Source organism: Oncorhynchus mykiss, chromosome 6 (assembly GCF_013265735.2).
Source record: "Oncorhynchus mykiss isolate Arlee chromosome 6, USDA_OmykA_1.1, whole genome shotgun sequence".
Taxonomy (NCBI): Eukaryota; Metazoa; Chordata; class Actinopteri; order Salmoniformes; family Salmonidae; genus Oncorhynchus; species Oncorhynchus mykiss.
Window position 1 is genome coordinate 66,130,806 of NC_048570.1, and position 121,896 is coordinate 66,252,701.

General features: G+C 43.5%; 2 protein-coding genes across 8 annotated transcripts; both read right to left on the bottom strand.

Moving 5' to 3' along the window:
• Positions 1–48,820: 48,820 nt before the first annotated feature.
• LOC110526375 (ras association domain-containing protein 10-like) lies at positions 48,821–50,997 on the bottom strand. The gene has a single exon (XM_021607294.2). It carries the CDS (start codon positions 50,706–50,708, stop codon positions 49,314–49,316), a length of 1,395 nt encoding a protein of 464 aa, XP_021462969.2. The 5' UTR covers positions 50,709–50,997; the 3' UTR covers positions 48,821–49,313.
• A 2,424-nt stretch (positions 50,998–53,421) lies between these two features.
• Positions 53,422–121,243, bottom strand: LOC110526376 (transcriptional enhancer factor TEF-1). 7 transcript variants are annotated; one of them, XM_021607295.2, is made up of 16 exons: positions 121,054–121,243; positions 120,759–120,788; positions 120,507–120,633; positions 100,585–100,837; positions 68,064–68,128; positions 66,261–66,323; positions 66,107–66,169; positions 63,746–63,757; positions 62,509–62,643; positions 62,182–62,228; positions 61,822–61,880; positions 61,549–61,673; positions 60,066–60,239; positions 58,724–58,864; positions 57,230–57,382; positions 56,186–56,592 (listed from the first exon to the last, which is right to left on the bottom strand). In XM_021607295.2, exons 4-16 carry the CDS (start codon positions 100,784–100,786, stop codon positions 56,479–56,481), a joined length of 1,353 nt encoding a protein of 450 aa, XP_021462970.1. In that variant the 5' UTR covers positions 100,787–100,837; positions 120,507–120,633; positions 120,759–120,788; positions 121,054–121,243; the 3' UTR covers positions 56,186–56,478. The 7 variants fall into 7 exon arrangements, with proteins under 7 accessions (XP_021462971.1, XP_021462970.1, XP_021462972.1 ...); XM_021607296.2 differs by lacking the exon at positions 120,759–120,788 and having other exon boundaries at positions 53,422–56,592; XM_021607297.2 differs by lacking the exons at positions 63,746–63,757; positions 120,759–120,788.
• Between the last annotated feature and the right edge of the window lie 653 nt (positions 121,244–121,896).

Consider the following 121,896-nt stretch of genomic DNA (forward strand, 5'->3'; position numbering starts at 1 on the left):
TCAATATTTCTTCAGACAGAATGATGAGAGCAAGCAACATTATATAGTTATTTGATTATGAGCTACTCCACCCATCTGCTCTTTTCTGAGTGAAAGTGTCATATTACCCATCAGGGTAACAGTGAACTAAGTGGCTTATATTCAGTTATATATATTTTGTAACACACCAATCATACCCACCAGAAGCAATATTTAGAATTGCTTGATGCAACTTGTTGCAGTCCATTGTATTGCCATAGATACACAAGGCCTGCCCATTGCATTGAAAGGCAGGTTTACAAAACAAGCCAGTCAGTGAACACAAAAAAGGGATTGTTAGCTGCAGGTACTGCCATTGGGGACCACAGGAGAAAATGAGATCCAGTGCACTTCTCCCATCTTGAGTTTCTTTTCTCTCCATTCTTACTTAGGCTCATCTCTTGTAAGAGTGCCCTGAAAGAAATGGCACATCTGAATGGCTTCATGTAGATAATGCTCTCATTCTTCCACCAAAAGTCCTATTAGCCAAGACCATCTTAAGACGTTAAGTTTGTCATTAGTAACTCACTCCTACCTTACCATATAGTTTGTACACTATAGAAAGTATTCTAGGTAATGAGGCTTAGAGCAGTACCTCACAATGCATAACCAAATACAAGGCTGGTGGACAGAAGTGTTCTCATGAAGTGGTCTCCGGTCCACATTTTTGTCTTTGGTGACCATGCCTTAGGTAGTTGACAAAGTCAAGCAATGCGTTCAGCGGGCGCTATCTTTTCTTTATGTGGCTCTTTTCTCCCTGAGAAATGTTGAAGCCTTTTTTACATGACCTCTAGGGAGGCAGGCACAAAGCTGTCTCTGTGTGCACATTTGTTTAGTAACACCCAGCAGCACAATGGCAAATCTTTGCCTCAATAGAGAACTAGATGAAAAATTGTTCTCTCAATAAGGTTTTCTACAGAGCCAACAATTATGTTGTGCATTCATGAGAAATGACATATGTTGTATGTGGAAATGTTAACTCTGATATAGTATTTTGGTGTTTTTTTATCCTTGTGTTTGATGTTTTCCCCAGTCATAGCTTTGCAGTACAGAAGACCTGTCTGGACAGGTAGGTTTGAATACAATGAGGCCCTCAACCCTTTTAGACCCCACTAATGTCCATCCTTCCTAAGCCTCCTGCAGTACTGAGACCTTGCCTCCTCTCGCCCCCTAACCCTGTAAATTGGGACACATTTTGTTGGGAGGGTTTTAGACAAGTTGTCAATAGAGATGGTCCCCGGGAGCTTTCAGGTGACTGCTCAGGTTACTCTGAGTCTGCACATCAGCTGCTGAGGGGACGTAGAGGGACACAATACTGCTTTTCTTCTCTCCTCATGTAGCTTGACTGTAGTTTGTATACTACCAGTTATTCTCCTTATAGATCTAAAGGACATTCAAGCTACTATGACAAATCCACAGCTGGATAAATGTCTCTGCATGATCACAAAACACACATTTCAGACATGTAAGATGTATTTCTAATCGGAGCCCAGTTTCCAGCAGGGCAAAGCTGTGTATGACTTCCATCTCCTTCCATAGAGGCATCAAAGGACATCAAATATCTTTATAGAAAGGTAAGGCCAGTCATTTTTGTATAAGACAGTGTTACAATAGGCCTAAAGAATTGTCTAGGCTAATTGTAACCTAACCATAGTAGCTTAGCTCACATAAAAATAATTGAACACAGTTCTGATTATATATGATCCCTTTAATGGTCTTTTATATTCTCTAGCTTTGGCAAACATACTGTAGCATCCCGGAGAAAACTATTCTATGCAGGAGTTGTCATGTATCATCCCGCCCAGACAACACATTATCTCAATGAATCCCCCTCATTCCATTTATTAAAAAGCCTGCGCTGAATTCCCCCTGATATCATTGTGTCTTAATCTTTAGCAGGGACAGCAGTTCACACACTGTCTAGACAAAAAAGAAAAGTCCCAGAGGCTTCTCTTGGATTCCAAGGGCATGTTGGGATTGTGAAGCTGAAAGAGTTGTGGTGCTAGAAGAATCCTGTTCGAACAGAGCTAGAGAAATGCCAGCTCTGGTACCTGGGCCCAAATTGTGCCCGATGAGTAAGCTTTGCTATTGTCTAGCATTGTCTGGCTTTGGGAGAACTCATTGTGATAAATCAGAAAGAATAAATTGTGTGGTAGACAATCTGATAACAAGTCAGTCAGTCAGACTCAGTCATAACACAAACATCTCCTTAATTAAAGTGCATTTGCAGACACATGCCATGCGATTTGCTTTGCCTTTGATTTCTTCCGCATCATATGGATTGGAACAATTTGATTTCTTCCATCTCGCATAAAACAATTCTGACGCAAATAGATTTTTTCCCCCAGAGGATTATCAATTTGTGTTTTTCCTTACATGATTGCAAACAAGAATTTCATCCAATTTGGCTACGCATCTTGGCTTCGGAAGATTTAGTAGACTTGATCATCATATGTTTGACAATCGGTATGTTATAACCAGAAGGAACAATGAGGAGGAGTATGGTGATGAAGTTTTCAGCAGTTGCTTATGAGGCAAGAGATGTAGAGTCGTTGATCTCAGTGTCCTGAGAGAGATGTCACATAACCCAGCTGCCAGAGAGACAGGACAGGACAGCCTAGGTCCCTTTCCTTCTCTGCTAATGGGAATTCCTGATGAGATCACTCAGCAGACCCTCTCCAACAAGCCAGCTTTTATCAGGCTGATTACAGCCAGGCCTCACCTGCTGTGCAACAGGTCCATAGTCTCTTTTGATGTCGGCTCACCTTGAGCCTGCATCCCTGAGCTCACTTGCTCTCTGGAAGAGGAGTGTTGACTCCAGCTAGAGATGTTGTCTTTGACAAGGTAATGAAAATTGAACCCAGATTGTATATTTTACTGTGATCTAAGGATTTAAATAACAATCATCTTAAGTCAGCCCCATTATTTGCATATTTTTATTTTCCTTTTTAACACAGCTACACACAGACACACATGGTACACTCGTAACCAGTCCTTGCCACTGTTTATAACACATGTCCATTCTCTTCAGCATATGGGTGCTTGAACTATTGCTTCAGGTCAGAACAAGGGCTTAAAATCCGCATTCCGCAAACGGCAATCTGTGCGTATTTGTTTCGCAACACTGATATGATAGAGTATTAGCAACGACCCTGCAAAGGCTATTGTTTTTGTTGGGGTTTAAGTAAAGAATTTAAGTGAATGTTATTGCTCCCAAATGAGAATGATGGAGATGTGCTGATCCCTTGAACATAATCAGATGTTTAAAACACTGAGAGAATGCACTCTACTGATATAATACTACTGTTTAAAATGGTCTTTCTCCCGTAGCAGTGCAGGGCTAGGGTGTTCACTCTTCAAAATGTATCTGCTGGGTCATTACTTCAGATGAGTATTTTATAGTTTCGTTCTCACACCAGTGTTTGTGAATTTGGTATAATTAATTCAGTGATAATGGGTCAGAGACATTGATATACAGATATTGTGAAAATATCCCAGCTATGTGGTGCTGTTCGACCTCATACCAAAGATGGTTTAGTGTGAAGATATGTAGAATCTGATTCTCCTATACAAACCCCTGATCACAATAGTAGCGATAGGTTCATGCGTAGAAACACGTCATCAGGTCTAACGGTTGTTTTTCGCCGAACTGGGCATGTGCAGGCCGTTAAATCAAAGGTGCTCCTTCAATATAAAGGAGTTTTGACGAAAATGAAAACGTGTCAGTTTGTCACTTTCACGAGGTTGGAGTAATAACATGTTCAGCTATTTTGCTCCAATCTAGGTTGTGCCTTCATTGACTTCTCAAACCCCATTCTGGCCTGCTGAGTCTGCTTCCCAAGCGTTCTTGGAAGTATCACGATTTTGGTCCTCTTAGATTAGAAACTCTTTGCTACTGCTTATACCATGCAAACCCCATTATATTTTTGTTTATTCCCCCATGGTGTTAATAATTCTTCTCCGTGGGGTGGCCTGTTGTCTACCAGTCCCACCATATAAATGCAGGTATTAAAATGCTCTATAAAGACTGGGCGAGGCCTGAAATACAGAAAGTGACATTTGAAAAGCCAAGGCTCACTTAGGCATACCCTGGATATTTCTCCAGCCTCAATAGTAATGCTGATTTAAGTGGGTGGTGACCTTCTTCTCAGTAAGTGCAGGCTTTTCCTTTTTTTCAAATGTAGGCCTTCTTCGGACACACATTGAGTAACCATTTTATTTAATCTCTTCTATAAGTTCTCACAGATGTCCAGACAACAGGTTGCCAGGACAACTCGATTGACCTTTTTACCTCGAAGGAGGCCTCGGCTTTTAATGGCAACAGGGAGCTATGCACTCAAGCACATTGATCTGACAAAAGGTCCCAGTTCCCACTCTATACTTGCATTGTTAGTAGAAATGCTACATATGTGAGTCAAAGTTTCAAAGTATTTCTCAGCTATAGTATACTGGAGCCCGATCATAAATGTAGTACACTGTTTTTACAGAGGTGTATTTCATCAAGTATATTGGTGTCTGTGAGACAGATAAGTCAGACTTTTGAGAAGTACTGAGATAAATCAGATGAGTATTGAGCATTTTGTTGAACAGTAGAGCAGGATGGGGCAGAGCTGTTGCTGAAGTATCCTCTCGTTTCATGATTAATTCCCATCATCAGAGAAACCAGCTCCGGATACCCCTTACCTTGGGCTTGCCTTCCACTGATAAACATGCACTCAAGAATGGAGATAAAATAATGTGTGGTACCAAGACCGTGATAATTAAATTGAAACTCCCAGGTCTTCTTGATGGCTCTTATAAATGGAGAGAGAGAAGGAGAAAGAGAAGGAGAGTGAGAGGGAGCACAGATTAGATCAATATCAATGGATCAGGTTTAATAAAGGTACAAATGTAGGATCTTAATTTGATCACCCTGTTGCAGGATAACTTAAAACTTGTAGTGTATTTGATGGTTAAAAAACCTTCTGAAGTTTGTAATTTCCACTGTGAAATTTGATTTTACCTTACAAAAAATGTATCAACCTCTCCAAACTGGCTGAAATTAAGACTCAAACAAGGCAGCGCAACAGGCACGAGAGGCAGCCCCCAAATGTTTTTGGGGGGGCACACGGGGAGATTGGCGGAGTCAGGCGATAGACCTGAGCCAACTCCCCGTGCTTACTGGAAGAAGTGGTCTGGTCAGGCACCGTGTTATGCGGTCAAGCGCACGGTGTCGCCAGTACGCGCTCATAGCCCGGTGCGCTATAGGCCAGCCCGCCGCAAGTGCCATGTGAGAGTGGGCATCCAGCCAGGGCGTGTTGTGCCAGCTCAGCGTGTTTGGTCTCCGGTACGCCGTTTCAGCCCAGGGTATCCTGCGCCGGCGCTGTGTGCTGTGTCTCCGGGGCGCTGGGAAGGTGCAGTTCGCCCTATGCCTGCGCTCCACCCGTGCCGGGCGAATGTGGGCATTGAGCCTAAGGGAGAGGTGCAAGTGGTATGCACCAGATCTCCAGTGCTCCCCCACAGCCCAGTTCAACCTGTGCCTGCACTCTGGAGGGTCCGGGCTAAAGTGGTCATCCAGCCTGGAGGAGTGGTGCCAAGGCTGCACTCCAGTGCTCCCCCACAGCCCGGTCCATCCGGTGCCTCCTCCACGCACCAGGCCTCCTGTAGGTCTCCCCAGCCTGGTTGGTCCTGTGGCAGCCCCACGCACCAGGCTGTCTCTCCGTCTCCTCCCTCCAGGTTCTCCCGCCTGTCCGGAGCTGCCAGAGCTGCCCTTCTGTCCGGAGCTGCCAGAGCCGCCTTCCTGTCCGGAGCTGCTAGAGCCGCCCGTCAGTCAGGAGCTCCTGGAGCCGCCCATCGGTCAGGAGCTGCCGGAGCCGCCTGTCAGTCAGGAGCTGCCGGAGCTGCCCATCGGCCAGGAGCTGCCGGAGTCGCCCGTCGGTCAGGAGCTGCCGGAGCCGCCCGTTGTTCAGGAGCTGCCGGAGGCGCCCTTCTGTCCGGAGCTGCCAGAGCCGCCTTCCTGTCTGGAGCTGCCAGAGCCGCCCGTCGGTCAGGAGCTGCCGGAGCCGCCCGTCGGTCAAGAGCTCCCGGAGTCGCCCGTCAGTCAGGAGCTGCCGGAGCGGCCCGTCACTCCAGCGCTGCCGGAGCCATCCTTAACTCCGGTTAAGCCGGAGTCTCCCGTATATTTGGGTCCGACTGCAAGGGTCCCCAGTCCGAGGTCGGCGGCGAGGGTCGGCCAAGACTAAGGTGGAGTGGGGTCCAGGTCCCGCGCCAGAGCCGTCACCGCGGACAGATGCCAGCCCTGACTCTCCACTATGAGTTTAGGTTTTGTGGCCGGAGTCTGCACCTTTGGGGGGGGGGGGGGGGGGGGGGGGGGTACTATCACGTCCTGACCTTAGTTCCTTTTTATGTCTCTATTTTAGTTAGGTCAGGGCGTGAGTTGGGGTGGGCATTCTATGTTTTGTGTTCTATGTTTTCTATTTCTATGTGTTTGGCCTGGTATGGTTCCTAATCAGAGGCAGCTGGCAATCGTTGTCTCTGATTGAGAACCATACTTAGGCAGCCTATTTTCCCACTATGGGTTGTGGGTAGTTATTTTCTGTTTAGTGTTTTTGTTGCACCTTACAGAACTGTTCGTTTGTCGGTTTGTTGTTTTTGTTCAGTATTCATCTTTATTAAAATGATTATGAATACGTACCACGCTGCACTTTGGTCCTCTTCTCCTTCTCCAGACGACAATCGTTACACATGTGTTCTATGAACGTCTGTTGACTTCATCCTGGTAGGTCAGTGTGTTTGTGAGCGTGTCATAGTGTGTGTATATGCATGTGTCTGTGTTGCTTCACAGTCCCCGCTGTTCCATAAGGTGTTTTTTTATCAGTTTTTTTTTCAATCTAATTTTACTGCTTGCGTCAGTTACTTGTGTGTGGAATAGAGTTCCATGTAGTCTTGTCTCTATGTAGTACTGTGTGCCTCCCATAGTCTGTTCTGGACATGGGGACTGTGAAGAGACCTCTTGTGGCATGTCTTGTGGGGTATGCATGGGTGTCTGAGCTGTGTGCCAGTAGTTTAGACAGACAGCACGGTTCATTCAGCATGTCAATACCTCTCATAAATAAAAGTAGTGATGAAGTCAATCTCTCCTCCACTTTCAGCCAGGAGAGATTGACATGCATATTATTAATATTAGCTCTCTGTGTACATCCAAGGGCCAGCCGTGCTGCCCTGTTCTGAGCCAATTGCAATTTTCGTAAGTTATTTTTTGTGGCACCTGACTACACGACTGAACAGTAGTCAAGGTGCGACAAAACTGGGGCCTGTAGGACCTGCCTTGTTGATTGTGTTGCTATTTTTTATTTTATTTTTTTACATAACTTTTATTTAACTAGGCAAGTCAGTTAAGAACAAATTCTTGTTTACAATGACAGCCTAGGAACAGTGGGTTAACTGCCTTGTTAAGAAGGCAGAGCATCGCTTTATTATAGACAGACTTCTCCCCATTTTAGCTGCTACTGCATCACTATGTTTTGACCATGACAGTTTACAAACTAGTGTTACTCCAAGCAGTTAGGCATCTCAATTTGTTTAAATTTCCACATTATTTATTACAAGATTTAGTTGAGGTTTAGGGTTTAGTGAGTGTTTTGTTCCAAATACAATGCTTTAAGTTTTAGAAATATTTAGGGCTAACTTATTCCTTGCCACCCACTCTGAAACTAACTGCAGCTCTTTGTTGAGAGTTGCAGTCATTTCAGTCGCTGTAGTAGCGGACGTGTATAGTGTTGAGTCATCCGCATACATAGAAACCCTGGCTTTACTCAAAGTCAGTGGCATGTCATTAGTAAAAATTGAAATAAGAGTTTCAAAGAGAACTGGAGATATGCCCTCAAGGGCACTCAGGGACTCTTCAAGGAGGGCCTTGTGTTTATCTGTCAGAAGGCTTCTCTGAACTGGATGAGTTCAGGACCCTAATTAGTGTTCACCTATGGAGTGCACATCACTAAATTTGAACAAAACAATGCAATATCATAACGTCGGAGAGTATTTTGCATTACATGTATTTGTTTAGGAGACACCCTTATCTAGACTGAGTTTTTTTTGGGAACATAAAGGGAGTATTGTTGAATAGTGTCCTGCATACAGTTTTCTTATGGGGCTAGTGGTCCAGCAGCCATATGTATGTGAAGGATATGGATGTGGGCTGCACTACCCACTCTTTGAGGGGAGTGTGGATGGAGGTAGTACAAACCTCTTGAAATCTGAAGTCACTTTGAAGTGAATATGCAGGCTTTGAAATCTTATCCACAACAGGGTTTTGTTTTTTCTTTAGTCAAGCCCACATGTGTACTTTAGATCTTTAACCATATCATTTTCACTTTCCTGCACTATTGAGACCAAAGAAATTAGGGTAGAGGATGTGTTTTGCAAGATCAGTTCCAATAATGCAAATGTGCTGTAGATAGTAGGACAACTTTTGATAGTCTTCAAGGAGACTGATAAATTATATCAGATCATCATTGGCCTTCTCCATGCAATGCATCTATACCAGTGTAGGCTGCTGAGGGGAGGATGGCTCATAATAATGGCTGGAATGGAGTATAATGGCTGGAATGGAGTATAATGGCTGGAATGAATTGAATGGAATGGAACACATTAATGTATTTGATACCACTCCATTTACTCTATTCCAGCCATTATTATGAGCCGTCCTCCTCTCCAGCAGCCTACACTGGTATAGATGAATTGCCAATGATGATCCGGTATGACGAATTTATCAGTGTCCTTGAAGACTAACTTAAGTCCATAGTTTGATGTGAAGAAAGGTGGGGCTGCAGTATCAAGCTGACAAAATGAAACCCATCCCAACCTGGGACACTGAGTGCTTCTATGCACGTATCTGCACGCCTAAACAAACACTCCTCTGCCCTGGGCTGAGGACATTTCTGTGTGACCAGGATAAAGGCTGAGCAAGTGATAGATTGGTCTGACGTCAGAAGAACCAACAAGTCATTCCGTCCGTATGAGTGATGAACATGGATGCGGAGATGTCTCTGTTGAATGAGTTCTGTGATTTATTCCTATACCTGTGCTTTGTTTGGTTGCTGTTTCTACTGCAACACTAGAAAATAACCCCTAATACAACTGTTGTGCTGGAATGGGTGAGACTCTAGCTGCAGTTTGCTGTATTTGCACTGTGGGTGGAACCTGATGTCAGGTGATAGATTCCTTTTTATATACTGTTGGTAGGGACCTCAATGTATGTACAGTACAGCAGTCAGCTGAGATATACAAAGTTCCCTGTTTCTAAGGATTAATGCATCACAAAATGTCACGATTTCTCCAGTCATTGAGCTTGACATTAAAGGGAAATATTAAACAACTATATTTTGGTATTTGTTTCATTAGTCTATTGTTGACATAGTGTTTTGCTTGTCAGCACTCAAGTTTTCAAGATATGTAACGCCCCAGCATCAAATGATTCAAAATGCATCATATGGGACGATTTCTGTATTTTGAACGTTTTTGAAAACTTATCTTGAAAACTTGAGTGCTGACAAGCTAAACATTTTGGGACTACATCAACAATGGACTAATTAAACAAATACCAAAACATTATTTTTGGGAAGACTTTTCCTTGTGACATACAGTATACCAGATAGGTGTAGTGAAATGTGTTGTTTTACAGGGTCAGCCATAGTAGTACAGCACACCTGGAGCAAATAAGTGTTAAATGCCATTCTCAAGGTAACATCAACCAACATCAACCAATGTTAGGCTATGTTAGCCAATGCTAGGTTACTCGTCACCTGAACAACCTACATTTTTCTCAACATAGAGACCTACATCAGATTGAGCCAGAGGTGGATTGTGTTAAACACATCAAAGAGCAGGTGTGAAATTACAGTCATATAGAGAAGTGCCAAAGAGCCTTACTTCGACCTCTCTCTCTCTTCTCTCTCTCCCTATTTATTTATTTCTATCACTCTTTCTCTCTGTCCCTCTCTCCACCTCAATCTTTTAAATTGCTTCTGTCTGCCTCTCTCCCCCTCTCACTCCCTCTTCCTCTGAAAATACAGGGTTTAGGCCGAAGCACCAGGCATTAATCCAGCTTTGTCGATGTGCCAAGTCTCCTCCGTCCCACCCCCCAGCCCAGATCCCAGATGACATTTAGGATGGTGAAAATTACCCATAGCATACACAGAGCAGATCACAGTGTTCCCACACACAGATAGAACAGCCTCAGCGCTCCTCATATCCAGCCACTACGGATTAGGACAGACAGAGCCCCACACATTAAGGTTAAATTATTCCAGAAGCCCAGAGCTTTCGCTTTTTAGCCCACTACTGTGCAGTGTTGTGGCTATGGCTGCTGCTGTCTGTCTCCCAGAGCCATGCATTGTGGAGAGGCTGCTGGGGGTGGAAGATACCCTGGTTGGGGATCAGGGGTCATTCATCAGTGTCAGCCAGAGCCATCTCATCTCTGGAATATGTATAATCAATCCAGTGCCATCCCTGCCTTCTTCAGAGGATGAATAATGAATGGAGTGATGGCTTTTTGTCTTCACTGGCCTACTATAATCATCCTTAGGATTGCATGACAAAGTTAATGTATGTTTTTCTATTGCTTTCATTAGAATGATAAGTATGTTGTCAGAGTTTCCAGAACTGGTTGGAATGTTCTGTATGCAAACATAGGGGGGCCAGCATTAGAATTAGTTGAAGTTGAAACTTTTTCTCCGTCTCAAAATGCGCATCAGCCAGTTAATTAAAATCGTTGACGTAGTTGCATGTGATCAAACGCTATGTTAGCTGTTCCCATCAGATAACCTGGCAGATTTAGCCCTATGCTAACCTACACAGCCGTGATTATATCTGGTTCAAATTCCGTACCAGCCAATTAAAATTGTCTACGTAGTTGGACGTGATCCATACCTGTTCATGAAAGTGTCCTTGTCCAACCGCAGGTTCTGAAAAGTAAAGCAACTAGATCACGTGTGTTTGACTGACTGGTCAAAAAGTCAAATAACTCTCTGTGGAGAGTGCCTTGCTCCATGTAATTGTCACAGATTGTGGCAAGGGTTTGAATCTCACATGACCCCCCCCCCCCCCCCCCCCCCCTCCCCTTTGAAATGTAGAATTACATTTATTGCATTAGTGTGTTGAGAAGAGGAGTGTAGCCAAAACCTTGTAATTTACATAAGATTACAAATTGTTGGAGTCCCTTTTACAGACTGACACACAGGCTACTAGATAAATCATTTTTGCTACAATAGGCTATATTACATAGAAGTGTCACCAGGAACGTTTCAAATATTCCTCTGGTGGCCAAGTTGTCCTATTTTAAGAAATGCCATTGGTTGGTGGATATGAAGTTTAAGATCTTTGATAGGTTGACATGAAATGTGTTAGTTTAGGGCTATGTGGCAGGTAACCTAGCTGTTAGGAGCATTGGGCCAGTAACCAAAAGGTTTCTGGTTTGAATCCCTGAGCTGACTTGGTGAAAAATCTGTCTGTGCCCTTGAGTAAGGCATGTAACCCTAATTGCTCCTGTAAGTCACTCTGGATAAGAGCATCTGCTAAATTACAAAAATTATGTTTTTTTGATTGGCCAGTTATCTTATGGGGGAAAAGCTAGTGTTGGAGAAGCTACTCTGAAATCATAGTTTACCAAACTACCAATTACTTCACACTGGAAGGAGTTAGGCTACACTAAAACTACCCTTAATAAAAAATATAGTTTACTTAACCAAAGCTACTTTGAAAAAATAGTTCACAACATCCAAGCTACTTCATGAAAAATTATCATATTTAAATCTGAAATGTCATAGACTACAAATTGCAAGAACAGATCACTCTGGAGTCAGATATGAACATAATTTGTACTTTAGCCTATTACAACCCCCTAGAGTCGATGTCTGCATCCCGCTGATATCGAATTAGCATAATACAACAAATCTGTGTGTTTAAGCTACAGATATCTGTCTTATTTTTGCATGGGCTGCGTCTCAATCCACCGCATCCGCCAATGGCAGTCTTCCGCACCTGCGGTGGAAGGTAGCCGAGCTACAGCGGTGGTTGTCAGACCCTGAGATATCCCGAAAATCGTTTTTCTCTGGAAAACGTCTGTAGCGTCCGAACGGTCTGGCCTACACACTAATATGACCCCTACACACTAATATGACCCTGCTATGGAAAGGTAAGACTCTCACGAAGACGTACATGTCAGTACATGCTTTGCTGTAGGACGCCCACAAATCTCACAAGAAAAATCTAAAGGCTAAACGATCCTTGCTATGACCATCTTAAAACAATTCAATATGTTAGCTTAGACTGTTAAGGATTAAACCCCAAAAATATGTTTCAAGTGAGAATTAGGAAGGTTTGATTAATACCGAAAAATTATGGATATTCTTGCCTACTTCACCCATATTTAATTTAATTTTAGCAAAAAAAGTAGTGTGTAGCTTCAGTAGTTAGCTACATTGCTGCTACATGGCAATTAATTACTGAAAACACTACCAAGATTTGAATTTAGTTCATCTACCACCAAGCTACTGCAAATTACAATTATTTTACTAATTGAACTGAACTACAATTACTAATTGAACTTCATGTAGTTCACTACTCACCAACACTGTCATTTGATCATGTGCAACTACATCGATTGTTTTAATTGGATGATGTGCATTTTGAGACAGAGAAAACGTTTCAACTTAAACTTATTCTAATGCTCACAAGTATGGCCCAATGTGTTTTAATGGCCTTTTCATTGGTTGTTATGTCTCGACAGGATGTCAGTTAATCATACCATTCTTTAATATATGGGTGAAGTATTACTGTGATGCATTTATAAATCTTTTTTGATCAAACAGTCCCCCTGCATGTCAACATAACAGTCCACAATGTATTATACTGTACTTAGAGGGCTATTGACGTTGGCAAACATCTCAGCAAGGATGCTAGGTCAGTTGTGTTAAAGAAGATCATAGGCAAGGAAAGAGACATCTGAGTGTTCCCTTTCCATGAAAATATATCATAGTTAAGCCACAAACCAAATATTGAATTTACAGAGGTTTAATCTGTCATACACGTCTTAAGTCTTCATAAATCTGTTGCCTTTACATAATTAGTTATACCAGCAAAGCTCAATGGTGTAATTTACTATTAAGATTTACACATACAGATGTAGGATCATCATTTGATCACCCTGCAGCATGAAAACTTTTAACTTGTAGTGTATTTGAGGTTTACATTTGTTCAATTTGAGGTTTAAAAAGACTTCTGAAGTTTGTAATTTCCACTTAAAAATATCAGACTTGATTTCACAAAAAATGTATGAATCCCTACAAAAATATCCATTATTATGATCCACATAATAATTCACATTTCCTGTTGCAGCAGGATTATGTTCCTGCTGTAGCAAACTGGCTCAAAATAAGATTGTACAGCTGTACATTTTACCACATAAGACAAATTTGACATTAAGCTTAAAATGGAAAAATATCTCATGCCAAACAGACACTAAGCTATTGTCTATGAACAATAAATTAACAAATAGCCTCCTGAACAGCCAGTTACTGCCATTGACATCTGTGTATACACGTTTGCTATCTATAAAACAGCCCAACACAGCCCCTATTCTAACCCATTTTAAGTAGATGGTAAAGGGAAGATAGATATGAGATATCATTGTGTATTCCTATTCGGAGGTGTCATACCTGTGCTTTCTAAAGATATCTTTGTCTTGTCAGATGTGTTTGCTTATGACTGGGTGGGGTAGTCACCCTCTTTGTGACTGGGATAGCTTGAGATAATTTATGCTTCTTGTGTAAATGAGATCATAGCATACCAAAACTAGCCAAAGATTGGACCCCAATATTTCTCACAGATTTTGGCTTCATTCAGGTTAATATCTTAAAGGTCAAATGCAGCTGTTTTCTTTTTATCTCCCTATCAAATCCTTTCTGGGTAACAATTAAGAACCTTCCTGTGACTTTTTTTCAAATAAAATGGTCAAAAAGAAACAAATAGCTTCTTAGCAAAGAGCCATTTCTCAAGCAAGAATGTTGCTAGGACTGTCTGGAAGTGGTCTGAGTGGGGAGGGGAAGACTGAACACTATCTGTTATGGGCAAAGAGTTTGGAACTCTCTTTCTAACTGGTCTATTAAACAGGCAGACATTTCAGGCGGCCTTTTCAAACAGCTCTTACACTAAAAGGTCATTATCATAATTTTCACAATTTCACTGTATTATTCAAGTTTCAAGTTTTAATGTCACATGCAGTGTACAGGGAAATGCCTTCGTAGCTAATTCAAAACCCAACAATGCAGTGATCAATAACAAGGTAATACTAGAAAAAAAACAATGTAGAACAAAACCCCACAATAAATAAGAATAAGAACAAAATAAAGTAAGTAAGCATACTATATACAGGGTCAGTTCCAGTACCATATTTACAATGTGCAGGGATACTAGAGTGATGGGGGTAAATATGTATAGGGGTAAGGTGACGAGGCAAAGGGATATAAGATAAACAGAGTAGCATCAGCTTGTATGTGAGTGTGTCCCTCAGTCAGTATAAATGTACATGCATATTATGTGTGTGTGAGCAAATGATGGAGCGAGTGTTTGTGTGTGCGTTGGAGTGACAGTGTGTGTGAGTGCGTAGGTCCCTGTGTGTGTGTGCATATTCCAGCCTCATAGTGTGGAAATATGTATAAAACACAAGAAAATCACGATTTTAACTGCACTGGGCCTTTAAGGTAGTTCACAAGTGTAAATGTATTGTTTCATTATTCACTTCAGAATAGAGTGTAATCCTACACGAACAACACCAGTATGGGTCTGGAAGATGTGGACACTCTCTAGGTTAGAACTTCATCAATGTCTTTTTTTATCCTCCCTCGCAAAGTCAACAGACGGCAGAGGAGGATGATTAGGCCCTGGTTTATGGTTCTGTGTTCAGGCAGCCCACAGTCACATTTAGATTAAGAGCTACTGAATCCTCCCACAGGTGCCTTTTGACCCAGTTCGTTGACCCGTTATGACCGTTGACATGATTTACCAACCTTTTGTTATGTATCAGCACATTTCATAACAAGAGTGTTAAAAATCTACATGGCTAACGTCAGGAATTTACAGATTGAACAAGTTGAGTGAACACACCATTCATTTAGCTAAACTGACAATAGGCATAGATTAGGCACCTGTGGGAACTGTGGTTGACATCCTGGCTCCAGCCAAGCTTTCTTCTCCAGTTCCATCTTTTCCAGAAGGGCTGCAAGGATGTGTCTGGGGTGTTATCCACAGTCGCCGAATCGTGTGTCAATGTAGACTAGATGGATGAATTGGTTGCCATAGTGAAGGCATATCTGGGGCATTTACCCAGCAGGACCTTCCTCTCTCACAGACGGAGCAGATTCCCTCATTGAACCATCCATCAAAACAGTACAACCAGACTCTTACACATTCACAAAGAGTTGTCTTTTCAAATCTGTTATGTAAAGCTGTGAGCAACTGGGCTCATGTGCTTATATGGATGTCCAAACCTCAGTTTAACCAAGTCAAATGAGCTTTTGTCATGGGAGAATGTATTTTGATACAGCAACATGGACTGCTTGGTGCAGTCCAATGGTTTCTCTGTTTCTCGAGCCCGCAGGAAACAAGTTCTAGATGTCCCTCTTTCAGAGTATGCCCATCAGATATCCAACAGTTTCCTATCAGTCACTTTCTATTTGAAGCATGTCCAATTCCACATACTTGTGTTCTATCTCAGAGCGGGACTTTTCATGGACAGTTGATGTGTGATCAAAACATAATTGTAAGGTAAACTATCTGAAATAGTTTGGTGAAAATATGAGACACTCGTATGTTTGTAAGAAAACGTGAGTATCTGGGAATGTGTGTGTGCTTGAATGCACCAACATGGTTCCTGTTACGGAGAACAAAGCCCTTATTTGTTCCCAACAGCCTCGTTCAGACGAAACTTCAGACTGTTATGAGAGCTACTGAAGGATTGGGGGCTTGGGTTAGCTACATGTGACTCTCTAGCTAGCAGCCTACCTTTGTCTCAGCCTATTGGAAACTATGCTGTGTATTTACTGTAGGAGAGTCGCACCAGAAGTCTTAGGATGCCTGAGAATCTAACACCTACCTATTAAACTTGACTATATTCTGTGGTCAGTCTCAATGTTTGGGAAGATGGGGCCATGCCAGATATTTTGGTGGTCTGAGCATGACATGCATGTCATATCCTCTCTATGACGCCAACAGCACTGTCTGCCCCACATCCAAACCCAGGAACAGCTGGGTCTTAGATCCACCAGGCAGGCATTGTGAAAGACTCCAACAATACAGCCATAGAGAGAGAGACTGAGAGCAAGAGATGGAGACGGTGTGTGTGGGGCTCAGCGTGTCCCCCTGCCACTGAGAGGCCCTGGGCTCCTGGCTCTCCTGGCTTCCTTAACAAGCGACACACACTTCAGCTCAGATGTTTTCTCATGGCTGCTAAAGAGCTTTCAGCCTACTCTCAAATAGAGCCCTTTAGGAGGGAGCAGCGGGGTCCGATTTGTCGTCTGTAAATACTATTTGGTATGCCATTGTCAACAGGGGCCTGTCCATCTGTGGGAGGCAGAAGGTCTTGATTTATCCCCTTTGTTACTCAGTTGCAGATGCATTGTATTATTTTTAAGCGTGGGAACACCTCTATGGGGAGAACCTCTTCAGGAAAGGGCTCATTTTAATGGCTTAAGAGACCAGTCAGAATAAACAGTCAAATTGAGGTCCAACGTGGAGGAAAATGAACAGAAGTGCCATTTCACTGCACCAAGAAGAGAGTTGAAGTAAAGGCAACTTCTCCAAGGAGCAGCCATGATGACAGCTCAATATGAATTTTGGAATTCAGAATTCCATTCTGAACACCAACATCATTCCATTGTGTCATTCCATAAAACAGAAAATAACATCTTCTGAAGGCTTCTGCAATAAAATGCCTCAATACTTTGAAGTAGAAAATAAAAATGTCAGGCTGTCACGTTATCAGTTATAACGGTGTTATAACACCATGTGTGTTATATTGTGACATATGTAAACTGGTTTTACATGTGTGGGATGACTTTTACAGACTCTGACCCTGGGTTTCCACATGCAGTTAGTTTGTTTAGCAGGAGGACCTTTGTGCAGTGCGTGTAGCTCCCCATGCTCTGTGACATGACAAATACGTCAAGGCTCATCTGAGAGGAAGTTTTGTGTTAATCTGTGTCTTGAACTGCAATAGCATGTGTTTTGACTGTTTAAAGAGAGGGCAAGTCCTATAAACCCCCACCCATGAAGAGCAAAATGAGGTCCAGAAACACACACAAACAACATGTTCTGGGACTAAGGACCTCAGATCCCCAGACAAAGTAAAGGCAGTGTAACTGTTTTCTATAATGAGTATTTCACATTGTTATGCAATGTCATGTAATAATCAAGTGTGATTTTAGAGCAGCTGTTATTTGTTGGTGGTATGTGGTATGGCCCAGGGTTAGAGGTCAGAGCTGTCTCCAAAGGTTAAGCATGTCACTGTGGTGGTACATAGAGTTGTTTACTGGTCTTCATTTGTGTTAACCAGACTGTTATATTGACTAAACTTTTTAGACCTACTGTAGGCCTATATCTGGAGCCTGCAGTGCCTTCAGAAAGTATTCACACCCCTTGACTTTTTCCACATTTTGTTGTGTCACAGCCTGCATTTAAAATGGATGAAATTGAGATGTTGTGTCATTGGCCAACACACAATACCCCTTAATGGCTGTCTAGCAATGATCAGCAACCAACTGGACAGAGCTTTAAGAATTAAAATATATATATAATATTGTACAATCCGGGTGTGCAAAGCTCTTAGAGACCCAGAAAGACTCATAGCTGTAAATGCTGCCAAAGGTGATTCTAACATGTATTGACTCAGGGATGTGAGTACTTATGTCAATGAAATACTTCTGTATTTCCTTTTCAATAAATTTGCCAACATTTCTAAATAAAAAAATACAGTGGATGGGTGAGAGAAATAAATCTATGTAATCCATTTCAAATTCAAGCTGTAACTCAAGAACATGTGGAATAAGTCAAAGGGTATGAATACTTTCTGAAGGCACTGTATATCTGGTGTTGATGTTGCTCTTCATTTTGAAGTGGAAGAGCGATTGCATTGGTGATTGCAATACACTTCTGTCCAACATGTGTTTTCAGTTAATGCTTGTACAGCCATTTGTCCTTAACACTCTTCGCAAAACATGTTGAAATTCTGTGGTATTTACTTTCTACTTAGCAGGTTGGTGTGATCATCTGCCACAGCCACTGTAAAATGGCCTCTAGGCATCTTCCAGAGTTGTTCCAGAGTTTGAGTTTAAGCTATAGGTAGACTCAGTGATATTACGTAGATGCAGAAAGTAAACAGCATTGTGGGTTAATTTCCACAACAACTAAGAGCGCTTAAGCACGAGCATCAACCTCTCCACTGTTTCGGTGCCCTGGCTACCACGCTGTAAAAAAGCGTGAACCGAACCCATGCACATGAGCACATACCTTGTGTAACTGTCTGGGAGCTAAGTCTTGCATCTCACTCATCTCAATATCTGTGGTGCTGCGCGTGGCAACGTCCTTTACTGAGTCTACCTTTAATGACATCATAACCACGTGTGTATAATCCATATGTTATTCCTTTGAGAAATACTGAGAAATATTTAATAGACAGGTACAGCACAAGGACCGAACTATATACATTCTAAATAAGTATACACACTTTCATACATTTATGTCTTCATGATCATGTTATTCATAGACGCTACTGAATACAAGTGCACCACACACAAAAGGAAAATGGAAATGCAGTAACAAGGAGGTGCGTTGCACTTAGAAACCTTGTTTCGCTAAATTCCCCTGACGTGAATAAAGCTGCCTTGTTTCCATAGCTATCGTAGTTAGCGCCCGTAATGGGGATATTGGGGTAAAGTATAGACTTTTTACAGTTACCACCTGTAATGGGTTTCCTGGGGTAAAATGCAAAATTCATGAACATGAAATAACCAGGCCTGGAATCTTAAGCCTGAGATATTGTGCTAGGCTTTGGACCTGCTCATAATATTAACAATGTCCCTGTGAATCAGATGGAATTGTTTTGCTCCTACTCATATAAAATGAACCAGAATCAGATTGGAGTTTCACCTAAGGTCATTGGCTTTCGCTGAGGCTTTCAGCTCAGCTACCGTGATCAGAGTTAACAGATGTGAACGCAGCAACCTTGAATCATGTGAAGTTTCTACTTAATGGTTTTCACCTCAGCATCTTGTCTTACATTTCCACCCTCATTCCCCGACACCACATTCACACCCAGCAACATCCTCCAGTCACACACATACACACATATCAGTACACACTTAGGTATCAACTCAAGGACAGAACGACATACATTTCAAATAAGAATACCCACTTTATACACTTAAAGATGCACTATGCAGAAATGCTCCGCCATTTCCGGGTTGAAAAATGTGAATTATTCAACTAGTTTCAGTTTGTGACAAAACAAGCAAGTATAGTGTAGAGAACCAATGTACCAGTTACACCGCTGTGAAATATATTTTTCATAGCCAAAAATATAGTTTTTTCAGCTGTTTAAAGCTGGCGTACAAAACCGAAAGTAAAAGCGAAACTTAAGAAGGTGAAGCAGAGAAATAACTAACATAGAACAGATCTACCACTTCTTAGACTTGCAATCAATGAGAATGACATATCTGTGACTCACATTTCTATGTGAATTTAGTCGGGTTGTCCAAAAAGTTACATATTGTAGCTTTAAATCTAACATTCCATACATCAATAATACTTTGCTCTACTGAGGCAGGCCCTGATATGATAATGTCACTGCACCATGTTCTTTAAACAATCTGAGAGATTATCATAACACTAGTTAGTCAGTGAGCTGAGATCTCATATCATACAGAGCATGACTGAAGTCCTTACCCTACTGAGGCTTTGCTTACATGTTTTCTTTCTTATTACTGTGCGTTGCCTTGAATTTGTTTTGGCTATAGGGACTGTGAAGAGACTTCTGATTGCATGTCTTGTGGAGCTGTCTTTCAGAGCTGTATGTTAGTTGATTGAATTAACAGTTTGGAGTTTTTAACACAATAATATTTCTTACAAAACGAAAGTGATGCAGACAATCTCTCCCCAACTTTGAGCCAAGAAAGATCAACATGCATTTTGTTGACATTAGCTCTATGTGAACAATGCAGGGCAAGACGTGCTGTTCTGTTTTGGGCCCTCTGTAGCTTTATTATGTCTTTCCCTATTACCAGGCAGTCGTCAAGATAGGATCAAACTAGAGTCTGTAGGACTTGTTTGATTGAGTGTGGTTTTAAGAATGCTGAGCATTTCTTTATCACAGACAGGCCTATTCCCATCTCTACAACGATTGAATCAATATGCTTTGACCATGACAGTTTACAATCTAAGGTAGCACCAAGTAATTGAGTCTCCTCAACTCACTTAATAACTACATTTTCCATTATCAGATCCAGCTGAGGTCTAGCCCTTAGGGAATGATTTGTTCCAAATACTATGCTCTTAGTCTACTGACTAATCTAGGACTAATCTAGTCTCAGGACTAATTTATTACTGACCACCCATTCTGAAACTAACTGCAACTCTCTGTTTAGAGTTGCAGTGATTTCACTAGATGTGGCCGCTGACGTGTATAGGGTTGAATCATCAGCATACATAGACACACAGGCTGTGTTTAAGTCTAGTGGTAGATCATTAGTAAAAATAGAAAAACAGTAACGGGTCAAGACAGCTTCCTTGCGGAATACCACACTCAGCATGTTTTACTTTAGAGACGCTTCCATAAAAATCAAAAACTCTGTGTTTTGTTAGATAGCTTTCGATCCATGATATGGCAGAGAGTGTAAAGCCATAATACATACATTTCTACTGACAAATTATGGTCATTAATATCAAAGGCTGCACTGAAGACTAACATTACAGCTCCCACAATCTTCTTATTATCAATTTGTTTCAGCCAGTCATCAGTCATTTGTGTCAGGGCAGTACATGTTGAGTGGCTTTCTCGATAGGCATGCTGAAAGTCTGTTGTTAATTTGTTTAAAGAGAAATAACATTGTATCTGCTGGTCCAACAGTTTGCCAAGAGCCGGCAGTAGACTGATTGGTCGGCTGTTAGAACCAGTAAAGCGGAATTACTTCAGCTTCCCTCCAGGTTTGAGGACGAAAAAACATGATCCAGGTATGAGGTGGGTATGAGCTGGTGGTGTTAAGGAGGTGAGAACATGCCAGAGTAAATCACATTACAATGTTTGCTACAGGTTTTATGCCATGTCTCTGTTGTTTATGTGAACAACATGCTGTGGGTTCTGCTTGGAGAGATGCTTCACCACTATCACACATCTCATATCTGTCAGGGCTGATGCATGTGTCTGTCTGCTATGTTCACCACGCACTGTTGGCAGGAAGGACATGCAACTAGCTACCATCATAGCTGGGGTAACTTATTATTGTGTCTCCTCTGTTTCCCCACGTACCAACAGACATGGTTGTTTGGGCCAGATAAGATCCTGAAAGAATATCCACAGACCAGGGCAGAGCTTCAGTTAAGCCACCAATAACAGGACCATGAGAGAGGCCATGTAGCTGCTTAGGAAAGGGTCATGAAGGGGTCACTGAAGACCAGTAGCCAGTGGTGGTGTTACTGCTGCACTGTGTACTGGCTGTCATTACTGAAGTGTGCATTTAGCCATATAGCCGTTACTGTAAATGTTTTTATGTTCTGCTATTCCTTTATTGTTCTGCGATGCTTTAGCATATTCCTCCAGTAATGACAGGTGTTCTCTGGTTGGCCGTAGCCATCCTTCAACTCTAAGGACTTCAGCCGTGTATGTCTCTTAACACCCAGGATTATGACTATTGTTCACTGCTTTACAACTTAGGTGTGAATTGTAGAACAACTGTTTCTGTATCTATATTCACTTGTTTACATTTGTTTCTTGATGCATGCACAATACCCAGCTAGTCCTGCCTCATACTGAAACTAAAAATGATCGATCAATCCACTGGTGTCAGGAGATAATATATCCAAAATGCATAGCTAATATTTTCAAGCAGCTGAAGGGATATGATTTTCTCCTATAATGAGAGGGTATATTCATGCTAATGACTGATATTTCCCAAGATATCTGGTGAGGTCTGCACCTGGTTAGAAAAGGTACAGGAGAGTGTGTGTCGCTCCAGGGGTTTGACTTGGGCCTGTGACCTCTCTATAATAACACTAATCACCTACACACGCAAGGATTTGTTCAACTATTCATGGCTTAGTTCTCTCACCTGATTAGAGAAACAGGTGTAATAGTGTTGCAAAGGGAGTGTATATTACTGGAAACGTTCAAAGTTTACCAGTAAACTACCAGAATTTTGGTAGCTTCAATGTTTTTGGGTAATTCTATAAAAATGCACGTATTGGCCTTTTTGGGCACTTCAGACTATCACAGGTGGCCTTATCACATGTACAATATATACAGTAATAAAACAAGATGATTTTAAAACACAACATTGAATGGCAAAGCTGCAAAACATTATCCTAAATATAAAGCATCAAGTTAGTGAATACCATTGGTGTTTAATGTTAGGCTTTCAGCATAAGATATCCTTCATTTATTTATTTGGACTATTTATTTATTTTACTATGCCCATATGTCTTTGTTGTAAATGTTTTGTCATTAATTCGGGTATTTTCTCTTGAACCATATGGTCTGTCCACTAGATACTCATGGACAAATATAAAAAATGTATACTATATAAATTACCAAAGTTACCATAGATTACTGAAGATTCTGGTAACTTTGGTAAATTACCGGTAACTTTGCAACCCTAGTCTGTAAGTAGGACACTTAAGTAGTGTCTTAACAAATGCTTTTCCACCCAAGTGCAGTTAGGATTTCTTTGCTTGATTATGCTTTCCCCCCCATCTGTGGAAACTTGCCTCAAGCAAATCCAAGTAACCTTCAGAAATTTGTAAATCTGTTTAAAAAAATGTTATTATTTCACTTATTTGAAACAGGGACAATGTACAACAAAACATAAGTCTCAGAAGTGAGAAGTGATGTGTTAGCTAACATCTATTGGACACTGTGCATACAAAGTTTTTTATGTTGTTGAAACTCTCAACCTATCCATTGTAAGCCTGTCCCTTGCTCTTTGGTCTTTCTAAAATACACCTTTGGGGGATGTGTGTTGTCCCAGCATCTGCAGCCAAAATACAAAAGCAACAAGAACATTTTCACTGGAAACCATCAAAGGTAAATACATTTTTATTGCCGCATTAGTGTTTAACTTTTACATCATAAAAAAGGTACTACATCCACCATTTTGGGATCCTATTTCAACCCTGCCTGCACATTGTCAATGTCCCTGAACGCTAAAAGAATGTGCTCCACAAAAATCTTTGCAACATGATACAATGTCATTGTGAGTGAAACCAAACGTTCCCCCATCAAGTGATAAACATGGGGGCCACAGCAATTGTTCAGGTGCAAGATCTTGTGAGTTTTGCCCCCGGACAAAATCCATACACTTTTATTATGGAGAGGAAGATCATTCTGTGAGGTTGAGAAACACCCAGAAATATTCATGTGTTTTTCTGTAACTTATACCAAGTGCACCCGTGGAATCCTCTGTTATGCATGATAACTGTACACCTGTATGTTATTGGAGGAGATAATTCAACCAAATGTTCAGCTGTAAAATGGCTACAATCAACCTTTCTTCACCCATGGGTGTGGTTACCAGTCTGTTACACATGTATCTTCCTCCTATGGGCTGTCAGTGTATGTAGTCTTTAATCAGACAACAGTCTATCAAAGGGAATCCATGTTGCAGCTGAACGCTGAACTCGTTAGTCTCTAAAGAAGCTTCTGCAGCAGAATTCCTTTTCCATAGAGGCGGGGATAGCGTTTTGTTCTTTTCTTGAGTATTTGATCCTGCTAGCAGAGAATGGTCATAGCAGATGAGCCCTTTAGCCTTGTTGCACACATCAAAGAAGCTAGCTAGTGTCAATGGGTGAGCTGGAGCAAAAGCCTACAAGCTGCCTCAGGCGTGCATACAAAAACATACTGGCTGTGTTTCAGTATTTAAATCTGATCTGTAACTCTGACCCGTAGTATTCTCAACATTCAAAGCTTGGGCAGTCTGACAACCCCAGTGAATAGGGTAACACAATAATGATGAAACATGAATAGGGCCTGGAGTATTTCCTTGTTAGGTCACAAGGTATGGAAAGACTTGTGGCGTTAAAAATGATCAAATACTTGTCAACTGAGATCAGTACTACCCTTCCTTCTGCATGATTGAACATATGCATGCAGGTGTATTTTTTCTTTTGGCACAGGCAGTAACACTCTCTCACCATAGCAGACACACGTCTGTGAGCACAGACAAAACATCCAGAGTTGGCCGCTTCCGAAACAAGGCACATACCTGACATTCCCGCTCGTTCCCATGCCAGAGTCGATGAGTGGCGGAAATGTCCTAAATGAGGAGCGGGTCGCTAGGGGTCATGTTGAGGATTATTTCAATTGGGGGAAACAAAGATTTAGCTCCTCTGGCTCATGGCAGTAAAGCCTTATTTGTTTTTCAGCACAGTGGCAGTCACACAAACGACTAATAATCTTAAGGGTCTTAACCGCTTCAGAGCATGCTGCCCACTGCCATGGAGGTCTGGCGACCACACAGTGACTTAGTAGGGTCTAGTGTACTAATCACAGATTACATTAACAGGAGAATGGAGAGTGACCACAGAGAGAGTTTGTGGAGAAAACATTATTTCCTTAACATGCCTTCAATGATGCTCATTTGAAAGAGGTCCTCTGTGTTTAGTAAACTCTGGGTTGCTCACAAGCTTGGAGGCTGGTTTATAGTGAGCTCTAAAATACCCCCATAAACTCTCCTCTCCATTTCATTCAGTAGCCTGACCTCTGGGTCTGCACCCACTGCCCTGACCAGAGCTGCCCAGTGAACGAGGCCGCAGCCTGGGGCATGACCTCCAGCGTTGCAGGTGCTGCTCCTCCCTTCCGCCTGGGAGCCCTACATTGTAAGTCAGTGCTCCAATACTAAATACGGCGCCACAATGAGACCCCTGAGGCAGCAAGGGGAGGGTGTCAGTCAAGACAATGGTGAGAATGAGTCATGGCCGTGAAACCAAGCGGTGTCTGTGTTTTGGTTGGCCCTCACCTTGTTGTGGCCTGTGTTTTAGCTGTCATCTGTCAGCAGCATGTGCAGTTGATTCATTAAATCAAGCATTGAGTGAGAGACTTTGGGGTGGTAATCGGGAGCGTTCAAACTTGTAAGTGCAGGTTACATCAGGTGAGCACCACTTGGCACACGGATGACGCTAGTTTCCCTGCAGCAGGGCAGTCAAGTGGATCTGCTGCAGCTGACATTCAGTCATTGTAAATGGGGAGTGTTGCATTCTAAATAGGAGCTGTGCTAACTGCTCCAGGTAAGAGACTGTGTTAAGCTGATTAATATGTAACAGCACATTAGAGATGTGAAAGTCTTAGTCATCCTAACACGTGGCTTTAAATCTCCAACTGTCCTCTCATGGCTGGCATCACACACTGCAAAAAAGTTTCACAGCATCTCTCCCCTCTCGGATGACAATAAATAGCCTTTGTTGATGAGTTTGTTTAGATGTCAATTGTTTACTGTAGACCAGAGAATGAATGACTGGTGGAACCAGCGTGGTTGTGATGCTGTCAGTCAAAGCAGTAGGGTTTTCGTCCCTCCAGTTTTGTAGACATGAATCACACTGATGAAACATCTTTAATTGCTTATCGGTTCAAAGTGATATGAGTCATTTAAAAAAAGTTACAATCACTACCGTAACATTGAAATCTGGGTCTGTACAACAGCATTACTGGGCCCTCATGTCCTGAGAGCTTCTGCAGAACGTTTAATCAAGGTATAGAACAGTACAGAACAGTTCGACAGTGTGTGAGGTCAATACTGCATTGTCCATACACCCTGTACCTATAAAACCCAGTGAGACGTGGGCCAGTGGGCCTGGCTGTGTCGGTGGCAGGCCTGGGACACGTCTGCTCCTAACGGATGTGACAACCCCGGAGTGAGTGGGAGGGGCCGTATAGCACCACACTGCGCTAGAGGTCAGAGGTCACATCACAGGCCTGCTGGATTAACACACCTGTCGCTGGAATAACTAGTCTTAATGAGCATAGTACCACTGGTCCCAGTCTGATACCGGTGGGCTCCTGAGTGCCTCAGTCCAGAGTGCTTGGGCTGAGTGGCGTTTGGTGAAACCTTAATGGAAAGCTTGGCTCTCAAGTCCCTTCCTTCATTAGTGACTCCACCACAGGGCTCTTTCTGCAGGGGAACAAAGGGACCTAGCAACACAAAATGACACATTCCAGGGGTTAAGGAGCGTTGAAAGATTGTGCCGTTAAAAGAGACACAATATCTCCTGACGTGAGAGGCAATTTCTTTCATAGGTTGTTCAATTTACCTCAGTTTAAGGGGCCACATCGTTTTTTCTCCAATCTACTGTAATTTCAAGATATACACTATATATACAAAAGTACGTGGACACCCCTTCAAATGAGTGGATTCGGCTATATCAGCCACACCCGTTGCTGACAGGTGTATAACATCGAGCACACAGCCATGCAATCTCCATAGACAAGCATTGGCAGTAGATTGGCCTTACTGATGAGCTGAGTGACTTTCAACGTGGCACCGTCATAGGATGCCACCTTTCCAAGTCAGTTCGTCAGATTTCTGCGCTGCTAGAGATGCCTCGGTCAACTGTAAGTGCTGTTATTGTGAAGTGACATCAACCCCATCGAACACATTTGGGATGAATTGGAATGCCAACAGCGAGCCAGGCCTAATCGCCCAACATCAGTGCTTGACCTCACTAATGCTCTTGTGTCTAAATGGAAGCAAGTCCCCAACACAATGTTCCAACATCTAGTGGAAAGTCTTCCCAGAAGAGTGTTATGACAAAAAGAGGGGACCAACTCCATATTAATGGCCATGATTTTGCAATGAGATTTTTCAACAAGCAGGTGTCCACATACTTTTGGTCATGTCGTGTATACGCAGCAGGAGAAAGCCATCTCTAGCCTATATGAGAGAGTTGTTATAGCCCTGTGGTTTATTTTCTACCTCTGAATGGGCCTCAACACGGGAATAGTCTTTAAAGTGTAGTTAAAATAGCTATGCAGGAATAGGACAATATGTAGGGGACCTGGGTCTCAGAAGGCCTGTATCTGCATCGCTGTCCTGTGTCTGGGTCAGGAAAGCTGCGGGAGTTTGGTGTGGTTCGAACCAACCCTGGAAAATGACATCAATCCCTCTTCCCATGCACTGATTTCCTTTTAAGTTACACCTCCATTAGATACTAAATGGACTTGGATTCTCAATTTAGAACCAAAGGTGACCTCATCCTACAAGCACCATGACTGGCACAATGATTACCATAGATACTGGCCTTTTAAAAGCATTATTTTATGAAGTTTTCTCTCTGGCTGTCATCCCAATGAGACAGAGTGGTGCGTAATAAGTTCATATCTCTCTTTTAAAGAGCTGATAAACTGACATGATGAAGTCAGAGGGGTCCTGGCCCTCAGAGCTTGCTGCCATTATACACCCCCATTTCCTACTGTTACCCCCAATGACCCTGGAGCAAATAGAGGCTCAGGGCTGACCTCTGCCTCTCAGACCAGATCCCAGAACAAAGCCCTGTCCTGTACAATTGTGTGCGCCTCCCATTTGTCCATGTGTGTGGAAACTCGCGTGAGTGTGTGCATGCGTGTTCGTACGTGAGTGCAAAAGTCTGAGCTTATGCCTGTGTGTGGGTAGAGTTAGAGTATAATGCCGGCAGACGAAGGGAGGTGGAGAGGGTTATCAGAGAGCCCACTGGGGGAAACACTGTTGAATATGATTCAGTTGGAGGCTGCTGGGAACCCCAACCTCATTAAAAAGCAGCCCAGTATAGAGGAATGTCTGAGAGAAGAGGACCAGGACCCTCAAGATTCCTCCACTGCCTCTCAGGTGGCTGTAGTGGTCTTCAGCCCCTGCCAGATGGGACCACCCTCTCCAGTAGCGTGGGAAACAAACACCAGAAGAGTCACACCTGTAAAACAAAAGGAAAAGAATACGCTCATTTTTCGCATTGGTAAAATAATGCATCTTAATCTGACATGACACATAGAAAATTTCCTTGCAAGTCCTGTGGCAAAATTATGTTCCTATGTGTAACAATGCATGCAATGGAAACAGAGCCACCTGAGAGAGTTCAGTACAGTGAAAAGCATTTGGATATGTTTTTAAGAAGCAGGAAGACCATTCACATGCCATGTGATACAGCACTTCCTCTTGTCTGATAATGATGGTGCTCCAGGTTCTCCACCATTACCATGCATTTTAGATGGCTCAGGTTTCTCTGAGGAGGCAGAGAAAGGAAATGAGAAGCCTTGGTTATGTAACGCAATAACTCACAGGGCTGAGGAGTTCTCTTCAAGATAAAAACCTGGGAACATGCACTTACTTTGTTCTCTTTATAAGTGCTAGGGAGAACAATCAAGCTGCAACCACTGCAGTATATATACAGTAAACACAAAACATATGTGGACACCTGCTCGTCGAACATCTCACTCCAAAATCATGGGCATTAATGTGGAGTTGGTCCACCCTCTGCTTCTATAATAGACTCCACTTTCAGGGAAGGCTTCCCACTAGATGTTGGAACATTGCTATGGGGACTTGCTTCCATTCAGCCACAAGAGCATTAGTGAGGTTGGGCACTGATGTTGGGCGATTAGGTCTGGCTCGCAGTCGGCATTCCAATTAATCCCAAAGGTGTTCGATGGGGTTGAGGTCCGGGCTCTGTGCAGGCCAGTCAAGTTCTTCCACACAAATCTCGACAAACTATTTCTGTACGGACCTCACTTTGTGCACAGGGGCATTGTTGTGCTGAAACAGGAAAGGGCCTTCCCCAAACTGTTCCCACAACGTTGGAAGCACAGAATCATCTAGAATGTCATTGTAAGCTGTAGCGTTAAGATTTCCCTTCACTGGAACTAAGGGGCCTAGCCCGAACCATGAAAAACAGCCCCAGACCACTATTCGGTCCCTTCTGTGAGCTTGTATGGCCTAGCACTTTGTGGCTGAGCCATTATTGCTCCTAGACTTTCCACTTCACAATAACAGCATTTACAGTTAGCCGGGGCAGGTCTAGCAGGGCAGAAATTTGACAAACTGACCTGTTGGAAATGTGGCATCCTATGACAGTGCCACATTGAAAGTCACTGAGCTCATCAGTAAGGAAATAGCTGAATCCACAAATGCGTGTCCACATACTTTTGTTTATATAGTGTGTATATATACAGTTCCAGTCAAAAGTTAGGACACACCTACTCATTTAAGGGTTTTTCTATATTCTACGTTGTAGAATAATAGTGAAGACATCAAAACTATGAAATAAGACATATGGAATCATGTAGTAGCCCCCCCCAAAAATTAAGTAGCCATATTTTGCCTTGATGACAGCTTTGCATACTCTTGGCATCCTCTCAACCAGCTTCACCTGGAATGCTTTACCAAAGGTCTTGAAGGAGTTTACACATATGCTGAGCACTTGTTGGCTGCTTTTCCTTCACTCTGCGGTCCAACTCATCCAAAAGCATCCCAATTGGGTTGAGGTCGGGTGATTGTGGACACAAGGTCATCTGATGCAGCACTCCATCTCTCTCATTGGTCAAATAGCCCTTACACAGCCTGGAGGTGTGTTGGGTCATTGTCCTGTTGAAAAACAAATTATAGTCCCACTAAGCGCAAACCAGATGGGATGACGCATTGCTGCAGAATGCCATGTTGGTAAAGTGTGCCTTGAATAAAAAAAAAAATCACTGACATCCACCAGCAAAGCACACCCACACCATCACACCTCCTCCTCTATGCTTCATGGTGAGAACCACACATGCGGAGATCATCCGTTCACCTACTCTGCGTCTCACAAAGACAAGGCGGATGGAACCAAAAATCTCAAATTTGGACTCATCAGACCAAAGGACAGATTTCCATCGGTCTAATGTCCATTACTCGTGTTTCTTGGTCCAAGCAAGTCTCTTCGTATTATTGGTGTCCTTTAGTAGTGATTTCTTTGCAGCAATTTGACCATGAAGGCCTGATTCACACAGTGTCCTTTGAACAGTTGATGTTGATATGTGTCTGTTACTTGAACTCTGTGAAGCATTTATTTTGGCTGCAGTCTGAGGTGCAGTTAACTCTAATGAACTCTGGGTCTTCCTTTACTGTGGGGTCCTCATAAAAGCCAGTTTCATCATAGTGCTTGATGGTGTTTGCGACTGCACTTGAAGAAACTTTCAAAGTTCTTGAAATGTTCAGCATTGCCTGAACTTCATGACTTAAAGTAATGATGGACTGTTGTTTCTCTTTGCTTATTTGATCTTGCCATAATATGGACTTCTTCTGTATACCACTCCTACCTTGTCACAACACAAATGATTGGCTCAAACGCATTAAGAAGGAAAGAAATTCCACAAATTAACTTTTAACAAGGCACACCTGTTATTTGAAATGTATTCCAGGTGGCTACCTCATGAAGCTGGTTGAGAGAATACCAAGAGTGTGCAAAGCTGACATCAAGGCAAAGGGTGGCTACTTCAAAGAATCTCACATATAAAATATATTTTGATTTGTTTAACACTTTTTTTGGTTACTACATGATTCCATATGTGTTATTTCATAGTTTTGATGTTTTCACTATTATTCTACAATGTAGAAAATAGTACAAATAAATAAAAACCCTTGAATGAGTAGGTGCGTCCAAACTTTTGAATGCTACTGTATGTATGTACAGTGCCTTGCGAAAGTATTCGGCCCCCTTGAACTTTGCGACTTTTTGCCACATTTCAGGCTTCAAACATAAAGATATAAAACTGTATTTTTTTGTGAAGAATCAACAACAAGTGGGACACAATCATGAAGTGGAACAACATTTATTGGATATTTTTTTAACAAATCAAAAACTGAAAAATTGGGCATGCAAAATTATTCAGCCCCCTTAAGTTAATACTTTGTAGCGCCACCTTTTGCTGCGATTACAGCTGTAAGTCGCTTGGGGTATGTCTCTATCAGTTTTGCACATTGTTCCTGTTCCCAAGAAAGCTAAGGTAACTGAGCTAAACGACTACCGCCCCGTAGCACTCACTTCCGTCATCATGAAGTGCTTTGAGAGACTAGTCAAGGACCATATCACCTCCACCCTACCTGACACCCTAGACCCACTCCAATTTGCTTACCGCCCAAATAGGTCCACAGACGATGCAATCTCAACCACACTGCACTCTGCCCTAACCCATCTGGACAAGAGGAATACCTATGTGAGAATGCTGTTCATCGACTACAGCTCGGCATTCAACACCATAGTACCCTCCAAGCTCTTCATCAAGCTCGAGACCCTGGGTCTCGACCCCGCCCTGTGCAACTGGGTACTGGACTTCCTGACGGGCCGCCCCCAGGTGGTGAGGGTAGGCAACAACATCTCCTCCCCGCTGATCCTCAACACTGGGGCCCCACAAGGGTGCGTTCTGAGCCCTCTCCTGTACTCCCTGTTCACCCACGACTGCGTGGCCACGCACGCCTCCAACTCAATCATCAAGTTTGCGGACGACACAACAGTGGTAGGCTTGATTACCAACAACGACAAGACGGCCTACAGGGAGGAGGTGAGGGCCCTCGGAGTGTGGTGTCAGGAAAATAACCTCACACTCAACGTCAACAAAACTAAGGAGATGATTGTGGACTTCAGGAAACAGCAGAGGGAACACCCCCCTATCCACATCGATGGAACAGTAGTGGAGAGGGTAGCAAGTTTTAAGTTCCTCGGCATACACATCACAGACAAACTGAATTGGTCCACTCACACAGACAGCATTGTGAAGAAGGCGCAGCAGCGCCTCTTCAACCTCAGGAGGCTGAAGAAATTCGTCTTGTCACCAAAAGCACTCACAAACTTCTACAGATGCACAATCGAGAGCATCCTGGCGGGCTGTATCACCGCCTGGTACGGCAACTGCTCCGCCCTCAACCGTAAGGCTCTCCAGAGGGTAGTGAGGTCTGCACAACGCATCACCGGGGGCAAACTACCTGCCCTCCAGGACACCTACACCAACCGATGTCACAGGAAGGCCATAAAGATCATCAAGGACATCAACCACCCGAGCCACTGCCTGTTCACCCCGCTATCATCCAGAATGCGAGGTCAGTACAGGTGCATCAAAGCTGGGACCGAGAGACTGAAAAACAGCTTCTATCTCAAGGCCATCAGACTGTTAAACAGCCACCACTAACATTGAGTGGCTGCTGCCAACACACTGATACTGACTCAACTCCAGCCACTTTAATAATGGGAATTGATGGGAAATTATGTAAATATATCACTAGCCACTTTAAACAATGCTACCTTATATAATGTTACTTACCCTACATTATTCATCTCATATGCATACGTATATACTGTACTCTATATCATCGACTGTATCCTCATGTAATACATATATCACTAGCCACTTTAACTATGCCACTTTGTTTACATACTCATCTCATATGTATATACTGTACTCGATACCATCTACTGTATCTTGCCTATGCTGCTCTGTACCATCACTCATTCATATATCCTTATGTACATATTCTTTATCCCCTCACACTGTGTACAAGACAGTAGTTTTGGAATTGTTAGTTAGATTACTTGTTGGTTATTACTGCATTGTCGGAACTAGAAGCACAAGCATTTCGCTACACTCGCATTAACATCTGCTAACCATGTGTATGTGACAAATACAATTTGATTTGATTTCATTTGAGAGACTGAACATTTTTCCCATTCCTCCTTGCAAAACAGCTCGAGCTCAGTGAGGTTGGATGGAGAGCATTTGTGAACAGCAGTTTTCAGTTCTTTCCACAGATTCTCGATTGGATTCAGGTCTGGACTTTGACTTGGCCATTCTAACACCTGGATATGTTTATTTTTGAACCATTCCATTGTAGATTTTGCTTTATGTTTTGGATCATTGTCTTGTTGGAAGACAAATCTCCGTCCCAGTCTCAGGTCTTTTGCAGACTCCATCAGGTTTTCTTCCAGAATGGTCCTGTATTTGGCTCCATCCATCTTCCCATAAATTTTAACCATCTTCCCTGTCCCTGCTGAAGAAAAGCAGGCCCAAACCATGATGCTGCCACCACCATGTTTGACAGTGTTCAGGGTGATGAGCTGTGTTGCTTTTACGCCAAACATAACGTCTTGCATTGTTGCCAAAAAGTTCAATTTTGGTTTCATCTGACCAGAGCACCTTCTTCCACATGTTTGGTGTGTCTCCCAGGTGGCTTGTGGCAAACTTTAAACGACACTTTTTATGGATATCTTTAAGAAATGGCTTTCTTCTTGCCACTCTTCCATAAAGGCCAGATTTGTGCAATATACGACTGATTGTTGTCCTATGGACAGAGTCTCCCACCTCAGCTGTAGATCTCTGCAGTTCATCCAGAGTGATCATGGGCCTCTTGGCTGCATCTCTGATCAGTCTTCTCCTTGTATGAGCTGAAAGTTTAGAGGGACGGCCAGGTCTTGGTAGATTTGCAGTGGTCTGATACTCCTTCCATTTCAATATTATCGCTTGCACAGTGCTCCTTGGGATGTTTAAAGCTTGGGAAATCTTTTTGTATCCAAATCCGGCTTTAAACTTCTTCACAACAGTATCTCGGACCTGCCTGGTGTGTTCCTTGTTCTTCATGATGCTCTCTGCGCTTTTAACGGACCTCTGAGACTATCACGGTGCAGGTGCATTTATACGGAGACTTGATTACACACAGGTGTATTGTATTTATCATCATTAGCCATTTAGGTCAACATTGGATCATTCAGAGATCCTCACTGAACTTCTGGAGAGAGTTTGCTGCACTGAAAGTAAAGGGGCTGAATAATTTTGCACGCCCAATTTTTCAGTTTTTGATTTGTTAAAAAAGTTTGAAATATCCAATAAATGTCGTTCCACTTCATGATTGTGTCCCACTTGTTGTTGATTCTTCACAAAAAAATACAGTTTTATATCTTTATGTTTGAAGCCTGAAATGTGGCAAAAGGTCGCAAAGTTCAAGGGGGCTGAATACTTTCGCAAGGCACTGTATATATATATATATATATATATATATATATATATATTGTGCATGTTTTAGACCTCTAAAAGCCACAAGGCTGTTTCCCCACATTCCCTCTTCAGGCCAGGGTAACACTCACAGGGTTGGGCAATATATTGTGAATACTGACTTCACTGTCAGTTTTGGCCTAGATTGGTTGAGAATAAAACCATCAGAATGGAGAAAGCCTATTAATTAATTTGTTGCCATTCTAGGGTCACGCACTGCTCATAAAACATACTTGTAACTTGTGTTATTTAGAAGCATAAAATAATGTTGTCGTATCTTTACTATCATTAACTGAAGACTTATAGTTTTTATCAAAGGTTCTCTGTAATTAGCATTTCGTGATTAACTAATCAGGCAAATGTAATTAACTAGGAAGTCGGGGCACCAAGGAAAATATTCAGATTACAAAGTTATAATTTTCCTAATACAACTTTTCAGATATATTTTAATATCTGATCAATTAGTCTTCTTAAATAATGAATTTTTTATTTTACCTCACATTAGTCTCATTCCAAACGTCGTAAATTCTTGATCTGCAAGAACCCAGTCTTTACTATAAGTCATCCATATATCAATTGTCTTAAAATCATTTATTTATTAACTAACTAAACAATCACAGAAGTGCACACAGAAGCAAACAAAGTAAATATGGTTACAAGAAATGATAGGGGAATGTGCCCTAGTGGGCTAAACCGGCATTGCGGCTTGTTAAACAGAAGAGAAGTGGGTGTCGACAGAAGACACTAAAGTTGATAATTATAACAATTGAAATGTTAATCCTTTGCACATGAACGCTCACTTATTAGGGAATAATTGCAATCAATATATATATTTATGCTCAGTGTGTCGTCGGGATCTCTGTTGAAAAGTTTGTTTCTGTTGGAGAGTCTGTCCTCCCTCTCGCTCTCTCTGTCGTGGTTAGATTGAGTAGTTCAGAGTGACATTCATTCATGTTGTTGTAGAATGGATGTTTCGGCAGTTGTCGGTCTTCGCGTTCAATTATACCGAATTCTTAGCTGCAGACTAGTAATTAGCATCAAAGATTTGTTCTTATTCTGTCTGTATCAATATTCTAAGAGTTTAACCATGTGTGGAGGCAAACTGGTCTGGTGTCAAACCTTGGCCCCCTCGTGGTGAGGTAAGCTGGTCTCAACCTTAGTCCTCTGGTAATTGAGAGAAACATGGTCTGGTGATAGAAAACCTGGGTGGGGGTTTTATTCGGAAGAGCAGAAAAGGGCCTGTCCCAGGATGCCCAACCATAGCTGTGCTCGTGAGCGGTCCTCTGATTTAGTAAAACTCCAAAGGGAATTGGAGTTTCCTTCATTAAACAGTCCAAAATCGCATTACACAATTTCACAAACTGTATCATCCACACTCATTCATCTTATACAACAATTAGATGTAAAGCCTCATATCTGAGGCTATTGTATAAACAGCGTTATGGTAATGTGGCCATATTGTCTCTCATGAGTTTCACAAAATTGTACCAAACAGACCAGTTCGTAGCTGGATTCTTCACCGATCTTTTATACCTTATCCAGAACATAAATGTTGTTCGGACCTCAAGTTCTGTGAGGTGGAAGAAATTCCTTTGTTCTCTCTATGAAAACTCTGTCTCTCTCTATACTGTGGCCATGAGGAGATAATCTCCTCCAGGAATTTACAACCTGAGGTCGCAGCAGCCTGAGTGTAGGAGACAGAGAGAGGGGGATTGTGCTCGCTGTACCCAAAGAGGGCAACGTCATGACACTGTCAAATACCGCCATACTGTCAAAAACAGGGGGTAAAGAATGTCATATGATATTATTATTTGTATTTTTTTACCCCCCTTTTCGTGGTATCCAATTGTTGTTAGTAATTACTATCTTGTCTCATCGCTCCCGTACGAGCTTGGGAGAGACGAAGGTTGAAATGCGTCCTCCATGCGTCCTCCAAAACACAACCCAACCAAGCCGCACTGCTTCTTAACACAGCGCGCCTCCAACCCTGAAGCCAGCCAAACCAATATGTCGGAGGAAACACTGTGCACCTGGCAACCTTGGTTAGCACGCACTGCACCCGGCCCGCCACTGGTGCGCGATGAGACAAGGATATCCCTACCGGCCAAACCCTCCCTAACCCAGACAACGCTAGGCCAATTGTGCGTCGGCCCATGGTCCTCCCGGTCGCGGCCGGCTGCGACAGAGCCTGGGCGCGAACCCAGAGTCTCTGGTGGCACAGCTAGCGCTGCAATGCAGTGCCGTAGACCACTGCGGCACCCGGGAGGCCTGTCACATGAAAGCTTTCCCCACAGTCATCATAAAAGCTTCCCTGTCACCACCGAGCTGAGATGTTTGCTCTAAAAAGAGGCGTAGTCATTATTCTCTAGGTTTAGTATTGTAGACTGCATGCCTACCTGGCTATAGGATGTTTGAGGCATTGGAAATGTACATCTTATGACTACATCTCCTTATCCACAGGATGTAACCTTGACTGAACCTAAACAAATGCAGCTTCTTTTCAAGATGAATTCTGTCCTGATCACAAAGCAAAACAGAAATTGCTATAAAGATCATGATGATAAATGGATTGAGGCATTTCTTGTAATCCAGCAGGATCATTATTTAAGTTACTCCTCTCTGGTCTGGTCCATTGAGGATCAACAAAGATAGCGGTAATGTCCCTCTACTCCCCCGGCTTAACTGCCAGATTCAATATATTGTGACGTGAGTTTGTACACAGTATATTGGTTTATTGATGAGGTTATAATTGGACATTCTCAGCGACATGAAGATCCAAACAGACAGCCCACCCTGTCTGCACTGCCTGTCCCAGTCAGATCCCATATGGCCAGGGAAATGTGTTTGGGTAGAGTAGGACTGGCTTCTCTCCCCTCTTCCTAGTCGGTGGTAGGACCAGGTCTGTCTTGTGACTAAATACGTTTTTTGGCTGTCAGAATCCATTCGGTTTTCTGTTCTCTCATTTCCACCTTTTACTTTTACTTTTCTTATTCTAATTCTAATTCCCTTTCCATTTCTCTCTTCACAGAACAATTGGATTGGCTAGCAAGTTGAGCTGAGCTCTTGTGGTCCATTCAACAGGAGCAGATGTGGAGCTCTGCACTCAGTCCATCAGCGTCAGGCAGAGGTGTGTCTGGACCTTAGAGTTTGTAGTGGTATTAGAGGCTGTGTGCATTATCCATGTGCTTGGTCAATGGCCTGTCCTGCTTATCTACCAGCAGTGGGCCTGCACAGCCTGCAGCTGAAGAGCAGCTCAGCATGGTCATTTCTCTTCACATACCATGGACTGCCAGACAAAGGGCAGGCAGGCTGCAGCAGCTGCTTAACACGACACAAGGCTGCAGCAGCTGCTTAACACAACACATTATCAAGTCAGAGAGTTGGGGCAAAATAGTGTTTTTCCCCCGAGGCCAATTATTCATGAGATGCAGCAGAGGAAGCAGTCAGGTCTCAGCAGGCAGAGGGGATATTGGAAAACGTAGATAAACTGAGCTCTATGTGCAGTGCCTGTGACACGTTTCCACTGCACATGGGTTGTTTTTAACCCAGCTTTTATGTGCATGTCCTGTATGTCACCAAACGAGTTCATTCATAACACAGGGCCATAAATGAGGGAGAACATTCATAGCCTACTGTAACTGTGAACTGTTGAAACGTGTTATACTAAACAGGACAGCTGGTATATAAGATGTATACAATGTCAAGTTCCACCATCTTGTTCTCTCAACACTCTCACAGACATTAGTGCAAGTTTTATTGATTATTATTACACAAGTAGAAATAAGGTGAAAAACATCCCATGTGACAGTCCTTCTAGATTCGAGATATAGGCAGTATTATTATGATTGATCTAAGATCTAAGAGGAGTAGTGGAGTGAACCCCAAATCCCCAAATAAACCACACATGATAAAATCCTACCTTTAACTCATCATTTGGTTCTTTATTTCCTGTTGTCTCCCTGAGAAAAAAGAAGCTATTTCCTGTTGTATTTCTGAGCTGAATGTCATATTCAGTGTCTTTCAAATGCATTCTGCATTATGCTGAAGTGCTGTCATTGCCTGAAGGGATAGGACACCTCAGGACTTCAGTTCTATGTGCAATGCATCTTCTATTATTCAGGGTGGTAATACAACCCTTTATTTCAAGCAACACTAAGACTTTTCATTGTCTTTATCTCTGAACTAAAATAACTCTTTACTTCAAACATCAGGTGCATTCACTATCAAGAAGTACAAAATACTGGACAAAAGATCCATGATACTCCAACATGTAATTGTATTATATTGTCTGTACTTACAACCACTTAAAATAGAAAAGGAAATGGAATGAATTGATTGCATAAGGTGGATGTACCTGTTGCCTAACATTCATTTCTAGTTTTCTCTTCTGCTCTGGTATTGACTGCCAGTGTGGGATCCTAAGCTCTGACTCAGCCATGCTTCATGTGCATTCCTTTTTCACTGAGGCACACACAGTATCTCTCTGGCGCCACTGAAAGCCACATCCTTTCATGCATGTTTGCCTGTCGCCCCTCTCCTTCTCCTACGTGCTCTGCCTTTAGCACACGTTTAGAAAGACCCTGTTTGCATGCACTGCAATCACTACCTTTGTTGTCCCTTTTATACAGAGCTGTCACCGAGATGTCAACTGCTAAGCGAGACAAACAACACATCCCAGAATCACCCCAGAAGTCACAGGCTCTGAGACATGAGGGGTTCAAGACACATTGTTCAGTATGAGCTGGCCAATGCACACTCCCCAAACTCTCTTCAATTATACCACACAGTGAAGCTACATTGTGAGGTTCCAGTAATGTAATCCCCCTAAATCAAAATGCAAATCAGGCCTATTCTCAATCCGCTCCCTTCTTTTTTGAAGATGGCTAGCTGTGATGGTGTTCTTGTGCTTTGTGTGGGAAGAAACCTTACTTTTACTGTTTACCGTAAATCAAGACACAAAACAGGTCATAAACTCTACAAGTTCACTCCCTATGCCACACAGTTGTCAGTATGGGAAAAAAACGAATTCTAGTGCATTGTCTGGATGTATGGTAATAAGATTATTGATAGTAGCACATGTAAACAGTATATAATGTTACGGTATTGGAATGTTTGCCATAGAATGTAGTATGGGACATAATATCACATTTGATTCTGTCACAAATAGATTAAGATTAACATACCAATCATTTATTTATTTTTTTTTTATTTCACCTTTATTTAACCAGGTAGGCTAGTTGAGAACAAGTTCTCATTTGCAACTGCGACCTGGCCAAGATAAAGCAAAGCAGTTCGACACATTCAACAACAGAGTTACACATGGAATAAACAAACATACAATCAATAACACAGTAGAAAAAGTCTATATACAGCATGTGCAAATGAGGAAGGATAAGGGAGGTAAAGGCAATAAATAGTCCATGGTGGCAAAGTAATTACAATATAGCAATAAAACACTGGAATGGTAGGATGTGCAGAAGAAGAATGTGCAAGTAGAGATACTCGGGTGCGAAGCAGCAAGATAAGTAAATAAATACAGTATGGGGATGGGTAGTTGGAGGGGCTATTTACCGATGGGCTATGTACAGGTGCAGTGATCTGTGAGCTACTCTAACATCTGGTGCTTAAAGCTAGTGAGGGAGATAAGAGTCTCCAGCTTTAGTGATTTTTGCAGTTCATTCCAGTCATTGGCGGCAGAGAACTGGAAGGAGAGGCGGCCAAAGGAAGAATTGGCTTTGGCGGAGACCAGTGAGATATACCTGCTGGAGCACGTGCTACTGGTGGGTGCTGCTATGGTGACCAGTGAGCTGAGATAAGGCGAGACTTGTAGATGACCTGGAGCCAGTGGGTTTGGCGACGAGTATGAAGCGAGGGCCAGACAACGAGAGCGTACAGGTCGCAGTGGTGGGTAGTATATGGGGCTTTGGTGACAAAACGGATGGCACTGTGAAAGACTGCATCCAATTTATTGAGTAGAGTGTTGGAGGCTATTTACTGCAGTTAGCATTCCAATGCTGAGATAAACAAGAGCTGTTGTTGTCCCCCATACAACTCCAAACTTCTCCAGAGTGAGAGGACCACCAGACCTCATGACAGGCCATGCGAACACTGTAAACCTCCCATCCAGCCAGCCAGCTATTTACACAACTGACTGAGTGGCCAGGCCCGGGTATTTTCATGCACTGATAAATGGTGCAAAGACGTGATGAAAAGAGGGGAGATGAACCCTGCACCTCCTCATGTATTTCTCTCAGTGGACCTCATGGTGTATGGCACATCTGGCAGCTCCTTACACTCAGGTCCTAATGAGCTCCATAAAGTGATGGGCCCCTCCCATGCCTGGTCAGGTCCATAGGGTCTCTGGTTGTTGTTTCCGTGTGTGGGATGTTGTGCAGACGGCCACTGTAGCCATGTCAGAAGATCATTAACATGGAGGCCAGATGGAATGGATGTTATGCCATGACGTTGTAACCCTTTATGTAGGATCTGTGGTGGAATTACTGTAGATTGTTAGTGTAAACCCCTGATAGGATTAGATAGATTTGATTTGACTATTAGTCACATGCACAGTCGTAGATTTAATCGCAGGGTACAGTGAAATTCTTATGCAGGTTAAAAAAAGAGAAGTGAATGAGACAGTAATAAATCAAATAAAAAATACAATACAAACATATACACATTTACAAATGTAGCAATGATAAATGTCCATTGGAAGGTGGGGGCAGGATAAGTGTCCATTGGTGGGTGGTGGCAGGATAAGTGGCCGTTGAGGGGGGGGTGTAGGTGTAGAATGTCCATAGGAGGAGCAGCAGGGGGGAAAGTGAGGGGGACAGGGATATCAGATAGCTGCCTAGTGGCTATTCAGAAGCCTGTTGGTCTGGGGGTAGAAGCTGTTGGCGTGTCTGACAGTTTTTGCCATGATTCTCCCATACAGCCCGCGTCTGAGCGATGGAAGCGTGGAGAACAGGCTGTGGCTCAGTTGGCAGAGGAGGTTGTGCTGTCTAGTGCATGAGTTCTGGCTTTATGGGTTTGGGGAAATATTGCATTTGGTGGATTTGATAAGCACAGTGGATGGTTGTCTTCTCTTCTAATACAGCCCATATACTGAGCATAAAAACGTTCAACCTGTTTGAGGTGTGTCCCAGTCTGTTGGATCACTCTGAAACTGATTCATTGTTTTCTGAGCCAAAGGTATTAAAATGTCAGCATTACCTTAGGGCCTGTGTGTTCTTTCAAAATGCAAAAGCCAAACAGCATAGTAAGTTATGAGAAATGGCAGATGAGCTGTCACGCCCTGGTCTAAGTATTTTGTGTTTTTCTTCATGTATTGGGTCAGGCCAGGGTGTGGCATCGGGTTTTTTGTATTGTGGTGTGTTTTGTCCTGGGGTTCTGGTGTGTATGTATTGGGATTGTAGCTAGTGGGGTTATCTAGCAAAGTCTATGGCTGTCTGGAATGGTTCTCAATCAGAGGCAGGTGTTTATCGTTGTCTCTGATTGGGATCCATTTTTAGGCAGCCATATTCTTTGAGTTTGTCGTGGGTGATTGTCTTGATGTCTTTGTTTGATGTTAGTTGACACAAGTATAGGCTGTTTTCGGGTTTCGTTTCGTTTTGTAGTGTTCGTGTTTAGTCGTGTTTATGTTTGTTTAAATAAACATGGATTGCAATCGACACGCTGCAGTTTGGTCCGACTCTCCTTCACTATATGAAAGCCGTTACAGAATCACCCACCACCAACGGACCAAGCAGCGTGTTAACAGGCAGGAGCCACAGGAGAGGCAACAGAGGCAGCAGCAGCAGCAGGAGCAGCTGCAGTGGGAGAGGCTGCACCACCTGGAGAAATGGACATGGGAGGAAGAACTGGACGGTAAAGGACCCTGGGCTCAGCCCGGAGAATATCGCCGCCCCAAGGAAGAACTGGAGGCGGCGAAAGCTGAGAGGCGCAGATATGAGGAGGCAGCACGGCGTAGCGGATGGAAGCCTGAGAATCAGCCCCAAAAATTTATTGGGGGGGGGCTCAGGGAGAGTGTGGCAGAGTCAGGAGTCAGACCTGAGCCAACTCTCCCTGTTTATCGTAAGGAGCCAAGGAGGAGACCAGAACCAGAGCCGGTGTTGGAGGTGAGCGAAACAGAGACTGTGAAGGAGTTAATGGGGAAATTGGAAGAGAGAGAAATGAGGGAGTTGCTGTGTTGGTGCTTTTTGCATGGAATTCGCCCGACGGAACGTGTTGGGGATTTGATGGCACCTGGGTTAGCGCTCCATACTCGTCCTGAGGTGCGTGTTAGTCGGCTGGTGAAGTCGGTGCCAGCCTCACGCACCAGGCCTCCTGTGCACATCCCTAGCCTTGCACGTCCTGTGCCAACACTGCTCTCAAGATCTCCAGTACGCCTTCACGGTCTAGCCCATCCTGTGCCACCTCCACACTCCAGTCCTCCGGAAGCAGCTCCCCGCACCAGGCTTCCTGTGCGTGTCCTCGATCCAGTACCACCAGTTCCAGCACCACGCACCAGGCCTTCAGTGCGCCTCGCCTGTTTAGCGCAGCCAGAGCCTTTCTCCTCTCCTGCGCTGCCGGAGTCTCCCGCCTGCATGGAGAAGCCAGAGCTGCCAGCCTGCATGGAGAAGCCAGAGCTGCCAGCCTGCATGGAGAAGCCAGAGCTGCCAGCCTGCATGGAGAAGCCAGAGCTGCCAGCCTGCATGGAGCTGTCAGTCTGCATGAAGCAGCCCGAGCCGGATGTGATGTGGGTTAGAATACTTTTAGTGCTCTCGTACACTCTTCATTCAATAAATAAGAAGTGCATTGTACCATAACAGACGTCGTCTGCATTATAACCTTGAGGTTATCATTAGACATCCAAAAATATTTACAGAACTTCCTCATAACACCTCTGTAAATTTATACTGTCACACCCTGATCTGTTTCACCTGTCCTTGTGATTGTCTCCACCCCCCCCCCTCCCGGTGTCGCCCATCTTCCCCATTATCCCCTGTGTATTTATACCTGTGTTCTCTGTTTGACTGTTGCCAGTTCGTCTTGTTTGTCAAGTCAACCATCCCCTGCTTTTCCCCAGTCTTTCTTTCTTGTCCTCTTGGTTTTGACCCTTGCCTGTCCTGGCCCTGAGCCCGCCCGCCTGACCACTCTGCCTGACCCTGGGCCTGCCTGCCGTCCTGTACCTTTTTCCCACCTCTGGATTACCGACCTCTGCCTGACCTGACCCTGAGCCTGCCTGCTGTCCTCTACCTTTGCCCCTGTTGCTGTAATAAACATTGTTATTTCGACACGGTCTGCAGCTGGATCTTACCTTTATCCTGATAGTGCGAACTGGCCATGACTGACCCAGCAGGCCCCAGCCAGCTGCGCGACGCCATCTCCTCTCAAAGAGCCACCATCGGGAGACATGAGGAACTGCTTCGTGGTCTCATTGAGCACGGCATGACAAAACATTAAGTACACTTAGCATCAGGTAGCTTGGTCACAAATCAGAAAAGCAATCAAATTAATCGTTTACCTTTGATCTTTGGATGTTTTCACTCACGAGACTCCCAGTTACACAACAAATGTTCCTTTTGTTCCATAAAGATTATTTTTATATCCAAAATACCTCCGTTTGTTTGGCGTATTATGTTCAGAAATCCACAGGAAGGAGCGGTCACGACAACGCAGACAAATTCCAAATAATATCCGTAATGTCCACAGAAACATGTCAAATGTTTTTTATAATCAATCCTCAGGTTGTTTTTAAAATATATAATCGATAATATATCAACCGCAAATGTCTTTTACAGTAGGAGAGGGAAAAGCAATATCTATCAAAACTGTTGACACCTTGAGGAAGAGATAGAAAAAGGAATCTGGTTGATATCCCTTTAAATGGAGCAATGGGAGGCTATGGAACATGGAGTTTTCAAAATAGAAGCCACTTCCTGGTATGATTTTTCTCAGGGTTTCGCCTGCAATATCAGTTCTGTCATACTCACAGACAATATTTTGACAGTTTTGGAAACTTTAGAGTGTTTTCTATCCTAATCTGTCAAAAATGCATATTCTAGGATCTGGTCCTAAGAAATAGGCCATTTACTTTGGGAACGTTATTTTTCCAAACATAAAAATAGAGCCCCCTAGTTTCAAGAGGTTAAAGAGATCAGGCTCACTGGTAGGAGTGAGTACTCTGGTGGGCCAAATGGAGAATTTTCCTACTTCCCTTGCTCGCCCTGTTCATGCTGTGTGGAAACCAGTCTAAATCTGTCCAGGTCCTCATTGACTCTGAGGACGATGAGAGTTTTTTTGGATACAACCTGGCTTCTGAGCTGAACATCCCCACTTAGCCTCTCTCCACTCCCATGGATGTTAGAGTGCTGGACAGGCGCTCTATAGGCCGGGTCACTCATATTACCACTCCTATCAACCTACGGGTGTCAGAGAATCACAGTGAGACTATTCAATTCCTGCTCATCAAGTCAAGCTCACCTCAGATTCCCGTGGTATTGGGATTCTCCTGGCTCAGGCAACACAATCCCCTCATCAACTCATCTACTGGTGCCATCATGGGCTGGAGTCCGTTCTGCCACACCCAGTGTCTGAAGTCAGGGCAACCTGCCCTGGGATGTATTTCTTGGGACTCAGAAGGTACCTCTCCGCCACTCCCACTGAGTACCAGGACCTTCGGGAGGTGTTCAAGGCCTGAGCTACTTCGCTTCCGCCGCACCGACCATATGACTGTGGGATTGACCTTCTCCCTAGCACCACTCCACCATAACGGCGAAGAACCGCTACCCGCTACCACTCATCTCCTCGGCCTTCGAGACGCTCCAGGGGGCTACCGTGTTTTCCAAGCTGGATCTACAGAACGCCTACCACGTGGTGCGGATAGGGGAGGGGGATGAGTGGAGGACCGCTTTTAACATGGCCAGTGGCCACTACGAGTATTTGGTCATGCCAGTTGGCCTAAACAATGCCCCTGCTGTGTTCCAGGCTCTGGTAAATGATGTTCTCTGCAACAAAATATTGAATAGCCATTGTTAGTCCTCTGGTTTTGATTTTTCCAATCATAATCAAACACATAAAACAGAGAACCTCCTGACAGGCATCCAGGATAGAGGCAGTAATGTATACTGCTGCTATGTCTCAGATCCAACACCTGACACTGGATACCTACTATATACAGGTACAGTGTGTATACTAAACACTGGTTGGTTTACAGTGTGTGTGGTATCTAGGAATCCATACAGTAAGGAGTTTAGTTTAGCTATAATCCATACAGTAAGGAGTTTAGTTTAGCTATAATCCATACAGTAAGGAGTTTAGTTTAGCTATAATCCATACAGTAAGGAGTTTAGTTTAGCTATAATCCGTATGTGTAGGAAAACTGCTGGGACCACCAAAGTAGCCGACTGTATATGGTGGAAAATCAGAGCGTCATAAGAACCTGGTCAATCTGGACTCCCACTCCAGTATGTTAGAAACAAAAGAAAATGTGGAACACCTGAAGTAGTTTCTCCTTTTGAGTTAGTGCGCTCAGTATTCTGTGTATGCTTATGGATGGGGGTGCATTAGTGGCTGAGTGCATGCTACGCTTGGCTTGTATGTTGTTGTCATGGTTCCTGAATACAATGTTCAATGGCTCTGAATGCCAAATATGAATTATATCCTACTGTAAAGCAGCCAAATCAGGGAAATGGATGATAGTAGTGAGTGTCAGGATGATTGGAGCCTTGCTTATTGGTCTGGAAAGTCAGTTTGGCGCTGACATTTTTTTCTCCCTCTTGTTTAAAACACAAACAAACATCCCCCCGAGCAAGGCAGTGTCCCATGACCATGACTTGATTGACACCTGCGCCCTATTTTGGGTTCATCTACTCTGGAGTCACTGAACCTTCAAATATTAGAGTTCTGATAGTGTGGTAGTTCTGTGTGTGTGTGTGTGTGTGTGTGTGTGTGTGTGTGTGTGTGTGTGTGTGTGTGTGAGAGAGAGAGAGAGAGAGAGACAGCAAGTAAAAAGGGGGAGCAAATCAAGTGTTTTATCTGGTCTGGTTCTATCATGGGGGAGCGTGTCCCTGTGTAAAGTGAAGGTTTTGGTTCAGACTGTCTGAAACCTGGACCACCTGGGTCAACAGTAATAACCCTGTCCTCTCCTCACACTGCAGTAATGAACTATTTATGGGAGGGGTGGAGCTAGAGTACCTGTCATTATCACCCATTGATAGATACCTGCCTCGTTCAGGACAGGGGAAGGAGTTGCAGGGAGTCAGTGGGGCAGGGCCTCATTATAGGGGGTGGGGGCTCGGTGCAGGAAGAGATTGATGAAGGATCAAATACATGGCAGTAATTGCGTCCTGTTTGCTGTTTGAGAGATGAAGGAGCCCCCTGAGAACCTCCTCTTCTAAATACACCTCCTCCCCAAAGCTACAGCTCAGTCACCACAGTGTTACTCACTTTCCCACACTCCTTTGAAAGGCTTGTAGAATTCATATAAAAATGATCATGTATACTTCAGGTGTGTGTGTGTGTGTGTGTGTGTGTGTGTGTGTGTGTGTGTGTGTGTGTAAGAGCCTCGTGAAAATAGTGACATAAGCTACAACAACAGTAAAATGTCATACTAGTTGGGTGGCCATTCTTGTGTGAGTAAAAATCTAACCAAGCCGCGATAGTGTATGTCAGTGGAAGACATACACTATGTGTTCCTGAGCCTGTACAGCCAGGAAGGGAGTTTTACAGCATTCCTCCTCGCTGGTGCGTCACGGACCCTTGACTTTATTACTGAGGAGGATACGAGAGGTTCCCATAAAATCTAGCCAGTGTTTCTGGACTGACATTAAAACGGGATTAGCATTCTCTATCTGTTGTGACCTCTGAGTGCATCCACTAATGCATCCAGATCACATGCTAGTTCATTCAGTGTTGTGCTGGTGGCATGCTAATATCAATTTCTGAATATATTTAATGTAATTGAGAGTGATTGGAATTATAAAATAATTTCTGAAATAGCATGGTTATAGAGTAAAGTAACGCTACCACTGAGACTGGAGGTTTTCATTATGACTGGTCTTCGACGCACATTATAATCCAGCCCTATTGTGATGTTTTATCATTTTGTCATCTGGAAAGGCTATTGGCCAAACGTACAGTATGTTGCTTTAATCCATGATTGCCCTGCCCAATCCGAGGTGTGGTAATACTTTAGTCCAGATGTTCACTGGCTGTGATAGACAGACAGAAAAACTATTCGGGCCATTGGAGTATATTACACCCTCTCTTATTCACAGTTTTTTGTTATGAAATTCAGTGGCTTATACATATGCAATAACAATATTATCTGAACGATTAAAATGTTAATATCTGTTAAATGTTCTGCAATTGTGAATGTGAAGTAGAGCCAGAGGTAATACTCTGACATTAGCTTTGCAAACACCCCTGATGATGTTATATGTGACAGTATGAATGTATCTGCAGCTCTGGCTTTATAGCTACAATCCCCACACTGCTCAACAGACCAACCAGATTAACGCCAACAGCAGGTCTCTGATTACAGCTGATGCTGGTTTGATCTAGTGTTCAGGAATGTGTTAAGAGTGCACTATAGCAAGGGTACAGTAAGGGTGGGCCGGGGGGAGGAGAAGGAGGGGATCCTCTTATGAGACCCTGGCTGAGAGGGACTGGATCTGAAGCCTGACTGAAGGCCAGTCAACAGTGAAATACAGTAGCATCATGTGATACCCCACCTGGGTCAGACAGCAAGCCTCACACTCGCTATTGTGGGGAAATATAATGTCATGCCATACTACTGTATGTCTCTCTGTCAAATGCATCTCTGCTGCTTCTCCCTGTGTGGTTTATGTCAGAGGAAGTTTTCACCCCTGGAATCTCCTGAAGCCCATGGATATGAGCCCAAATCCTTTGTGCCTTCCCTGGCCTTTCTCACTCACACTGTGGCACAAACGTCCTGTATGTATCCCTGATCCTTTATGTACTGTACAGGCTCTGGTTTGCGCTGTGTGAGCCCAGCATCTGCTTGGAGTTTTCATCCCATTGCGTAATGCTGCATGCCACCCCTTACCCTACCTACCGTGTCTCTAAAGTACAAATGCACCCCGTACCCTACCTACCGTCTCTCTAAAGTACAAATGCCACCCCTTACCCTACCTACCGTGTCTCTAAAGTACAAATTCCACCCCTTACCCTACCTACCGTGTCTCTAAAGTACATATTCCACCCCTTACCCTACCTACCGTGTCTCTAAAGTACAAATGCACCCCGTACCCTACCTACCGTCTCTCTAAAGTACACATGGCCACAAGGGCATGAACACACACACACACACACACAAACAGTGATGCATGCATCTATACACTCTCACACATACGCACATGCATGCACGCACACCACACATGCATACACATACATTATTTAACATCATCCTATACTTTTTACTCTTCTCAAACTCTTTCCTGATGCATACAATTTGCAGACTTAGTATTGATTAGGCAAGGCAAAGTAATTTTCTACACATTTCAATTAAGCGATTGCACATAATTTAAAAAGCTTATCTTTATTTTAGTATGTCATACACCCTTCATATTTAAGACTCATCAGTGTGTCCACAAAATCACATTGGATAAGTGCAGAGCACTACTTCACTTCCAACTAGAATTAGCACTTGATCAGTGTTACATTTAGCATGGTCTATTTTAAGTCTGTTTAGTCTTGCAAACACAAAGATTTCCATTCCTTAATCAATAATAACCTGTCACGATAACACAGAGGTGTGTCATATCCTGGCACAGGTCAAAGGGTTTTATATTGAAAAAAGGCAGCAAAATATGTGAATAGCTATAATTGCATATATTTAAGTGACCAAGTATTTTGACTATGTATTGGGGTATGCTACATAATAGTCCATACATTTTGGGACATTTTTGAATACATTATATTGTGTTGTTCATTTTGGGGATAAACTCTGTCAGATCCCTGAGTTTTTAGACATACAGTAATTATGTCCCATAATTGTCAATAGAATTTGAAGCATCCTGGCAATTCATACCAATGACTCGCACACAGGTGGGTTATCCGAGTCCTGACTGTGCATGGAGCTCAGGCCAGTGTCTGAGTCGTCATCGTTGGCATTGCAAGTCTTTGAAAGCCCCCTGGCTTGCTCCACCCACTCGCTTTTCGTCTCCAGGGGATGCATCATTGCTGCCTCAGTAACCACAGAGTTGCGGTCATTGTCCTCGCCTTGTGTCTCGTCATCCTCTATATACAATGAGTTCACTTTCTCCAGCAAATCCCGTATCTCCTTTTCTTTCACCTCCCAAATATCCTGGGTTGTATTCAAATCACTCCTAATAGCCTCCAAATCCGTGTTCAAGCGCAGTCCAATGTATAAACTAGTATCCAGCTGCGTTTTGATCCTCTCCTCCTCCAGAAACAAATCGTTCTCTAATGATGTATCAGCCTCGAGGGCTAAAGTTTCAGTGTGTGTCGCATGGGCCGTTGATACCCACATAGCGGTCTCTCCCGCGCTGAGTTCCACCTTTTTACTTGACAGCTCCTCTTGCCTTCGCTCCATCCACCTCTGGTTAAGTTCCTCTTGGATCTCCACAGTAATGCTGTCCATGAGCGCTTCGTGCTCAGCCAATTCATCCTGAAGTCGAATCACCTCCTCACACCGTTGGGCATACTCCTCGAACTGGGCAACAGCCTCCGCCGAGCACGGCTTCTCACCCTCCTGCTTGGAGAGCCCGTCAGAATGCGCATCCACTAAGTATGTGTCCTGCACGTAATTGATCCCATGCATTTTCATTCTGTCAAAATGAACTTTAGCTTCATACCTTTCTATCGCTCTGTCCAGTTCTTTAATTCTCTGGATCTGTTGGCGGATTGTGTGGTCCTGGGATATGACCAAGTGAACCAAAGTTTCCATTTTCTCCCCAGTGGGCGCATCCTTGGACACGGTTTGCGCCCTCTTGTTATTTATTTTATCCAACTTTCTGAAAGCTTTCCTGACAATCCGACGTTGTTTCTCAGGTGAGAAGCCCATGGTGGCTCTTGCTGTCCCCTTGTAAATGCACGGGCTCTCCTTACTGAGCACCACACGCGCCTCTGCGCTCCGGGGTCCATGGTTAGCCAAAGAAGCCTCATTTTTAACCAACACAAACCGCACGTTCTCCTGCTCCTCTCCCCACGCGCCCCAAAGTCGAAGGATCTTTGTTTTATTCGGCAAAATTCTTTCAGATCCTCTCCATTTTTCTACGATGCAATAGGACTGGGTTGATCCCGAGAGCATAGCTGCAGAGACACGTTGTTTCAAGTTTTGATCCTCTAGGAGCACATTGACCACATCTGCACATGTTGTGCGCTTTGACAGTCCGGAGACAAGCTTCTCTTCTCGGCAAACCCACACAGATATCTTACTTTCCTTGGACTCCATCATAAACTAAAACGAAACGTTATTCCCCTTTAGAATACCATTCAAATTCCGTTTTTTGAGGAGGGAAACGGATTAGAACAGAGTTTTGTCATGCAAGTGCTAAATTAATTGTACATCCACATACGTTAGAAAATAAAGCAACATCCAACATTCTGATATAAATTGTTCATTTTACGCGTTCCCTCAAGTAGTTGGTAGAGGATGGGAAGTCCATGTAGCCGCTGTCGCTGTTTGCTCTGTGTCCAAGTAAGCACACTCAACTGCGCCCTTTGCGCGCTGTGCGTACAACCGGAGACTCGCTCTGCTTTGATCACATGACAACTTTACAGTTCCTAAACACAACAAGTAACACCGCCCATGAAGTGTGTTACTCTCCCAGAGAACCTGATTGCGTATTTTGATAAAACATGATAACAACAACAACAACACTATTATCAATGAATAACAACAACAAACGACTAATACTACAACTAATAATTATAACAATAATTACAACAACTACCACATCAATAACAATAGTAGTGATATACTAAATTATAACAACACTTAGAATAATAAGTGTATACATGCGCATAATATAACTAATATTAATTTATAATAATTTACTGTCCCTTGACTGATGTACCTGGGCTGGTGCCTTGGCTGATGCCGACATAAACGCAGACAGCCCTGGGGGTTATGCAACACTTCAAATAGTGACAATGGGAGGTGTGAAATAAGGTACTGACATCCCTAAATCAGAAGATGTTATCTTACTGCTGAGCATATATACTTACAAAAAAAATAATAATGCATTAGCATGCAGTGTACAAAGTAAGACTAATTTACACACATCTGCATAGGAGGCTGTAGCCTAATACATTGCACCATGCATCGTCTCTGGGTGACACACACATTTCACTTGACTAACAAACACCACAACAAACAGATGGTAAAAGAAAAGCGATTGTATTGAGTCAGCTTCGCGGGGTTCCACAATATATATTGCCTCATCTCACTTTTCTATTCATACATGCTGATCATCAACATCAGCTTATTAACAACCCAGTGGTAAAAAAAATATGGTTGAATCAATGTTTCCGCGTAATTTCAACAAAAAATAATGAATTGTGATGACACTGAATCAACGTGGGAAAAGTAAGGGATTTGTTTTTCTTCCAGCTAACTATTCATCTAAATCCAATTACATGGTGACATTCTTTGTTGATTTCACATTGAATTCCTGTTAGATGACAAATCAACCAAATGTAAACCTAAACTAGACGTTGAAATGACATCTGTCCCGAATGGGAAGACACAGTCTGACACTTAGACGACCACTTCCTGGTTCATTCAGAAGGCAGCGTTCTAACCTTGATCTCGAGGATTTATCTGAAATTAAGAGAGACATTCTGACCCCCTGCTGGTACCTGTCACGTGAGGACAGCTACACCATGAATCAAGACCATAGTAAGGAACATTTCACACCCATTATGAGGGTCCAGTATTCTTCCTCTTGTACTCAGATACAGCTGTGTAAAGGACTCCCTAGAAACACAGGGAGTGTAGTAGTCCAAATCTGGCAGGGCTCTGACCCCTGGGAAGATTACACTGGTGCACTGTGCATGGATTTAAAAATGACTCCATAATCAGATCCTCTCACACACATGAGCCAGACAGACAGACACACATCTGTTAGATATTATGTGGACAGTGTCAGTGGATAGGGAGAGGGCATTCTGTAGATGGACGAGTTGTTCTCTCTGATTACTAAGCACACTAAACTACTGGCGTTACAATCATTACAACATAAAACCGTTACAAGGTGTAATCGATGTCTGAGTGAGTGAATGAGAGAGCAATAGACATACCTAGGCTCCAGGTTAAAATATGCTATTTACAACAGCGTTACAGAATGACCATGTCAGTGCAACAGCCAAACAGCAGCACTGTGACCTTGTCTTTTTTAGGTTGGTCCAATGGACAAGTCTTTCATTTGATAATGGCTCCATCTGGTGTTAGCGTTCAGTATTACCCATGATAACTGTTACGCAAAAAAGGAAAGTGATACATTTTATAATGACACAAATGCTTCATAAATCATTCACAATATATATATAATTAAGCGCAATAGTCATGTTAGATCTAATTCAAAATGAACGAAGCACAGAACTTTAGCTGAGAGAGGGCTGTGCTTTAGGGATGATAACATCGGGTGGCAGGTAGCCTAGCGGAACCTTAGCAGCTTTGGGCCAGTAACTGAAAGGTCATTGGTTCGAGTCCCCCAGCCGAATACATGACAAATCTGTTCATGTGCCCTTGAGCAAGGCACTTAACCCTAATTCCCCATGAAAGTTGCTCTAGATAGTTTACATTTAACAGACACTCCTATCTTTATCAAAGAGTGCAGCCTGTGTAAGTGACTTCACTGGGCTTCATTATTGTTTTTATAGGGACTTCTTTTGTTGTCCCAGATTACGAAAACCAGTTTCATAACTGAAAATACTGCCACATGACATACTGTAACATAATGGAGATACTATAACAAGGCTGGCACCAATACAAAAGGCAGGGAATGGCTCCCTCTGTTGGTTGTTTGTGGTTAGTACAGCTGATGTGTTCTTACATATTATGTCTATTTATCTAAAGGTTAAGTTCTAATTTAATGTATTCATGTGGAGATGCTCTAAATTGTTTTTGTATTCTCACTGTCAGTTGTTCACAAAATAAAAAGGGAGACCATATTTTTCCTGATTTATTTAACTTCAATATTGTATACATACAAAGTATCTAGAAAGCTACAAAATATCGACCACTTTATCAAGAAGGCATCAAAATGTTACGGAGCAAAGACAAGACCATATGCAGTAGAGAACACATACACATAGCAGGTTTTGTTTTCTGTCCCTTGCTCCAACGCGTTACTGTCGTGGATATGAAAAGGTATCACACTTCTGTACCAAGAAAAGCCAGGATATATCATTTTATACAAAGCACCTTTTTACAAAGAAAATCTCTGCACACAAACCCAATAGTTGTTTTTATGATACTATCTGAACTATGGAAAAGTTCACTTTAAAGCCAACATCTTAAAATGGTAATAACCAACAAAAAAGGTACCAGTACCTACATTTAGACCAAATTACAAACAAATAACAACAAGAGCTAAACTGCTGATATCTTTGTGTCGAGATTCCGTTACACATCCATGCTTTATGTCCATTTTATTCAGAGTGTCCTCCAGACAATTCATCTGACCAAAGGCAACAGTCTTCTGGTCCCCAGAGACATGGGAGGTACAGTCAGCTGTTCCAGCCTGGAACTGACATGTCAAATGTACCAGCAGTGTAGCAGTAACAGCATCACCACCCTCTTGGGGCTTGGAATATACCCAAAATGTAATCACAAACCATCATATACATGTAGAACAATAAAACAGGAACACCTCAGTAAGTAATTCCTAAACGTGAACTAGTACACAGGGCAAAAAGGGAGATAAAACAGTTAACAAAGGAAAAATACATATGCCTACTGAACTCCAGTCTCCATAGGGCTGTAGCAAAAATACTGAGCAATTGAACCAACATTGTCTGTATCCACCAGAAACATTTTCTGCAATGATTCAGAATAAGATGTTCCCATAAATAATTTAGTAAGAATCAGGAAACATGTATCTCTTCTTAAGGTAAAGTTGTAAGCCTTATGTGACTTCACATCTGCTGGAACGAGTCACCATCCTCCATTCTATCAGTTGCTGTCTGGTCAAACAGGCCTTTCACAGACTATACATTTACACACATGAATAGTACAGGCACTCTTCTTAACAGATCACTTATTAAAACCAAATTATATTAATATATATTTTATTTCACCATGGATCGATTCACTCACTGTCCCTTGTCATCTAGTACAAACCTTCAGCAAGGCAATGTGGTGATTGGTTTCATTACATCTCTTTTTGGTTTAGCAATGCTTAATTCGTAATTATTTAGTGTTTTCATTGCTGGAGATTCTAAACCAAAGGCACTTCCATGCTACAGTGCAGGACATGACTAGAGATCGTATGTATCTCTGTATTTTTGGTCTTTCAAAACAGGAAAGGCAAAGTCAGTTCTTATTTATGTTAAAAAGTAACTCAGTTTAACTCGTGTGTGTGTGGTAAGATTTTGTACCAATATGTATATTGGTGAGTGATTTTATATATTTTTTTGTGCGTGTTAAAAACAAAATACATTCTTAAAAGTGAACCAAGGCCAGTTTGACACCATACAATAAGGCACTGTACACTGTTACACTTTGGCAGATTGTACTGTAGTAGAATTCCTACAAAATGTGAAAATTAGTCACCCAGCTTAGGAAAGAGATCACAGCTTTAGTGGCATCTTTTGGAATTCACACATCCGTAACATGTTTAAGGCTCGGAATTGGTGTAGGCCACAGATTCATAGGGTGGTGTGAACGTAAAGGCAGCGACACTGGCTAGGACTTAGTAGAAATTACACTGTAATGGCCAGAAAAAAATACACAATCTGTTCAGAGGCAATGTAACTGCATACTGAACACAGCCCACTGTCTAAGAAGTGATCGATGTTCTCACGGTTATTTCAGGATATCTTAAAACCTTAAACCACACACCTAAAAGAAAAACGAAAAAGTTAAAAATCGGCATGTCCTAGAAGGGGAAACAAGTGCTTAGGACAAGGTGACAGTCCACTCAGAGTAGCTAAAGTAGTGCTTTCATGTTTTTAGAATCAAATCCATATGAATGACTGTCTTCTCAGAAGAGAGGGACTCGTTTGTAGCGTAGGACACTGGAACAGGACAGATGTATGGTTTCCTTATTGCAATGTAAGACTTGTAAGCCCTGTCTGAGGCAGACACAGGTTGAACCAGGCCTCTGTAGTGTAATCACAGTGCATTCATTCTGCTGTTAGTGTCTAAGACCGTGGATTGTCCACAGGGATCGGTATCTTATTTCCCTGAAAGAAACAGATGCTTTTGTAAAGCAATAACTTCACTATTATGATGCCCACAATCACTTGCCTTCGACTAACTTTCGTGAAGAAATGCCATTATCACCAATTTTTAATTTTTTTTTAAATGCTTTTCTTTGGAAAACCTATTGGTCAAGTGTGTATGTACGGTTTGTATATCTATACCACAGGAGGCTGCTGAGTGGAGAACGGCTCACAATAATGGCCGGAACGGAGCAGATGGAATGGCATCAAACACCTGGAAACCATGTGTTTGATGTATTTGATACCATTCCACTGATTCCACTCCAGTCGTTACCACAAGCCCATTCTCCCCAATTAAGGTGCTACCAACCTCCTGTGACCTATACGCTCACAAATCAACTACAGATATACACGTAGTTTACAGGACCAATGGGGAACAGACAACATCTTCCTAGTGTTTTCTAAGTGTACATTACAAGATCAAAGCGAAAGAAGACAACATACACATAATGTCTGCTGACCAAATTAAACCCAACCAACAGATTCCTTATATACTGCCTCTTTTATATGTACATCCTACAAACAAAGATTGACTCGCCATCCTTTAAAATGAAGAATTTCTCCTGTATCAAAACATAGAACAACTGTACCGCAATTCACAGCTGCAGTCAAACATCAAATACATACATTAATATACAAAGAAATGACTAACAATAGGCTTCACCCAAAATGTGACCGAAAAGCAGTGCATGTGTGATTTTCAGCTAGAGGCACTGTCAATTTGTTTTGAGGTTCTTTAGTCTATGTAAAGGGAGGATTCAGGGGGTTCAGGAGTCTCATTCCTTCACCAGTCGGTAGATATGATGCTGGGCACCGTGCTCGCTGTTCGACACCTCAAACACACACGCCATACACAGCAGAGTCTCCTGTGTGTCCCTGTTCGTCACCACCTGGAAGAGACGGAGATGTCATGTTAGTCATTCAGACCTAACGCAATCCCACTCCATGTAATGCAATGAGCAGTCTCTGGAGAGGAATATGGGTCTCAGGAAAAGGACTTTCCGATGTTAAAAGGCCCACGGACAGATCTCAATCAGCAAACAATGTGACAAAAACAAGTCAATTTGTAAATCTAAGGAAATTAAAGGAGTGGGTGAAAAAAAAAATGAAACAAACAAAACCGGGGCAGGGTTGAGAGTGCACACCCACACATCCATTAAAAAGAGCTCTCTCTGCAGTGGAGAATAGGACTTTAAGCCCCCATGTGATGGCTAATAACAGGGGTCCCCACCCCCTGTGATCGCTCCCCTCCCCTCCTCTCCCCTGCAGATGATAAGACTCCTCACACTGCGTTCCATCCCCTGTGGAATGTGAGGGATGCAGGTGAAGGGAGCGAGGCTCATCTCAGGTCCCGGTCAGAGCTCCTCTTTTCAGGTTCGCTGGAGCCAAAGGAGCCCAGCAGAAAGCTAGGATAAAGGAGAGGGAGGGTCCTAGCCACAGGTTAGAGTAGTGAGAGAGGCTTTTGTAATTGGCTGCTTTAGGAAGCAGTAGTAGGACGGACAGGACAGGACAGGAAGTAATCCTTACCAAAAGAATGGTGAAGTTCTCCAGGACACTGTTCATCATGTATTTTTCAGGCAGGTGTTTGAGCTTGTGGATAAAGTTGATCATGTATTCACACATGGGAGACCGGCTTATCCTGTACACAAAGCGTCCGTTCTCAAACCGGGCATACTCCGTCTGGGGAGAGAGAGAGAACCAACATCCAGAAACGTGTGACGCATATACTGATAGATATGTCACACATACCGTATGCCTTCCCTATATTGGCATCGAACATGTCACCCTCCCTAAGAGAGGGGGTGATCTTGACAATTTATTGATAAAACTAGAGGCCACCTGGAGGCCACCTGGATCTTTAATTTAAAGGTCTCATTGTAGAGTTTGATCTGAAGCCATTCCTGTGATGATTGTGTTTTTGTTATCCATTGTAAATAAAGTGTTTGTAGGCCTATATGATGTAGCTCTTGCTACATATTCGTCGCCAGACCCACTGGCTCCAGGTCATCTACAAGTGCATGCTAGGTAAAGCTCCGCCTTATCTCAGTTCACTGGTCACGATGGCAACACCCACCCACCCGTAGGACGCGCTCCAGCAGGTGTATCTCACTGATCATCCCTAAAGCCAACACCTCATTTGGCTGCCTTTTGTTCCAGTTCTCTGCTGCCTGTGACTGGAACGAATTGCAAAAATCGCTGAAGTTGGAGACTTTTATCTCCCTCACCAACTTCAAACATCTGCTATCTGAGCAGCTAACCGATCGCTGCAGCTGTACATAGTCTATCGGTAAATAGCCCACCCAATTTACCTACCTCCTCCCCATACTGTTTATATTTATTTACTTTTCTGCTCTTTTGCACACCTGTACATGTATCTCCATCTGATCATTTATCACTCCAGTGTTAATCTGCAAAATTGTAATTATTCGCCTACCTCCTCATGCCTTTTGCACACAATGTATATAGACTCTCTTATTATCCTTTTTTTCCTACTGTGTTATTGACTTGTTAATTGTTTACTCCATGTGTAACTGTGTTGTCTGTTCACACTGCTATGCTTTATCTTGGCCAGGTCGCAGTTGTAAATGAGAACTTGTTCTCAACTAGCCTACCTGGTTAAATAAAGGTGAAAAACATTATAAATAAATAATAATAATAAAATCTATGATCGTATGCAATCCATTCGTGCTTTTTTACATGTTCTATTGATATTTGTAAATCGACCAATGAAATCATGTCACAGCTGGCCATGATTACAGACACCTGTGTGTGTCCTTCCAAACTATATAAACTAGTGAACCGCAGTGTTTGTCATTAAACCCTGATGACGACAGCCTGGCTGTCGGAACATTGGTAATAAATTATTGCATCTGAACTCCTAGAGTGTGAAGCTTTTCTTTTTAAAGTGTTCTACTTTGCTTGCCGGCACCTCACCTAACCAGGTGTGAGCTTCTTCAGCCTCCACATATACTGCTATCAACAGGTGAATATGTCATTTACAGAATATATTTTTTGACCCACCTCCACCTTCTCGACGACCTGCTTGCCAAAGGAGCACACCTTAGTTGAGCAGGTGATTGTCATGTTCTCGGAGCTCTCATACTGACTGGTCACTCCATAGAAAGCCCCCACTTCATCCTGAATGTTGCAGTTCAAGTCAGCCTGGGAACCACAAATAACACAAAATTAGTCGTTGGTAAGACAGAAATGTGTCTAATTTGTTCATCCATATGAGGTGAGAGAAATGTGTTTTAGCAAAGAATGGTCATCACAATACTGCTCTCTAGTGAGAGGGCAATGAGATGACAATTTAATGGCATGCAGAACAGTATTGTATGTATATGCACCATGCAATGGAAAAATGTTAGTGTAGATTGAAAGTAATTTATTTCAAATAAAAAATATCCTACACCTGTGAATGTATTATCATCTGTGATCAAATGAATGGACAGTCTTAAATAAATAACAAACTTCTTAGCCACCTCTGAATGACTATGTAAATGTAATCCATATTTGGAACTAGATTTTAAGGGAGATTAAATGAAGTTATGTTAAGAGGCTGATTCATGCTAGTGAAAAGGAGCAGTGCTCTGAGGGCAGCTCTCTAGTTCCAGGACATCATGTTCATTATGGGGACAAAAAGAGCACATCTCCTTCTATAGCATCCTCCTCCTTCATTAGTCAAAGCAGTTACACTTTAATTATTGTGCAGATTGTGCCTTTCATTTGAAATTCAGATTGGCCGGTCACTTCAAAAGGAATTTGAGCGGGCTGTTCTGGCTGCGACAGCGAGCCCCACTTTGTTGGCTGCCGCTAGTTAGCATTTTCCATTGGGGTAAAATACATGCAATGTTTAAACAGCCATTAAGAGTGCAACCAGGTCACTCCATTGTTTTGAGATATTACACTGAATTAGCGAGCGCTTTGATCACAAGCTCTCCTGCTATGCGAGGCCAAATATAGCAACATGCATTCTGCAGCCATCTTCAGTGTTTAGCCTCTGATTAAACCCATTCACTGGAGATGAAACCAAACAAATCCTGTTTTCTCTGGGTTGTAAAACAGGAAATGCTTTATACTATAGAAACATGAGAAATGATATACAATATATCTTTATAGAGATACTAAGGTAGAACAAAATGCATTAAATCTCACCAGTTTCATTTCACAGGCTAATTAATAGTAAATCATTCTGTGAACATATTTGTTTAAATATCTGAGTTTATTTTCCTTTCCACAATACTGGTCTTCTCCGTATCTTTTCTTCACCTCTTTCTTCATACAAACACACATGCCTACTGTACACACTAAAGTGCTATTCAGTCACCAGACCAGTGCAGATACTTAGCAACATGATACTCACCCAAAATTTTATGAGGAAGAAGGAATTCTGGGGACCCTTGCCAAAGAGCTCCTTCAGTCCTCCTTTCTTTTCAGGGAATTTGTCATAAATCTGACGAATGTCCACTGACTCCAGCAAGGCATCGCTGTAGGAGTGGTTCGTCTGTCCGATGTGCACAAAGAGGTGCTTGTTGTACTGAAAGACAGTAAACAGGAGGATCTTACACAACTAATATCAAAAAGACGCATTTGTAAATCAGAAAAAAATGCTTTTGAGTATTGATCTCTCATGCAGAAGTTGAAGTTTATTACTGTTCTGTTTTCAATAACTGTAGAACATCTGGCTGCCTGAGATCCTCAGAAAAACGATTCTATTTACAGTATCAGTCAGTCTGTTCTCCATGGTTTATGAGATAAAAAATATAAATAAGATAGTCATATATAGTCATAAGACAAAAAGGAGGAATGCCAGCAAATCCGGGAATATCTTCACAATTAAATCTGTACTATTGCCCTAATGCTCTGGTTGTGAGAGTCAAATCTTATCATGAGGGTTATTTCAAAGTCACTGTTGCCCTTTACTTCAGTATCAGAGTGCTGCATGGCCTCTCCAGCCTAGCCTTAAGGCCATGTAACCATCTCAAATATTCAGCTAAATACAAGATTAATGGCTGTCATGTGATATCAATAACAAAATAAAATTCTCGGAGGAATGCAGACAAACCAAGACAGATCGCTCATGTCCAAACCAAACAATAAAGAATGTGAGGCATGAGCTTAGGGGCTGCTGGTCTGTGTGCCTTTTCACATGACGTGACATGGGTCTGTGGTCCATCTTACTTTCCCTAATCCCAGTGCTCTGTGTGTGTATGGTCGGTCAGAACTAGTGAAGGGAACTCAATCTAGTGTGTGCATTCATTCTCGTCTCTTTGATCCTCGACAGTGTGCAGCTAGATCCTCTGTGTGTTGAAAGAGGGCCAGAACTGGCTGATAAGAGCTGGAAATGACTGACGGCTATGTCTCATGAGAGTGGCCATGAATACAGACAATACCCTCCCTATCTTGACATGCTTTTACATGCTTTCATGAAAAAGAAGAGCTATAAGAGCGTGCGGGTATTTTTTCCCTCAACATTAAAACCCCATAAATAACCCTGAGGTAGTGCCAGTCTGGATACAGTGAATAGGTCAGTGGCAGTGTGTAGTGGTGCAGAGTGGTGATGAGTAGCCTGGTAGAGTGGTACATGCAAGATACATATAATACATATGCAGAGTGGTGATGAGTAGCCTGGTAGAGTGGTACATGCAAGATACATATAATACATATGCAGAGTGGTGACGAGTAGCGGCAGGTAGCCTAGTGGTTAAGAGTGTTGGGCCAGAAACCAAAAGCTTGCTGGTTTGAATCCCAGAGCCGTGTAGGTGAAAAATATGTTGATGTGCCCTTGAGCAAGGCACTTAGCCCTGATTGCTCCTGTAAGTCGCTCTGGATAAAAGGATACTCACAGAGTCTTGGTCTCTCTGCTGCTCCAGGAAGGCAGAGAACTCCACCAGCCGGAGCTTGGATGTCCCAATGGAGCGGCCATGCCACGCTGGGACTGTTGGGGCTGGGGCTGATGTGGGCTCAAAGCCTGCATCACAACCACCATGAGTAACACTCTCTCTCTGACATAACAAACTGAATTTTATCTCCATAGCTCACTATAATGTCAGATTTTAAACAATGCTATAGGTCTACTTATTAAGAAAAAAGGAAATTTGCATGAGCGAAAGCCTTACTGGAAATCGTTGTTACTCCCGGCTGTATGGGATATGCTTGTTGGGTGAATGGCTTGATGCTAAAACAGAGGGAAAAATGCAATGGTCTGGAACTTCTACAGAGCAACATATTGAACATATCACTGACAAACAGCAAAGAAGAAAGAAGGCTGACTGAAGTATTTGTACGAGAGCCCATCCATTTCTATCTATCATTTCTATATGGACCCTTGAACCGCTGCACCCACAAAGAAAATATTGGCGAGTACGTGAAATAGAGCGACAGAGATCGAGAAAGTGAGTGGAACAGCAAGAGGGTGACAGAGAGAAATAGAAAACTGTCACATTGCATGTTTTCTGAGAAGAGAACATGATACTCACTCTTGTGATGATCCAGGTTGGGCTGTTGATATCATGCCCTGCCAAAACTAGAAAATTAGATAAATCAATACACAACAAAACATCCAAACACACATCCCCGAAAAATACTTCCAAGCAGCACAATTAATACATGTAGTTATCTCGAATAGCATTCATTTTGATTTTGTGCTTATCAGATGTGGTCAGTTTCCATAAAACCATGGTGTGTGTAATGTGATTTGGATGGAACGTCAGCTGTGTTGGCTGGGGAGCAGGGGGCCTGGTGGCTGCCCTCTGTGGTGTGTTGGTCTGAGTGGACCGATAGTGGGTTGCCGGCGAGCCTCTTACCCCTGCCGCTCCGGGGAAGGCTGGGCGCGGGATGCCTGGCAGGCCCAGCTTGTTGTGGATGGCGGTGGCAGAGACGATCTGAGCCGAGGACATGGAGGCCATGCTTTGGAGGGCTTTGTCCTTCACGGTCTGATCCTTCAACAGCCGTCACAAAAGGCTTAGCACTCACAGAGGGCAAGATGGGGGACATAGAACAGTGATAACAACAGCCACGCTTCTAAACACACGAGCACACACACTCGCCTCCAACAATGACGGACAGCAGGCACGTTAAAAGCAAACATATTGCGGCAGCCATTAAAGAAGTGGATTGTTTCAAAGGAATGTGCCACAGAGTAAGGTGAAAACTGAATTCCTGAATAAAATGGTACGTGCGGGTATGCACTTAATAAAAGCACGTTTCCTTGTTGACTAATCTATCTCTAACACACTTCCTACCATATAGAATAGGTAATAGAGTGAGTAATAATAACTCCTTTCTCCGCTATTCCTTGAATATAACATAATTCAATAGTTCTTATGTCAAGGCTGGATTTGTCTGCCTGACAGAACAGTTAACCATACAAAGAGAATGACTAAAGTAAGTCCGAAGGACGAACGCTTTGGTTAAGAGTTCCTTTCATGGCTCCTCTCACCACATCCCCCCACTATTCTCCTTATGAGAAAGGCTTCAGCTCAATACAGTACACGAGGACTACTCTCAGCCTTTGTGTATCAGGAAAAAAAATGTAATCACAGTTAATTTAATGTTGATATCAAGAAAGGTTAATTCATTGACAGTAGTGGGGTAGTGAGTTAGGGAGTTAGTGGCTGAGGGAACAACGGAGAAATACTCGCTAGCATCAATTCCACTCAGTTGTTTACTGTATACCATCCAGCTAAACCCTATCTATGGCATTCCGTTTCTACTGTGTGTTAACACAGCAGCACAAACAAACAGAAATGTAGTTTCTTATCCCAACACAAGTAGAGCAGTATACAGTATGACTTCTGACCCATCATTACAGAACTAGGATCCCCATGAGAACACATGCAGAAGCTGAGGGTGAGCATGCTGGCAAGAGCTGTACAGTATCTGTAGATGGAGGGGTGTGAAGCTATGACAGAGGACCACAGACTAGACAGTCAATGGGCTGCAGCAGCAGCTATGGTACAATAGCAGAAGCAAAGATACTCAACCAGCTGACAGGTCTGGCAAGAGCAGAGCCAGGAGCTTGGACAGATAATTGATACTTACCATGCTTGTAACCTGAATGCAAACAAACAAGGTTTTATTGTAATTTTACAATCCCTCTGGACAACAATCCTGCATTAGCAAGATGTAACAATTTATGGTTTAACAATGAGCATTTTGATTTCAATGATCCAACGCACAATACCTTGATAACAAAGAGCATTTCTAGAAATCACTTCAATCAATTTGACAATGTAGGTGAAAGTCGTATGATTTCATTCAATTAATCAGATTTCAGTTAATCAGATTTGCTTGTAAAATGATATGAAATCTATTGAATCATCTTTTAGGACATGATATCCTTTGGTCATAACAAAAATGTAAGAAAACCCTGACTGACAAAATACCATTGTTAAATGGTATAAAATATTAAAATGTGTATTCAAAGCAAACTGCACTTTGAAGTCTTCATGCCATGTCCTCTGTCAAAACATTACACTGAAATAATGTATCGGTACAGGAACCTCAGACTCATTAATCAACTAGCACTGCTGTCACACTGAAACTTGGATAATAATAATGTGGGGTGGGACATTTTGGAGAATGTGGTGGACTTGGAATGTCTGAGGATTTGATCATTATGGTCAGCCATGGCTCGAGAGAAGTAGCACAAAGAATGGCACCATAATGACTGTCATTTCACTCAACATGTCTCAGATAAGAAAAGAGAAAGAGCAGATATACAGCGATGTTCCCTGTAAAATGGAGGGGGACGCGTGCCTTTCTCTTTGCTGCTGATCTCTAATTTGCTTTAGATGAGAGTAGACAGAGACCCGTGCAAAAGATGGCTGTTTTAACTCAGACAGCCAAACTGTGACTGAAAGACCAGGCATTTACAGCTGGCTGACACACACACACACACACACACACACACACACACACACACACACACACACACAGACACACACACACACTAATGAGGGGTCATTAATCCATCTGAACACTGGGAACCGGGGAAAAGTGTGAGAGTCAAAAGATGTAGTCATCCCTTCATAAAGACGAGAGCGAAAGAAATCTGGCAAAACTTTAAGGTTCTTAAAACACACATACATTGCCAAATGACCCCTGTAAAAATGTTTTGAATTACAGGTACATTTATTACAAGATTACACCTTTCACAATATATTTCTTTTCACAAGACATTTTTTGAAAGGGTATAGTTGGTGCTAGCACATGATTTTCAACACATTGGTAAAGATGAGTCACAGAGGAAGAATGTAATAGGACAGCTACACATGTACACAGAGAGGAGAAGGCAACTGATAGCAATGTCAATGTGATAGCCTAGAGTTATCAATATGGAGAGTTAGCACAACAGCAGAGAGGGCAGGTGAGATGCTGCTTCCTCATGGTCTTAACTCAGCATGGACAGGGGAAGATGATTAGGTTAAAACATAAAAAATAAAGAGGCAAAGGTTTTTTCATAGACCACCCTTAGTCTGTGAACCTAAACCCTTTTAACATGCAGCACATCAGTGGCTGATAGTGTGTCTGCTTTGGGACATGTAAACAGACTTCTGCTGATGACCTCTGAACTCCAGCTCTCAGCCACTCACCAACAGCCAATGCATCTTGCCAACATGCTTTCCCACATACAGTACAGATAACACCAGTACCAACCTCTGATTCTGGGTTCACATTGTCATGCCAAACAGACAGAAAGGAGCAACAAAGTCTACAAACTATGAGCGCCATTTGCTTTGAGGGTTTTATAAGGATCCAATGCGGTTGGGCTCATTTTCATTTAACTGTAGAAAATGATGACTTTGCCTTTCGGATGTCTGGGCTAACATTAACATATTTTTCTTGGCAAAAAATTACAGAAAAAAGTGAAATTCTTTAAGCTCTTTTTGAGAATGTCCACTCAGCTCTGTGGAACAGAGCCTTGCTCTCATGAGAATATTGAATTTCTAATTCACATTATATCTACATGTATTTTCAGACTTGCATTATGGACACTAGTAATAACTACATCTTATATTTTCACAAACCTAAAATATTATTAAAAAACCTGAAGTATTTAAACAGATCCTTACAATTGTTTTCAAAGCAAATGCACTTATTGTTCAATAACAATTAAGAAAATAGAAATAAAACACTTATGGAGGTGTGTGTGTGTGTGTGTGTGTGTGTGTGTGTGTGTGTGTGTGTGTGTGTGTGTGTGTGTGTGTGTGTGTGTGTGTGTGTGTGTGTGTGTGTGTGTGTGTGTCAGAGAAAGAGGGTGTTTATATTATGAATTCTAATCATAAGCAGGGGATCTAGGCTACGGGAATCAGAGCGTCAGGCATTCACTCTGTCACCACGGGAAACAGGAAGTAAGGCGACGCACAGCAACCACAAGCCCAAAAGCAGAAAAGCGCATACCTTTAGCTTGGAATGAAACTCACGAGATTTCCTTCTGGCAAGAACCTGAATGTGACTAGACACCTGCGGGGTAGGGGAGGGGAGGAAAACAAAGGAACAGCCTGTAACCATGGCGATGAAAAGCCCCCCTGCAACTGGGCAAAGCCAGACGTACCTTGATGGCAGCTGAGATTTCTCGAACTTTCTTTCTTGCTAAGACCTGTATGTGACTAGACACCTCCATTTTTTAAACAAAAGAAGAGAGAAAAAAACAAGAACACCAAAAATACAAAAAGGATTACACATCTCTTTGTTGAGAACACTTCAGGGGGATTTGAGCTGCCCAATAGGATAATAAAAGCATCTCCAAGCCACACACCAAGCTCACAGCCACAAAGCATTGTGTTGCCTGTTGTTGTCACTTAAGTGAGCTGATTAAGAAGGATGCAGGCCTCTTTAGCACACATTAACAGGGCGCAGATGTGATCGACTGTGTACTGAATGAGAATCGGCCAGTCTTGTATTCTTAAGGGAGCCGGATAAGTCGTTTCAGAGGCCCATGCTGCTTTTAACATTCACACAGACTTGGAAATATGTCATGCTTTTGTATAAAATATTCAGTATGTAAGTGGTTGGCTATAGTAAGATAATGTGTGGTCAGCCTGTATTTCTGATGGGGGGAGGAACAAACGCTTGGTCTGAGGGGGATTTCCTTTCTCTGCTCTCGGTCTTAATCAGGCCAATCACACACAAGTGGCTGTTGAGGTAGTTCACCGGGGAATGATCAACGCCTAAAAGCATGTCTGTTAATACGGGGAGCAGGGTGATGGGGAAGTACTCCAATCCACCTCGCCAAAATAAGATTACAATTCAATCTGACATTCCTTATTTTAAATCAACCTATGTCCTGATATTGTTTTCTCTAGTCTCATACAGAACAGGGCTCTTTAGTTAAAGCAGTGAATGTGGAAGTAATCATAATATTTCAAATTATGTTAATTAACTCAAATAAATTACCATGATTTCTGATTGAGACTGATTTCTTAACATCTCAACACTTCAATAAATAAATATCAAATATTTGTGTTTTTTGGTTGTATCATAAATTATATTACAGCAGGCAAACAACCTATCTTGTGTGATTCCCCACTGAGAGAGTGAATTACAGACATAGCACACTTTCTCTAGCTGGCTGATCAATTCCCACCCAGCTATAGAGTGTCAGTCTGGACACAGGGGTGTTTATCATGGACATACGAGCCAGTGGCCATAAGCATGACTTCCTGCTCAACCAGACTGATGGACCTCATGGTCAGACACCTTCCCACCAACTGATATTATGGGAGCTTATGGGTAATATCTATTTATATCTACAGTCTGTTGCTCACATCAACTGGAAACATATAATAGACTAAAATAATGTTGTTATTAATCAATGTCCTATCATCTATGTCCTAATCCAGTTTCTGTTGTGATTATTTTAAAACACCAAATACATTTTTCACAACAAATATTGAATAATGTATCCATCTTATAACACTCTTCCAGACGGAACGAGTGTGTTATAGTTGCGTTACTGTAATGTGAGGGTGTCCAAGTCAGAGTGTGTGTGTGTGTGTGTGTGTGTGTGTGTGTGTGTGTGGTGTGTGTGTGAGAGAGAGCTTTTGAAGAGGTATCCTCTCATGCAGGATAACTGTAAGAAGACTAAACCCTTCCAGGGTCTGGTAAGACAGCCTCCCATCAGACCAAGCATGCAGCAAAGCTCCATGCAAGTGTGTGTGTGTGTGTGTGTGTGTGTGTGTGTGTGTGTGTGTGTGTGTGTGTGTGTGTGTGTGTGTGTGTGTGTGTGTGTGTGTGTGTGTGTGTGTGTGTGTGTGCCCTGTGTTCTCTCCAGCAGAGACACAGGCAGTTTTAATAATTCAAATAATTCAACAGGCAGTTTTAACATGCCATGCAAACTTTCCCGCTCCCCTCTTACCTGCTTCCTCGTCCTCGTCTTTCCAGTCCGAAGCTTAATGTATCGGGCTATCAGCTCATTCCGACCTGCAGAAAGCACACAGCAAGGAGAGAGAAAGGTTAGCACAAAATAAGCCATCATTGAGATCCTGGACTTTGTGTCCTTTTCAATTTACAATGACACAAATGAAGCACACAATAGTCAAATATGCATCATACATCAGACATTTACATCTCACTATATACATCTCGACAAACAAACAAACAAAAATCCCATTTAAATGTAAAAGCGGCATGTTGCATTAGCATGCGAAAGCCTTACAACAAGCATATACAGCCTTTCAAATTCATCTAATTGAATTCCATTCTCTTCAAAGCCTCACGCTATGAAAGGAAACTGATCCAGACATTCATACTGTTACTGTAAATAATGGCAATGGAAATATATTAATTTAAGCAGTGCTGTTCTCACTAAATGATAATTAAAGCATGGGCTTTGTAGTGATTTCCAATTAATGGCAGCTCCAAACATTCTTCTGCCCTCAGCTCGCCTCTAATTGCTGTAGCGATGCACAATGACCCCTGCTTAGCCTTTTCATATGGTAATAACATACCGCCACCCCAAAACTATTACGCAAATTATAGGTAAGGAGCCACTCTAATTATGTGTCCAGCTGAAGGCAACCAATGCCATGGACCTACTTCTCCCTCCCATGTAATGCAACACGTCCTTTAAACAACCAAACAGGCTTTTTTTCTCCAGCTCAATGAAAGGCCTTGTCTTGATATTTCACTTAGCATCATCAATATACAACGGTACATTGGCTACGGAGCAGTGACTGTGTTCTTAGAATGGAAAAGCTACAACATTTCATGTGAAAGGCAGTGGCTGGCCTAATGCAGATGCTGCACATGAGGATGGTGACTAAAGTGAAGTATAAAACAAGCGTAGTGGAGGTGGTGGCAGGCAGGTCTGGGTTGTTAGGCTGGGGCTGTATGTGCTGCCTGTTGTTTGTGTAATGTCACACCGAGGCAGCCAGGCAGAAGCCTCCACCTGCTGTGAACCCAGGGAGCGCGCTCTGTTCAGGTGTGCCAGATGAAAGGACGTTCAGTCTGGGTATTGCCCCTTGAGTTACTGCCATTAACAACACCTGTCAAGGGAGAGGGAGTCTCTCTCTCTCTCTCTCTCTCTCTCTCTCTGTCATACTCTTGGATGCCAGAGGGGTTTGGATGCCAAGATCTTTGCTTTCACTATTTTATCAAATGTATTAGCCCCTAGTTTCACTGCTGGCTCCACATATAAGCATTTCAAATGTTCAGTTTCTTTTGAAAGATGTAGCAGATATAACCCGTGCCTTTTCAAAATAGCACATTTAAATCAACGCACTGAAAAAAACTGAAGAAGTTAAGTAAACACATGTTGTGTAGCTCAACACCTTGCTGCATGTGTCTGGCACACCCAGACAGGTGTTGCTCTGCTGCGTGACGGGGGCTGGGGATTGTTGTGGGCGAGGCACCAGGAGGGAGGGGTGTGGCGAGAGTCGTGACCCAAGTCTCGCCTTCTCGCAAGGAGCATTTAGACAAGGCCAGGGTGACTGAATTAGGTTTCCTTCCCCTGGAAAAATAAACAGCATCTGGGGGATTTCAATCCCGGCCCGGGCCTCCCAGCACTGTCATCTCTCCCAGATGAACCTGGGGGCCGCGCTATTTTCAATCATTCACACACTGTGTACACATAACATGACAATAAGGGCATTCACGCAGACGCCTGATTCCTAGATCAAAGCACACAAATGCTTACCGCTGAATTTAAAAAAAAATCTTGACCAGGCTGAAAAAAGACTGCTCAGCGGGTCTTGGCAAGCCTGCTTTCTTTCCTGTGTTTCCACTGCAAAACAACATTTGCTAAAACAGCAACTGGCCACATTCAGCACTCTGAATCCACTTTATTCAACTGCCCTCCTCCTACATAAAAAGTTTCGAAGGGGCAATACTGTGTCTCCCATAAACTAATCAACACTTGTGTTTTACTCTGGGAGATGTGGCACAGTGCCTGGAGTCGCGGGGTAGAGAAGTTACCCCTGTTGAGAGTTCCAATTCCCGGTTTGCCCGGGGTAGACAGTCATTGTAAATATGAATTTGTTCTTAACTGACTTGCCTAGTTAAATAAAGGTTAAATAAATCAAATAAATAAATACAAATAATGCAACATTTTAAAGTCCGGCCTTCTCATTTCACTGGAACCTAAGCAGTGTCACATTACTTTATTTATCCCTCTCTCTCTCTACTTTTGTATTCACACTTTTCAAGTACAGTTGGTTTCAAGTAAATCTTTGGGTTTTTAATTTCTTCTTTTAAAAGCATATAACATAATTGGAAACAATTGCCATTGGGTCAAGCAAGCTTTTCGATGCCATGAACATTTTGACTTAACTAAAGTGAAAGAAGTAATTACATTCATACAAATGAGAACAATCAATTCAAATAAGAATCAACAGATTTTTATGCCCTAAACAGTGAGAACCAATGGGAGTTGAAAGTTGTTGTGAATCAAGATAGACCCTTTCCTCCACATGAACATAAGGCTCCCATCTCTGCTTCATCACACATGCTTATTTCAACTCTGTGGGAGGTAAGAATCGGAGCTGACATGAGCTGTTCATCTTATTTAGTGAGGTATACGACTGGGATGAATTATCACCCCTAAAGACGCTGCAGCAGCCTGTTTTACTCCACTATCTGTCAACATGTTGGCTAACACCTTCTCCCAACGCAAGACCAGACTTTTACGTTGGCCTGGCTCCTCTGCATCTCTCCTTCAGAGGTTTCCCGCTGGGCAAAAGTAACCCTGCATCGTAACCGATGATGCCCTGGGCATCCGCCTGAGTTACAGAGCGCTGGAAGAGAATTGCTGAGGGGGAAGATCTCAATCTTTGGGAGTTGGGACCATCGTAAGGACACGTGATTTCATTTTCACTCAGGTTGATGGGTGGATAGTTGTGCCCCACTAGAGAAAAACGGGGAAAGTCATGACATGGGGATGCGGGTTGACTGAGGGAGTTAACTCTTGAAGGAGGGTTCTTGTTGTCACTCAAAGCAGCAGGAAAAGGATTAGATATTTATGGTGTGACCCCCAGAGTAGAGTCATGCTGATAGGCATGCTCTGTGGATTCCTTCCCCCCGGTAAGAATGGTCTCCTCTGACCCTCAATGACCCTGAAGGTCCTGGGCCATATCAATGGCACTCAAACCACCACACCACAAAGAGCCAGTTGGTCCACTCTTCCTGGGATTGTCCCCCAGCAGCTGATTCTTCATTCAGACAGAAGTCTAATTTGGCCCTTAGCATCCTTCCTCCCTGGGAGGATCCTGGGACAGCCTCACCCTGGTCCCTAGCACTGTTGGGTGTGTTACAATAGTAGTAGAGAATAAAGTCACAGTCCACTCAAGCCTGACCACAGGAATGCACATTTTCTTCCCCTGCAATCAAAAATCAAATCAAATTGTATTTGTCACATGAGCTGAATAAAACGGGTGTAGACTTAACCGTGAAATGCTCGCTTACGAGCCGAGCCCTTCCCAACGATGCAGAGTTCAAAAATAATCATTTAAAAAAATGGAACACAAGAGGAATAAAATACACAAGAATGGAGCTCTATACAGGGAGTACCAGTACCAGATGAGGTGTTTGAGGTAGATATGTACATGAAGGCAGGGTAAAGTGACTAGGCATCAGGATAGATAATAATAAGAGTAAAATAAAGAACAGAGTAGCAGCAGCACAGGATGACTGTAAAAGAGAGAGAGAGAGTGTGTGTGTGTGTGTGTGTGTGTGTGTGTGTGTGTGTGTGTGTGTGTGTGTGTGTGTGTGTGTGTGTGTGTGTGTGTGTGTGTGTGTGTGTGAATTATTGTGGGATTTGTGTGAGCGTGTCAGTGTACTGTGTGTGTGAGTGTGTATATAAAGTCTTGTGAGTGTGCATTGAGTCAGTGCAAGATAGGGTCAGTGTAGATAGTCCAGGTAACCATTAATGAACTATTTAGCAGTCTTATGGCTATTTAGCATTCTAATGGCTTGGGGGTAGAATCTGTCTCGGAGCCTGTTGGTCCAAGAGCCCATGCTCCGGTAACGTTTGCTGGACGGTAAGGGTGCACAAACACACTTTTAATAGGATAATGTTTCAATTCAACATGTGATGGATGACCTGCTGCTTAGGCCTATTAGCTGTCATGGTTCACACAGCAGCACCACTTCTTTCATGGTTTGAAACATCTAAGGTATGTAGTTATTGTAGCACATAACACGTTCCACCATTAAAACTGTAAAAAGAAGACCATGTTTTTTCAGAAAGACAGCAGTAGTCAATGAGGTTAACTGGCCTAGCTGGAAAGTCCCCCCCCCCCCCCCGCACTCTATCCCCCATGGACTGTTGGGGTTTACACAGCTGCTGTGTCTGCTTGCTCCTAGCCCCCCCCCCCCCCCCCCCCCCCCCCTACCGCCAGCCCCCACACTGCCTCTACCCCACCCCACTCATACCCCCTCTGGTGCTGCTGGAGCCTGCTGCCCCCCAAAAAGAACAGACTCACAGTTTATTTACAACTCCTCCACTTTCCCTGTGCGTATTCTGACAATGTTCCATCACACTACTTTGAGTAACATTAGCATTACTCAGAGTTGAACTCGCTCTTTAGCAATAATTTCCTCTGAATCATCCCCACTCTGTCATTTTTTGGTTGAGCGCTCCAACTCCTTTCTACCTTGAATGAGTCCTTTTGGAAGTTTTTCTTGGTAAGCCCTTCGCATCATTTATGCGTCTTGACTCTCTCTCCTCTTCCATTCCCATCACATTACTGCCTCTGTATTTAAACTAATCACTGCTAACAAAACTTCCATCATTAGCTGCTCTATGAAAAGCAGAGAAGCTGAGTCTTGCAGGAGATACAGTATATTGACGTTTGAGTTGAAGATAGTTCATCCCACATGTCCTTCTGCTTCAGCCCATATTCTAAAGTACTTATGAGTGGTGAGTGACACCGGGGGAAGACAGGTGGTGCTGTGGCCTGACTATTGTCACCTGCCAGGAGAACATGGGGGCGGCAGGTAGCCGAGTGATTAGAGTGTTGGGCCAGTAACCAAAAGGTTGCTAGATCGAATCCCTGAGCTGACAAGGTAAACATCTGTTGTTCTACCCGTGAACAAGGCAGTTAACCTACTGTTCCTAGGCCTTCACTGTAAATAATAATTTGTTCTTAACTAACTTTCCTAGTTAAATAAAATAAAACAAAAAAAACATCAGTGCTAGAGCTTCATCTGAAGAAGGGAATGAGATAGATCTGGGTCATGTGGCCATAATATCTACTAAATATATATGGTATGAGAGCTTAATTTTGCTCAAAACTGGAGCTGACCCTTCAGAACTTGAACTCAGCCCAGCCATGGCAGTGATGAGATACATTTCTCCAGAGGGTGAGCTGGTCAATTAGTGAGCTTGATGTGCATACATTAGCCATTGATCATGCACACAGAGGCCATTGTAAACAAAGCATCTCCACTGGCATATCAATGAAAAGCTGATTAAATCTGGCCCCAAAGCAATACACCCACATATGATAGACATTGGGCTAATTTAGGTTATGGTGTATTAAACGTTTTAACTGCCTTGGTTACGTCCTTTGGAGCGGTAATAACAACGCTTTCCTGAAGGTTTTTTTCCCTCCTCCTTTTCAAGGCGCTCATTTCCTGTAGCAGCACTTTTGTTTAATGCAGGCACAACCACAGTCACATCTGGTCCGGCGGTGGGCGATGATGTCAATGGGATGTTGAGACCGTGCTGGGCCTGGCTCCATGTCAGCCAGCGGTGCGCTCACTCATGTGGTTTTAACTCTCTCCTCTTAGTAGGAGCACGGGACACGCCTTGAACAGCACAGGGGGCAACCTCTCACCCACACGCCCCGCCCTGCCAAACATATCTATCATTCATTCTCATTACAATGCCATTTTCTCAAGTGTCACTTGTCAAAGCCCAAAATGAACCACCAATGTGATTTCGCCCAGGCTTAATCTGAATTAGACTTGTGAAAGCTTAACACGCTGTAAGATGTTACGGCACTGCTCAGTCATTATCTCAACCCAATATTTAGAACCTTGTGCTGTAGGAAACTACTGGGTAAAGCACCTATTACACATTCTCCTGTCTCAAAACATTCATTTGTAAGTCAAGGAGCACTACAGGGGACTTTCTCAAACCTCCCTCTCTCTCTCTCTCTCTCTCTCTCTTTTCTCTCTCTCTCTTTTCTCTCTCTCTCTCTTTTTTCTCTCTCTCTATATATATATAAAAATCTCCCACCCTCCCTCTACAGACACAGACATCTATGTAAGTGTTGATTACATGAATGCTTGTCAATGTAAATGGCTAGACAGTTTTCCTGTCTGGGTAGAGTAAGAGTGGCATTGATCCTTTTCCATTGGGTTTCCTGTCCCAGAATGCAGTGTGGGCCAGAGGCCAGCCTCTCTATCTATGTGGATGGAGTAGCAGGTTCAGACAATAGGCCTGACTTCCTTGTAATCCCTGATAGATGACTCAGGGGTCGCAGGCTGACATTAGCATCACAATAGACTAAAGCAACAATATGGAGGCATTCAGCAGGAGGGTCCCTGGCTGGGTCAGGGTGTGGGTAGAGGAGGAATTCAGCAGGAGGGTCCCGGGCTGGATCAGGGTGTAGGTAGAGGAGGCATTTGGCAGGAGAGTCCCGGGCTGGATCAGGGTGTGGGTAGAGGAGGCATTCAGCAGGAGGGTCCCTGGCTGGATCAGGGTGTGGGTAGAGGAGGCATTCAGCAGGAGGGTCCCTGGCTGGATCAGGGTGTGGGTAGAGGAGGAATTCAGCAGGAGGGTCCCTGGCTGGATCAGGGTGTGGGTATAGGAGGCATTCAGCAGGAGGGTCCCTGGCTGGATCAGGGTGTGGGTAGAGGAGGCATTCAGCAGGAGGGTCCCTGGCTGGATCAGGGTGTGGGTAGAGGAGGCAGAAAGCCTTTAACTTGACAAGAACAGCGGCACACTGGGAAACAGCGCTTGCCAAGAGGAGAACCTGTCACTTGTGGCCTGGAAGTTGAACAGGTGACAGACAATGGTGTCCCACACGCGGCTGTCAGTTTCAAGTAACCTACATTTGAATATGTACAAAATAATAAAACAAATATTTTTACGTAACGATAGCCCAGATTTTATCATCGTTAAACATAACCACACTGCAAAAGTATGTTGTTTGTATTGTATTGAACAAAACAATAGGTCTGTCCTTTGAGCGAGAGGCTAGCTGAAACAATTCCAATGCTTCTAAAAATAAAGGATTGAAGTTGCTAAGATCCTGCAGGTGTTTCCCCGTGAGGGTGTGGCTCAAAGAAACCCCCCCCCATTTAAAGCGTGGTGCCCTAAGAAAGACTTCAAGGTCAAAGTCGGCATGTCGACGATCACACACACTCGGGACATTTTTAGGGTCACAATAATTTACCCCAACCCCCACGATGACACACACACACGTCCCACCCATCCATCCCTCCTAGCTTTTACAAACGGAACGTTTAAGCCTATATATCTAAGCCTATATATCTTCCAGAGCGGCCGTCTGTGTGTGCGTCCATCTGCCTCCTGCTGAGAGGGCACGGTCACACGCAAACACACGTATACACATCCTCTACATCCTACTCACTCAGCTTGCTTTGATAATCCATCGCATGGTGCCATGCTGCTGAGTTAGAGGAAACAAGGATTAATAAAGACCATATGTTCGTTTTTTTGTGCAAATAGTTTTCAAGAATGTTGTTCTGAATTATTTGAAGTGAAACATAGTAAGGGATTCTGATTGTCATCTGCAGTCTGTACATTCATTGTAGCCTTCACCCAAAACTCCACAATCCATGATTTGACTATTTGATTTGTAGAGCCTGCTGTGTGCCTGTGTAAATGTAGGGCAGGCTCCTTAATGTCTCTGGGAGAGAGAAATAGAACATCAGTGGCTGTTTGCTTTCAGCTCTGACCTCAGCCCCCAACACTCAACATGGGTATTTCTCATTCATACAGCCACAGACCACAACAATTCTGTGCTCATTTGAAACAGAAAAATGAAAAAATGAACCCAATCCATGAGGGCACTTATGTAACACTGAAGAAGAAATGTGAAGAGCTAATGAATTTGGTTTAAAAAGTCATTAAGTAATGTGTCCCCTCTTCAGGACTTCTCAAACAGAGATTCATATCACCCATTTACAAAACATGAATGCCCTCGAATAACTCACTAAACTCACATATGAGTTTACACGAATAGATTATGTTTTTAAGATTATGTTTACATAATATCACGTTTAATATAAAAAATTATGTATAAAATGAGCTCCACAAACAAAAAGACGTAATCCAGTCCACTTTCAAAGACATAGATATAATGACGTTCCCAATCTCTTACATAACCTTTAGCATACAATGTGAAATGATAGAAAGTAACATTCAAATGTAATGACATGCTTGTCATTTTAGAAACAGGGGCCTACTATTACTCAAAACTATTACTCAAATACATTTACAGTATTTCTCTAAAATCGATGTGCTAGTAATCTGTTGCAGACGAATACGTTACAAAACTACCATAAACCTATATTTACATACTCTAAAATGTATTTATCTACGAGAAGATAAGATCTTATGAGAAGATCTAAGTTCTTATGAGAAGATAAGATCTTATGAGAAGATATAAGTTCTTATGAGAAGATAAGATCTTACATTTATTGAAGTATAATCACATTTTCTCTTAGATACACTGATTTCAAGTGATTCATCGATCCCATTTCTGCAGTTTGTTAATTTGTGGTTTCTAATGTAAGGACTTTGCTGATTGATTGAGAAAATAGAAGCAGTTCCTTCTGACGATCAGGGCTACAAAGGGTGAGCTCTTCTATGGAACGGCTAGGCTATATTTGTGGTCTTAAGAAAACAAAGAACAAACAAGGCAGCAGACCCCAAACTTGAGTAACGTTTCTCATTCAGTCATCGTGCCGTCCAACAACATTCACTACTTAATCATTGTCATGTGATATAACTGTTGTTCCACAGTGAGTAACAGCATGGTATGCAACCAGGATCTACAAGCATTCAGTGGTAATAGACCATCACTTTCACCCGCAGAAAGTGGCCAGCTGAATTGGCTTTTGCCAAGTTCCTGCGACTCCTGATACACATCCATAATTCAACCCAGTGGAGATCGGCGCACACACACACACTCAAAGGCACTGTGTTTAGTCTTCCGGCCTGATTAATGGATAAAAAGTCTCATTCGGTGGCTGGAAATCTGACTGCGGATCAATTCATTTCTCAGTATAATGTCTTTGTATGTAATTAATACCTCTTTAGAAATCTATTTATTTCTGCCAACACCAAAAAGAAATCAATACTTCACTTTAACTGACCTTAAAGTGGGTTAAAAGCCCAGTGAGTGGTTGAGGTAATGAGTCAGGTTAATTGTGAGAGGTTAAAGGTGGGGTATTTTTTCTCCAGCTAACAGGACATCAGATATCAACAGGTTACTGACCCGGGTCTTCATGGAGACACAGAGAGGATTACACCAGCTAACCTCTGCTAAATGTTGACTGTGTTTCGGACAGGGGCGAGGAGTTAGGGGCGCCACCCATCACTCAGAGGCCCTGGCCGGCTCTACGTCCTCTCTCCCTGGCCTGTCCTGCTCAGGCGAGCCTGCGGCTGAAGCCTACTCCCCCCTCTCAGAGCAATACATGCGCTCACCGGGGAACAATTAACGCAGCCAGCACTAGTCTGAATCACTCTATCAATTAGGAGCCACTGAGTATATCATCACATACACTACTGCAGAGGCAGGCCTGGCCGTTGGGTCGGGGTGTGTCTTTTAGGAGTAGTGGGGGAGGAGAAGAGAGAGAAGGTGGGAGGGATTAAGTAAACAACCAGGGAGTCGGGCTACAGTCAGACTGGCTGCTGGACTAATCTGTGAGGGCGGCGGTAATTAGGAGTCCCCTGAGGAACTTGTAGCGGAGCGCGGCCGATGTGTGAACATGACGCTGGCTGGCAGGCAGGGAGGCACCCCCACCCGCCTCCTCACAGGGTTAAATCAATATTTTCAATCTCTCAGGATCAATCCGGCATCTGAACACAAAGAAAAACCTGTTAGCGGCGACCAATATGTGTAAATGAAAAGCCCAACTTTGTGGCCCTGATGTGGTCTGCCTCTCCTTCTCCTGTGTGCTTCTCTTTAACTCACACAGGCTGAAAGTAAAAACCTTATCTCTTAAAGTTGTGAGGGAATTCTATCCTTTTCCAACAGAGAAATCGCACACAATCCTCTCTGTCAAGGCTGTAACAGTCTGACAGCTCCAATCAGTCTAGAAGAGATAGCTGCCTGTGATACAGACCAAACACGATAGTAAATGATAGTAAACGTGCCCAATGTGATCATTTCTCTGCTGTTGAGATATGAATATAGAAGTCTTCTAAGTGCAGCTCCTTTGTCTGCTTCTCTGCGATAAACACTGCAGTATTGGCAAGGCTAGCATATATCCTACCTGATCTTCATGATCCTCTTCACAAACAGACTTACAGTTTGTACATTTGAGAATCCTATGGGCTTTACCTTGGTCATACAATCACAGGCTTCAACATCTGCTGCCAACATTAAATGACAGGCTTTAGGAGCACTGGTTGAAAAATATAGAGATACAGTACAGATTCCATTCTTACGGATTCCATTTTAGACAATCTGGACGTTCTCTTCCTAAAATGATCTGCTGCCATTGTTGCAACCCCTATTACCAGTCTGTTCAACCTCTCTTTCGTATCGTCTGAAATTCCTAAAGATTGGAAAGCGGCCACAGTCATCCCCTTCTTCAAAGGGGGAGACACTCTAGACCCAAACTGTTACAGACCTATATCCATCCTGCCCTGCCTTCCTAAAGTCCTCGAAAGCCAAGTGAACAAACAGATCACCGACCATTTAGAATCCCACCGTACCTTCTCCGCTATGCAATCTGGTTTCCGAGCTGGTCACGGTTGCAACTCAGCCACGCTCAAGATCGTAAACGATATCATAACTGCCATCGATAAAAGACAGTACTGTGCAGCCGTCTTCATTGACCTGGCCAAGGCTTTCGACTCTGTCAATCACCGCATTCTTATCGGCAGACTCAACAGCCTTGGTTTCTCTAATGACTCAAATCGGAGGGCCTGTTGTCTGGACCTCTGGCAGTCTCTATTGGGGTGCCACAGGGTTCAATTCTCGGGCCGACTCTTTTCTATGTATATATCAATGATTTCGCTCTTCGCTCTTGGGTGATTCTTTGAACCACCTCTATGCAGACGACACCATTCTGTATACGTCTGGCCCTTCTTTGGACACTGTTTTAACAAACCTCCAAACCTTCTATTGTGTTAAGAGGTTCAATGCCATACAACACTCCTTCCATGGCCTCCAACTGCTCTTAAATGCTAGTAAAATGAAATGCATGCTCTTCAACCGATCGCTACCCGCACCCGCCCGCCCGACTAGCATCACTACTCTGGACGGTTCTGACTTAGAATATGTGGACAACTATAAATACCTAGGTGTCTGGCTAGACTGTAAACTCTCCTTCCAGACTCATATTAAGCATCTTCAATCTAAAATTAAATCTAGAATCGCCTTCCTTTTTCGCAACAAAGCCTCCTTCACTCATGCTGCCAAACATACCCTCGTAAAACGGACTATCCTACCGATCCTTGACTTCCACGATGTCATTTACAAAATAGCCTCCAACACTCTACTCAGCAAATTGGATGCAGTCTATCACAGTGCCATCCGTTTTGTCACCAAAGCCCCATATACTACCCACCACTGCGACCTGTATGCTCTCGTTGGCTGGTCCTCACTACATATTCGTCGCCAAACCCACTGGCTCCGGGTCATCTATAAGTCTTTGATAGATAAAGCTCCACCTTATCTCATCTCACTGGTCACCATAGCAACACCCACCCGTAGCAAGCGCTCCAGCAGGTATATTTCACTGGTTCTCCCCAAAGCCAACACCTCCTTTGGCCGTCTTTCCTTCCAGTTCTCTGCTGCCAATGACTGGAACGAATTGCAAAAATCACTGAAGTTGAAGACTTATAACTCCCTCACTATCTTTAAGCGTCAGCTGTCAGAGCAGCTCACCGATTGCTGCAGCTGTACACAGCCCATCTGTAAATAGCCCATCCAACCAACTACCTACCTCATCCCCATATTTGATTTTGTTTTTCAGCTCTTTTGCACACCAGTATTTCTACTTGCACATCCTCGTTTGCACATCTGTCATGTACTGTCATGTTGTGTCTTGTCTCTGTCCTTTCCCTTCACCCTGTCTCCCTCTGCTGGTCGTTGTTAGGTTACCTTTTCTCCCCCTCTTTCCCCCAGCTGTGCCTTGTCTCCTCCTAACCACCTCGTCACCCCTTTTCCCACCTGTTCCCTTTTTCCCTCTGATTAGGTCCCTATATCTCTCTCTGTTTCTGCTCCTGTCTTTGTCGGATTCTTGTTTGTTGTGTTTCATGCCTGAACCAGACTGTCGTCATGTTTGCTGTAACCTTGTCTTGTCCTGTCGGAATCTGCCGGTCCGTCTGAGCCTACCTATGTTTGGTAATTAAAGAAGCTCTGTTTAAGTTAATTCGCTTTTGGGTCCTCATTCACTCACCGTAACAGAAGAATCCGACCAAGAATGGACCCAGCGACTTCGGATCCTCTCCACTCAGCCGTCGGGATCCAGGGAGCGATGCTAGGCAGACACGAGCAGGAAGTGTCTGCTGCTCGACATGCCGTTGAGACCCTGGCCACCCAAGTCTCCAACCTCACAGAACAGGTTCACCATCTCCGCCTCGATCCACCGGCCACTTCCAGGGCTTTCGAATCTCCGGAGCCCAGAATCAATAACCCGCCGTGTTACTCTGGGGAGCCCACTGAATGCCGCTCGTTCCTCACCCAGTGTGATATTGTGTTTTCTCTCCAGCCCAACACTTACTCCAGGAGCACTGCTCGTGTCGCCTACGTCATATCTCTCCTTATTGGACGGGCTCGTGAGTGGGGCACGGCAATCTGGGAGGCAAGGGCTGAGTGTACTAACCAGTATCAGGACATTAAGGAGGAGATGATACGGGTTTTTGATCAATCTGTTTTTGGGGAGGAGGCTTCCAGGGCCCTGTCTTCCCTATGTCAAGGTAATCGATCCATAACAGACTACTCTATTGAGTTTCGCACTCTTGCTGCCTCCAGTGGCTGGAACGAGCCGGCTTTGCTCGCTCGTTTTCTGGAGGGTCTCCGCGCAGAGGTAAAGGATGAGATTCTCTCCCGGGAGGTTCCTTCCAGCGTGGATTCCTTGATTGAACTCGCTATTCGCATTGAGCGACGGGTTGATCTTCGTCACCGAGCTCGTGGAAAGGAGCTCGCGTTCTCCGTTGCCCCCCTCTCCGCATCACTACCATCTTCCTCTGCCGGCTCGGGTGCTGAGCCCATGCAGCTGGGAGGTATCCGCATCTCGACTAAGGAGAGGGAACGGAGAATCACCAACCGCCTCTGTCTCTATTGCGGTTCCGCTGGTCATTTTGTCACTTCATGTCCAGTAAAAGGCCAGAGCTCGTCAGTAAGCGGAGGGCTACTGGTGAGCGCTACTACTCCTGTCTCTCCTTCAAGATCCTGCACTACCTTGTCGGTCCATCTACGCTGGACCGGTTCGTCAGCTTCCTGCAGTGCCTTAATAGACTCTGGGGCGGAGGGCTGTTTTATGGACGAGACCTGGGCTCGGGAACATGACATTCCTCTCAGACAGTTAAAGGAGCCCACGGCCTTGTTCGCCCTGGATGGTAGTCCTCTCCCCAGGATTCAGCGTGAGACGCTACCTTTAACCCTCACTGTTTCTGGTAATCATAGTGAAACCATTTCTTTTTTAATTTTTCGTTCACCTTTTACACCTGTTGTTTTGGGCCATCCCTGGCTAGTTTGTCATAATCCTTCCATTAATTGGTCTAGTAATTCTATCCTCTCCTGGAACGTCTCTTGTCATGTGAAATGTTTAATGTCTGCTATCCCTCCTGTTTCCTCTGTCTCTTCTTCACAGGAGGAGCCTGGTGATTTGACAGGGGTGCCGGAGGAATATCACGATCTGCGCACGGTGTTCAGTCGGTCCAGGGCCACCTCTCTTCCTCCACACCGGTCGTATGATTGTAGTATTGATCTCCTTCCGGGAACCACTCCCCCCCGGGGTAGACTATACTCTCTGTCGGCTCCCGAACGTAAGGCTCTCGAAGATTATTTGTCTGTAGCTCTTGACGCCGGTACCATAGTCCCCTCCTCCTCTCCCGCCGGAGCGGGGTTTTTTTTTTGTCAAGAAGAAGGACGGGTCTCTGCGCCCCTGCATAGATTATCGAGGGCTGAATGACATAACAGTGAAGAATCGTTATCCGCTTCCTCTTATGTCTTCAGCCTTCGAGATCCTGCAGGGAGCCAGGTTTTTCACTAAGTTGGACCTTCGTAACGCTTACCATCTCGTGCGCATCAGGGAGGGGGACGAGTGGAAGACGGCGTTTAACACTCCATTAGGGCACTTTGAATACCGGGTTCTTCCTTTCGGCCTCGCTAACGCTCCAGCTGTCTTTCAGGCATTAGTCAATGATGTCCTGAGAGACATGCTGAACATCTTTGTTTTCGTTTACCTTGACGATATCCTGATTTTTTCACCGTCACTCCAGATTCATGTTCAGCACGTTCGACGTGTCCTCCAGCGCCTTTTAGAGAATTGTCTTTTTGTGAAGGCTGAGAAGTGCACTTTTCATGCCTCCTCCGTCACATTTCTCGGTTCTGTTATTTCCGCTGAAGGCATTAAGATGGATCCCGCTAAGGTCCAAGCTGTCATTGATTGGCCCGTCCCTAAGTCACGTGTCGAGCTGCAGCGCTTTCTCGGCTTCGCGAACTTCTATCGTCGTTTCATCCGTAATTTCGGTCAGGTGGCAGCTCCTCTCACAGCCCTTACTTCTGTCAAGACGTGCTTTAAGTGGTCCGTTTCCGCCCAGGGAGCTTTTGATCTCCTCAAGAATCGTTTTACATCCGCTCCTATCCTTGTTACACCTGACGTCTCTAGACAGTTCGTTGTCGAGGTTGACGCGTCAGAGGTGGGCGTGGGAGCCATTCTTTCTCAGCGCTCCCTCTCTGACGACAAGGTCCACCCATGCGCGTATTTTTCTCATCGCCTGTCGCCGTCGGAACGTAACTATGATGTGGGTAACCGCGAACTGCTCGCCATCCGGTTAGCCCTAGGCGAATGGCGACAGTGGTTGGAGGGGGCGACCGTTCCTTTTGTCGTTTGGACTGACCATAGGAACCTTGAGTACATCCGTTCTGCCAAACGACTTAATGCGCGTCAGGCGCGTTGGGCGCTGTTTTTCGCTCGTTTCGAGTTCGTGATTTCTTATCGTCCGGGCTCTAAGAACACCAAGCCTGATGCTTTGTCTCGTCTCTTCAGTTCTTCAGTAGCCTCCACTGACCCCGAGGGGATTCTCCCTGAGGGGCGTGTTGTCGGGTTGACTGTCTGGGGAATTGAGAGGCAGGTAAAGCAAGCGCTCACTCACACTCCGTCGCCGCGCGCTTGTCCTAGGAACCTTCTTTTCGTTCCCGTTCCTACTCGTCTGGCCGTTCTTCAGTGGGCTCACTCTGCCAAGTTAGCCGGCCACCCTGGCGTTCGGGGTACGCTTGCTTCCATTCGCCAGCGTTTTTGGTGGCCCACCCGGGAGCATGACACGCGTCGTTTCGTGGCTGCTTGTTCGGTCTGCGCGCAGACTAAGTCCGGTAACTCTCCTCCTGCCGGCCGTCTCAGGCCGCTTCCTATTCCCTCTCGACCGTGGTCTCACATCGCCTTAGATTTTGTCACCGGACTGCCTTCGTCAGCGGGGAAGACTGTTATTCTTACGGTTGTCGATAGGTTCTCTAAGGCGGCTCATTTCATTCCCCTTGCTAAGCTTCCTTCTGCTAAAGAGACGGCACAAATCATCATCGAGAATGTTTTCAGAATTCATGGCCTTCCGTCAGACGTCGTTTCGGACAGAGGTCCGCAATTCACGTCTCAATTTTGGAGGGAGTTTTGCCGTTTGATTGGGGCTTCCGTCAGTCTCTCTTCCGGCTTTCACCCCCAGTCTAACGGTCAAGCAGAACGGGCCAATCAGACTATTGGTCGCATCTTACGCAGTCTTTCTTTTCGCAACCCTGCGTCTTGGTCAGAACAGCTCCCCTGGGCAGAATACGCCCACAACTCGCTTCCTTCGTCTGCGACCGGGCTATCTCCTTTTCAGAGTAGCCTCGGGTACCAGCCTCCGCTGTTCTCATCTCAGTTCGCCGAGTCCAGCGTCCCCTCCGCTCAGGCTTTTGTCCAACGTTGCGAGCGCACCTGGAAGAGGGTCAGGTCTGCACTTTGCCGTTATAGGACGCAGACTGTGAGGGCTGCTAATAAGCGTAGAACTAAGAGTCCTAGATATTGTCGCGGTCAGAGAGTTTGGCTCTCCACTCAGAACCTTCCCCTTAAGACGGCTTCTCGCAAGTTGACCCCGCGGTTCATTGGTCCGTTCCGTATTTCTCGGGTCATTAATCCTGTCGCAGTTCGACTTCTTCTTCCGCGATACCTTCGTCGCGTCCACCCGGTCTTCCATGTCTCCTGCATCAAGCCCGTCCTTCGCGCCCCCGCTCGTCTCCCCCCCCCCCCCCCCCCCCCCCCATCCTTGTCGAGGGCGCACCCATCTACAGGGTCCGTAGAATTTTGGACATGCGTCCTCGGGGCCGTGGTCACCAGTACCTCGTAGATTGGGAGGGGTACGGTCCTGAGGAGAGGAGTTGGGTTCCCTCTCGGGACGTGCTGGACCGTGCGCTGATCGAGGATTTCCTCCGTTGCCGCCAGGTTTCCTCCTCGAGTGCGCCAGGAGGCGCTCGGTGAGTGGGGGGGTACTGTCATGTACTGTCATGTTGTGTCTTGTCTCTGTCCTTTCCCTTCACCCTGTCTCCCTCTGCTGGTCGTTGTTAGGTTACCTTTTCTCCCCCTCTTTCCCCCAGCTGTGCCTTGTCTCCTCCTAACCACCTCGTCACCCCTTTTCCCACCTGTTCCCTTTTTCCCTCTGATTAGGTCCCTATATCTCTCTCTGTTTCTGCTCCTGTCTTTGTCGGATTCTTGTTTGTTGTGTTTCATGCCTGAACCAGACTGTCGTCATGTTTGCTGTAACCTTGTCTTGTCCTGTCGGAATCTGCCGGTCCGTCTGAGCCTACCTATGTTTGGTAATTAAAGAAGCTCTGTTTAAGTTAATTCGCTTTTGGGTCCTCATTCACTCACCGTAACAGAAGAATCCGACCAAGAATGGACCCAGCGACTTCGGATCCTCTCCACTCAGCCGTCGGGATCCAGGGAGCGATGCTAGGCAGACACGAGCAGGAAGTGTCTGCTGCTCGACATGCCGTTGAGACCCTGGCCACCCAAGTCTCCAACCTCACAGAACAGGTTCACCATCTCCGCCTCGATCCACCGGCCACTTCCAGGGCTTTCGAATCTCCGGAGCCCAGAATCAATAACCCGCCGTGTTACTCTGGGGAGCCCACTGAATGCCGCTCGTTCCTCACCCAGTGTGATATTGTGTTTTCTCTCCAGCCCAACACTTACTCCAGGAGCACTGCTCGTGTCGCCTACGTCATATCTCTCCTTATTGGACGGGCTCGTGAGTGGGGCACGGCAATCTGGGAGGCAAGGGCTGAGTGTACTAACCAGTATCAGGACATTAAGGAGGAGATGATACGGGTTTTTGATCAATCTGTTTTTGGGGAGGAGGCTTCCAGGGCCCTGTCTTCCCTATGTCAAGGTAATCGATCCATAACAGACTACTCTATTGAGTTTCGCACTCTTGCTGCCTCCAGTGGCTGGAACGAGCCGGCTTTGCTCGCTCGTTTTCTGGAGGGTCTCCGCGCAGAGGTAAAGGATGAGATTCTCTCCCGGGAGGTTCCTTCCAGCGTGGATTCCTTGATTGAACTCGCTATTCGCATTGAGCGACGGGTTGATCTTCGTCACCGAGCTCGTGGAAAGGAGCTCGCGTTCTCCGTTGCCCCCCTCTCCGCATCACTACCATCTTCCTCTGCCGGCTCGGGTGCTGAGCCCATGCAGCTGGGAGGTATCCGCATCTCGACTAAGGAGAGGGAACGGAGAATCACCAACCGCCTCTGTCTCTATTGCGGTTCCGCTGGTCATTTTGTCACTTCATGTCCAGTAAAAGGCCAGAGCTCGTCAGTAAGCGGAGGGCTACTGGTGAGCGCTACTACTCCTGTCTCTCCTTCAAGATCCTGCACTACCTTGTCGGTCCATCTACGCTGGACCGGTTCGTCAGCTTCCTGCAGTGCCTTAATAGACTCTGGGGCGGAGGGCTGTTTTATGGACGAGACCTGGGCTCGGGAACATGACATTCCTCTCAGACAGTTAAAGGAGCCCACGGCCTTGTTCGCCCTGGATGGTAGTCCTCTCCCCAGGATTCAGCGTGAGACGCTACCTTTAACCCTCACTGTTTCTGGTAATCATAGTGAAACCATTTCTTTTTTAATTTTTCGTTCACCTTTTACACCTGTTGTTTTGGGCCATCCCTGGCTAGTTTGTCATAATCCTTCCATTAATTGGTCTAGTAATTCTATCCTCTCCTGGAACGTCTCTTGTCATGTGAAATGTTTAATGTCTGCTATCCCTCCTGTTTCCTCTGTCTCTTCTTCACAGGAGGAGCCTGGTGATTTGACAGGGGTGCCGGAGGAATATCACGATCTGCGCACGGTGTTCAGTCGGTCCAGGGCCACCTCTCTTCCTCCACACCGGTCGTATGATTGTAGTATTGATCTCCTTCCGGGAACCACTCCCCCCGGGGTAGACTATACTCTCTGTCGGCTCCCGAACGTAAGGCTCTCGAAGATTATTTGTCTGTAGCTCTTGACGCCGGTACCATAGTCCCCTCCTCCTCTCCCGCCGGAGCGGGGTTTTTTTTTGTCAAGAAGAAGGACGGGTCTCTGCGCCCCTGCATAGATTATCGAGGGCTGAATGACATAACAGTGAAGAATCGTTATCCGCTTCCTCTTATGTCTTCAGCCTTCGAGATCCTGCAGGGAGCCAGGTTTTTCACTAAGTTGGACCTTCGTAACGCTTACCATCTCGTGCGCATCAGGGAGGGGGACGAGTGGAAGACGGCGTTTAACACTCCATTAGGGCACTTTGAATACCGGGTTCTTCCTTTCGGCCTCGCTAACGCTCCAGCTGTCTTTCAGGCATTAGTCAATGATGTCCTGAGAGACATGCTGAACATCTTTGTTTTCGTTTACCTTGACGATATCCTGATTTTTTCACCGTCACTCCAGATTCATGTTCAGCACGTTCGACGTGTCCTCCAGCGCCTTTTAGAGAATTGTCTTTTTGTGAAGGCTGAGAAGTGCACTTTTCATGCCTCCTCCGTCACATTTCTCGGTTCTGTTATTTCCGCTGAAGGCATTAAGATGGATCCCGCTAAGGTCCAAGCTGTCATTGATTGGCCCGTCCCTAAGTCACGTGTCGAGCTGCAGCGCTTTCTCGGCTTCGCGAACTTCTATCGTCGTTTCATCCGTAATTTCGGTCAGGTGGCAGCTCCTCTCACAGCCCTTACTTCTGTCAAGACGTGCTTTAAGTGGTCCGTTTCCGCCCAGGGAGCTTTTGATCTCCTCAAGAATCGTTTTACATCCGCTCCTATCCTTGTTACACCTGACGTCTCTAGACAGTTCGTTGTCGAGGTTGACGCGTCAGAGGTGGGCGTGGGAGCCATTCTTTCTCAGCGCTCCCTCTCTGACGACAAGGTCCACCCATGCGCGTATTTTTCTCATCGCCTGTCGCCGTCGGAACGTAACTATGATGTGGGTAACCGCGAACTGCTCGCCATCCGGTTAGCCCTAGGCGAATGGCGACAGTGGTTGGAGGGGGCGACCGTTCCTTTTGTCGTTTGGACTGACCATAGGAACCTTGAGTACATCCGTTCTGCCAAACGACTTAATGCGCGTCAGGCGCGTTGGGCGCTGTTTTTCGCTCGTTTCGAGTTCGTGATTTCTTATCGTCCGGGCTCTAAGAACACCAAGCCTGATGCTTTGTCTCGTCTCTTCAGTTCTTCAGTAGCCTCCACTGACCCCGAGGGGATTCTCCCTGAGGGGCGTGTTGTCGGGTTGACTGTCTGGGGAATTGAGAGGCAGGTAAAGCAAGCGCTCACTCACACTCCGTCGCCGCGCGCTTGTCCTAGGAACCTTCTTTTCGTTCCCGTTCCTACTCGTCTGGCCGTTCTTCAGTGGGCTCACTCTGCCAAGTTAGCCGGCCACCCTGGCGTTCGGGGTACGCTTGCTTCCATTCGCCAGCGTTTTTGGTGGCCCACCCGGGAGCATGACACGCGTCGTTTCGTGGCTGCTTGTTCGGTCTGCGCGCAGACTAAGTCCGGTAACTCTCCTCCTGCCGGCCGTCTCAGGCCGCTTCCTATTCCCTCTCGACCGTGGTCTCACATCGCCTTAGATTTTGTCACCGGACTGCCTTCGTCAGCGGGGAAGACTGTTATTCTTACGGTTGTCGATAGGTTCTCTAAGGCGGCTCATTTCATTCCCCTTGCTAAGCTTCCTTCTGCTAAAGAGACGGCACAAATCATCATCGAGAATGTTTTCAGAATTCATGGCCTTCCGTCAGACGTCGTTTCGGACAGAGGTCCGCAATTCACGTCTCAATTTTGGAGGGAGTTTTGCCGTTTGATTGGGGCTTCCGTCAGTCTCTCTTCCGGCTTTCACCCCCAGTCTAACGGTCAAGCAGAACGGGCCAATCAGACTATTGGTCGCATCTTACGCAGTCTTTCTTTTCGCAACCCTGCGTCTTGGTCAGAACAGCTCCCCTGGGCAGAATACGCCCACAACTCGCTTCCTTCGTCTGCGACCGGGCTATCTCCTTTTCAGAGTAGCCTCGGGTACCAGCCTCCGCTGTTCTCATCTCAGTTCGCCGAGTCCAGCGTCCCCTCCGCTCAGGCTTTTGTCCAACGTTGCGAGCGCACCTGGAAGAGGGTCAGGTCTGCACTTTGCCGTTATAGGACGCAGACTGTGAGGGCTGCTAATAAGCGTAGAACTAAGAGTCCTAGATATTGTCGCGGTCAGAGAGTTTGGCTCTCCACTCAGAACCTTCCCCTTAAGACGGCTTCTCGCAAGTTGACCCCGCGGTTCATTGGTCCGTTCCGTATTTCTCGGGTCATTAATCCTGTCGCAGTTCGACTTCTTCTTCCGCGATACCTTCGTCGCGTCCACCCGGTCTTCCATGTCTCCTGCATCAAGCCCGTCCTTCGCGCCCCCGCTCGTCTTCCCCCCCCCCCCCCCCCCCCCCCCATCCTTGTCGAGGGCGCACCCATCTACAGGGTCCGTAGAATTTTGGACATGCGTCCTCGGGGCCGTGGTCACCAGTACCTCGTAGATTGGGAGGGGTACGGTCCTGAGGAGAGGAGTTGGGTTCCCTCTCGGGACGTGCTGGACCGTGCGCTGATCGAGGATTTCCTCCGTTGCCGCCAGGTTTCCTCCTCGAGTGCGCCAGGAGGCGCTCGGTGAGTGGGGGGGTACTGTCATGTACTGTCATGTTGTGTCTTGTCTCTGTCCTTTCCCTTCACCCTGTCTCCCTCTGCTGGTCGTTGTTAGGTTACCTTTTCTCCCCCTCTTTCCCCCAGCTGTGCCTTGTCTCCTCCTAACCACCTCGTCACCCCTTTTCCCACCTGTTCCCTTTTTCCCTCTGATTAGGTCCCTATATCTCTCTCTGTTTCTGCTCCTGTCTTTGTCGGATTCTTGTTTGTTGTGTTTCATGCCTGAACCAGACTGTCGTCATGTTTGCTGTAACCTTGTCTTGTCCTGTCGGAATCTGCCGGTCCGTCTGAGCCTACCTATGTTTGGTAATTAAAGAAGCTCTGTTTAAGTTAATTCGCTTTTGGGTCCTCATTCACTCACCGTAACAACATCTATCACTCCAGTGTAAATACCTAAATTGGCCTATTAGTTGCCTTACCTCCTTACTTCATTTGCACACACTGTATACAGATTTTTCTATTGTGTTATTGACTGTACATTTGTTCATCCCATGTGAAACTGTGTTGTTTTTGTCGCACAGCTTTGCTTTATCTTGGCCAGGTCGCAGTTGTAAATGAGAACTTGTTCTCAACTGGCCTACCTGGTTAAATAAAGGTGAAATAAATAAAAAATATTACACAATTGATTACACAGAATGGTTTAATCATTGTAGAATGGTTAGTCTCATCAGTAGAATGGGTTTCATAAATATAAAATGGTGCCATCATCAGTGTTAAACTGATGCTGTACATGAATGGAGAGCATAAGACACTGTATCTTTAAGAAGTCCAGAGTTCCAGCATTTTACTCAAACAAAAGCAGCCAATTGGAAGCGTGCAACCTGAAACCAGCCCAGCTCTATAGAGACTCACACAGGCTTCCCTGCTGGGACACACCCCATAAAGTCCCTGACACACACAGGCAGCAGAATATTCCCTACTAACCTAACCCTGCTCTCACATGCAAACCTTTCCTGATAAAACATTGAGCAAACCTCACTATGGTCAAATCACAACTGAGCACACTGTAACCCTCTCTCTTCCCTGCAGGTCAGGAGTTACATGGCACCTTAAGAAAGCGCTCTTTCTTCTCTTGTTAGAACAGGATGGAACTTGAAAACACGATTGTGTCCTTTACATGGGAAAAACAAACATTGTATTTTGTACAATCATTTAAGGATAAAAACAGCCTCAGTGTTGATCATTTTAGGACAGAGGTCCGTGCTTGTTGTGTGTACGCTTGTGTGTGTGTGTGTGTGTGTGTGTGTGTGTGTGTGTGTGTGTGTGTGTGTGTGTGTGTGTGTGTGTGTGTTTAGCCTACATGCATGTATGTGTGTCTGCTTTGTCTGTGTATAAATGTGTCTGGGTTCTCACAGTCTCTAAGAAAGCCATCTGAGATTCCATGGTACATTCCATTCTGATGAGGAGCCTGTGTCTGGACATTGATAAACCAACTGAGGTCCTGACCTATAAAAGACAAACTGAGACTGCTGTTCATACCAGCCACTGTATGCTGATGGATTTACATAATATACCGAAAAGTCCCTAAATGCCACTAAACAAATCCAGCGGAAAGAGATTTACAAGGATTTTCCTTCATCCAACCCTGACATATGGATACACCAAAAGCATCCTCAATATTCAAAAACGTTGCACACAATCTCAAATCAAATCAAAATCAAATCTCCGTTCCTATTGCTCCATCTGCGAGCAAGCCGTGTCTTTAGCACTATTTAAGCACCTGCCAATAGCATCCCGTCACCCACTGGTCAACAAATAACAACAACAAGAGTCCAGGGCCCATTGTTCTGCCTGAGCAGCCAAGCGTGGTGCAATCCCCCAACAGCCTGAGGCTGGTTAACGCAGCAGGCAGGCAGGCAGGCAGGCAGGAGACAGGAATCTAAGACAAGTGCCAACATGCCATGCCTGGTCACACCTCACACACAGGGTCACTTCAATATCAACACAGGTCGACACTGGGGTCTACATGCTGGGGAGACCCCTACTAAAAATAACAGTACTGATCATCAAAAAAGCTGAGAATCTAGATTAAAATCCCTTCTAATGTAAATTGATTACATTACGATTACATAAGTGATATGAAATCCAGTTGTAAATATAACCAGACCTGTTTCTATCACCTGTACTCCTACTCTTCGAGCTGGGCCTATTGAACGAACACACGTCTCTCTCTTCATTGCCACGGGCACAAAACAACAACAGGTGCAGGCAAGCAGCAGCAGGATTGTCAGCGTTGAGCTTGGTTTAAAGTGACAGCACAAAGAGCACATATAAAAGGTACCCTCCTCGAATTTTAGAGGCTGAAATGTCATGTGAGTCTCGTTATACTGCAACAGTCTCCCTTTGAAAATCCGACAGAATTTTAAGGAGCAGACAATTGGAAGCATTGTTCCTGAGAATAAACTAAATATACTGTAGTGAGTGGGGCAGGGCAGACGACAAACAAACAGAGAGATGGGCAGATAGAAGCAGTACAGCTTCACTGACTGACCCAGAATGACTACATAACTTTGGTGTGTCAACCTATGAACTCATGACCTTTACATCCTTTACATTATTCAACACAACCCCCTGCTAGTCTCACAATGCCAACATCCAGCCCGTCCAGACTGAACTCCGATTACACTTCAAGGGTTCCTCTTATCAGGAGAAAAATATAATATAATTGGAATTTTTCCTTCATGTGTGTAAAAACACAGCAGTGCTCCATTGCCACAATGGCTCAGGAACAAAGAGGGGATTATTGTGGAGGTGTCTGATGCCTCTCCGTCCTGAAGTTCCGCACACTCCAATCTGTGTGAATGCAGGTGACTCAGGGAGCCTGAGCTGATCCCAGAATTCCTCATTATCCGCCCAGCGGGGGATCTCAGGTCCGCTCGCTGTCTCTGGAAGCACTGCAGGGCCGGCAAAGCGGGCCCCAGAGGAGCACAGAGCTGGGCCATCGGGGGTGAGCCAGGTCTGCTCATTATGCCTAACTCATCTTAGGCATCCCTGCAAACCAAGTGCCACTTAGTGCCCGTAGGAGAGGCATGGGTCGGCCCACTGATGAGATGACAGAGCACACAGCATAGCAGTAATGGGAAAGCTTTGTTTCAAAAGACAAGAAGGACCAAGACATACGTGGACTGTATGTGGACTGATAGTGTCCCCAATCTCCAGAATCGCATGTAAAGCCCTGTCTTACCTGTACCTTAGTCATCAAGCTGAAATGACAGAAAGCAGTAAACATTTTCCACCTCTAAACTCAACAGATACAGTGTAGTGATTGGCCAGGCCCAGATAGGGCCCAATCAGACAGCCTCCAAGAGCAGAGCACAGATGGTCGTTTCACACATCATAATCATTACTGTTGCCACGGCTTCACTGCTCCAACACAAACATATTGTGATATTTAGACTGGTTTATGATAGCTGTGCCAGTGCTTTATCTACATTGATGTAAAGTGGAATATTTTGCTGTGGTATGTAACACACACACCAGAGTTAAACAGCTCTGCAATGGAACACATGAATTAGATACAGCCATCCTTTGAAAGTGATGAGCGTAAAATACAAGAAATGTGACTATAGGCAACACCTGGGAAAATGAATGAATTCAGATTTTCTTTGGCAGCAGTAAAATGGGAAAGATTCACTCACTTGTATTGCAAGGCTAGCGCGTAAATGCAAATACACAGTGAATACATTCATAATGTGGGGCATGTCATTTCATGCGTCAACCCCATTTCTGGGCTGAGTTAAATAGAGGCTTGCACAGCAGGTGAATTATGTAAGTAAGCAGCAGTGTTGGGGGCTTGGGGCCACAGCCACTTTCTCACTGTGCTTTTCATGATCCTCTCATCAGCCAGCCCAGGGCCAGGCTCTGCCTACCATGCAGCTGTGCTGTTGTTCACCCCAGTCACAATTAACCTCTGAGACTGGGCACGGCGCCAGCCCCGATGAGACTCAGGGCACCAGAAAGCTCTTCAGGTAAACACCGCCACGATAGGCTAAGAAGCCGAAATTAGACATTGTTTTGAACCATGAGGCAGTTGCTATAGAGACTGTTGCTAATTAACTGCACTCGGTCCGGGGGCACCAAAGGGCTTAAGGGCACTCAGGACGATTCCTCTTGTGATGAGCTTTATGCACGGTACCCAAGTACTATCCCCAGGGTCTCTCATCACCAAAATACCTGCGTCTCCACCCCCCACCTGTCACAGATGCCATGAGAGGGGCGGTGGTGGTCTGTCTGTCTGTCCATCAGGACCAAACCCTGTGGACCAGGATTACAAAGCTGTGTGAGGGGAGATGCTCTATGGTTGGCAGGGCCCGGCTCGCCCTCTTAAAACACAAATCACTGTGGCGTTTCAGACCAATCAATGCCCTCCATCAGCACTGAGGACCACTTCATGGCTTTCTCATCATCTCTGGTGGCATTCTGAAGTGATGCCCTGTGAGCTAGAGCACCTCACTAATGGAAATCTGTAGCATGCAGGGAGAAACAGACACATATCTAACATCATAAACAAAACGCTTCAGTTTTTCTCGGGGAAATGCAACAGGTCGGAATGTCGAAAGATGAGGCTCTTGCTGGTAAATCTGCTTTGACGGGGGCTACCTCTAGAGATATCCCCTTTGTTCTCTGTTTTTTAAAGAATGACACCGGCATCATACAGATATCCCAACAATTCATGATTGGTGAGAAAGGAAGGAAGGTGTGAGATTCCTGAGGGAGATGGAAGAGGCTGTGTTGTGAGATTCCTCTTGGCTCTCCAGTCAGACACAGTGTCTCCTGTGAGACAACATTGCCTCATTGAGAGCTGCATCTTTCCACAGTTTACAACACCACTGACTACATCCATAGCAGACTACCCTCTAAAAATGGGCCTTCTTCCAATAATAATACTAATACAATTTCAATGTTTGATAATTATTACATTTTTGTGCAAATAGTATTTCTTAATAAAACAATAACATTTGAGTTCAATTATTTTGGTAAAATTGCTTGAAGGTAAGATGTTTGATATTTCTTACTATTTCCTTAATTACACAGTCATAATATGTAAACAAACACTATACCCATGTTTTTAAAAATCAAAACAGTCCCAATAAAAAGGCAGCCTATTTTCCATACTGGGCAGTGCTATGAGTAGGGTCACAGTTCACGCTATGATGGGTTTGGCACTAGGACCCAGCAACAGCTGCAGGGTTGAACAGAACAGCTAGCCTTGCCCCCAGAAAAAGCCCACAAACACACTGAGACCAGTTCCAATCTGCTCCCCTCCCCGCCCTCCCGCCTCAAAGTCCCACCAAACTTTGTGTTAGTTAGGCACTGAAAGACCACGTCCCCCCTCCTCCCTAGCCCCCTGAAAAAAACAAAAACAAATCTTCCTCTACACACTGTCTTTCAAAAGCTCTTTCACACAGCTGAACACTGGCTCTCGACCCAGTCTGTTTCCAAGGCACAACAAACAACCTTGTATAGAGCTTTCATGTGCAGCATGTAAGCTTGTTGTCTTCACATCTTTGGATCCGTTGGCCATTGTGCTGCAGAAAAGCAATTGAATTGTGCAGCATGAAAATTAAGAGAGAGTGTTACTCACATAATACACTGTCCATTAACACATCCCCTGATAAACTTCAGTGGTACTTGAAGCATTATTTCAATACAAGGATCATCCCACTAGATTTACACATCTACGCATGTTGCCTCCAGAACAGCCTGACTTCTTTGGGGCATGATGAGCTGTGATGTTCAATTGTTGCTCAATCGGACGTGCTACCTGTCCCAGACCTGTTGTTTTCAACTCTCTAGAGACAGCAGGAGCGGTAGAGATACTCCTAATGATCGGCTATGAAAAGCCAACTGACATTTACTCCTGAGGTGCTGACTTGCTGCACCCTCGACAACTACTGTGATTATTATTATTTGACCATGCTGGTCATTTAACCTGTTAGAGCTCTAGGGGCGCTATTTCATTTTTGGATAAAAAACGTTCCCGTTTTAAGCGCGATATTTTGTCACGAAAAGATGCTCGACTATGCATATTCTTGACAGTTTTGGAAAGAAAACACTCTGAAGTTTCAGAATCTGCAAAGATTTTGTCTGTAAGTGCCCCAGAACTCATTCTACAGGCAAAACCAAGATGATGCATCACCCAGGAATTAGCAGAATTTCTGAAGCTCTGTTTTCCATTCTCTCCTTATATGGCTGTGATTGCGCAACGAATGAGCCTACACTTTCTGTCGTTCGCCCAAGGTCTTAGCAGCATTGTGACGTATTTGTAGGCATATCATTGGAAGATTGACCATAAGAGACTACATTTTCCAAGTGTCCGCCTGGTGTCCTGCGTCGAATTCGGTGCGCAATTGCCAGCTGCTTCTACTTTACCATTTGATTCAGGGGAGAAAGCATGTGTCCAAGAACGATGTATCAATGAAGAGATATGTGAAAAACACCTTGATGATTGATTCTAAACAACGTTTGCCATGTTTTCAGTCGATATTATGGAGTTAATTTGGAAAAAAGTTCGCGTTTTGAGGACTGAATTTGGGGATTTTTTTTGGTAGCCAAATGTGATGTATAAAACGGAGCTATTTCTAATACACAAGGAATCTTTTTGGAAAAACTGAGCATCTGCTATCTAACTGAGAGTATCCTCATTGAAAACATCAGAAGTTCTTCAAAGGTAAATGATTTTATTTGAAGGCTTTTATGTTTTTGTTAATGTTGCGTGCTGGATGCTAACGCTAATGCTAACGCTAAATGCTAACGCGAAATGCTAACGCTAGCTAGCTACTTTTACACAAATGATTGTTTTCCTATGGTTGAGAAGCATATTTTGAAAATCTGAGATGACAGTGTTGTTTACAAAAGGCTAAGCTTGAGAGATGGCATATTTATTTCATTTCATTTGCGATTTTCATAAATAGTTAACGTTGTGTTATGCTAATGAGCTTGCTGATAGATTTACACAATCCTGGATACAGGGGTTTTTTCATAGCTAAACGTGACGCAGAAAACGGAGCGATTTGTCCTAAACAAATAATCTTTCAGGAAAAACTGAACATTTGCTATCTGAGAGTCTCCTCATTGAAAACATCTGAAGTTCTTCAAAGGTAAATGATTTTATTTGAATGCTTTTCTGTTTTTTTGTGTAAATGTTGCCAGCTGAATGCTAATGCTAAATGCTACGTTAGCCATCAATACTGTTACACAAATGCTTGTTTTGCAATGGTTGAGAAGCATATTTTGAAAATCTGAGATGACAGTGTTGTTAACAAAAGGCTAAGCTTGAGAGCTAGCATATTTATTTCATTTCATTTGCGATTTTCATGAATAGTTAACGTTGCGTTATGGTAATGAGCTTGAGTCTGTATTCACGATCCCGGATCCGGGATGGGGAGATCAGAAAGGTTAAGAGCATTTGAACATCTTTGCCATGTTCTGTTATAATCTCCACCTGGCACAGCCAGAAGAGGACTGGCCACCCCTCATAGCCTGGTTCCTCTCTAGGTTTCTTCCTAGGTGCTTCTACACCTGCATTGCTTGCTGTTTGGGGTTTTAGGCTGGGTTTCTGTACAGCACTTTGAAATATCAGCTGATGTAAGAAGGGCGATATAAATACATTGGATTTGATTTGTTATCAAGGGACCTTGAAAACATTCCCTACACCAGTACACCACTACCACCAGCCTATACTGTTGACACAAGGCAAATTCGCTTAGGTCACTTGTTTTGCACATTCTAATGTTCAATCGGACAGTAACTGAATGCCTTGATGCCAGTCTGCCTGCTATATATAGCAAGCCACGGCCAAGTGACTCTGTCTGTAGGAGCGAACCATTTCCGTGAACGGACCTAATAAACTGGCCACTGAGTGTATATTTCAGTCAATATTTCACCGTGATGGGCTGACATCTCTGGCTCAGGGCACAGTGAAAGGCCAGTCCGGGGACACAGTGGATTATGCTGGTGAGTATATACAGTGGGGCAAAAAAGTATTTAGTCAGCCACCAATTGTGCAAGTTCTCCCACTTAAAAAGATGAGAGAGGCCTGTAATTTTCATCATAGGTACACATCAACTATGACAGACAAAATGAGAAAAAAAAATCCAGAAAATCACATTGTAGGATTTTTAATGAATTTATTAGCAAATTATGGTGGAAAATAAGTATTGGGTCTCCTACAAACAAGCAAGATTTCTGGCTCTCACAGACCTGTAACTTCTTCTTTAAGAGGCTCCTCTGTCCTCCACTCGTTGCCTGTATTAATGGCACCTGTTTGAACTTGTTATCAGTATAAAATACACCTGTCCACAACCTCAAACAGTCACACTCCAAACTCCACTATGGCCAAGACCAAAGAGCTCTCAAAGGACACCAGAAACAAAATTGTAGACCTGCACCAGGCTGGGAAGACTGAATCTGCAATAGGTAAGCAGCTTGGTTTGAAGAAATCAACTGTGGGAGCAATTATTAGGAAATGGAAGACATACAAGACCACTGATAATCTCCCTCGATCTGGGGCTCCACGCAAGATCTCACCCCGTGGGGTCAAAATAATCACAAGAACGGTGAGCAAAAATCCCAGAACCCCACGGGGGGACCTAGTGAATGACCTGCAGAGAGCTGGGACCAAAGTAACAAAGCCTACCATCAGTAACACACTACGCCGCCAGGGACTCAAATCCTGCAGTGCCAGACGTGTCCCCCTGCTTAAGCCAGTACATGTCCAGGCCCATCTGAAGTTTGCTAGAGAGCATTTGGATGATCCAGAAGAAGATTGGGAGAATGTCATATGGTCAGATGAAACCAAAATAGAACTTTTGGTAAAAACTCAACTCGTCGTGTTTGGAGGACAAAGAATGCTGAGTTGCATCCAAAGAACACCATACCTACTGTGAAGCATGGGGGTGGAAACATCATGCTTTGGGGCTGTTTTTCTACAAAGGGACCAGGACGACTGATCCGTGTAAAGGAAAGAATGAATGGGGCCATGTATCGTGAGATTTTGAGTAAAAACCTCCTGCCATCAGCAAGGGCATTGAAGATGAAACGTGGCTGGGTCTTTCAGCATGACAATGATCCCAAACACACCGCCCGGCAACGAAGGAGTGGCTTCGTAAGAAGCATTTCAAGGTCCTGGAGTGGTCAAGCCAGATCTCAACCCCATAGAAATTCTTTGGAGGGAGTTGAAAGTCCGTGTTGCCCAGCAACAGCCCCAAAACATCACTACTCTAGAGGAGATCTGCATGGAGGAATGGGGCCAAAATACCAGCAACAGTGTGTGAAAACCTTGTGAAAACTTACAGAAAACGTTTGACCTCTGTCATTGCCAACAAAGGGTATATAACAAAGTATTGAGATAAACTTTTGTTATTGACCAAATACTTATTTTCCACCATAATTTGCAAATAAATTCATTAAAAATCCTACAATGTGATTTTCTGGATTTTTTTTTCTCTCATTTTGTCTGTCATAGTTGAAGTGTACCTACGATGAAAATTACAGGCCTCTCTCATCTTTTTAAGTGGGAGAACTTGCACAATTGGTGGCTGACTATATACTTTTTTTGCCCCACTGTATGCAAGCGGATACCCAGCACATCAAGCATGGTTGACCTCCGCTCAATCCCCCTGATCCCAGGCAGGTCAAGTTACATTCAATACCACCAATAACACAACCACTGACGGAATAGCTGTAGACACCACTCTGCATGGCATTTCCCTTTACACAGCACTGGAAACAAACAAAGCAGAAGACAATGGATTTTTATGAAAATGAATAACCTTGAATCGGTTATTATCATATTCTTTATGCATTAGCAGAGCCAGCAAAGGCCTATCAATTCTCCCAAGGTTTGCATTTGACACAAAACGTGCTGTTTTATGTTAAATGCTGTTTTGTGGAATTTGAAATGGTAGAAGTGCCTGAGCTATATAACTTGTCTGATGGTGGCCATTTGATCTCTTATCGGAGAGAAGAATGCGTCCAACCAAAAATGAGACTGGCGTGTCCAGTTGTGCACTAGTGAGTCTTGTCCTTGGCGTTAATCATTTAAAACTTGCTAGGCAAACCTATTTGTTATGCTCAGAATGGCACTCCCATTCTGCTTGCGGGAGAGAGGAGGTGGTGCTGAGGTGGTGAGCTGGTTGGTCGTGTGGTCTGAAGCCTCTTTGTACCGGCAGCTGAGGGGGCTTCGCTGCAACTCCTAGACTTTACATTTGGTTTGGCCGGAGGGGTCACATGACAGCTGCAAACTAACACCCAGAGGGGCTTTCTGCTTTCACTTGACACTGACAGGCTGTGAGAGAGTCCAACACTGCAGAAAGAAAATATTCCCTCTTTCCATGACATCACCCAGCCAGGAATGGGGGAGGTGGGGGGGGGTTGGTGGCAGCCACAGCTGGTGGCAGCCACAGCACCATCTGCCCCTGCCTAATAGTTAATGCTGCTTTACTTATAGACTCCTACTTCTGCAGAGAAGAGACATGAATGTATGGCTACCGCCAAGGAGCCCTTAACAGTCTGCAAGTCCCACAAATGAATTACTGATTGACATTTTCACTCCCAGTCTATTGTTTCACTTGTACGGTCCCTTTATTAACACTGAATCTCTCTGAAAATCTTCCTCAGTCACTTTGGGCACTTTTTAAGCTCCCATACCAAGATTATTTGAGTGTGAAATGATGATATGCAATTGGTTTTAAAAGTGAAATGTTGTGACTACCATCTTAAAAAATCTACGTAAAAAAAAATACTATATATATATATATATATATATATATATATATATATATATGTATATATAATAACAAAGGAGGGTATCGTCGCTCTTCCTCCCATATACCAACCCACATCCCTGACCCCATGTACTCACCGTACATCTTTCCCTCGTCAGATAGAATGATCTTCCTGCGCCCACAGGGGGGATATATGGCCAGCGCCTCCTGAAAGCTCTGCTCGATGTCGGGGCTCCACACCCCCTCGGCGTCATTGTCCAGGGGCTTGTCTGCCGAATCGCTCATCCTCTCCATGTCCTCGGCAGGGCTCTCGCTGCCGCTCCAGCTGCTGGGGTCCATGGTGGTGCTTGGGATCTCCAAGCCGAAGCCTGGAGCACAGTAGGGATAGATCTGGAATTCCCAAATAAACAAACACAAACTATCCGTCACTCTCCACAGCACAGGCATCTGCCTCCAAGACGACAACACACTGCTCGTGGCCACTGGTCAATAGTGTGGTGAGCCAAACAGGAGAGGATTCTTGGCCTGGCTATCTACCTATGATGTTAGGATTAGGATGACTGTGGTACAGTTTCACTAGATGCCATGGAAGGGACTGAAACGTTCCTTCATGCTAGTTTTTGTCCGAAATTTTAAATGGTACTCTTGAAAATACTTCATGTTATCTCCCATTTAAAACAAATGATGTGATGGAGGTCAAGTGCAGCGACTTCATCACAGGATCCATTTTTAGCTTGTTGTAGTAGAATCCCCTCCTTTACTTTCCAAAATAGATAAGCAAGCAAATAAAAAATACAAGACTGCAGACATAAAATATCTAATGAGAACATAACCCTAAAACACATCCAGCGCACCTGGCATCTCCTGCACAGGAGCTGTTGAAGCCTTTTAATACCAGCTGTCAGGACTGTCAAATAGACTCTTAAATCTGGATGAAATTCATGTAGGACAACTGTAGAATGTTTATGAGGCAAAAAGAAATAGAGAAGCCCACTCAAGAAAGGACACAACCATATCTGTACCACTTTAAATTTCAAATGGAAAAAAATATCCCCTGTCCTCTTTGTTCCAGGAAAGAGTCTGTTTTCCACATTGTGAATTCCCTTGACAGAAAATTCCACTGTGAGATTCCTCAATTTTCTTTGCATTTATGCTGTGTAAACAACCTGCCCTGAATTAGATCCCCATTAAAAACTCATTCAAACTGCTAGACTGTAAGCGAAGGAGGAGGAAATCACATTTAAATTCGAGGCAGAAAAGTACCTAAACTGAAAGGGTCCATCTCTCCTCAATCAAAACTATTGTCCACAAAGTAACTCATGAAAGCAATGTAGGTTCTTATATATTGCTGTAGACAATCATGCTGAGTTGAATTTTAACGGTGAAAATCACAACTGGGGAGTTCATTTGGTGGATGTTTTTGTAGCCCTTCACTCTAGCACCCCCCCCCCCCCCCCCCCACTTCCCCATCCCCCTCCCTATCTTCCCCTCTCCCTCCCTATCCTCCTCTCCCCTTCCAGACGACCGCTTCCTCTCTAGGCAAGATCCTATTCAAGCTGCACAAGCTGTTGTGAAGTGGGACTAGCAGCATATGTTTCTTCTAGAATGTCGGTTCGTGAGGGGGGAGAGGGGGGGGATGGGAGCAAGCTGTTTGGGAGAAGAAAAAAAACTCCCAGAGAGTGGAGGGAGCGTTTACTGAATTCTGTTTTTGTGAACTGACTGCTGACTCTGCAGAACTTACTCACAGACTGATGAGGGAGGGGAAAAAACGTCCATTTCGACCACTAAATGGCTTGGTCTTTTTCTCCAGCCCTGCTCCCTCCACCCAGACTCAATAATAAACTACATCGGTAACCACATGCAGCACGGTCATGATTGTAATACCTGACCTCAAGCAAGATTTTTTCTTTACTTCTTCAACAAGTCAAACCCAGTCAAGTCATAATAGTGGTATTTTTGAGAGGACCTTTGAAAAACACGCCTTTGCATTTGTCATTGCCAATGCCATTGCCGTAAGGGATTCTGAAAAATGAGTCTTCTCTGTGATACAGTATTTATTTTTCCTAAATGGCTGTGAACACTCTTTCCAGGGGTTCACCATTCAGAAAGATAGAGAGAAAAAAAATATATATATAGAGAGAGAGAGAGAAAATAGAGAGAGAGAAAAGAGAGAGCGAGAGAGAGAAAGAGAGCGAGAGCTAACGTGAGTGTCTGGACACGTCTGGTTTCCATGCTAGCTCATGATTTCCCTCCAAAAGAGGGAAAAAACACTGATATTTGGAGGGGTGTTTAGTGAGTTCATGGCCATGTTCATTCCACAATGGTCTGATGTTTCCCCGCTCTTCTACAGGTGGTTTCCCCTGACGCGCCACACCAGGAAATGAATACTGTTACACTGAAGCGTGCAATGAATTATTGAATCCACCACCCCACCCTGTCCCAAAAAAAAAATGCGCTCTCAACCACAACTAGCATTTACCGCTAGGGAAGGGCAGCAGAGAGCCTTGGCCTATCATATTGCTAAATGAAAAGAATAGAGCAGAAAATATTTGAATCTGGGGTATAAAGATCGAGGGGGGTAGGGGTGGAGGGGTAATACATATCATTGAAATGGTATAATAGAACTTGGTAGGCTAATTCATTCATTTTAAGTGGTACTCTAAATAAATTTTGTTAATATAACCACTATAAATAAACCTTTCCTCTCTCCTCCATCCATTGCTGGGGATGGTGTGCAGCCGCATCTGCTGCAGGATTACTCTGAGGGGGGAAACAGCGGTACACACTCCATGCCATGTAATCACAAAGAGCTTCAAAGACTGAGGCAGCAAAGGGGCTCAAGAGTACCTCTCTTGGCCAGTAGAAGCATCCACGTCGTACAGCTGACAGATCTACAGTAAGTCAATGCTATTTAGAAATGCATTTACTTAGTGGCAGTTACATTGTGATATAATCAATGTCCGCATAATTCTATGACATACTGGTGTCATAGAATACACATTTCTCTTGTTGTTGGTACGTTTATTGCCACCATTCGACAAAGTCAATTCAATGGAATAATACATTGTCAAGGGCGTCAAGAAGTTTATTTCCCACCAAGACACCACAGCCAGAAGCACTCTACCGTATGTCCCCTGAATGAATGTCTTTAACCTAACACTGTCATTAGCACGCTGTAGTCTATTAACCTGAACAAGTGTTAGAGAACATCAGATAAATCTATTGAGTTACAACAGCTTAATCACTGGGCATGGCTGAAGTGACTCTGCAGTCATTTGGCTTAGTAATAAATCACCCTACATAATTGACCTCTGTCACTATTCCATAAGGAGCATCTCTCAGGAGAGCACCTCGACAACCAGATGAATTCTGGGTCCAAGCGGATGACCACCTCCTTGAGCATGCTGAGGAAATATGAGGTCAGGTTCACTCAATTAGCCAGAGTTTGATGGGTATGTCTTCATCTTTCAATTACTGATAACCCTTTGTTTCATTGATCTCCCGACATTGACAAGTGAGTCGTTCTTGCCGTTTTGAACAGAGTGAGATCATCAGTGGAGCATAGCACTAGACATTCTTTGCTGAAAGTTTGCACTTTTTTTTTTTACGGATAAAACATGTTTTTAAACACAAGACAAATATAGAACACCTTGAATAGTCTTCTAATGAACGTCCTCTAAACTATGGTCACTCAGCTGTCTTAATGGAGAAACAAACGCAGGGGCATGTTTGCAAACAGAAAATAAATCACTTCTCTTTCTTGATAGGAGAGAATGGAGGATTTGCTGACTCCCAAGACCTTGACTTTTCATCCCTAAAACACTTACATGACGAACATAAATCATTGCTGTCCCCTATAGACTTGAGTAATGAAAGGCAAGGGAAATACATTTACCAATAGAACATGATGTAGATGAACTGAGCCAAATCCAAATGCAAACCATGCCAAGTGCATTACTGTGTTGTTAAGAACTTTTTTACAGCAATCAAACAAGTGTGTCTCTAATATTTAGTCTATGTCACACAGCCTTCTGTATAAATACACTCATAGGAGAATGTGCCTGGGTGCTTTAGCCATAACAGGTATGCTATGCTGAGCTGGCTGTGTGTTTGGACCGGGAGAGAGACGAGTGTTGTGATTAGTGCAATATGTCTCCAGATGATGCTGAAGTGGTGATGTTTGTCCAGGCCCCAGTGGCAGATGGGAGACAGAGATTAGTCATGCAACAATATACTGTGGCTGGGCTGCTGTCGCTACACCTCGCTCTCAAAGCAGGGAAAGCATTTCAGACATACCCAGAACAAGGACACCATAGGCTACAGACAAATCCCATTCCCACCCAGGGAGAGGCGCTTTCTCACGATCGTACATCACTCAAAACAAAATAGCCCACCAACAAACATGATAATTTCATCTGGTGTGCACTAACGTATCACTATAAGCAGGTGTTTGCTGCACACTTTTCAATACAATTATGGAGCTAGACTGGTAGAGCAACATTGCATTAGCTGCCCTACAGCATGTCTACAAAGTAGAAAGATGCTTAATTAAAATGCATTTGGCTGTAATAATGGAACTGTATGGTAGATGGGAGCTTCTCAATCTGGCTCCATTCATATATTTCTGCGTAATAGTACAAAAATGGTGAAACAATACGAACACCTGCAACCTTCAGCAGGTAAAGAGCATTGTGGCTTTTGTGAGTCATTACAGTTAATTGAATGTCTGGAAATATTTCTGTAAAACTCTAATCAAATTCCCAACTCAACTAAGCCCAACTGTTTCAGTCATCAAGACTAATGGACAAGAACACAGACATCAACAAAACCCCACATGAAAAGTATGTGATGACTATAATGCGACCACTTTAAATTAATTTGAATTACTTAAATCCCAAAAATCGAATCAATGATGAAACAACATCGTGTACTCAAAGTGTGTACTTTTCTCCACACACATTTTCTTATAACCCTCTTCACATACAATGGATGATTTCTTGCATCGTGTCTACTCTAACATAAAATTGGAAATGAGGATTTCCCTTCTCTAAGAGCCTAACACTGTGGATGGCAAATTCTATGCTTTTAAATCTCAGTGGCACGGTCATAAGCCAGGCCTATGTTTATATAATTGTGTACTGATGTGCCTATAATATCATAGTGGAGTTCAATAGCTTTCCTCACTCACCAAAAGGTTGTGTTCATTGTATCTGTGTGTGTGTTCACAGGTTCTCCTGAGGCTGTACCCCTCTCTGAAAAGTCTCCCCAATCATTGCAGCCAGGATGTGCCCCTACACGCCTCTTTCACAATTCACAGACATCGAACACACACACACACACACACACACACACACACACACACACACACACACACACACACACACACACACACACACACACACACACACACACACACACACACACACACACACACACACACACACACACACACACACACACCAACAGTTCAAGGATTAGGGATTTGGATCTGTAAAACAAAATGATGGAAGCTTAACAGGATACACCACGTGACTGTTGTTTGATGGCAGGATTTCTGGTATCTGTTCTGGTTGGATGATAAGGCACTGATGTGTCTCATCCATTATTACACAAGAGAGATAAAGAGGGAGAGAGAGAGAGACAGGGAGAGAAAGAGAGAGAGAGAAGGAGGGAGAGAGAGAATGATAGAAAAAATAAAGTTAGAAAGCAAGAGAGTGATAGAGCGAATCAGGGCAAAAATCAATTTATCAACATGCATAAACAAAGAAAATGACAACTTATACCTCAGAGAGTTCAGTGATACGGTTGAATGGCGGGAACCTGGTTACTGAAATTTTCCAGGATTTACCGCTCAAAACCACTCCCTTTTCCCGGGATAAATAAGTATGAGAAACTGGTAAATTATAATTAATTATTTATTTGAACAGCACGGTTGTAACGAGTGCGCTGAGAGTCAGGAAGCAAGTTCAGGGAGTGAGTGATTTAATCAATAAATGAAACATAATACAAAACAAGAAACACGAACAAAGCACAGACATGAAACAGAAACAATGATGCCTGGGGAAGGAACCAAAGGGAGTGACATATATAGGGAAGGTAATCAGGGAGGTGATGGAGTCCAGGTGAGTCTGAAGACGCACAAGTGCGAGTAACGATGGTGACAGGTGTGACCCATAACTAGCAGAGTGGTGACCTAGAGGCCGGAGAGGGAGCACACGTGACAATGGTGTGAAGTGCAACTGTTAAATTAAATGCGATGCCTAAATCTGGCTTCTCTACGAGACTCTGCATGATGAATCAACGCTGAGGGTGGGGACAGACAGTCCATCTCAGTATGGAGCGCAGTTCACAATGCATGTAGACTTACCATCTCATCATGGTAACTTTTTTTCTTGTGACAGGTAGGCCTACATTTTCTGCAGAATAGTCTATGCTACAGTAATATAAAGACCGAATTGGCGTCTAATTTACCCATCTCCATCTGGCTTTCGGGAGTCAACTTGTTTTTTAATTGAAAAGATGATATATTTTTAATTACAGCTGCAGCTAAAAAAGCCTATCACTCGAATATTGTTGCTTTAAATCAGTGCACACGCAAGCACTCTCTCGCATTCTGTCTCTCACCATCTATTCCATTTTAGAATAAGGCTGTAACGTAACAAAATATGGAAAATGTCAAGGAGTCTGAATACTTCCCAAAGACACTGTATGTATTGGATAACGGCATTTGGGTTTTTTTACGCTTGGACTCGTTAAATGTCTTTAATGTATGTCTCTTCAGGCTCAGGTAGCATCAAGTTGGAATTTTCATGCTGATCAAAGCTCCAATCAAATTCAGACATGCTTTATAATGCTTTCGAATGACACTTCCGGTTTTGGCAGGAAATACCGGGTTTTATAAACATTTGTAAAATACAGGGGGGGAAAATTCAACCCTATTCTGTAATAAAACATGACACAAACTATATCATGATTGATATGTTAAGTCCCTAGAGAAGTGAACTGTCTAATCTGGGTGCTTGCCAAAAACTCGCTTACTGGAACTCCAAAGGCGATAGCGCTATCCAAAGATGCAAAGACTCGGCTCACTGCACTAGTAATATAGGATGGACAATTCAAAAGATGTTGACAATCATAGAATTTCACTTTGGGCCAATTTTACGTGTCACGCTCTCTCAAGGTCATTGGAAAAGATGGAGGAAAGAGATTTCGCTAACAAAGGAAACCACTACGGAACAAAGTTTGAGATTGTCAAATGTACAATATTCAGGGGGGAGACATTCTTCCCATAATTGAATGTTTTCTGTGTCCTGCTTTTCCTTAGCAATGACAATACAACTACAACAAGATTATTTTTGGACAGATAATAAGCATCTACACTGAGTATACAAAACATTAGGAACACCTTCCTAATATTGAATTGTCAGGGCGTGGACTGTAAAAGGTGTCGAAAGCGTTCCACAGGGATGCTGGCCCATGTTGACTCCAATGCTTCCCACAGTTGTGTCAAGTTGGTTGGATATCCTTCTGGTGGTGGACCATTCTTGATAAACACGGGAAACTGTTGAGCGTGAAAAACCCAGCAGCACTGCAGTTCTTGACACAAACCGGTGTGCCTGGTACCTACTACCATTCCCCATTCAAAGGAACTTAAATATTTTGTCTTGCCCCTTCACCCTCTGAATGGCACACACACATTCCATGTCTCAAGGCTTAAAATGTCTCCTCCCCTTCATCTACCCTGAAGTGGATTTAACAAGTGACATCAATAAGGGATCATGGCTTTCACCTGATCAGTTTATGTAATGGAAAAAGCAGGTGTTCCTAATATTCTATACAATATTTTATATTCTGATTCCATTGTCTTGGTAACCCTAGTAAACTCCATGGCTTGGTTTGACATTTTAATTTACGGTACAACTATGTTGAGTACATTCCAACCCATATGTTTTAAAACAAGCTTCTTGTGAATAAGGTTATTGCCAAGGATTATGAATAAGGTTATTGGATCAATTCAAAATCATTTCTACAAACTACAATCATAAAATGTCTACTCAATTAAGCTAACCTAAAAATAACCCCTTAATCTCCACCGACCTTTCACATTTATATGGCACACATCTGTGTGAGAGTGTGCATATTTTGTTGTGTCTGCTCACTCTCTGCTGAGTGGGTCCGGGTTCTTGTATTCCTGCAGAAGACTCTGTGGCAGTGAGAATCATTATCACCTCATCACACAGGCTGTCATGGAACAGACCCATCTCCTTGTGTATTCCTGTTACTGGTGTTCATAGACTCCACATATCCCCAGGACACCATGTTACACCTTGTTTATCACAAAACCTCCAGTAGCTACCAGGCCCACAAGGAAGAACAGCCATTACTGATGCTGTTAGAAGGTACTTTTTAACTCTGCATTGTTGGGAATAGGCACGAAAGTAAGCGTTTCAATGTAAAGTCTGCTGTACCTGTTGTATTCGGCGCATGTGACCATTCAAATTTGTTTTGAAGGTAATAATGCTGTCGACAGTCAAATGTGATAAATAGAGAACTAAAAGATGTTAGGAATTAGTAAATACATATTTTTTTGTGAAAAAATACTCCTGAAACCTCGATTGAGAGAGTGCATCACAGAATTCATGCTCAAAACTATGTGCGCCCAGATTCCATCTCCATCCCTGTCCCCAGATGCCAGGTCTTCAACACCATGTGGCATCAATCAGATAGTCCTGAGATGTGAGAGGTACATGGGGACTGTGAGGTTTCCTATTGAGCTGGTCTCCTAGTGTCTGAGAATCTGAACACTAATTATCCTGGCCAAAGAGAGAGGTAGGAATGTCACCTGTAGAAACACTTGGGGCCTTAACAGATAATTGCAAACTCCTATCACACCAAGGTCGGAACCATGGAAATGGTCTTATTAGCAAGATAAGGACAAAAGCGGGCAACAAGTGAATGCATTGGCAAGGGTTGGGCCATAGTTGTGACATGGCATTATGGGAGATGACACTTATCGGCAGATTACATAAACCACTCTCGTTCACGCTAAAATGGAATCCAGCTCCTTAAATTAAAAGAACCCATTTCACCGATCATACAGACCTGGGTAATGAAATAGCAGATGAGAGGTCTCAAATGTAATTTTCCATGTGGAGTCCTTTTGTGCTGTTATCTCAGAGGGTGCAATAATGATCCTGTGAATGGCTTTTGCGCACCCCATAATGACCCATAGTAGTTAAGCCTGCACTGTGGAGAACTATAATTACCATGTGATTACAAAACTCAATGTTCGCTGTGAGTTTTAAAGGCGTACCATGGGCTTCGGCTAATTATTTCAGTAATGTTGAATGTATGCCAAAGCCCTCATGTTTGGAACAAAAAGTATCCAATTATGCATATTACCATGATGGGACATTACTGAGATTCCATTTACAGTTTGCTTCATCAAAACATGTTCATTATAACTGGAATGGCATGTATCAAGAATGACGAGCAGAAACCCTTTCTGTACGGTATGGACCTTGAGATATAAAGTTCTAGAACATTCATGAAATGATACAATTCAAACATTCAGAAAGCTTTACATTTCTTTTCATTTCTTAGATGCACACCTAGCAACATCGAAATATGACGTTTCTTCTGTTAGACATCTATTCTTTCTGAAACAGGCTTATTAAAAGGTTTACCCCATCTATGACTATGGACGCAAGCTTTGACTGACGAACCCAGTGCACCAGTATTGTGCAAAAAATGTCCAATTGGCACAATTTCTGTTCTGCTGTAGCCTCTTTAAGGAGAGGAAAATTACAAGGTGTGCAGGGGAACACAAGAATGTCCAGCCGTACACAGGGACAAACCGATTGATCTACGTAGTATTGGATTTTCCTCCAGGTTTCATGAATAAATCTGCTGGGTATGGAGTGCTGATAAATGAATGAACACGGTTTTCAATACCAATCTCCCAATGCAGGGAGCAAAAGGTTCAGTAGAGTAGCTCGCTAATGCTCCCTCTGTTATTGGCAATGGCCAAGCGTTTATTTCATGCCTCTTTAAACCAGCAGGCTTGGGTGTAGTGAATCTGTCTGATAATATCCCACTCAAATGTGAGGCCTAGAGCCCGCCGCCCAGCGCCCGACCAACGGGCCGCCCGCTCGGGGATCAATCTCTACTCGGTAGAGAATGGGATTGATTTACAGGCACTGTCAAAGAAGCTCTCCCAGTCCCCACCTGCCTCACGACGTATCAGAATCAAGTAGCACCTTCTAGACCTGGGCACATCAGATACAGTGGGAGTACAAGGGACCAATTTCCATCAGTCTTTTACTGTAGATGTCTATTCAGAAAATTAGCAAATGATCTGCTAAAAAATGTGCCCATGATACATTCTTCACGTCAGAAAAGATGAACTACAAATCCATGACATAAAAACATGCCATCCAACCGCAACAATGTTGGAAATCAATGCATTCGACGCAATAAACTTCTGTTCGTCAAAAATATGCAGGGCATTCCAACGTCTGCACATGGTCGCGTCACACTAGTGAGGAGAGAAGGGGGAGCACATAAAGCGCAGGAAATGAAAGCTGTAAATAAACGTCTGGCAGATAAAGGATCCCCTGACAGTTATGAGAGCAGAGCAGTCTGGGGGCTTCAGGCTGGGCGCGGGCTCAGTCAGGACACTGTGGATAAGCATGAAAAAACAAATCAGTGATGAGCATGAAGACCACCATCTGCATCCAGCTCCTCCACACCACACTCACCATCACAGAGCCCTCCATCTCAGGAAGGACGTCTGTTTGGGCCTCCATCTGCCATAAACCAGCCCAAGGTGCTACCGGTAGAAAGGTAAAATGGAATTTTCTAGAAACTATTGTTTGCTGTTCATTGTGTGGCGGATGCTGTCCAGTTTATTGGTACTTAAAGGAAGGCTTGGCCAGATGAGACACATCATCCCCCATGAAGCTCCAAGGTAATTTGATGGAGAAAATTCCTTGTTGACCTGGCTTGGTTAAGTACATATTGAGTCACTGTACAAAACAAATAGCATATAAATCTGCCAGTGTCAAACAAAAGCTCAAACCTCACTCAAGGTTTTCTCAAACTCTGATTTACTCAACTGAATTTTTCACCCAACTTCAGCACAAAGCTTTAATTCATTTCATTGAGCTATTTCAATTAAGCAAGCAGTGTACACAAACAAAAACCATTGAACAGTTATTGAAAGAAACAAAGTTTTACATTGACAATGATCATTTCCCTATTTGAAGCCCAAAATGTAAGGAGCTCTATTGAAGTGCTTACCTTGTAATATAATTTATTTGTCAGGGCAAAACGATACAAAAAACACACAACTTTGTCAGAACATTTTGAGACAACATTTCTAATAAATGCAAGGAATGTCTAAACATGCTGTAGTCCATAGCCACATCCAGCATCAACGCAAAAATGGACCAAAGCAATATGTACTGTATGGTCCTCAGACGGAGCAATTAAAACTGTTTATGAGGTGTAATCATATTAGGCCAATGTTTCACAGCCAAACATGCTTACAGGAGTATTTACATACACAGATCTAAGCCGTAAAGAAACCTACGAATGCTGTGCTTCGGGCTAGAGTTCAAACTCATTCACTGGGCACAGAGTGCATACTAATGTTGGGAGCTCACCCAAAGTCTATCTGTGCCTCGGCTGAATCCAGGGCAGCTTCAGGGCAGAGCGAGCCTGCCTGATCTCTGTCGGCCATGATAACAATACAGCAGCCATTAATGAAAGGCCTTGTAGGGATTTATTACAGGAGAGGACTGGGGAATACGGTGCCAGAGAGCCTGGACAGCCCACATTTGAATACAGACCACAAATTATAAACAGTTTCAGTAAATGAAGTGACTGAGGGCCTTTGTTCTACGGGCGTACATCTTCCTATTGCTAGTGGGCACTAAACCACTAGCATAGCCTGCACTGGGAAAGGAAGTTATTGAAGCCTGGATTTCCTGCTTTCAGCTGTGGCCAACAACTTGAAGGTTTATAGTGGTTTCAGGAACTGACTCATCTAATGATTCATGGATTAGATATTGCTTCTCATGTGTGTCTGGTAATGTGGTAACTCGTTTAAATGACTTTTTCCCATCCAAAAAAGAAGAGTTCGGAGAGTGTGAAAGTAGGGAAGGTACTTATAACAATTTCCCAATAACTTCCAAATCATTACAGTTTAATAAGACGCGATTAAGACGACTTTCCTGAGAAACTGACTGAGGCTGACATATGGTATGACTTATGAGGCTATAATTGTAAAGTGCTGAAACAGTGGTTTCTTTACTGTATGACTTCTAAAGATGAGGAAAGCTCTTACATTTTATTTTTCTCTTTCCTTCTTATTTTCCCCAGATTTCCTGCAACAGTATGGCAGCATAATGCTCTACAACTTAGTTTTTTAAGATTTCTTTGACTCTTTGACTTATCTAGAGAGAAAGTGCTTTGGACCTTTTGAAAATTAACATATGATGAGGTAAAGGTCAATATACCAAAAGACAAAGCGGGACAAACAAATTAATACAAAAGCTGTTTGTCATAATTATACATATGTAGAAAAAGTGAATTACACTTGCAAAGGCAGTTGACAAGGCCAAAGTGCACTCTAGCTGGCAGTCATTTCATGACTGCAGTCCTGAAGCAGATTTACTTAGATGACGTCAGTGGCTTTGAGCCAGCTTTTCCTTTTTGGTGGCACTCTACATCGGCCTCTCTGCGGCCTTACTGAAACTGTTGAGCAGCAGACCATACTGCAAAATTCTCTTTCTAGAACAGAGTTTACCTCAGGGTACAGAGTGACTGGAACCCAGCAGTACGGTAGTGTGTTTTAGCGAAGCATGCTATCCGATCACAGACACAATGATGTGGCGATGAGTCCCTCCCCTGCTAAATGTCTGCATGTAATTACACAATTAACGACCCTGTGTCCAGATTAAATGACAGATCACATCTCTTTTACTCGCCCTACTCCTCTTGTTTTGTGTAGCTATAACAAAAGCAGCATCCTTTCATTTCATCAATTCTTCCCTTGATTAGATAAAGGACTGCTTTGTGCCATTCTGATTCCCACAAGGCATTTCTCAGACTGTTATCATACAGGAAATAGAAAATATTTGTTGGGTATGCGTAATTGTGCTTTTGATCAGTTTAGGCCTTCATTCCTAACAGCTGTTTCCATTTCTTAAAGAATGCAACAAATGTAAGAGGATTGAAAAATGATAGATTTTCTGAAGAAAATAAATGTCTTCCATGCTAACCTACACTACTAAATAAATACATAAAATAACATTGTGAAGGAAAACTTGATATGTGGCACCAGCCCAAGCACAATCCCCCTGCACAAAACCAATGCACTCAAACATCCAACAGTTTCCATGGCATTCTTTTTTCCTATGATAACTCTTAATTAGTTTTGACCGCAGATGGATTTTAATAGGAAATTATGACTTAGTAGTATATTAAAACGACAGGACGTGCCTGTTTGCTTTGGGCTGTAATCCCACTACAGTTTACATGTTCACAATGACCCATGACCACAGAAGGAAAAACCAGCTTGCTTATTGTAAATGATGTGGTAATGCCCATGTGTGGTTCATTCATACCTACTGTTGACTTGTCTATGTGAACTTGTTTACAAAACTATGAACGTATTTGTTCGCTTAGTAAACCTTGAAGTGCAATTCAAGGCCAGGAATTTCAAGTCAAGAAAAAATCACGTATGTGCACAAATACACATACAGACACATGCGCTCACCTACAATAACTCACACACACACTGTCCTACAGATGGCGACTCAAATATGAAGCATATTAAATGCCATTGATAAGGTAAGGGAACAGATAGCTTATCGGAAGCATACAAGAGCCATATGGTGTCATAGTCAGCACAGCCTGTTTTTGACACAACAATGGCCTGGCCAGGACGTAGAATCACAAGTTGACTAATGGTCGTTGGCATGAAATCTCAGAGCAGTACAAGCTAGAGCAAATGTTGATATTTGCATTTTTTCATACAGGTGCAGAAAATTACCCAAGCAGATGTCAATGAGAACTTGCTTGTTTGCGCTCAGCAGCTCAACAGCCTCGCACACATTCAGTCTTGACAACAGGAAAGACAATGGGTCTCTCTCTGCTCCCAGAAGTAATCCAATCCACTCAATGCCTCAGCAATGCACATATTCTCCCCACATTTCACAAGTGAAAGACTATATTCTTCTTTTCCCGGCCCTGAGACTTCCACATTCCTAGCCAAAACAGTACAGCGGTGGGATCTATAAAAAGGCATGTGTATTCAGAGAGAGGTGGTCTGCGTACAACTACTGAATGTTGAGGTTCAAAAACACAATTTTGAGCATGTTTTAAGCTAGAATCCTTAGTTGCTACATCCATCTTGTAAATTATAAATGAATAATATACCGTGCATTCGGATAGTATTCAGACCCCTTGACTTTTTACACATCTTGTTATATTACAGCCTTATTCTAAAATTGATTAATCGTTTTTTCCCCCTCATCAATCTACACACAATACCCCATAATGACATAGCAAAAACAGGTTTTTATAGTTTTTTGCTAATTTATTAAAACCAAAAAATTGATATATCAAATTTACATAAGTATTCAGACCATTTACTCAGTACTTTGTTGAAGCACCTTTGGCAGCGATTACAGGCTTGAGTCTTCTTGGGTATGACACTACAAGCTTGGCACACCTGTATTTTGGTAGTTTCTCCCATTCTTCTCTACAGATCCTCAGGTTGGATGGGGAGCATTGCTGCACAGCTATTTTTAGGTCTCTCCAGAGATGTTAGATCAGGTTCATGTCCAAGCTCTGTCTGGGCCACTCAAGGACACTCAAAGACTTGTCCCGAAGCCACTCCTGCATTGTCTTGGCTGTGTGCTTAGGCTTGTTGTCCTGTTGGAAGGTGAACCTTTGACCCAGTCTGAGGTCCTGAGCTCTCTGGAGCAGGTTTTCATCAAGAATCTCTCTGTACTTTGCTCCGTTCATCTTTACCTCGACCCTGAACTAGTCTCCCAGTCCCTTCCGCTGACAAACATCCCCACAGCATGATGCTGCCACCACCATGCTTCACCATAGGGATGGTACCAGGTTTCCTCCAGACGTGATGCTTGGCATACAGGCCAAATAGTTCAATTATGGTTTCATTAGACCAGAGAATCTTGTTTCCCTTGGTCTGAAAGTCTTTAGGTGTCTTTTGGCAAACTCCAAGCGGGCTGTCATGTGCTTTTTACTGAGGAGTGGCTTCCGCCTAGTCACTCTACCATAAAGGCCTGATTGTTGGAGTGCTGCAGAGATGGTTGTAAGGTTTTGGGGCAGCAGGTAGCCTAGTGGCTAGAGCATTAGGCCAGCAACCGAAAGGTTGATGGATCGAATCCCCGAGCTGACAAGGTAAAAATCTATCGTTCTGCCCCTGAACAAGGCAGTTATCCCACTGCTCCCCGGTAGGCCGTCATTGTTTGTTCTTAACTGACTTGCCTAGTTAAATAAAGAGCCCTTCTCCCCCGATTGCTCAGTTCGGTCATCTCTAGGAAGAGTTTTGGTTGTTCCAAACATCTTCCATTTAAGAATACTGCAGAAATGTTTTGTTACCCTTGGTTTTTGCTCTGACATGCACTGTGGGACCTTATATACACAGGTGTGTGCCTTTCCAAATCATGTTCAATCAATTGAATTTACCACAGGTGGACTCCAATCAAGTTGTAGAAACATCTCAAGGATGATCAATGGAAACAGGATGCACCTGAGCTCAATTTCGAGTCTCATAGCAAAGGGTCTGAATACTTATGTAAATCATGTATTTTTGTTTTTGTTATTAATACATTTGCAAATCTAAAACAAGTTTTCACTTTGTCATTTTGGGGCATTGTGTGTAGATTGCTGAGAAAATAAGTATATTTAACCAAATTTGGAATAAGGCTGTATCCTAACAAAATGTGGGAAAAGTCGAGGGGTCTGAACACTTCCCAAAGTCACTGTATGCCTATTGATTCTTGAAGAATATACAGTGCCTTGCGAAAGTATTCGGCCCCCTTGAACTTTGCGACCTTTTGCCACATTTCAGGCTTCAAACATAAAGATATAAAACTGTATTTTTTTGTGAAGAATCAACAACAAGTGGGACACAATCATGAAGTGGAAAGATATGTATTGGATATTTCAAACTTTTTTAACAAATCAAAAACTGAAAAATTGGGCGTGCAAAATTATTCAGCCCCTTTACTTTCAGTGCAGCAAACTCTCTCCAGAAGTTCAGTGAGGATCTCTGAATGATCCAATGTTGACCTAAATGACTAATGATGATAAATACAATCCACCTGTGTGTAATGTAATCAAGTCTCCGTATAAATGCACCTGCACTGTGATAGTCTCAGAGGTCCGTTAAAAGCGCAGAGAGCATCATGAAGAACAAGGAACACACCAGGCAGGTCCGAGATACTGTTGTGAAGAAGTTTAAAGACGGATTTGGATACAAAAAGATTTCCCAAGCTTTAAACATCCCAAGGAGCACTGCGCAAGTGATAATATTGAAATGGAAGGAGTATCAGACCACTGCAAATCTACCAAGACCTGGCCGTCCCTCTAAACTTTCAGCTCATACAAGGAGAAGACTGATCAGAGATGCAGCCAAGAGGCCCATGATCACTCTGGATGAACTGCAGAGATCTACAGCTGAGGTGGGAGACTCTGTCCATAGGACAACAATCAGTCGTATCACAAATCTGGCCTTTATGGAAGAGTGGCAAGAAGAAAGCCATTTCTTAAAGATATCCATAAAAAGTGTTGTTTAAAGTTTGCCACAAGCCACCTGGGAGACACACCAAACATGTGGAAGAAGGTGCTCTGGTCAGATGAAACCAAAATTGAACTTTTTGGCAACAATGCAAAACGTTATGTTTGCCGTAAAAGCAACACAGCTCATCACCCTGAACACACCATGCCCACTGTCAAACATGGTGGTGGCAGCATCATGGTTTGGGCCTGCTTTTCTTCAGCAGGGACAGGGAAGATGGTTAAAATTGATGGGAAGATGGATGGAGCCAAATACAGGACCATTCTGGAAGAAAACCTGATGGAGTCTGCAAAAGACCTGAGACAGGGACGGAGATTTGTCTTCCAACAAGACAATGATCCAAAACATAAAGCAAAATCTACAATGGAATGGTTCAAAGATAAACATATCCAGGTGTTAGAATGGCCAAGTCAAAGTCCAGACTTGAATCCAATCGAGAATCTGTGGAAAGAACTGAAAACTGCTGTTCACAAATGCTCTCCATCCAACCTCACTGAGCTCGAGTTGTTTTGCAAGGAGGAATGGGAAAAAATGTCAGTCTCTCGATGTGCAAAACTGATAGAGACATACCCCAAGCGACTTACAGCTGTAATCGCAGCAAAAGGTGGCGCTACAAAGTATTAACTTAAGGGGGCTGAATAATTTTGCACGCCCAATTTTTCAGTTTTTGATTTGTTAAAAAAGTTTGAAATATCCAATAAATGTCGTTCCACTTCATGATTGTGTCCCACTTGTTGCTGATTCTTCACAAAAAAAAACAGTTTTATATCTTTATGTTTGAAGCCTGAAATGTGGCAAAAGGTCGCAAAGTTCAAGGGGGCCGAATACTTTCGCAAGGCACTGTAACTTATAAATGTGTCATGAGATTAGGTCTACTGTCATACCCCACCGGAACCCAAAATATAAGCTTGTTTAACTCCAATGTTTGTAAACAATGCAAATGTAAACAAACACTGTATAGCCTCAAAACCTGGTTAAACTACATATTTCATATAATGGGTGGTCAGTCCTTGCATCCATAGCTCTGTCTATGAATTTGAGAGTGGTTACATTTCTCCAGCCTCATCCCTTGGCTTTTTTTTAGCAAAACAGGGACGGTGAAAACGCTGTATTATTGTTTAAATAACAGCTTTAAGGTTATATGTGTTTTTGTACGATGTAATGCATTGTGAAGCTCACTTCCACCACATTGAAACTGCACATGTACAATTGAGTGCTAACAAATACCTGTCCAATGAGTCATTGGGGCTAAATGAATGTTATAACAAAAAACTATGCAAAGCTTATGTTTAGAAAAGGGGGAGGAAGGGCTTACTTAGTAGGCTACAGTCTATCTGTGTTAAATGCCAAGTTCAAAATACCTTCAATACATATTGCCATAATGTACATTGACTTGTTATTTTTTATCAATCTTATATGTTTCTGTGATTGGGTTTTAACATAAGTTTAGATGGTATTACTTTGGAATAAGATAAATTCCAGATAATTATTATAATTCTTAATTACAAATTTGGGGTTCAACTGATATCATCTGGTAAAATTGGAATTCATGAGCCCACTTTCAAAAGTAAAAACTCATGGAGTCAAGCAAAGACAATGTACTATTCTTGCACTTGAAAATGCCATGCGGGCTAGTGTCCAACAGGTCCACTTGTTGCATAAGCAGAAAACAAAGCATGTATTGCTGGTCCTGATTTCCCCCCTACAGCAAGCAGCTTTACTTCTCAACATCATGACATGTCAGGGGTTAAGTCTGATAGAAGTCAACCTAATTAATGTAGTAAATTCTAAATGCCTAGTTAGAGGAATCAACAAATAACACATTGTATCTTGCTGGCCCCTACTTTCAAGAGAGACAAATTTAAATTTAAGGCTATAATTAACTGCAAGAAAGGAGGTCTTTCCCCAATCACACAATAGGGGAACTTAAGAGAATTAAGAGGTGAATTCCACTCTATATCAGAGAACTTGCACAGCCAAAGAATACCCTCATGCAGTTAGGTTTGTTTAGTTACGAATGAAGTGGATATTACCACGCATCAAAATAAACAAGACATTTCACCTTCTATATTCACCAACAAGCATATACAGATATATTTGAATATTTACATTATTTGAGATAATTTAAACAACACTATAAGTTAATTACACAATAATTGCATAGCCTACTCTATAAAATATATTTGCTACATAACCTATTCTTATTCATATGTTTTAAGCTCTGTAATAGCAAACCACTACATCCACACAGCCTACAATAAAAGGCAGTGCAAAGTTTCCCACAAAGTTACCCCCAACAAATTCATCCTTAAAATAGCAATAGTTGAGCATCTGTGTAATCTATAGGTAATTAATGTATATTACGAAATTCTAAAGCAATAAAAAACTACATAATCTTCCTTAACATTCCTTAATCTTGATCTATACTTTCCTGAGATTAACGTTATAGGCCTACATGTAATAGGCATCGGATCACACGGTTTCTTCGGATGCGATGAAACTTTATAACACATAGAAATAAGTGGCCTTGGCTACATAATACGACCCCCATCCCTGTGATTTATTCAGATTTTAGCTGAGCAGGCAACAATGTATCCCGAAAAAAGGCGGATATGGAAAACAAGGATCGAACAGAGCAATGAAACAGACATAAACATAGCTCAGAGCCCACAATAGCCTACTTGTAAGAATATATTTTTGAAATAGTTCAAATCAATATTGAATTACCAATTGTTTAAAAACTAAACAGACAAAGAGAGTTGCAAATAAGGACTGGGTGTCAATGGTCGTTTTTTGTTGTTGTTGCAACGTTTCAATAGTGTCCGAAAGCAAGAAAAACCTAGCATTGAATCCAAACAGATATCAAATGTTTCCATTCACTATCACTAGAACACCAAAATTATGTAATAACATTTTTAGATTATTTTGTAAATGCAAAATATGTGTTTTATAAATTATATTCTCTAAAAGTATGTTACCCGGCCCACTATCCTACACTGTGAAAGCACATGGGCAATATATGTTTAAATGTAGGCCATAATCTTCTACTGTCAAAGATTATCAAAAATTATCTTAAAAGACACATCTAATCAATTCGGCAACATTGATGGATCTTGACTATGATCGGTTGAATCAATTCCGCATGTGGAAAATGGAATGCAAAGAATTTGATGGAATTTGTGTAGCCTAAACCTGATAAAAGAACAAAAATATACTTACAGTGACTTCAAGATGCGATGGATAAAATACACGATCAAAGGTGTTGGAGCAACAAGTCTTTCAGCAGAATGTTTTTGCACTGCTCCGAAAATGTTCCACTGAAATCTCCAACTCCCGGCTGAGCCAACTAAGGAGAAGAAAACAGCAACATTTTGATCCGTCATCTTGTCCAAAATTGTCATTCATAAATAATGTACGTCCAATCGTATCCGGAATCTTGTTAGGAGTTTGAGGTTCATGCACTGGACTTACTGTGATATAATAGGGCGTATGGTCGGGCTTCTTTACAAAAATGTGAAAAATGTCAAAGATATTCGTGTCAGTCGAATACAACACTGAGTGGACAAAGTGAAAGCACCCTGTTGCAACAGCGACAAGAAACGGCAACCTAAAATCTCACCGAGACACACTTTTATTGTAATATAAAAATATGCCCACTCATTCTAATACCATACATTACTTCTTATTTCTAATGAAAGGCGCAACTTCATCATAACAGTGTTAGTCTGCAACCATTTTGCATATTATTAACTACATTGAAACTTACCTCAAACACCTCCGTTAATGTTATTTGAAATAAAATTCGTCCCCCTTTGTTTGTCTAATGTGGGATATTATAGTTTTTGTAAACTGTGTAAAGTTATTGTTGTGTTTCTGGGTCAGCCAGATATGTGTACGTGAATCGACAACGCACGGACAGAGATGCGAAGAATGCTCGGAATGAGAACAGGAATGAAATGAACGCGAAGAGCGAGTTTGCATTGGGGGCGGAGCACAGGTGGCGTCATCCCGAACCGAACAGCCCTAGATTATGGCAGATAGGAGGGACAAGCGGGGAAAAAATGAGAAGAATGACCTCACAGGACATGTCGAATTCAAATTGGTGGGAGAAAGAAGATGGGATTTCTTTGTGGAGTTAGTTCATTCTATTTTAATCATCTACCTCAATAAAGCTGAATAAAAGTAGGACAAGTATGATACCTTTATCACAACCATGTCAGTCATTTCAAATGTTGTTGCTCGATAAATATATGATGTGAATACAACACTGACATTTTTTTATTTGACACTTCCACAGCTGGGACATGAAATGGAGCACATTTAGAAACATTTATCAGGTTGAACATCTGTCACCTGCCTCTCATACTTAGGTAGCTGCATGTGTTGTAAATGTAACATCAGTAGGACTCATATATTCAGAACTATATCTTCAATACAGTATCATCTGACACAAGCAGGATAGAACTGTTGGCTAGACCTTGTGAATCTGTGGAGAGAACCATGCCAGTGCCACCACACAACCACATGGGGGGGAATTAGGAAGTACAAACTGGTAATATGGGAGAGCAGACAATCATAAGACATGTCAAAGAACATGCTTACAGCAAAC

Bases quoted from the DNA above. Each gene is read 5' to 3' on its own strand.
- LOC110526375 (XM_021607294.2), bottom strand. From the start codon at position 50,708: ATGATGGAGTCCAAGGAAAGTAAGATATCTGTGTGGGTTTGCCGAGAA.
- LOC110526376 (XM_021607296.2), bottom strand. From the start codon at position 100,786: ATGGACCCCAGCAGCTGGAGCGGCAGCGAGAGCCCTGCCGAGGACATG. The intron at 66,324-68,063 runs GTAAGAGGGGAG...TAAAAAATGGAG, and splicing joins AGACGAGGACGAGGAAGCAG to GTGTCTAGTCACATACAGGT. The intron at 61,881-62,181 runs GTGAGTATCATG...CCTCTGTTTTAG, and splicing joins CAACCTGGATCATCACAAGA to CATCAAGCCATTCACCCAAC.